The 144179-nt window shown below is 38.4% G+C and overlaps 7 protein-coding genes, 1 long non-coding RNA gene, 1 other non-coding gene and 3 pseudogenes across 9 annotated transcripts; 1 reads left to right on the plus strand and 11 right to left on the minus strand.

The window, feature by feature from the left end:
• Positions 1-2006: 2006 nt before the first annotated feature.
• On the minus strand, positions 2007-4793 carry LOC120285988 (60S ribosomal protein L2, mitochondrial-like). The gene is made up of 2 exons (XM_039311246.1): positions 4502-4793; positions 2007-2701 (listed from the first exon to the last, which is right to left on the minus strand). The coding sequence occupies exons 1-2, from the start codon at positions 4599-4601 to the stop codon at positions 2190-2192; spliced, it is 612 nt and encodes a 203-aa protein (XP_039167180.1). The 5' UTR covers positions 4602-4793; the 3' UTR covers positions 2007-2189.
• Positions 4794-6496: 1703 nt separating this feature from the next.
• Positions 6497-15335, plus strand: LOC104428082 (acetolactate synthase small subunit 2, chloroplastic). Its single transcript, XM_039311223.1, is given in 14 exon segments — positions 6497-6796; positions 7358-7571; positions 8031-8114; positions 8206-8274; positions 8981-9064; positions 9178-9195; positions 9197-9248; positions 9251-9330; positions 10047-10133; positions 12226-12330; positions 12433-12555; positions 12799-12951; positions 14062-14127; positions 15026-15335. Coding segments are annotated over 14 exon segments (1461 nt in total). The 5' UTR covers positions 6497-6554; the 3' UTR covers positions 15110-15335.
• Positions 15336-15822: 487 nt separating this feature from the next.
• Positions 15823-16953, minus strand: LOC120292817. Its single transcript, XR_005550427.1, has 2 exons — positions 16849-16953; positions 15823-15940 (listed from the first exon to the last, which is right to left on the minus strand). It is a non-coding gene; the product is annotated as an uncharacterized LOC120292817 (long non-coding RNA).
• A 7257-nt stretch (positions 16954-24210) lies between these two features.
• Positions 24211-26901, minus strand: LOC104428044 (2-alkenal reductase (NADP(+)-dependent)-like). The gene is made up of 5 exons (XM_039311248.1): positions 26659-26901; positions 25467-25644; positions 24974-25140; positions 24717-24799; positions 24211-24595 (listed from the first exon to the last, which is right to left on the minus strand). The coding sequence occupies exons 1-5, from the start codon at positions 26896-26898 to the stop codon at positions 24217-24219; spliced, it is 1047 nt and encodes a 348-aa protein (XP_039167182.1). The 5' UTR covers positions 26899-26901; the 3' UTR covers positions 24211-24216.
• Positions 26902-32224: 5323 nt separating this feature from the next.
• LOC104416725 lies at positions 32225-35179 on the minus strand. Its single transcript, XR_005550409.1, has 5 exons — positions 34833-35179; positions 33639-33816; positions 33115-33281; positions 32855-32937; positions 32225-32759 (listed from the first exon to the last, which is right to left on the minus strand). It is a non-coding gene; the product is annotated as a 2-alkenal reductase (NADP(+)-dependent) (transcript).
• A 5653-nt stretch (positions 35180-40832) lies between these two features.
• LOC104428042 (2-alkenal reductase (NADP(+)-dependent)) lies at positions 40833-43784 on the minus strand. Its single transcript, XM_010041048.3, has 5 exons — positions 43545-43784; positions 42354-42531; positions 41861-42027; positions 41604-41686; positions 40833-41487 (listed from the first exon to the last, which is right to left on the minus strand). The coding sequence occupies exons 1-5, from the start codon at positions 43782-43784 to the stop codon at positions 41109-41111; spliced, it is 1047 nt and encodes a 348-aa protein (XP_010039350.2). The 3' UTR covers positions 40833-41108.
• A 3993-nt stretch (positions 43785-47777) lies between these two features.
• Positions 47778-50693, minus strand: LOC104457194 (2-alkenal reductase (NADP(+)-dependent)-like). The gene is made up of 5 exons (XM_039311238.1): positions 50405-50693; positions 49242-49419; positions 48748-48914; positions 48494-48576; positions 47778-48375 (listed from the first exon to the last, which is right to left on the minus strand). Exons 1-5 carry the CDS (start codon positions 50642-50644, stop codon positions 47997-47999), a joined length of 1047 nt encoding a protein of 348 aa, XP_039167172.1. The 5' UTR covers positions 50645-50693; the 3' UTR covers positions 47778-47996.
• Positions 50694-55829: 5136 nt separating this feature from the next.
• Positions 55830-74171, minus strand: LOC104457198 (annotated as a pseudogene).
• LOC120286066 lies at positions 71247-71968 on the minus strand (annotated as a pseudogene).
• A 3868-nt stretch (positions 74172-78039) lies between the features above and the next one.
• Positions 78040-81383, minus strand: LOC104457199 (2-alkenal reductase (NADP(+)-dependent)). Its single transcript, XM_010072129.3, has 5 exons — positions 80913-81383; positions 79663-79840; positions 79139-79305; positions 78879-78961; positions 78040-78782 (listed from the first exon to the last, which is right to left on the minus strand). Exons 1-5 carry the CDS (start codon positions 81150-81152, stop codon positions 78404-78406), a joined length of 1047 nt encoding a protein of 348 aa, XP_010070431.2. The 5' UTR covers positions 81153-81383; the 3' UTR covers positions 78040-78403.
• Positions 81384-84272: 2889 nt separating this feature from the next.
• Positions 84273-86760, minus strand: LOC104457200 (2-alkenal reductase (NADP(+)-dependent)). Its single transcript, XM_010072130.3, has 5 exons — positions 86350-86760; positions 85953-86130; positions 85386-85552; positions 84938-85020; positions 84273-84864 (listed from the first exon to the last, which is right to left on the minus strand). Exons 1-5 carry the CDS (start codon positions 86671-86673, stop codon positions 84486-84488), a joined length of 1131 nt encoding a protein of 376 aa, XP_010070432.2. The 5' UTR covers positions 86674-86760; the 3' UTR covers positions 84273-84485.
• A 48574-nt stretch (positions 86761-135334) lies between these two features.
• Positions 135335-137874, minus strand: LOC104457205 (annotated as a pseudogene).
• Positions 137875-144179: the final 6305 nt, after the last annotated feature.

A 144179-nucleotide genomic window follows, 5' to 3' on the forward strand; every position in this document is an offset into this window, starting at 1 on the left:
AAATCGGATCGCTACCCACTCGTTCCAATAAATAGGAACCGAGAACCGTTGAATTCTAGTCTAGTTTGGTCTAGTTATAGATGGTCTAGGGGGTTTTTGGTTCCTTTGCACACTCCTAGACGTACACAAATGCGTAGCTGGGCAAGAGCATGTGATTTTTCGCTTGTTGATGCCGCTTGACATGGAGGAGGCGACAAGCTACCATGTCGTGGAGGACGACACAATGGTGAAGAAGAAGGGACGAGGGCGACGACCATCGCTACCCGATGGGGAGGCCGGATGAGCTATGAGGAAAAGATTGGTAGGAGTTCTGGCCGGAGCATTGCCGGTGGGATGCAGAGGTTGGCGGCGAGAAGTGGAGAGTCGTCGGGAGGGACGCGCTTGCGTACTCCGTGTTCTGTGCATGGTCAAGGGTTTGTTTGGAGAAGAAAATGGGGTTCCTATGGATGAAGAGAATGGTGGCCGGCCGACGTGTTCCGACACTTAGGGTGGTGCTCGTGACTAATGTTCATTTCATACTTGACGCGATGGATATCTGTTTGGCCTTTCGGTCCTATTACACATGCTAAACTTTTGTATCTCTGTTTTTCCTTTGTTATTGTTTTCTCGAATTTGTGAAATGCTTAATTGGTATGTTTATAAAAATGTAAGTTATGTGAATTGATTTGGGTTGTATTTGGGTTTGGGCTATCTAAACTGCACCCAAATTTGACCCGATCCACTTATTTGCATTCAAATGAGGGTAGGGCCGTCAAATGGGTGGGTGGGATCAAAAGCGATCCATTCCAAATTGATCAATTTATATGCAATGCAAATTTAACAATCCATACCCGATCTAGATTCATTTTTAGTAACATTTTTCTCAAATTATTATATTTGAAGAATGGGTAGTTCTATGGATCAACTCGTTAAATTAATGAGGGAGCTTCAGGATTTGGTTATGGACAGGAACGTGCATGTGCAGGCGAAGAAAAACATTTGAGAGGAAATAATTATTTGTAGAAATTGTAGCTAAGTCAACTAGTGCTAACAATATAAAGTCAACAAGAACCAAGAAAGATAATGACCGAAACCTTATATTTAAATAAGAGGTGCTATAAACTCTCCAAGCCTCCGAGCCCACTCGAAGATGAAAAAGGGCTTTTCTGGCAAACTCGGTCCAATCTATAGCATTCCCTTCTTATATGCATAAGTATTCAATGGTGACATAATACCATGTCCTAAAAAGTTGGGGAAATTATCAAAAAAATAAATCTATTATAATTATGTCAATTCAATTGTGAACTTATTTTTTGATTAATTTAATCCTAAAATTTTTATAATTGTGTCAGTTTAGTCAATTCGATAAAAATTAATCGGTTGGTGCTGACGTGGACCGCGACAATTTTTTTAATAATATATTATTTTTTTTCAAATTATTTTTATTATTTTTGTCAAAAGCACCGGTACTAACTCGAAGGCAAGAGACGAAGGCATCACAATGGCAAGAGGGCAAAAGCACCACCGCTCAATCCTCTGTTGTCCCAGCCGATGGTTGCAGCAAAACGAGATGGAGGTAGCCGGACGGCGAGAAGGATTCCTGCAGATCGAGATCATATCGGGCTCCAGATCGAGATCGCTGCCGAGAACCGCCCTGAGAACTCCATGCCCACCAAAACCCGGCTTGCGAGGAGGAACAAATGCGTGGAGCGGTGGTTACGATACCCTCCCCATCGCCCTCATAGATGCTCTCAAAGTCGGAGGCAATGGAGAGGAAGAGGCTGTCGGTTTCTCAATCCATTTTGACCCATTTATAGTTTATTTCTTGGACCCTATTAAACCTGTTTGTTAAATATCATCCCACCCATTTATGACCCGGCCAATCAAATACGAGTTAATGAACGAGTTTTGGACCCATTTTGCCACCTCTGAATGGGGGCATGCAAAAGAATGCACAAATATTCTCAGTGCCATCTGCAGCGAAACCGCATCACAGTGCACGTACATAACCAGCTTGGCTCGAGCAGTGAGCAGCTATACCAAAATCACATAACCAACGTTACCGTTGGAAAATTATAAGACAGCAATAGACAACAAACAAGAAACCCTTAATAAGCATATCGATGTTACTACTAGGAACAAAAGTAGCCGCATCCCATCCATTTCAAAAAAAGCAACAGGTGCGAAAGAGCCGAAAGATAGCCATTATTCTACTTCCTACGCTTAAGAGGTCCAGTCTTGTACCCGGACTTGCATGGCTTGCCCCATGGCGTCAACGAACCCCTCCCATAGTTCCCGCCACTTTTGCTACGCCCTTCACCTCCTCCATGAGGATGATCAACTGGATTCATAGCCACACCCCGAACAACCGGCCTTCGGCCTAGCCATCTGCTCTGTCCAGCTTTCCTGAGCTTCCGACTCCCATGGCTAGGGTTTGACACCTGACCAATCGTCGCTCGGCATCGAGTATCGATCAACTTCTCGGTTCCTGAAGGCAGTCTCACCATGACATATCTTGAAGTGGGTTCTTTCAAGATCTTAGCACAGGTTCCAGCGGCGCGAACTAGTTTCCCACCTTGCCCTGGGTTCACTTCGATGTTGTGGATCATGGTTCCGATACGCATGGCAGCCAGCGGCATACAACTGCCGATTTGGGAATTGACGTCAAGATGAAACATTTGATCCATCATCTTCTCACGGAAGGAATGAACATTTGCATCAGCTGCATAAGTCAAGCCATAGCAAGAATAATGAGGAACAGATTATTAAGTCTAGAAAAGCCTAAGAGCATCATTTGGAAGCAGAACCTCTTTTTCATGCCTTTCCCATCAATGACATAAAACTCTTTGCAGTTACACTACAGATTCCTCAATGACTATATACATTGTTGAACATTAAGAGCAAATGTTACAGCATTAGATAAGAATAAAACAAGTTACAGGGTATTTTCACATAAACAAAAAGGACCATATAGCATATTAATATACACAGGACGCTCCAATGGAAAGAATAAGAAACCAGATGAGACTAAAAACTGAGAGAACCAAGATATGGGGGTGGGCATTTACACCTCCCAAACTCACCTATACTATGCGCTAGCCCAGACCCAAGCTTATCCTTTCACTCCCTTGCCAGAAGGCTTAGACTCCAAGAGTTCAACATACCAGACATGTCTGTACCATTGTTTTTGAAGGATTCAAAGGCCCTCAAAATCTAAAGGTGACTAATCATGCAGAATATTCACCATTCAGACCAGAGTTTAAGAGTGTCTATTGATCCAGAACACCAAAATAACTATAAGGACTTGCCAAATGCTCCACTCCATAGACAATGATCCTCCAAAGCTAAGATCATGCAAACAAGTCATCACATATGAGAAACACAACTTAGATGAACATAAAAAGCTCAGCAGTCAGCAAGATTCTAGCCCTCACACTGAAAAGGACATCATTACCAGATTTGACTGAACATTTTTCTCCTTATGTGCACATTTGACCAGACAGTTTCGCAGAGAAGTCTCCTCAGTGACCTTATTGAGGTTTTCTTCTGCAATTAGAAATTTCGAAAGTTAAATTGTGGAATTATTTAGCCGCTAATGACCTTTCAACGAATTTGGTATCACTAAACTTCCAAGAGAACCATGAGAGGACACAGTCCAACAAACGAAACTCCACAAACATAGTTCTTCACCGACACCATAAACAACATGATTAACTTCTACTGTACTTTCCTTCAGAAGATGGAGCCACGAGCATCAAACCACCATGCTACTCAACAGCCTAAACCTGAAGCCTCCAAATAAATCCCAACACTCACTCCAAACAATATGTCCACCATACGCTACAGTTAAACTCTTGACCATTAGCACAAGGTAGCATTAATAAAAATTGAAAGCCCTCTCGTTCTTTCCAAATACCCTTGCCCGTGACTATCAATCACCTGCCATCCTCTCTTCGTGCAACTCATAACCCTTAACCCAGCATAGCAACAAAGAACAACCAACCAACCATAGTGGGAGTCGGAGTGGCGAATTCATCTGTTTCCTTTTCCACTAACCCCGCAACTCGGAAAGGCAAACTCTTTAGCCTGTCTAAAACTATCCGAAGTACTAATGGCAACATAGCTCTATTTGCCTGGCTTTTAGGCCGAGCTACCACTCCCAAGCTTCTTTCGATTGTGAGCCGCATCCAAAATTAAACCTTCAGCCACATGATCGACGAAAATCCCCGACTTCCGATCAAAAACTCGAAATCCCGACGAACCCAACTACATCCACGCCTGTCCCACCCTTCACCGCGCATTGCCATCAGCCGACACGCTTCGAACCAAACTCAAGGGACAAAAACAGGACGCGCCAAAACCAGAACACGCTCAAATGACACATCAAATCCAATCAGCACTACTTCGAATCGAAGCTAGGGCTCCGAGAATTGAGAAAACTCCTTCATTTCCCCTCGCCGACGGCGACTCGCGCCGCCGCCGCCAATCGAACCAAATGGAAAGCACGAGAGACAAGCACTACCTGAGGAGAAATTGCGAGGGGTAGTCTGGCTACTGATGCGCCCGTTGACGAGCCTGTTGAGGAGGAAGGTCGAGGAAGCTCTTCCCACCCTCCACGCCATCGTCGTCGTCTTCTTCGGATCGACTTCGATGCGACCGCGATGCCACGACGGAGGTGCGGAGGCGAGGCTGCGGCTGCGGCTGCGGCTGCGAAGGAGGGAGGGCCGGAGGCGAGGCGGCGAGCGGGCGGAGGAGGCGGCGGCGGCGGCTAGGGTTTTGAATTTCCATGGTTCCTCTTTCAGTTTTAGGAAAAAGAGTAGCTAAAAAAAATTTAAAAAATTAAAAAAAGGAATGCTGATGCGACTTGACGTGATCACTTGTGTGTTTAGATTTACGTTTATTATTATTATTTTTTTTGGACAAGAGATTTACGTTTATTATTATTATTATTTTTGGACAAGAGATTTACGTTTATTCCAAATGGGACCATCGCTATGGAGATACTATTATTTTTTAATAGATCGAAAATCTTTTTCTTTTTTTGATGATCTAGAATCCCCGTGCAGACAAGGCAATGGGCGAGATAAAACCTCAGGGACGCTAACCTGGAGATCCACCACCCCGACGTCAGAAAAGAAACTATTTGAAAAAATGTACCGAAAATTCTAAATATTGTGTGCGAAACGAAATTAACATTGAAACCTTCAAATGATTCAATCAAATCCATAATATTTTTTCAAATAGTGCAATCGAGTTCTTTTGATAGAAAGTATCTAAAATTGCACGCATATATCATTTCAATATTCCTATAGGGTGTATTTTTTTTTTCAAAATAAATTTTAGGATGTGAATGTATTTTTCTTCATCAAAATGTTTAAAATTCAATCAAATCAATCGAAAGATTCATAACTCGCTTGCACTTATTGATAATGGTCAAAACCTTGATGGAACCAATTAGAATGTTTAGAACATAATTGCATTACATATTTAGGGCGTGTTGTTCAACTTTTGAAAGTTCTTTGAAAAAATGCAAAAACCTTTAGCTTAAAGAAGTTTGGAAAATTTAAATTGTGTTTGGTAAAAAAATCTTTTATACAAACGGTTTTGGCTATAAATTTTATCTTTTCATTAAAAAGAAATCAAATTTGCCGATGAGCCAAATTTGGTAATGGTAGCTATTACCCATGGTCTCATGACTTCAAACAACTCTCGACTGGAACCGTGTGACCATTAGGTAAGGATCGCGTGACATCAAGCAGCCATCCCTAGGGACACATGACCTAGGTGATCATGGCCTATGGTCTTACAAGCCAAGCAGTGCCTACCTAAGTCATGACCCTAGGCAACAAGGCTTGGGGTTGTGCGACTCACTTGGACAGTCGTGGGATCTCAAGCGATCATTACATGGGTCACGCAACCTTGTCGTCTTCTCATCTCTCTCTCATTGGCCCTTTACAAGTCAATTGACCTCGTTGGCCGTCCTCACAAAAAAGATGAACAACAACAATAAGGGATAGAGCAAAAAAAAATTGAAGAACTGGTGATGGTAGTTTGAAAAGAAAAGAAATATTTAATCCTTGTTTCGGTAATCTTTTCGGTTGAAAACTTCTTGAGGTAGTTGTCAGATACCTCAAATTTTCCTACAAGAGCTTACAACGTGACCGAATTAAATGTGTCCTAAAAATGAAGGGTTTGTAGTTTAAATTCTCTGCAAAATAGCTATGGCTCATCGGTAGGTCATGCCTACTTCGTGTAGAATCAAAATTATCATAAGGACTAAGGTGGAATCAACACCTGTATCAAAATCCAATAATCCCGCATTTAAGGAAATATACCAACACTAGAAAAGTCCCATGTCCCGCACCAATATGCTAAAAGCGCGAAATTAGTTCGATATAATTATAGTTTGGTATTCCGTCCGAACAGTTTGGTTTTAAGCCACGTCAGCATCGACGGACGCGATTTCCTTCGATGAAAATATATAAAAAGAAGAAAAAACCGAAAAAAGAGAGATTTTTGACCGACTTCTGCAGCCCGGCGGCGCTTCTTCAGCAATTCCTTCGTCTCCTCCTCCAATGGCGGCCGTCTCGTTCCGCCCCGCGCCCATCCGCCACGGCAGCTCTTTCCCGGCCGCCTCGAAGCTCGGCGGCGGCGGCGTCTTCCGGAAGCCCCTCGCCGTGCCGGCCGGCGCGTCGTCTCGCTGCTGGCGCAGGCAGCTGGCGGTGGCGGCGTCCGCGGGGAGCGTCGACAAACCAATCGCCGCCGATAACAACGGCCCGTTGCCCGTCTCCAACGGTTCTCCCGTCGCTCGACCCAAGTACGTCTCGCTGGAGGGGCTCATTTTACGTAGTGTCTCGTGTGGTGATCGGTAGTTTGCTGACACGAGCTGGGTGGATGGTGCTTTTCGATGTGTGCGGTGGAATATCCGTACGGAATCTCTTGCTGGGATTCCTTTTCTTTTATTTTATTTTGGCTGTAAGATGAAATGTACGTGCATGGAATGCAGCCTTTTTAGCCTTTCGAAGGCGATTCGGTGGTTTTCATGAGGCTATATAGAGATTCTGCTATGAGGCTCTGTTTTGCTGAAATAAATGTTTCCGTTGGTTCATTTTGATTGTGGGTTTTGTTGTTCTCAGTGGATTATGCTACACTTCCACGAGATGAGCTTGTCTGATTTACGGTTGGCCCAAAAAGGACTGTCTGATGCACAGTTACTGCATATCCTTTTTTTTTTTTTTTTTTGGTAGAATGAGGGTAATGATGATTTAGATGGAGTTGAAAGGGCTTTCGATGTTGGTCGTTTCATGTCTGTGGGAGGCTACTGTTGTTGACTAATTTAGAGTATCGTTTTTAACTACCCGTATTGGGATAATTCCAGGGTCAGGAGGCATACGATTTCCGTGTTTGTTGGTGATGAAAGTGGTATGATAAATCGGATTGCGGGAGTCTTTGCGAGGCGGGGATATAATATCGAGTCCCTCGCTGTTGGTCTGAACAAGGACCGGGCCCTCTTCACCATAGTCGTTTCGGGAACTGAAAGGGTCTTGCAGCAAGTTATGGAGCAGCTTCAGAAGCTTGTGAATGTGTTGAAGGTATATTAATAATTTCCATTGCGGAGACCAATTGATTCTTGTCCAACCACGAATTACTTTTCCTAAATGTGAGGCTCATCTTAATTCTGCTTGACCTGTTTTTCTGGTGTGAGTATTTAAATGAGTGCCTTATGTATCCTATCAAGTGGAGTTTGTGGTCACAGGATATGATTTGTATGATCCTCTTTGCCTTTCTCTCAAGCAGAATCATCATACGTTCTCATGCGTCCATAAATCTTGGAGTGTGGATATGTCCATGCTGCTTCTATTTTTGGTTCATTGTTTTTCATTCTTTATGCATTAGTGTGTGGAATATATGGGGTTTTCAATTATGCTTCTGCTGTATGCTTCAAAATGACTTCACTCGATATTTCTCGACAAACACCAAAATGACCCTGCTTCTGTCTATTGTTTTCCTCCTCCTAAATAGTTGTTAACTGACATAATCACCATGTGCAGGTTGAAGATTTATCTAAGGAACCCCAGGTTGAGCGTGAATTAATGCTCATAAAAGTCGGTGCCAATCCTGAACATCGTGCTGAGGTAGTTGATCTTTTGTTGAGTGCCACTACAATATTGTTTACCTTTATCGACAACTCATTCTAAATTTACACTTCCTGCTTGCAATGTTCAGATTATGTATTTGGTGGACATCTTTAGAGCAAAGATTGTGGATATTTCAGAGCACTCCGTAACAATTGAGGTAATTTTGTGTGACTTTCTAGCTCATGGTTTTACATGCTTAACTGTATATCCGGAAATTCAATCATTTATGGTTTAATTAAGTCTGGTAATTAGAGGTCTGAAATGACCTTACCCTCAACTCAAAGAACATACCAACAGGGAGAATTATAATGTTGGGCGGTATAAATACATGGCAAACTATAATTCTTCTTCTCAGTTCCTATAAGGTTAATAAACAAGATTGTCTCTTTTATGTGGGCAATTTAATCAACACCAACACATCAGAAATCTGCACGATTCCGCGTTAGACCAGGAAAAGGTGCAGCATGATGGCAAGCTATTTTGGTTCTGATAGACATCGGCATTTCTTTCTTTTTATTCAGTTCTGCAGAAAAGATGTGAAAGAACTCTTGTTGCCATCTGATGATGATTGTTGTGGTATCAATCTTTATGAATTGATTAACAATTTATGTAATCACTAAGATGCATTAGGTTCATAATCCATGTTCTTCTGTTTTACAGGGTTAACATGATTTTTACATTTACTATTTAAGTTGGATTGTTTATAGTTATTAGCAATGAGTTCTCCATTTACAGGACTTAAGATGGCCTTGTACTTACAGTGATTTTGTGCAGACTAATGTAATTTGACTATTTACGTTATCAGTATGTTAATGATGTTGACCTTGACAAGGCTGCTTTCATGGGCTGATGCATGTGACCAGGTAACTGGAGATCCAGGAAAGATGGTGGCGGTGCAAAGAAACTTAAGCAAGTTTGGCATCAGGGAAATTGCAAGAACTGGAAAGGTTGGACACATCTAGATGCCATGTCTAACATCTGTTTTATATTTTGTAAGTCAACAGAGATAGCTTGTATAACATGTGTTTTATATAGCAATTAGATTTTTTTGTTTTTTTAGATTGCTCTTAGAAGGGAAAAAAATGGGCGCATCTGCTCCATTCTGGCGATTTTCAGCTGCTTCCTATCCAGATTTGGAAGGAACCCCGTTGATTCTGTAATTGCGGGTGCTAGAGATAGAACAGTTTCTGGTGAAACTGCTGCATATGTTGGGGTATGTGAATCTCAAAATATTTCTGTCCTCCGCATTGAAAGGCATGTTGTTTCTATATAATGTTCATTATTCTGTTCTTTGTTTTTTAATGGTTGTGTTTTGTGTGTAATCTTTGTGCTTACCTATGATTGTTCTTATAAGATATTCTGGCCAAAGTTTTTCATTCTAAGTCTTCTAGCTATGCTGGAGACCTTATTCTTGTGGATCTTATATGAGGAACTTGTTGTCTGTAGTTTTATAGCATTGGTTTCTTGACTTGGCTCATAAATTGAACGGCAGATGTTGATGTAAATTAACATTCTACTGCCACGTACTTAAACTTGCACAGAGGTGCTTTCAAGCTTTGATGCTAGTTTTGGTAAGTTGCTATCGTAGAATACGTTCATCTTTTCTTCTTCTTTTGTCGTTACTGACTTGAACTGTTTTGAATGAGTCAATTTCTCTGTAGTTAGCTCTGATGCATGTTTTGTAGTTTTCTTTTAGTAAAGAAAGGGTGGCTGCTTGATTGATGGTTAACCATAGATGGTGTTTTCTGCATATAATTTGTGCTTTTCTTTAGCTCTTGATGTAAGATTTGTCTGGATTTGTTGGCAGTCGATGGAATGCCATACTGTTTGATGATGTTGCTTTTCTGGTTGTGGATATGGATTTTTTATTTTTTATTTTTTGATTTCCCTGAGTATGTTAACTGTTTTTACTGTTGTTTTCTAATGAAGGGAGATGTTTACCCAGTGGAGCCAACTGACGGTTTCAGTTTCAATCAAGTGCTTGATGCTCACTGGGGTGTTCTCAATGATGAAGATGTAAGAACCCTATGAGTTTTATTTGCTGCTTATAACCTGAATTCTGTTTTAAAATAAGACACCTGTTTAAACACGGCTTTTAGTAATGTTGTTGTCTCTTATCCTTGAAATGTAATAAATGTTGATATCATGTTAAGGGAGACATCCTTATTGGTGGGATTGTCAGTGTGCATTTTGCATAACTGGCCTATATTTGCTGTATCATTATATTAGAATATTTCTTATTTTAATTGTGATCTGTGTAGTGAAGGTGTGACGTTTGAAACCCCAACTTTCAAGGGTTTTAAATAGTATTAGCAATATTAACTATGTTATTGATACCCATATTTACCATTCAAGGGTGATTTTAGCTGGAGTATTGACTTAGGGAAGGCAATGAGGACCAAGAGTTTGAATCTTTTCCTTTCTTTTTCTTCTTTGTTGGCAACCATACTGGTGATTAGGTCCATATTGGTCCTTAATATACTGACTGTAACAGTCTGCATGCTACTGCATCCTGTGGAAGTAGGTTTGGCCAATCTAGATTTTTGTCATAGAACGGTATGGTTGAAAGTAAAGTCACAAAAGTTGTCTCCCTTATAACACTTTGTATTATTTGGTTGATGTGGGGGAAAGAAATAATAGGATCCCTTAGAATTCTGGATATTTTCCAGCCTCATAGCTTGTTTTTCAGTGAAAAACATAAGTGGCTGCAAGGACCATGTTCATTGGCAATTTGGCTATTCCCTTTTCTGGAGAAGGAAGACAATGTCCACAGAAATCTGAAAAGCAGGAAAAGGTCTTTTCGGTTCCAGTCAAGATGCAAAATAAGGGGGAAGATTGACACTTAATAAAGCAATTTTCATACATATGATCCAGCCAACGTAATAAAAGAAAATCAAAATTTTAAACTGGTAAAACAATTTTGAAAGCTTAACTCTAGCAAAAGCTGAAATTGGGAAGACAATATGTTTGGAAAGTTGCCGAAAATGAAGGTCGGGAAACTTCATGAAATACTCATGGTTTTAAAGGAATTGGGACATACTCATTAGAAGGTTCAACAAATGGCAGAGTTCATTTTATGTGACATTCTCAGAGTTGGTCATTAAAGTAAAATACTCCAATCTTGTGTGTAATTGAAAATTGATTAGATTTCAGATAACAACTATAATGTCTGTAGATAGTTTTTGTTTTACATCTAGAATATGGCCAAAGTCAAACTTATTCTTTAAATGGGATACCCTAAAAATAAATATAAACAACCAGGGCATTATTAGAATGTCTTCTGACTGAACAATGACAATGCCTCAATTATCTGTTTGATTTTTCTACATCTAGTTTAATTTGTTGTTAAATCTGGCATTAGTATCCAAAGGAGGGCATCGATAGATATTCTATGTAACTTCATTATTTCCTGTATGTGCTAAAAAAAAGTAAGTTTGGTGGGAAAAATGTTGAAAAGATGGAGGAAATGATTCTGATCTATTGTCAAACTTAAGTTACGTTGTACTGCTGAAAAAGCTCATGGCAAGATTTTCCTCTATCACTAATTAAAGCAATTTAAGAAGAAGGATCTTAGCTCTCATTTATATTTACTTAAATGTCCCCTGAATATTTGTTTCTTCATTAACTGGCAGAAGCTTTTAAGCTCTATATCCTTAAACTGAATTTTCTATTCTAATTGATTCTGAGAGAGTTAGATCCACGTTGCATTGGCACCTCCTTGCAAATGTGAGCAGTCTGCACAGCATTTCCCCTCTGCACTAGTCAGTAACAGCAGCTTAGCAGGCTTGGCCATAGCGCACCATTGCATATAATTGAAGTGTACGAGGCATTTGCTGAAATTGTGGATGTGTAAGGTGGTTGAATATAACCAATCAAGTTATAAAAGATGCAATCTAATTTAAGGAAGAACTTGTGACTTTTGGAGCTCTTTTTGTGAATCAAGCAATGGCAATAGTGTTCAGTTTTATATAACATTGTCTGATTCAATCTTTCTATGATCCATTTGAATTGTCAACACTGGCCACAAAATTTTGTTGCATGGAACAGTATTATCAATTGGGTAAATCATGACGGGTTTTTTCTTTTGTACCTTTTTTTTTTTAACCAGACGAGTGGACTTCGGTCACACACTCTATCAATGATTGTTAATGATGCTCCTGGAGTTCTGAATATCATTACAGGTGTCTTTTCAAGAAGGGGATATAACATTCAGGTAATTTTGGCTTTGGTATCTTATGACTAACACTTTCTCATTCTTCTTTAAATCATTTTAAATCTCTTCTTCAACTTGCGAAACATCCTTATCTGTTATCAGAGTTTAGCTGTGGGACATTCAGAAGTGGAAGGACTCTCTCGCATTACAACTGTGGTTCCTGGTACTGATGAATCAATCAGCAAGTTGGTACAGCAACTTTATAAGCTGGTAGATCTCCATGAGGTGAGAATTCAGCCGTCGGGCGACATTTGTCAATTGCCTGGCTGGGGGAGTCAGGGGTTCAACATATTGTTTCTTACCTCAGATGCATAGTGTTCCACTCAGTTCCCCGCAGTGCTATGCAGTTTTCCTGCTCCATATGACTCATGAGAAATTATGATGTTGGGGTCATAGAGTTAAATCCGTCTGATTTTATAAGTAGTTGTGTTGACTTATCTAATTACTAGTTAGGCTTCCTGACTCTAGGTTAAGGATTTGACTCACATACCATTTGCTGAACGGGAGTTGATGCTGATAAAGATTGCTGTAAATGCTGCTGCTCGGAGAGATGTCCTTGATATTGCCAGCATTTTCAGGGCAAAGGCCGTTGATGTGTCTGACCACACAATTACTCTTGAGGTGAATTACTTTGGTATCAATAAAGTGGCACTTTTTTTTTTTTTTCGTGTCTGTTAAGAGCTTATCCCCTCCTTTCGCTCAAATATCTGGGTTGACGTGACAAATTTATTTCACAAGTTAGCATACCACCGACTAATTCTTCATAACATTGAAATTGATCAAAGAAGGATGCTTTGAGGATACTTTCCTAAATCTTATGGCTTATGTGAGTAGCTGAAACTGTAGTTTCTTCAGAAAGCACTTGTGTGATCAACTGGGTTCTTTATTGTATATTCCTATGCTTTCTATCGATCTCCTTCTGTAATTGGTACAAAAGTTGTAAATACACTTCAAGGAAATGGTTTGCAGGTCATTATTTCAGAGCCTTGATGTTTTTCATTGAAAACTACAGGTGTAAGTTTATATGGACACTTGTCAAGACAGATAATATGAGACAAATATCTATTATTTATGATCTAAGCAACTCAACTGCTCAACCACAGAGTCCTCTTCACATGGTGATAGGCAGCAAGTTCCATAATGGGGTTCGACAAGCACATACACTGAAGTTGATTTACCATCTTCACACTTTGGTTTTTGTGTGAAATGTTTGAAGCAAAATAAACTGAAGTTATATAAACCAAAGGGAAATAGGGAAGAGAAAATGAAATAATCTGCATGTTTTCCTTGTTAATCTGAAGAATCTGGTCATCTGTTTTGTCTGGCTCATATAACAAAAATTGATCTAATATATGAAAAATCGAAAAGAATGTGTTTATTTATTTATTTTTTTTTATAGTTCTTTTAAGGGATCAGTTTTGTGCACAGCTTTGCATCAGGAAAGGTTGGGACCAGTGAATCTTTTGGGTTTGGGAGTTTTTTGTGAAAGCTATGCATCTTAAGATTAGTCAAAAGAAAAGGACTTATGAGAGCTTGCGAATCTAGATCCTTTGGTTGATGCAAATCTTATCTGCTAAGTACTTTATCAGTCATTGGTGGGTGATAGCAAAGGCAGTTCACAACTTTTTTTGTGCTCGAATTGCATTTACTTCACCTACAGCTTTCTGTTCATCCAGCATTATATAAGCATTTACCTGTTGAAGCTGATTATTTGATTGATTTTGGTCCCAGCTTACGGGAGATCTGGATAAGATGGTTGCACTGCAGAGGCTGTTGGAACCATATGGCATTTGTGAGGTTTGTCTTTACACACACATTTTTTGTTAGATTTCATATTTTTATTCTCAAGTTGACAATTGCTATATCCCTATATTGAACATCCTAAACACTCTTGGCTAGAACCTTGTCTTCATTAGCCAATTTATTGCTGCTATAAGTCTCCAACGATCAAAGGTCACTTACCTCAGATGACTCCTGAATTTTTCTGTGAACCCTGGGTTTCTAGTGACAGAGGAAATGCACCTGAATCCATCTCCCTGTGTTTTGACTGTTGATGTACAAAACTCTTCATCGATATTGGAAACGCCCAATTAATGCATTTTCCAGTTTCCTGGTGTTCCCACCCGTTCCGGAGTTCTGCTCACCAATTTCTTCTCTTGCTTTGGCCACTTCTTTGTGGCGTTTGACTGCTCCATATTGCCCTTCGTGCTAGTTCTTGGCTGTCATGGTAAGGTATAAGTTGTGATAGAAAATTTCTCCACTTTCTAGTGGAAGGAGAAGGGGAATGTAGCTATAAAATGCAAAGGCAAGAACACAGTTCTTGACCCTTCAGAGGAAAGCGTGGATTTTAACATGGTCTTGAGACTGTTTGGTTGAAGGAGGGCGATTGAGGTAGAAACCTTTTGCCTGAGATAAATAAAGAGTTAACTTTTTGGCAAGTCTGACGATTAATGGTGGGATTTAGGAGGAGGAGGAGGAGGAGGAGGAGGAGGAGGCATAGTTCCGGAGGGCAATCACTACCTTCTATGAGTAGAGAGACCTGTGTTAGATGGCATAATTAATCTAATAACTTTATCCTGCATTAGATATGGGATTGTGCTTCCCTCAGATTCTTTGATCAAGTAAAATTATGCCGCTTTAAATTTGTTTGCAAACTTATCTTACCAAATTACTGATACTTTCTCCACTGTTGCAGGTGGCACGAACTGGCAGAATAGCACTAGTACGTGAGTCGGGCGTTGATTCTAAGCACCTGCGTGGATATGCTTTTCCAGTGTGAGTTGTGAGGCTTCTCGTGCTAATGGGAAGTGTGATGAGATAAATGTTTATTTGCCAATTGCCAGGGATCCAAGAGTAGTTCCGTTATATCGATGAGGAAGAAGTAACTTACAATGAGCAATGTAGAATTTTTCGTGCTATGCTACGTACCGATGTATGGATGGAGTTTTGTATTTTTGTTGAGGGAACAGAAATTTGCATAATGGAAGTGTGAAAGTTCTTGTAAATGGGTCAATTTTTCTTCTTTCATGACTACCTAGATAGACCAACAGAAAACATTATGCCAATGACAAACAGAAAACATATCCTTTCTAGAACACAAGCGAAGGAGAGTATGCCAATGAAAAAGGTACAACAAGTGACTTATTCGTGAGAAACCAAGACCACCTGTTTCACAATGTTGCGACCCGAAAGCCACCTGACAAGGGCTGCTGGACCGTTTTCGAGCCTTGGGCAATGTCTTTGGCATAGATAATCCTTTCCTCTTCGAACTGAGCAAAACTGTCTCCAGGAACTCTGGATAGAGATGATGGTAATCAAGCACATCGAAACCTTCCATTGGAACCATGATAGCTTTAAGCGGAGGCAGGGAGCTTCAGCATGGAACCCCTCATGTAAGTATCGCAGGACAGATAGAAATTCTTCACCAACACTCCGTCGGAGCCATAAGCAATCACTCGCTTGTTCCTCACTGCCTCCCCATCCTCAATCCCCATCCTTTCTTATCCTTTTCTTTTCTTTTCTTTTCTCCTCTCCACTACCCAAGAAGCTGAAGGTGAGGAGGTGTGGGTGGTTGTGTCTCTGTATGTAGAGATCGTTCGATGTTTCTGACCTGCGAGTGGATGGAACCTTTTATAGAGCAAACACAGCCGAATCTTAAATAATGAGTACACAAACATGTGCATTATAGAAGAGACAAGTTACAAAACAACAATCACTAGGAAAAAAAGAAGCTGACAATTCATACGTTAAACAAACATCCAAGTGCAGCAATTCACTCATGCGTTAGATCAATATGGAAAAGCATGCACTCGTGCTCCGGATGACCGACTCGTCTCAGCCGGCCAAGAAAACTTCACATTAGAAGGTAAAAAGTTGGTTGGCATAACACGTCCACGCTCTGGATTGATTGCATTGATTTGGACTGATCTTTTGCCAGGTCTAATTTCTCACCTAGATTCTGTCATCTCGACAAAGTGGAAGGAAACGTGTGGCATGTGAATGATTTTCTAAATGAGTTACAAACGAGCTTGAAAAAGATATGGCAATTGGTAGGGGTAAGGGCTAAGTGGGTTTAGACAAAGTACATGAAATTGGCACTCGTTGGTAAAATCCATTCAAACTACAAACTTTGATAGTCAAGCCCCATCTGGTTGATTGGTTTTGGCTCTTATGAAATTCGGGCTTTTTGTGATTTCTCCTAATTTTTGGTCTTGGGCTAATCTCGTGACATCAATGTGCCATTTAGACTAATGAAAACTAATAGGACCCTTGCACTTCTTATAGGGGCCGAAATTGGTAGTGGTAAAGATGGAACAAAATGGAAATGTTAAGGGCTAATGATGAAGATAAGGAAAATCAAATTAAACTCAAATGCAAAGGTGATACACTACATCCCAAAAACATGCAAATCGAGCCAAAACAGAACCCAAAGAAGAGTAGATTCCAACTAGGAGACACGACCAGCACTTCGTCCAGCAACCAAAGGATTTTTCCTAACTACCCCACCGTTTCTCTTACCTAGAGGCTGCTCTACCCTCCTTGCTAGTTCTTCAAGATTAGAACCTCAAAAGCCCAAGACCGAGAGAGAAAATTGAAGAGGAGAGGGGAGGTGTTCTGTCGAGCTAGAGGAGGAGAGAGGGAAATAAGAGAGTGGGAGAGGAAGAGAGAGATTCGAGTGAGATGTGAGGAAAGAAGAGAGGAGAATGGATTCCTTATGGCATTTGGCAACTTGCTAAATAGTATTTGATTTTGTCTTTTTGTTTCCGGTAATATATTTGAAACAGAAATCGATTTAATAAATTTGGAATAGAATCAAAGAGTTTAAAAAAAAAAGTTGATTATTTATTTCTGGGAATAATTCTAAAATCAAGCTAACCCATTTTTTTCTCTCTCTTCTTTTCTTCTTGCTTCTCTCTTATTCTTCCATTGCCATCGCCGTTAGCCATTGTTGTCATCGCCGTCCATTGCTACCAACAACTAGTTGGGCGAGGTTCGGCGAGCTCATCGAAGGCTCGCCCAGCCTGACCGATGAGCCTTGCCTAGCCGGCAAGGCTCTCAATTGGTCGAGCAAGGCTCGGTTGAGCCATGGCTGAGCAAGGCTTGACCTTGCCCAGATCTCGGCGAGGTGGAGCTCGCCTAGTCGCCAACAGGGCTTGACCTCACCAGGCCATTGCAAGGTTGGCCTCGTGGGACCACTACACCTTGACCTCGCGGTGGTCTGATAAGGTCGAGTGCCATTGGTGGCTAAGCGAGCTTGGCCTCGCCAGATCTGGGCCTTTTGAGCAAGAATTCTCGCTAAGCTATGGGTGAGTCTTATCCGATGAGGTGTGGCCTTGTTGGGGGCCTGATCCTTCGGCGAGGTCTCCGGCCTTTGTCCGCCGCTGTTGGTCATCTTGAGGCTGGCGACTAGCCATGACTTGAAGAAGAAGAACAAAAAGAAAAGAAAATAAAAAAAAAAGTAATAATAAAATATTAAAAGAAAATGATTTGGATTAAAAATTTTGAGAACGGTACCAAATATAATTTTGTTTTGGAGATAGAAAATTTGAACAGTTAGTAAACATTTTAAAATGGTTAGAAATTGTTCCTAGAACAAAAAAAAAAAAATCATTCTTGATAATAAATTATTTTTGAAAACAGAATAGTTATCAAATACATCCTTAATGTCTTAGTCTTGCATGTTCATGAGTCCTTGTGCAATCATGTTGTATTTGCAATTCCCATGATTCGGCGTGGGGGGTGCATAGGACTAATTTGAGGTTAATTTGAGTTTTCCTTACCTTCGTCATTAGCCCTTTATTTTCCATTTTGTTCCATCTTTACCCTACAAATTTCGGCCCCTATAGGAAGTGCAAGGGTCCTATTAGTTTTCACTAGTCTAAATGGCACATTGATGTCACAAGTTTAGCCAAAGACCGGAAATTAGGAAAAATCATAAGAAGAAATATTAAGACTAGTTTACATGGGATCAGGATCATGCATGATTTAATAAGTTCCTAAATTAAATTTGTGCACGACTAATCTAAAATTTTACGCTGTCGAGTGAGAGTCTTTTTCACCCAAGCCGGGCCTCATGCACACACACCCGGTCCACCGAGCCCAATGCACGGCCCATGCCATGCCAGGCCCAATTCGTAGCCCATCATCACCACGCCGGGCCCCCTCCCATACATTTATGGTAAAGTAGATATGACTTTTGGGATCCACTGGAAGGGCCAATTCGTGACCCAATGATTGGCCCATTGATCCCACACTTGTGGCCCTTACACAGCCCACCGACCCATTACTCGGACCCTATTACTCTATTCTAGGATCGAAAATTTTGGGGTGTCACATAATGGGAGTAACAATTTTGGGATATGGAGTGTTCAGATGCAGGTGCTATTAACAACCGAAGGTTTTGCGGAAGCATTGGAGGGCAAGATAAGTTGTCCAAAACAATGGAAAATGCCAAAAAGGACATGCTACTAATGAAGCCAAGAAGTATAATCCAGTCGGACCTATCAAATGTGGTGTTAATAGAGATGGTCAAGAAGAAAAGATGCCACAACATTGTGGGCAAAACTTCAAACACTCTATCCTATGTAACGAAAGGTTGTAATAATTGCTCATACATGTTGAAGGTCATATTTTAGTATAGATACACTGAATGTATATCTACTAGATCCCACCTAGATGAGTTCAATAAACTCATGATAGATCTAAAAAAGGCCAATAAAATCCTAGAAGATAAGAACAAGTATGATGATGTGAGCTTCTCCACCAGAGTTATCGAGGCACTTTATTGATTCATAGCTACATACTACGATTACCTTGAAAGACATAAAGTTTGCTTTGTTCTCTAAGGGGTAATAGAAAAAGTTGCGAGATGATAGTTTATAGCAAGATGTAGCGTGGGGACAAATGATTTGAGGTAGAGGTCAACATTGAGGGCTAGTAGTAATAGAGGCAAAAGCAAGTCGAAGTCACGCCATAGAAAGTCAAAAGAACGCGTGAAGTGCTTTAAGTTTCATGAGGAGGGGCACATTAGAAGAGATAATCTTAAGCTGAGAAATAGAAATGACAGGTAGAATGACACAAGCAGTGCAACAAATGCTGTCGAGAAGAGCACTGGTGAGGTAGTGGCTATCTTGTGTGTGACTATTGGTTCATTATGACACTAATGGAGTGCTCGATTCAAGTGTTTTGATCACATGGTGCCTCCCAAAAACTAATATGCTACTTACCAGACTACAACACGGTGGTCGAATTCTAATGACAAATAATGCAGCTAATAAGTTGTGGGGATAAGAACTGTTTGGATTTGGATGCATGATGGAGAACTGCGCATATTGATAGACGTGAGGCTTGTACCAGAGGTTAAGAAAAACCTTATTTCTCTAAGGACACTTGATGACATCAGTGTAAGTTCACCCTTGAAAGTGGAGTATTGATCTTTTGAGATACTATGACAGTGATGAAAGGGAAGAAAGTGATTACTCTCCATCACCTATTGCCGACTCTTTGGGGAAGGAGCCGTTTGTGATGAAGTCCCAGAATATGACTAGCTTGTTCGTCATTACCTCCCCATTCTCAACGCCATACCTTTTATTTTCTTTTCTTGACCAAGAAGCTAAGAGTGCGGAGGTGTGGGTGGGTGTTCTCTGTATGCGGAGATTGATATTTCTGAACTATTAGTGGATTGAATGAGCTCCACTTTCGCAGACCTGGTAACTGCTTATTACCACTAAGAATCTTACATAAACAAACTGGTGCATTATAGAAGAAATCACTGGAAAAATCAAGAAGCCGACAATTTATACACTAAACAAACAACCAAGAGCGGCAACTCATGCTCTAGATAAAAATGGACAAACATGCGCTCGTGCTTTGTATGACTGTTTGGGCCAGCTCGGGAATGATTGCCATTAATTTGGAAGGATCTCGCCCGGTCTCTCGTTGGAGATCCCTTTTGGGGAACACAATAAGGTCGGCGGGTCCTGACCAGGTTCGAGAAAGGGCCTTTGCGTTGAATTTGGGAACAACACCCCTCGTACTGGAAAATCATCCAAAAATTCATAAATCTATCACATTCTTACTAGTTTATTTCTAAACTTTTTAATTATGCTAATTGAATACTATTTTTTTCATATTTTTCCAATTGAATATATCTCACAATTTTGATTGGAAATCAATGATTTGGATGACGCCAACACCGATATACATAATTTTTAATATTTTTTGAATTATTTATTTATTAATTTAATTTTCTTTTCCCAATTCTTTTCTTCCTCCTCTAGCTATTTGTTGGGCCTTGACAACCATCAAAGGCGAGGGTTGACCTTGCTAGCCTTGGGTGAGCCTCAATCACCCCTAGCGATGGTGAGGTCGAGCTCGCTGGCCCTTACTTGATGCTTGACAACTTGCTAGAGGAGGAAGAGTGGAAGGTAAAAAAAAAAAAAAGAAAAAAAGAAAGAGCAAGAAAAGAAAAAAATAAATAAAATTCGAAAAAAGTGTCACTAGAATGGTTTATGTCTACATTAGCGATTTTCGATCAAATTTGATTAGATATACTTAATTGACAAAACGTGAATATGTCAATGACTGAATTGACACAAGTAAAAGATTTAGAATTAAATTGGCAAAAGTACAATATATTAATGACTTTTTGGACAATTTTCTCCCTTGTCTCGCGATTGATTTACAACCTTTGGAGAAATCACAATCGCTCCTAAATTCATTGTGTGAATGTGAATTTAGTCCTAAACTTTTCAATATTATTTTTAAACATTTGTTCGAAAATGTAATGTAGTTTTTTTTTTTTGACCAATTTTTACTAAGAATTGTTAATATGATGATTTAATCATTACCCACCATCTTACATGACACACCGCCACTAATGAAAATTGACAGAATGACTCCATTGGAATTTCATGCAAAAATATATGACTAGTTTGATAATATTAAAAAATTTAGGAAAGAATTTTATTTCGTACATAAATTTAGGAGTGATTGGGTAATTTTCCCTACATTTTTTGTTGTTGGTAAAAGCAATAAATTTCCCTACAATCTTTTGTTTGCCGTTATTTTCACTCTTACTTTTTTTTTTCTCACCTAGATGATCTCTTCTCAACATAGAGGAATAAAAATGGATGTCTCACGATATGTGGCATGTTATTGATTTTCTAAATGAATGATAAACGAGTTTGATAAAGATATGGCGATTGGTATTGTTAAGGCCTAAGTGGGTCCAGCAAAAAGTTTATGTGGGTTCAGCAAAAAGTTTATGAAATTTTTACCCGTTGGTAAAATCTATTCAAAGTACAAACTTTGATATTCGAGCTTAATTGGGTAGATTTGTTTGGGCTCTTATGAAATTTGGCTAGTCGAACCAGGCCAAAATCTACTTTTGAAACATATTAGGTTGAGTCAGCGTTGGTTTAACCCTACGAGTAACGCATATGATACGTAATGTTTTAATAGCTAGTAAAATGATCATGAAAGTTAACTAAATCAAATTTAATATTTAAGTAGGTCAGTCAAAGTAAGCTCATTCGTTTAGCTGACATATGCACAAGTGGTTTCCTATTGCTTGGAAAATTGTTCAAAAAGTCCTAAACCTATTGTACTTTTATAAATTCAGTTATAAATATTTTAATTTTACTAATTGAGTTGTAAATATTTTTATTTTTTGCCAATTAAGTGTATCTGGCCTAAATTTATCGACGTTGATAGATGGTGCTGACGTGGCATTTTAAATAATATGTTTATAGTATTTTGAATTTTTGTTGGGTTTTTTTTTTTTTTTTTTGAGTTAGGCTAGCAAGGATAGAAACAAAGAAAAGTGAAATGCTGCATCGGTGCAGGCCGTTTACGTCAGTAAATTTTGGCCAAAATTGGCTGAATAGATTCAATTGGCAAAATATGAGAATTTGTAAAATTCAATTAGCAAAATTAAAAAAAGTTTATGCTTAAACTGATAAAAATGTAATAGGATTAGGACTTTTTAGACAATTTTTCCCATGTTGCATGAGGATGAATTTGAATGACACACACCCGACTTCAATCCCATCAAGTGGGTCGACATAATCACGACTCTATTCAATCAACAACTATCCAAATAAGATAATGGAAATTCTCATCATTAGGGAAAATATTTAAACATAAATTATCATTAATGATGAAAATATTTTTCAGTTATTCTTTTTTTAACCGCCAAGAACGATTCAAATTAGAAAATATATTTCAAATTGCTCTTGCTGGTGAAACAAATGGAATGTAAATTCACATACATGCATGACCCCGCAAAGGGTTAGAGCTACTAAAATATCTGGTATTTGTTTGTTCTTTGGTAGGAGATGTGAATCTGAGGACTTTGAACAGCCTCTCAGGCCTGCCAAAAATGCATGGTGATGTTGGTTGATGTGATGGGCTTGATGGATCTCTAATTTGTATTCAATTATGTCACCGCCATTACACTTGCAACTTCAACCGTCCAATGCAAACACTGCTTCTTTGCACACGTCATGGGCACATCATGCACATGCTCCAAGAGACAAGTTAGCTTGCAATTAATCTCTATTGATTTGAAATTCGATTCATGACATGCAACGAAACCCGAGCCATGTTAGGAAATTTCAAATTGGATTCTTTGGTAACAGATGTGAATCTGAGGACTTTGAACAGCCTCTCAAGCCTGCCAAAAATGCATGGTGATGATGGTTGATGTGATGGGATTGATGGATCCCTAATTCGTATTTAATTATGTCACCGCCATTACACTTGCAACTTCAACTGTCCAATGCAAACACCGCTTATTTGCACGTGCCATAGGCACATCATGTGCAAGCTCCAAGAGACAAGTTAGCTTGGAATTAATCTCGATTGATTTGAAATTCGATTCATGATGTGCAACGAAGCCTGAGCCATGTTAGGAAATTTCGAATTGGACTGTTGCCAATGGGGTTATGGATGATACAGAAGGGAAATCAATTTCTCACAAGAGTTCTTTTCCTAGTTGATGTCGAAAAAATGCCCATAGAGTTTTTTGCATAAAATTATTTTTTAGTTGTAGTAAGTGTGCTTAATATGTGCTGTGTGAGAAATACAAAGAATATCAAGAGCTCTCTTCCAAGAGAGTTGAGAGTACGAAAAAAGCCCTTTCTTGTGATTAACTTTTGTGAGTTGGGGTTAAATTTAGAATTGAAAAACATTTATAAATGACTGGTTGAACGTTTGTAACCATGTCTTTGCTGATTGCATTCGAATCATCCCATTGATCTCTCAACGTGAAGTAGGCATGCTATCGTACCACGATAATCCCTTATTTTTTAGTTTCATTTCTTTGATTTATTTCTTACTCGAAAAATTTCATTTGCCTAGGTACTTTGCATTCTCCGAACCACGATAATCTCTTATTTTTGAGTTTCATTTAAAGGTGATGATAGGGTACTAGAAGACACATTTCCATCGACATCTTTTAGAGGCATATCACAAACGTGAAGTAGGCATGCTATCGAACCACGATAATCCCTTATTTTTGAGTTTTATTTAAAGGCGATGATACAGTACAAGAAGACACATTTCCATGACATCTTATAGAGGCATATGAGATTCTATGTCCAATACAGAGAACGATCCTTCCAAAGCAAAGGAGAGCATCTGCACCAAAAAGTACACTAATCGACTCGTTCGCGAAAAGCCACAAACCACCACGTTTTCCAACATTGATCCCTGAAAACAACCCAACCAGATGGTCCTCCGTATCATCCGATTCATCCCCAGAGAAAGAAACAACATCTGTGTCCTCGCACAACGGAACGGCAACACAGACAAACAGAAAACAACCCATTTTGAAAACACGAGAAAAGCGGAGACGACGCCGATGGAAAAGAACAGAAAGCCGACTCATTCGTGAGAAACCACCACCACTTGTTTCCCGACATTGCGGCCGGAGAACAGCCCGATGAGAGCTGTCGGAGCATTCTCAAGACCTTCGGCAGTGTCTTCCACATACACAATCTTCCCCTCTTTGATCTGAGGCAATACCATCTCCAGGAACTTTGGGTAGAGATGATAGTAATCGGATACCACGAAACCTTCCATCCGAATCCGCTTCAGGATAAAATTTGTCAAGTTGTGTATGCCTTCGGGCTGCTCGAGATTGTACTGTGAGATCATTCCACAAACCGCGATTCGGCCATGAAGTTTCATGCTGAGCAGCACCGCATCGAGCATCTTTCCGCCAACGTTTTCGAAGTAGATATCGATACCCTCGGGGAAGCATCTAAACATTTATAATACAAAAAGTCAAACGGAGTAGGCGTCAGGAACAGTTACATTTTTTTTTATATCCCGTGCGCCAGTCGCTTATTTGCTTAATCATCACTGCTATACTCATAGCTCACCTTTTCAGTGCTGCATCCAGATCCAGTTCCTCCTTGTAGTTGAAAGCATCATCGAATCCAAACTTGTTCTTCAGCAAATCAACATTTTTTGCAAAAATAGCGGCAAAAGCGACTTTTAATACAATGAAATTCGGAAGAGAACAATAAGACTGTAGTCAGTAAAATGACGACGATGGTATACATTCAATAGTGCCATCACTCTCTTGACCATTCTCAAATTTAAGAAAGACAGCACTCATCAACCATGACACGATTACCTTCTCTTTGCTACCAGCGCTGCCAACAACATAACAACCGAACAACTTTGCAAACTGGCCAACAAGCTGACCAACAGCTCCCGATGCCGCTGATATGAAAACAGTCTCTCCTTTCTTAGGAGAGCATACTTCGAAAAAACCGGCATAAGCTGTCATGCCAGTCGTACCTACAAATTATAAATTTGTAGAAATTAGACAAAGGTGTAGGAGTGTTATGCTATGGCAAAATCTCAAATGGTCCGATTATTTCCCAAAGTTGAAGCCCGTGAGAAATGTATTCTTCTCAAGGAAAGCTACTATTTCTCTAGAAACAACCGATTTACACGCTTCGCAAAGCGAGAAGACGGCTTTGCAGGGCTCTGTCATTCAGACAATTCAATGAGGCCATAAGGTTCATCGACAATGAAGATCCTACGAGTAATATCTTAACTATCTGATTCCTCTTATTCATTAAGAAGACATAGATATTGCAATCGATGATAGAAAAGCGTACCCAAAAGGCCAGTGTAGTAAGACAGAGGCACATTGGTGTGTTCAATCTTGAAGCAAGTCTCTGGTGCAGTAATTAGCGTATACTCCTCCCATCCGGTTAAACCCCAAAGCAAGTCGCCTTTCTTGAAGTCTGGATGCCCGGATTCCAAAACTCTAGCTACTCCATATCCAGTGATAAGCTGCATCAATGCGTTAAATACTTCAAATATAAGTGAATAATTTAGCAAACGTAAATAGACATTGTACTTCCAAGAAGGAATGATTGGACATGAAGACAATTTCATAGTCAAATGCGCTACAATAACCAGAGACCCTTTCACCTTTAACCTTTTTTCTGATATTAAAAGTTTGCAACTCGAGTCATATTGAGGTAAGGTAAGTCAAAATGCAGTTTTCCTTAACCCTTGATATAACTTCCAACAAACCTAGAATGGCATAATTTTAACACAGCGGGAATAAAATTGAAATCCATAGCTATACATCAGAATCCTAAGCAATATGCTGAAGGATCCAACCAAAACTCTGCTCATCCCAGAGTCATGTTTATTTTATATTTCAATTAATACATCTCATTGTCCTCTTTCACGTGCAAGCTATCAGTCACAATTTGTCATGCTTACACATTACTCGCATCGCTTAACCCCATGATTATGTGGACTGTGTAAACGTAAGGAATGTAAAATTCCTATGCCAAATAGCACAAGCGACGTTCTCTCGACACCCTAAGCTCTTCAATACATTTGCCAAATATTATACCGACATCACAAACAAATTCTACAATTTCAAAGCCACCACCAATTGGCTCACAAAAGATTTAGCCATGATATTAAAAAAGATAAAAATAAATACACGTACAGCACAGAGTCGCTACGATCCTTTGATTCAAATGATCGGACATAATCAGAACTAATACTTGACAAGTCCTCGTATATTAATTTAGCCAAACCTGAGATCATGATCCAACACTCAGGAAAACTGATATAATATCCCCCATCCATCAGCAGAGACACCGCAACTTTCTCCAAAAACAACACAATGAATGTCCAGAGCAAACTTAAAAAGGACAAACAATATCATACTCAAGAAAACCCACATCATCCTCGATGAACTTTTTCTCTATCTAAATTCTTTGGAAAAAAAGGAAAAAAAAGAGACAGAACTTGACAACGAAAGGAGTACTTAGGCTTGCTCACCGAACCAGGTCTGAAGGCTTGGACATAATCCGGGACGTCGGGCTTCGTCATGCGGAACTTCATGTAAGGGTCGCAGGACAAGTAGAGATTTTTCACGAGAAGGCCGTTCGAGCCCTCCAGGAGACGCAACTTCATGGTCGACTCACGCAACTCCATGTTCGTATCCTTGGGGAAACCACTCACGTGGTCCCTCAATATCACTTGCTTGTTCCTCACTGCCTCCTCATTCTCGCCCGCCATCGCTCTTCGCTGCTCTTTCGGCAAAACTCTGAACACCCAGAAGAGAGAAGATGAGCAGGCGTGGAGTGTGAAGAGGCCATGCGGGACAGATAAGAAGGCAACCTTTTGGTTGCGCCTTGTGGGTCAGCCGGCGGGGGATGGTAGTTGATGGGGACGGCGACGATGGAGGTGAGTGGAGGATCACGAGAAGCGAGAGCGAGATGGTTTTGGAAATCTTAAATTTCGGTTCATTGCATGTCATGGTCTTCGAATTTTTTATTCATTTAATGATGTTCCCAAACTTTATCTAACGTAATCTCTGAACTTTATATCAATATATAATGTGGTCTCCGGACTATATAAAAATATTGAATGCCGTCGTTCCATTAATTCAAGCTCATGGACAAACTTAAATATCTTCATATAATCAAATGACTACATTAGACATGCACCATAAGTTCGGGTATCAAATTGACAATTTAAAAGTTTAGGGACAATTTTACATATTGGGATAAAGTTCAAGAGTCACATTGCATATTGGGTAAAAATTCATAAATTATTTATGTCGTTTTCCTATTGATGTTCAGTAAATTTTTTGTTTCCCAGAATAGATTTGGAATAGAAACAAGAAGTAACAAAAAATATTTCTTTGTTCTTGGAAACAATTTCTAGAATTACTTTTTTTTTTCTCTTCTCTCTTCTTCTCTTTCCTCTTCTTTTTCTTCTTCCTTTTGACCGGTCGCTGGTCTTGGCCATGTTTGGCGCGGTTGACTGACTAGACGAGGGCCGGCGACCTCTCCGGAGCGTTGCCAGCCCCCAAAGACGCCGAGCCATGGTGAGGCAAGGTGAGGCCGAGCTCACTCAGCCACCGGCTAGGCTTGGCCTCACTGGGCCACCTCCAGAACGGCGTCGCCTAGCAGTGGCCCGACGAGGCTCGGCCTCCCCAATGGGCGCGAGGCCGGGCCTCGCCCGGAGCCGGGGTGAGGCCGAGCCTCGCCGGTGGCCTAGTGAGGGTGGCCGACCGACCAAAGAGAAAAAAAGAAAAAGGAAAAAGAAGAAAATATAATAAAAGAATTAAAAAATTAAAAGAAATAAAAAAAAACTAAGAATTTTACCAAATGTATTTCTATCCCGAGAATATAAATTTTGAGAAGTTACCAAACCCATTCTTTTGCTTAGAAATTATTCCCGAGAACGTAATCAGAAAATCATTTCTTATCAAAAATTGCTTTTCGGAATAAAATCGTTACCAAACGTGCCCTTAGTGACCGACGCCATAAGATATGTGTTTGACTTTTCACAAGCAATAATTTAGGACTATTAAAATTAGAAAATAATTTTTCATTTGCCCTTTTCAGCGAAACAAATGGAATCTAAAATCACATAGTAGCAAAGGGTTAAAGCTATTTAAATATCTCTCTTGCTTGTCTATTTATTAGTAGCAATGTCTGTGACCCTGATGATGTCCAGCAGCCTCTCAAGCTTTGCCAAGAACACACGGTGATGATGCTTGATTTGGTGGGCTTGATGTATAACTAATTCGGATCGAGTCGAACAAAACGTTGTCCCTCATTTCTAGCGTGCTGGATTCGAGTCCATAACTAGGAAATTTCAACCATTCAATGCAGACTTCGCTTATTTGCATGCTCATATTGTTCTTGTCCTTGTTGATGTCGAAGAAATGCTCATAGAGTTCTTCGCATATAATTATTTTATTTTTGTAGTAAGTGTGCTTAACATATGTGAAGCTTGTGAGAGATACAGAGAATATAGAGAGCCCTCTTCCAAAAGAGTTGAGAGAACGAAAAAAAGCCCTTTCTTATAATTAATTTTTGTGAGTTGGGGTTGAATTTAGAATTGGAACATACTTGTTAAAAGGAAATTATCAAAAAAGTCCTAGACAAATGTACTTGTGCTAATTCGATCCTAAATCTTTTAACATGGTCAATTGAGTTCCAAACCTTTTAACAATTTAGCAGTGTAGTTCATCGAGCCAAAATTGGCAAATTTTGACAGGAAATCACTGACTTGAACGCCAACTGTTTTATGTGGCACAACTAGTGTTAATACTGACAAGTTTAAGTTTTTTTTTTCTTTTCTTTTCGCCGGGCCTCACTTGGGCAAGCCCCCTTGCCAAATCTAGAGAGGTCAACCTTTGCCTAGGCCAAGGTGGCCTTGCTAAGTGTCACCCAGGGGAGGGTTGGCCTAGGCAAGGCCTTGTAAGGATTCGCTTGGCCTAGTCTGGTATGGTGAATAGGTGCTCACCCTCGCCCCCCTAAGACTTGGCAAGGTTGAACCTTGCCAGGCCTTGCCCTAGCCTAAGAGAGACCGGCCCTTGATTGGTCTATGGCTGGTGGTTCACCATTGGTCATTGCTTAGAAATTATTCCCGAACGTAATCGAAAAAATCATTTCTTATCAAAAATTGCTTTTCGGAATAAAATCGTTACAAACGTGCCCTTAGTGACGACGCCATAAGATATGTGTTTGACTTTTCACAAGCAATAATTTAGGACTATTAAAATTAGAAAAATAATTTTTCATTTGCCCTTTTCAGCGAAACAAATGGAATCTAAAATCACATAGTAGCAAAGGGTTAAAGCTATTTAAATATCTCTCTTGCTTGTCTATTTATTAGTAGCAATGTCTGTGACCCTGATGATGTCCAGCAGCCTCTCAAGCTTTGCCAAGAACACACGGTGATGATGCTTGATTTGGTGGGCTTGATGTATAACTAATTCGGATCGAGTCGAACAAAACGTTGTCCCTCATTTCTAGCGTGCTGGATTCGAGTCCATAACTAGGAAATTTCAACCATTCAATGCAGACTTCGCTTATTTGCATGCTCATAGGGTTCTTGTCCTTGTTGATGTCGAAGAAATGCTCATAGAGTTCTTCGCATATAATTATTTTATTTTTGTAGTAAGTGTGCTTAACATATGTGAAGCTTGTGAGAGATACAGAGAATATAGAGAGCCCTCTTCCAAAAGAGTTGAGAGAACGAAAAAAAGCCCTTTCTTATAATTAATTTTTGTGAGTTGGGGTTGAATTTAGAATTGGAACATACTTGTTAAAAGGAAATTATCAAAAAGTCCTAGACAAATGTACTTGTGCTAATTCGATCCTAAATCTTTTAACATGGTCAATTGAGTTCCAAACCTTTTAACAATTTAGCAAGTGTAGTTCATCGAGCCAAAATTGGCAAATTTTGACAGGAAATCACTGACTTGAACGTCAACTGTTTTATGTGGCACAACTAGTGTTAATACTGACAAGTTTAAGTTTTTTTTTTCTCTTTTCTTTCCGCCGGGCCTCACTTGGGCAAGCCCCCTTGCCAAATCTAGAGAGGTCAACCTTTGCCTAGGCCAAGGTGGCCTTGCTAAGTGTCACCCAGGGAGGGTTGGCCTAGGCAAGGCCTTGTAAGGATTCGCTTGGCCTAGTCCGGTATGGTGAATAGGTGCTCACCCTCGCCCCCTAAGACTTGGCAAGGTTGAACCTTGCCGTGCCTTGCCCTAGCCTAAGAGAGACCGGCCCTTGATTGGTCTATGGCTGGTGGTTCACCATTGGTCATTGCTTAGAAATTATTCCCGAGAACAGAATCAGAAAAAATCATTTCTTATCAAAAATTGCTTTTCGGAATAAAATCGTTACCAAACGTGCCCTTAGTGACTGACGCCATAAGATATGTGTTTGACTTTTCACAAGCAATAATTTAGGACTATTAAAATTAGAAAAATAATTTTTCATTTGCCCTTTTCAGCGAAACAAATGGAATCTAAAATCACATAGTAGCAAAGGGTTAAAGCTATTTAAATATCTCTCTTGCTTGTCTATTTATTAGTAGCAATGTCTCGTGACCCGATGATGTCCAGCAGCCTCTCAAGCTTTGCCAAGAACACACGGTGATGATGCTTGATTTGGTGGGCTTGATGTATAACTAATTCGGATCGAGTCGAACAAAACGTTGTCCCTCATTTCTAGCGTGCTGGATTCGAGTCCATAACTAGGAAATTTCAACCATTCAATGCAGACTTCGCTTATTTGCATGCTCATAGGGTTCTTGTCCTTGTTGATGTCGAAGAAATGCTCATAGAGTTCTTCGCATATAATTATTTTATTTTTGTAGTAAGTGTGCTTAACATATGTGAAGCTTGTGAGAGATACAGAGAATATAGAGAGCCCTCTTCCAAAAGAGTTGAGAGAACGAAAAAAAGCCCTTTCTTATAATTAATTTTTGTGAGTTGGGGTTGAATTTAGAATTGGAACATACTTGTTAAAAGGAAATTATCAAAAAAGTCCTAGACAAATGTACTTGTGCTAATTCGATCCTAAATCTTTTAACATGGTCAATTGAGTTCCAAACCTTTTAACAATTTAGCAAGTGTAGTTCATCGAGCCAAAATTGGCAAATTTTGACAGAAATCACCGACTTGAACGTCAACCTGTTTTATGTGGCACAACTAGTGTTAATACTGACAAGTTTAAGTTTTTTTTCTTTTCTTTCCGCCGGGCCTCACTTGGGCAAGCCCCTTGCCAAATCTAGAGAGGTCAACCTTTGCCTAGGCCAAGGTGGCCTTGCTAAGTGTCACCCAGGGGAGGGTTGGCCTAGGCAAGGCCTTGTAAGGATTCGCTTGGCCTAGTCTGGTATGGTGAATAGGTGCTCACCCTCGCCCCCTAAGACTTGGCAAGGTTGAACCTTGCCCCCTTGCCCTAGCCTAAGAGAGACCGGCCCTTGATTGGTCTATGGCTGGTGGTTCACCATTGGTCATTGCCCCCCCAAAAAGGGAAAGAAAAAGAAAAAGAAAAATCATTCTTTTAAAAATTCCAAAAGTTATCCAAGGTCACTGTTCATGTTAGAGATTTCCAACAAAAATTGGCTGGTACGATTTAATTGGCCAAATTGAAAAGTTTAGAACTAGATTTACATAAATACAATAAGTTATAATTTCTCTCTCTTGTGCATGACTTTGGTTTTAGGATAAGACCAGACAAAAATACTGCAATGTATGCACACCGTTAAATCATAATAATCTATTATTTTTGAGTTTCATTTCTTTGATTTATCTCTTACTTAAATCTTTTAATTTGTTCATGCACTTTCCCCATTAGTCATAACAATTTGGTATCTCAAATGAGTCTTATTTAAAGACGATGACACGGTACAAGAAGAAATATTTCCATTAACATTAGTATAGGGAGGCCAATAAAATTCTATACCTGATACAGACAACAATCCCCCGAAGGCAAAACAGAGCATGTGCACCCAAAAGTACACTAAGCGACTCATTCGCGAAAGGCTACAAACCACCACGTTTTCCAACGTTGCCCCCGAAAACAACCCAACCAGATGGTCCTCTGTATCATCTGATTCATCCCCAAAGAAAGAAACAACCTCTATGTCCTCGCACGATGGAACGGCAACACAACGGCAAACAGAAAACAACCATTTTGAAAATACGAGAAAAGAGTAGACTATGCCGATGGAAAAGGTACAGAAAGCCGACTCATTCGTGAGAAACCACCACCACTTGTTTCCCGACATTGCGGCCGGAGAATAGCCCGATGAGAGCTGCCGGAGCATTCTCGAGACCTTCAGTAGTGTCTTCCACATAAACAATCTTCCCCTCTTTGATCTGAGGCAATACCATCTCCAGGAACTTTGGATAGAGATGATAGTAATCGAACACCAGGAAACCTTCCATTCTAACCTGCTTCAGAATGAGGTTCATCAAGTTGTATGGGCCTTCGGGCTGCTCGAGATTGTACTGTGAGATCAGTCCACATAGTGCGATTCGGCCACGAAGTTTCATGTTGAGCAGTACTGCGTCGAGCATCTTTCCGCCAACATTTTCAAAGTAGATATCGATGCCCTCGGGGAAGCATCTAATCATTTACCACACAAAAGTCAAATGGAGTGGGCTTTAGGAATGGGTACATATTTTATTTGCTTAATCATCATTGCTATACTCATAGCTCACCTTTTCAGTGCTGCATCCAGATCCAATTCCTCCTTGTAGTTGAAAGCATCATCGAATCCAAACTTGTTCTTCAGCAAATCAACCTTTTTTGCAAAATAGCAGCAAAAAGAACTTTTAATACAATGAAATTCGGAAGAGAACAGTAAGACTGTAGTTACTGAAATGATGATTATGTTATGCATACATTCAACAGTGCCATCACTCTCTTGAGCATTCTCAAATTCTAGAAAGACAGCACTCATCAACCGTGATATGATTACCTTCTCTTTGCTACCAGCGCTGCCAACAACATAACAACCAAACAACTTTGCAAACTGGCCAACGAGCTGACCGACGGCTCCTGATGCTGCCGATATGAAAACAGTCTCTCCTCTCTTAGGAGAGCATACCTCAAAAAACCCGACATAAGCTGCCATGCCAGCCATACCTGCAAAGATTAAATTTGTTGAAATTAGACAAGTCACAGGATTTGCTGAAGCATAAGTATAAAAGTGTTATGCTATGGCAAAATCTCAAATGGTCCGATTATTGCCCAAAGGTGAAGCCCGTGAGAAATGTATTGACTTCTCAAGGAAAGCTACTATTTCCCTAGAAATAACTGATTTACATGCTTCTTTCAAAGCGAGAAGACAGCTTTGCAGTATTGGCCCTGTCATTCAGACAATTCAACAAGGCCATAAGGCTCATCAGCAATGAAAATCCCTACAAGTGATATCTTAACTATCTGATTCTCCTTATTCATTAACAAGAAAGAGATATTACAGTTGATGATTATAGAGCATACCCAAAAGGCCAGTGTAGTAAGACAGAGGAACATCAGTGTGTTCAATCTTAAAGCAAGCCTCTGGTGCAGTAATTAGACTATACTCCTCCCATCCAGTGAAACCCCAAAGCAAGTCGCCTTTCTTGAAGTTTGGATGCCCAGATTCCAAAACTCTAGCTACTCCATATCCAGTGATAGGCTGCATCAACGTGTTAAATACTTCAAATATAATTGCAAATGGTTCAGCAAACAAAAATAGATATTGTACTTCCAAGAAGGAATGATAAGACAATTTCATAATCAAATGCACTACAATAACCAGAGACCCTTACCTTTTGTCTGATATTAAAAGTCTGCAAGCTGAGTCATATTGAAGCAAGGTAAGTCAAAATGCAGCTTTCTTAACACTTAATATAACTTCCAACAAACCTGGAAGAAGAGCGGCGGACTTCTAATAGCTCAGCGCGAATAGAATTGAAATCCATAGTATTATATTGGAATCCTTAGCAATTTCTAACGGATGCAACCAAAACTCTGCTTATCCCAGAGTCATGTTTAGTTTATGTTTTAATGAATGCGTCTAATTATCCTATTTCACGTGCAAGCTATCCACCACCATTCGTCATGCTTACACATGAGTGGGAGTGTGAAGCAACTTGCATTGCTTAACCCCGTCATTATGTGCACTGTGTAAACGTAAGACATGTAAAATTGCTATGCCAAATAGCATAAGCGACGTTCTTTTGACACCCTAGGCTCTTCAATACATTTGCTGAATCTTATACCGACATGACAAATCACTTCTACACTTTCAAAGCCACCACCAATTGGCTCACAAAAAATTTAGCCATTGTATAAAAAAGAATGAATAGACATACAGCACAGAGTCGCTGCCATCCTCTGATTCAAATGATCGGACATAATCACAACTAATACTTGACAAGTCCTCGTATATTAATTTAGCCAAACCTCAGATCGTGATCCAACACTCAGGGAAAGCAATATAATACCCGCCATCCATCAACAGAGACACCGCAACTTTCTCCAGAAACAACATAGTGAATCCCCAGAGCAAACGGGTCAAACTTAAAGAGGACAAAAATATCATACTCAAGAAAATCCACATCATTCTCAGTGAACTTTTTCTCTTTCTACATTCTTTTGGAAAAAAACAGACAGAACTTGACAACAAATAGAGTACTTAGGCTTGCTCACCGAACCAGGTTTGAAGGAATCAACATAACCCGGGATGTCGAGCTTCGCCATGCGGGTCCTCATGTAAGGGTCGCAGGACAAGTAGAGATTCTTCACGAGGAGGCCGTTCGACCCTCCGGGAGACGCAACTTCATGGTCGATTCCCGCACCTCCATGTCCGTCTCCTTGGGGAAACCGCTCACGTAGTCCCTGAATATCACTTGCATGTTCTTCACTACCTCCCCATCCTCACTCGCCATGGCTCTTCGCTACTCTTTCGGCGAAGCTCCAAACACCCAGAAGAGAGAAGATGAACAGGCGTGGAGCGTGCTAGTGCGGTATCGTTCTTAACGACTCAGCTGAGCGTGGAACACGTGAAGAAGTATTGCGGGACAGAAAAACGTGACCTTTTGTTTCTCCTTGTGGCGTCAGTGGGTGGGAGTAGTTGATGGGGGCGGTGACGACGGAGCTGAGTGGAGGATACTGTGGAGCGAGAGCGAGATGGTTGTGGAGATACTCCGCGAGGAGGACGAGAGGATACTGTGCAGCGAGATGGTTGTGGAGATGCTCCGCGAGGAAGACGACAGCATTCCGGTATGTTCGGTTGTCGTTGGGATAACGGGACAAAGGATCCTAATTTTTGACTCAATGTCGAATATACTTCTTGAATTTTTTATTTATTCAATATTATCCATGAATTTTATCTTAATATATAATATGATTGCTGAATTTTTAGTTTATTCCATATAATTCTTGAACTTTTGATATATGTTCAATTTAATCCATTTACTATATGGTGATGTTTAATATTGTTATTTCATTAATTCAAACTCAAGTTCAAGCTCAGAGACAATATTAAATATTTTCATATAGTACAATGACTACATTAAATATGTACTAACAATTTAGGGACTAAATTAGCAATTTAAAAAGTCATGGACGACGTTATATATCAGGATAAAGGTCAGGGACTAAATTGACAATTTAAAAGTTCAGAAACAACATTGCTTATCAAGATAAAGTTCAAGAACTATATTGAAAAAATTAAAAGTTCAAGGATCATAATGCACATTATACCAAAATTTAGAGACTATTTGTATTATTTTTCTATTGGTGTTTTCTTGTGCGTTGGATCAGTTCCGGAGCATAGTGATTGGTCATTTACACAGCTGCTCTTCTTGGTTGGGGGCCTCTCTTTTGTCTTCGCGTTGAACACAGTCGAAAAATGGTCATGACCCTCCCAAAGTTTTTACGAGATGACCCGAAATTCCACTTCGCTTAGCGATTGACGCTAGAGGACACGTGTTTGATTTTTCATAAGCAATAAGTTACAACAATTAAAATTAGACAAATGATTCTTGATTTGCTCTTTTCAGCGAAACAAACAGAGCATAAGATCACATAGTTGCAAAGGGTCATAACTGTTAAGATGTCTCTTTTGTTTGTCTATTTATTAGCAGTAATGGCCGTGACGCTAAGGATGTCCAGCAGCCTCTCAAGCTTGGCCAAGAGCACATGGTGATGATGGTTGATTTGGTGGGCTTGATGTATCACACTAGTTCGGATCGAGTCGAACAGAACGTTGTCTTCATTTCTAGCAGTGCTGGATTCGAGTCCATAACTTGGAAACTTCAGCCATTCAATGCAAATTTCGCTTATTTGCACGCTCATACAGTTTTCTTTGCATATAATTATTTTGTTGTGGCGGTAAGTGTGCTAAATATATACGAAACTTGTGAGACTATGAAAAAAGCCCTTTCTTATAATTTTTTTTTTTTTGAGTTGGGGTTAAACACACTTATAAAGGGGAATTATTAAGAAAGTCTTAGACGATCGCATTTGTGTCATTTCCATCCTAAACTTTTTAATGGGGCAAGTTCTAAACCTTTTGCGATTTACTATTGTGGTTCATCTTGCTAAAATTGGCTAATTTTGGGCAAAAAACGTTGACGTAAACACCAACCATCTTTTGTGACGCGATCAACACTAACAATTCTTAAGATTTTTTTTCTTTTTTCTTTTCCCTTTTCTTTTCGTCGGGCCTCACTTAGGCAGGGCTCCCTTGCCAAATCTAGAAAGGTCAACCCCTGCCTAGGCGAGGGTGTCCTTGCCGGCTGTCACCTAGGGGAGGGTAGGCCTTGCCAAGGCCCAACAAGGGTTGGCCTGGCCAAGTCTAGTGAATAGGTGCTCACCCTCGTCCTTGCTCAACAGAGACCGGCCCTTCCTAGCCATGGTTGGTGGTTCACGGCTCGCAATCAATCACTAGCAAAAAAAAGTGAATAAAAAAATTATATAGTTTTTTTAAATTTAAAAAATTATCCATGGTCAATATATCATGCCCTAATCCTTAGGCACGCACCCATCCCTTACCTTGGTCGATTTAATAGCGATGTTCTAGGACGTATCGTCGACTCTTTCATTTTAATATGCATGCGGAAGCATATGAATAATCCCCAGACAATAAAACAATTTGATAGGAAAGCATGGCAAAATTTTCACAAAATATCTTTTTATAAACACACAGGTTTATACATAGAAGCGTATAAAAAGGGATCGGCTTTTACAAAAGAGAATTGTCCTATGACTAACTAGTTGGACAAGTTCACCGAGTCTTCGGGCTTCACCTCCTAAACTCTGGGCTTCGGTTCTCCACAACTATCATCTACGGACTTGAAAATGGTTATACAATAACCAGTGAAACAATGTCTTAATGAGTTCTATTCCCTAAGACCTGATTAGAAAGAAAATATGCCCCAGGGGTTGCCTAAGCACAATCATGAGTCAGATAGCTTACTTTGATCTCAGTTTCCTTCTTGCAAATCAATTCAAATAATAAATACTGACTATCACATCAACCCATCAATTCAACCAATAGGATTAACTCAACGATCAATCAATTCAATTGAATACATGTCATCGAGGCCATCATATGGTTATCCCAACTATTCATTCTCGACTCTAGATCACAGTCCTACAGACATAATTTATACTTAGTGGAATCACGGCCCCACTTGGCAAATTTTCTAGACTTGGTGGTAATCACGGCCCCACCTAGTAATTTTCTAGATTTGGTGGTAATCATGGCCCCACCTGGCAATTTTCTAGACTTAGAGGCATTACGGCTCCACTTGGCAATTTTAGACTTAGTGGTATCACGGCTCCACTCGGCAATTCTAAATCCAACTCACAACCTCACACAGTTATTTTCCCTTCAAATACCGACATTTTCCAATTTTGGGATAAATCCCCATAATCACCAATTTCACTCAAATTTCACAATCTGGTACTCGAATAAATAAACAAGAAGCACCACTGCAATTAGCATGAAATTTTGGCCGTCGATTATCCCAGCCTAATTTCCAGAAAATAAATAAATAATTAAATAATTATGAAAAATATTAAATAAATGCGATACATCCAACTTAGGCCCGTTATAGCCTAATTGGAAACCGAAACGGACCTAGAAAATTTCCAAGACTCGTTCAATAAATAATAGAATGGGTCTACTCGCTAATGTCACTAACTAACCACCTAACATGCATTGGTAGATAATTCAATTAACTAATCTAATCTAATCTATCTAGTTAAACCATGCTTAATTAATCTAATAAACCCCTAAGCATCATTAACCTACTAAGCGGGGTTTAGTGAGCTAAACTCACCGGTGCAAAGCGAAGATCGGTTCACTGCAACGGCAATCGAACTTGGGCTCGCAACGACACTGACGGGCTTGGATCGGGCTTTAAATCGGCCCAACACAACTCAACAAGGTTGAGCTTCAGCCTTGGGCTTCTACAGGGCTGCTGGTCGCGGGCCCAAGATGGGCTGAAGATGTGCTGAACTTGCTTGGGCTTCAAGTGAGCTGGAAATGGGCTTAACTTGATGGAGATGCTGGGCCAAAAATTTGCTGGATCCGTGGGCTTCAATTGGCGGGCTGAAGAAAACGTGGGCTGATGCTGAAGATTTGGGCCGCTTGGTTGATGGGCTGGAGCTTGCAGACAAAGAAGCTGTTGGGCCTCGGTGAGCTGCTACTGGGCCGAGAGAGAGAGAGAGAGAGAGAGAGAGAGAGAGAGAGAGAGAAGTAGCTTCGGTGGGAATCTGCAGGCGTGAAGATGGGTGAACAGCTTGGCCAAAAGATCGAAGATGGTGGGGAGCGAGCGTTGCTAGCGTCAACGTGGGAGCTGCTGTTGGGGTCTTTGGTGCTGGGGGTTTGACCAAGAGTGGAGATGGGTTGACGGTGGCTTCGCTGGCGTCTTGGGCTTGCGGCTGAAATGGAAGGAAGCAGCAAGAGCTATTGGGGAAATTGCTTCGTGGATAGTGTCGCGGCAAGGAGTCAACAAACTTGCTGAGGTTGACCGTTTGTGCGGCAGAGAAGGGGGAAAAGAGGGCGAGCTGGTAGCTGGATTCGTGGCTTGGCTTCGGTGAGTGGAAAACTCAATGGATCGGCTGAATGGGGAATTTGGTGGTTTTGCCTTGGCGGTGGAGAAGCAGCTAAGAAGGAGAAGAAAGCAAATGGAAGAAAGGAAGGTAGAGGCAGCTGGTCTTCGGCTAAGGCGCAATTCGCACGGGGAAGAAAAGGGACCGGTCAAGTGTATAGGAGAAGCCAAGGAGGGGCCCAAAGTCAGAAATTTTTGTCTCCTCCATTGATGCCCTTGTCTCCCATTACTTTCTAACATAAATTTCCACCAATTAAACACATTTTGATGTAAATGTTGCACCCCCTCACCTTAGGCTCCGAATTTCCCAATCTTGGCTTCAATCTCTTCATTTAATTTCTCCAATTGAGGTCTAATCTCAGTGAAGAAAAATCTCGTATAATTATCTTAAGTCCCCAACACTTAAAAGCTCGGCTTGGAAGTCCAAATTTCCTTTAATTTGGCCTATATGAATTTCCATTAATTTTCCACGACGCCTGAATGGATTTTCTGTAAAAATATTGGAATCTCCAAGAATTATTCAGAAGATGAGTCGATGTTCCTAAAGTAGATTGTGACATGACAGAACTTTTAATTTCTGAAATTGGGTTTAAATTCGCGGTTAATTTCAATCCGGCGCATTTTTAGCGTGACTTAGGCTACCGAGTAGTTTTCAGAAACTTTTAGTGCAAATGACCCGTAGTCGATTTTCTTCGAGTCACAATGAACCCACTCGACATAATGGTGACTCTCGGTTGTTGTTAAAATCTCGATGATTCAAATATGTAGACACGAGGTATCAAAACGATAGAAAAATCGCCTAGTCTTTACGACTTAATTTTCCAATTTAGTAGTGTCACTCACGATTAGCCACACATCTCGCCTCAAATTAACCTATCTCGATCTCAAATTGATTTTATATTGTGTCGTAATGGTTTCTAAAGATGAGCACGGTCAAAAAGTTGATTCCTAATTGAGTTCTCAAGTCTATTGTATTAAAATTCCTTAATGACTTTCCTGGATAGTCTAGTTATCTCGGAAATGATCACCCTAAGAACCCTATAGGCGCATTGATGAAAATGCCCGATTTATTCAATATAAAACAAATCTGAAAATCTGAGATGTTACAAAATATTTATGTTAGTGATTTTCAGCCAAAATTGGCTAGATGAACTATACTTTAGATTCAATTGGCCAAATTGAAAATTTTTGGACTAAATTAACATAAGTATAATAGGTTTAATATATATATATATATATATATATATATATATATATATTATTTCTCCTCATTGTGAATGACTTCATTTTTAGAATAGGACTACATAAAAAAGTAAAAATAAAAATGATTGTGGTTAGACGATTGTAATCATACCTTTATTGTATATAGGACTCATCTTGTTGATATCTCACCATATGCACACCGTCAAATCACGATAATCCGTTATTTTTGAGTTTCATTTCTTTGATTTATTTCTTACTCAAATCATTAAATTTGTTCACGCACTTCCGCATTATTCGTAACAATTTGGCATCTCAAATCAGTTTCACTTAAAGACGATGACACGGTACGAGAGGAAACATTTTCATTAACATCATAGACAGACAACAAGCCTCCGAAAGCAAAACAGAGCATGTGCACCCAAAAGTACACTAAGCGACATTCGCGAAAAGCTACAAACCACCCCGTTTACCAACATTGACCCCTGAAAACAACCCAACCAGATGGTCCTCTGTATCATCCGATTCATCCCCAAAGAAACAAACAACCTCTGTGTCCTCGCACAACGGAATTGCAACACACAGACAAACAGAAAACAACCCATTTTGAAAACACGAGAAAAGAGGCGACGACGCGGATGGAAAAGTACAGAAAGCCGACTCATATGTGAGAAACCACCACCACTTGTTTCCCGACATTGCAGCCGTAGAACAGCCCGATGAGAGCTGTCGGAGCATTCTCGAGACCTTCGGGAGTGTCTTCCACATACACAATCTTTCCCTCTTTGATCTGAGGCAATACCATCTCCAGGAACTTTGGGTAGAGATGATAGTAATCGGTTACCACGAAACCTTCCATCCGAATCCGCTTCAGGATAAAATTTGTCAAGTTGTGTATGCCTTCGGGCTGCTCGAGATTGTACTGTGAGATCATTCCACAAACCGCAATTCGGCCATGAAGTTTCATGCTGAGCAGCACCGCATCGAGCATCTTTCCGCCAACGTTTTCGAAGTAGATATCGATACCCTCGGGGAAGCATCTAAACATTTATAACACAAAAGTCAAACGGAGTGGGCGTCAGAACAGTTACATTTTTTATATCCCGTGCGCCAGTCGCTTATTTGCTTAATCATCACTACTATACTCATAGCTCACCTTTTCAGTGCTGCATCCAGATCCAGTTCCTCCTTGTAGTTGAAAGCATCATCGAAGCCAAACTTGTTCTTCAGCAAATCAACCTTTTTCACAAAAATACCGGCAAAAACAACTTTTGAAAGAATGAAATTCGGAAGGGAACAGTAAGACTGTAGTCAGTAAAATGATGACGATGGTATACATTCAATAGTGCCGTCACTCTCTTGAGCATTCTCAAATTTAAGAAAGACAGCTCTCATCAACCGTGACATGATTACCTTCTCTTTGCTACTAGCGCTGCCAACAACATAACAACCAAACAACTTTGCAAACTGGCCAACAAGCTGACCAACAGCTCCCGATGCCGCTGATATAAAAACAGTCTCTCCTTTCTTAGGAGAGCATACTTCGAAAAAACCAGCATAGGCTGTCATGCCAGGCATACCTACAAATTATAAATTTGTAGAAATTAGACAAGGTGTACGAGTGTTATGCTATGGCAAAATCTCAAATGGTCCGATTATTGCCCAAAGGTGAAGCCCGTGAGAAATGTATTCTTCTCAAGGAAAGCTACTTTTTCTCTAGAATTAACCGATTTACACGCTTCGCAAAGCGAGAAGACAGCATTGCAGGGCTCTGTCTTTCAGACAATTTAATGAGGCCATAAGGCTCATCGACAATGAAGATCCCTACGAGTAATATCCTAATTATCTGATTCCTCCTATTCATTAAGAAGACATAGTTATTGCAATCGATGATAAAAATGCGTACCCAAAAGGCCAGTGTAGTAAGACGGAGGAAGATTGGCGTCTTCAATCTTGAAGCAAGTCTCTGGTGCATTAAGTAGAGGGTACTCCTCCTGTCCAGTGAAACCCCAAAGCAAGTCGCCTTTCTTGAAGTTTGGATGCCCGGATTCCAAAACTCTAGCTACTCCATATCCAGTGAGAGGCTGCATCAATGCGTTGAATACTTCAAATATAAGTGAATGATTTAGCAAACATAAATAGACATTGTACTTCCAGTAAGGAATGATTGGACATAAAGACAATTTCATAGTCAAATGCGCTACAATTACCAGAGATCCTTTCACCTTTAACCTTTTTCTGATATTAAAAGTTTGCAACTCGAGTCATATTGAAGTAAGGTAAGTCAAAATGCAGTTTTCCTTAACCCTTGATATAACTTCCAACAAACCTAGAATGGCATAATTTTAACACAGCGGGAATAAAATTGAAATCCATAGCTATATATCAGAATCCTAAGCAATATGCTGAAGGATCCAACCAAAACACTGCTCATCCCAGAGTCATGTTTATTTTATATTTCAATTAGTACATCTCATTGTCCTCTTTCACGTGCAAGCTATCAGCCACCATTCGTCATGCTTACACATTACTCGCATCGCTTAATGCCATGATTATGCGGAATGTGTAAACGTAAGGAATGTAAAATTCCTATGCCAGATAGCACAAGCGACGCTCTTTCAACACCCTAAGCTATTCAATACGTTCGCCAAATATTATACCGACATCACAAACAATTTCCACACTTTCAAAGCCACCAATAATTGCTCACAAAAGATTTAGCCATGATATAAAAATAAATGGATAAACATACAGCACAGAGTCGCCACAATCCTTTTGATTGAAATGGTCGGATATTATCAGAACTAATACTTGACAAGTCCTTGTATATTAATTTAGCCAAACCTGAGATCATGATCCAACACTCAGGAAAACTGATATAAAATCCGCCATCCATCAGCAGAGACACCGCAACTTTCTCCAAAAACAACATAATGAATGCCCAGAGCAAACTTAAAAAGGACAAAAAATATCATACTCAAGAAAACCCACATCATCCTCGATGAACTTTTTCTCTACCTATGTTCTTTTGGAAAAAAAAAAAGAAAAAAAAGAGAGACAGAACTTGACAACGAAAAGAGTACTTAGGCTTGCTCACCGAACCAGGTCTGAAGGGTTCGACATAAACCAGGACATAGGGTTTCGTCATGCGGAATTTCTTGTAAGGGTCGCAGGACAAGTAGAGAATTTTCACGAGAAGGCCGTTCGAGTCCTCCAGGAGACGCAACTTCATGGTCAACTCACGCACCTCCGTGTCCTTATCGTCGGGGAAACCACTCACGTAGTCCCTGAATATCACATGCTTGTTCCTCACTGCCTCCCCATTCTCGCCTGCCATCGCTCTTCACTACTCTTTCGGCAAAACTCGGAACACGTAGAAGAGAGAAGATGAGCAGGCGTGGAGTGTGCGAGTGCGGTATCGTTTCTAGCGACTCAGCTGAGCGTGGAACGCATGAAGAGGCCACGCGGGACAGTAAAGAAGGCGACCTTTTGGTTGAAAAATGTTGGATCAGCAGGCGGGGGATGGTAGTTTATTTTGACGGTGACGATGGAGGTGCGTGGAGGATCATGAGGAGCGAGAGAGACGGTTTTGGAGTACGTAAATTTTGGTTCAATGTATGTCATGATCTTTGAATTTTTTATTCATTCAATGTTGTTCCCAAACTTCATCTCAATATGTAACGTAGTTTCTGAACTTTATCTCAATATGCAATGTGATCTCCGGACTATATAAAAATGTTGGATACCATCATTCTATTAATTTAAGCTCATGGACAATATTAAATATCTTAATATAATCAAATGTACATTAGATATGTACCAAAAGTTTGGGTACCAATATGGCAATTTAAAAGTTTAGGGACAACATTACATATTGGGATAGAATTTAGGAGTCACATTGCATATTGGGTAAAAATTCATAAACTATTTGTGTCGTTTTCCGATTGGTGTTTTCTTGTGCATTGTATCAGTTCAGGAGCATCGTTGGGGGCTTCTCTTTTGATGTCAGGTCGAATATGGCCGAGAATGGTCATGACCCTCCCAAGGTTTTAATAAGGGGATCTAAAAGTCCACTTTTCGCTTAGTGACTACGCCGGAAGATATGTGTTTGACTTTTCACAAGCAATAATTTAAGACTATTGAAATTAGAAAAATAATTTTTGCTTTGTCCTTTTCAGCGAAACAAATGGAATCTAAAACCACATAGTCGCAAAGGGTTAAAGCTGTTAAAATATCTCTCTTGCTTGTCTAATTATTAGTAGAAATGGCTGTGACACTGAGGATGTCCAGCAGCCTTTCAAGCTTTGCCAAGAACACACGGTGATGATGCTTGATTTGGTGGGCTTGATTTATCACTAATTCGGATCGAGTCGAACAGAACGTTGTCCTTCATTTCTAGCGTGCTGGATTCGAGTCCATAACTGGGAAATTTCAACCATTCAAATGCAGACTTCGCTTATTTGCACGCTCATAGAGTTCTTTTCCTCGTTGATGTCGAAGAAATGCTCATAGAGTTCTTCGCATATAATTATTTTATTATTCTAGCAAGTGAGCTTAACTTGTGTGAAGCTTGTGAGAGATACGGAGAATATTGAGAGCCCTCTTCCAAAAGAGTTGAGAGAACGAAAAAAAGCCCTTTCTTATTATTAATTTTTGTGAGTTGGGGTTGAATTTAGAATTGGAACACACTTATGAAATGGAAATTTTCAAGAAAGTCCTAGATGATTGTATTTTTGCTAATTCCGTCCTAAATCTTTTAACGTGGCTAATTGAGTTCTAAACCTTTCAACAATTTACTGGTATAGTTCATCAAACCAAAATTGGTCAATTTTGGCAGAAAATCACTGACTAATGCCAACCGTTTTATGTGGTACAACGGTGTTAATATTGACAAGTTTTTTTTTTCTTTTTTTCTTCTCCCTTTTGTCTTCTCCAGGCCTCACCTACGCGAGCCCCTTTGCTAGATCTGGAGGGCTCAACCTTTGCCTAGGCCAAGGTGGCCTCGCTAAGTGTCGCCTAGGGGAGGGTTGGCCTAGGCAAGGCCTAGTAAGGGTTTGCTTGGCCTAGTTTGGTATGATGAATAGGTGCTTGCCCTCGCCCCGGTGAGACTAGGCAAGGCTGACGCTCGCCGGACCTTGCCTAGTCTCTAAATTTTTAATTGATTTAATGTAGTTTATGAATTTTTGGTATATGTTTGATTTAATCCCTATACTATATGAAGATGTTTAATATTTCATTAATTTAGGGTCAAGCTCAGGCTTAGAGACGATGTTAAATATTCTTATATAGTACAATGATTACATTAAGCATTTATTAAAAGTTCAGAGACCAAATTGGCAATTTAAAAATTCATTGATGACATTGTATATTAGGGTAAAGTTAAGGGACCAAAACTATTTAAAAATTCATAGAAGACATTGCATATCAGGATAAAGTTCCGGGACTATATTTAACAAACTAAATTCAATGACCACAATGCACATTAGACCAAAATTCAGAGATTATTTGTGTCATTTTTCTGTTGGTGTTTTCTTGTGCATTGGATCGGTTTAGAAGCATAGTGATTGGTCATTTACACCACCGCTCTTCTTGGTTGGGGACCTCTCTTTCGTCATCAGGTCAAACACAATCGAAAAATGGTCATGACCCTCCCAAAGTTTTTATGAGATGACTTGAAAGTCCGTTTTCGCTTAGCGATTGACGCTAGAGGACACGTAGTCGATTTTTCATAAGCAATAATTTACCACTATTAAAATTAAGCAAATAATTCTTGATTTGCTCTTTTCGGCGAAACAAACAGAACCAAAGACCACATAGTTGCAAAGGGTTAAAAGCTGTTAAAATATCTCTCTTGTTTGTCTATTTATTAGCAGTAATGGCTGTGACGCAAAGGATGTTCAGCAGCCTCTCAAGCTTTGCCAAGAGCCCATGGTGATGATGGTTGATTTAGTGGGCTTGATGTATCACTCTAATTCGGATCGAGTCGAACAGAACGGTGTCCTTCATTTCTAGGGGTACTGGATTCGAGTCCATAACTTGGAGACTTCAACCATTCAATGCAAACTTCACTTATTTGCACGCTCATAGAGTTCTTTTCCTTGCTGATGTCGAAGAAATGCTCAATAGAGTTTTTCGCTTATGATTATTTTTGTTGTCGTAGTAAGTGTGCTTACTATATGTGAAACTTGTGAGAGATATAGTGAATATCGAGAACCCTCTTCCTAGAGAGTTGAGAGTATGAAAAAAAGCCCTTTCTTATAAGTAATTTTTTTGAGTTGGGGTTAAACACACATGAAAATTAAGAAAGTCCTAGACGATTGCATTTGTGCCAATTCCATACTAGACCTTTTAATGGGGCCAATTGAGTTATAAATCTTTTGCAATTTACTAATGTGGTTCATCTGGCTAAAATTGGCTAACTTTGGCCAAAAATCATTGACGTGGACAGCAATCATTCTATGTGACACGATTAGCGTTAATATAATTTTTTTTTAATATATGTCTTTTTTTTTTTTCTTTTCCCTTTTCTTTTCGTTGGCCTCAATTGGTTGGGACCCCTTACCAAATATAGAGAGGTCAACCCTTGCCTAGGCTAGGGTGGCCTCGTTGGGCATCGCCTAGGGGAGGGTCGGCCTAAGCTAGGCCCAACAAGGGTTGGCTTGGCAAAGTCTAGTGAATAGGTGCTTGCCCTTGTTCTTGCTCAACAGAGACCGGCCCTCCCTAGCCATGGTTGGTGGTTCGCGGCTCGCAATCGGTCATTGGCAAAAAAAAGTGAATAAAAAAATCATGTTTTTTTTAAATTTAAAAAATTATCCTCGGTTAATATTTATGTCAGTGATGTCTAGTCAAAATTGGCTAGATGAACTACACTTTATATCAATTGGCCAAATTGAAAAATTTTGGACTGAATTAACATAAGTATAATAGTTGTAATATTTTTTTTTTTGATTATTTCTCCTCATTGTGAATGACTTCATTTATAGAATAGGACTACATAAAAAATAAAAATAAAAATGATTGTGGTTAGACGATTGTAATCATACCTTTATTGTATATAGGACTCATCTTGTTGATATCTCCCAATATGCACACCGTCAAATCATGATAATCCGTTATTTTTGAGTTTCATTTCTTTGATTTATTTCTTACTCGAATCATTAAATTTGTTCACGCACTTCCGCATTATTCGTAACAATTTGGCATCTCAAATCAGTTTCACTTAAAGACGATGACACGGTACGAGAGGAAACATTTCCATTAACATCATAGACAGACAACAAGCCTCCGAAAGCAAAACAGAGCATGTGCACCCAAAAAGTACACTAAGCGACATTCGCGAAAAGCTACAAACCACCCCGTTTACCAACATTGACCCCTGAAAACAACACAACCAGATGGTCCTCTGTATCATCCGATTCATCCCCAAAGAAACAAACAACCTCTGTGTCCTCGCACAACGGAATGGCAACACAAAGACAAACAGAAAACAACCCATTTTGAACACGAGAAAAGAGGCGACGACGCGGATGGAAAAGTACAGAAAGCCGACTCATTCGTGAGAAAGCACCACCACTTGTTTCCCAACATTGCGGCCGTAGAACAGCCCGATGAGAGCTGTCGGAGCATTCTCGAGACCTTCGGCAGTGTCTTCCACATACACAATCTTCCCCTCTTTGATCTGAGGCAATACCGTCTCCAGGAACTTCGGGTAGAGATGATAGTAATCGGATACCATGAAACCTTCCATCCGAATCCGCTTCAGGATAAAATTTGTCAAGTTGTGTATGCCTTCGGGCTGCTCGAGATTGTACTGTGAGATCATTCCACAAACTGCGATTCGGCCATGAAGTTTCATGCTGAGCAGCACCGCATCGAGCATCTTTCCGCCAACGTTTTCGAAGTAGATATCGATACCCTCGGGGAAGCATCTAAACATTTATAACACAAAAAGTCAAACGGAGTGGGCGTCAGGAACAGTTACATTTTTTATATCCCGTGCGCCAGTCGCTTATTTGCTTAATCATCACTGCTATACTCATAGCTCACCTTTTCAGTGCTGCATCCAGATCCAGTTCCTCCTTGTAGTTGAAAGCATCATCGAATCCAAACTTGTTCTTCAGCAAATCAACCTTTTTCACAAAAATACCGGCAAAAACAACTCAAAGAATGAAATTAGGAAGAGAACAGTAAGAGTGTAGTCAGTAAAATGATGACGATGGTGTACATTCAATAGTGCCACCACTCTCTTGAGCATTCTCAAATTTAAGAAAGACAGCTCTCATCAACTGTGACACGATTACCTTCTCTTTGCTACCAGCGCTGCCAACAACATAACAACCGAACGACTTTGCCAACTGGCCAGCAAGCTGACCAACAGCTCCCGATGCCGCTGATATGAAAACAGTCTCTCCTTTCTTAGGAGAGCATACTTCGAAAAAACCGGCATAAGCGGTCATGCCAGCCATACCTACAAATTATAAATTTGTAGAAATTAGACAAAGGTGTAGGAGTGTTATGCTATGGCAAAATCTCAAATGGTCCGATTATTGCCCAAAGGTGAAGCCCGTGAGAAATGTATTCTTCTCAAGGAAAGCTACTATTTCTCTAGAAATAACCGATTTACAGGCTTCGCAAAGCGAAAAGACAGCTTTGCAGGGTTCTGTCATTCAGACAATTTCATGAGGCCATAAGGCTCATCGACAATGAAGATCCCTACGAGTAATATCCTAATTATCTGATTCCTCCTATTCATTAAGAAGACATAGATATTGCAATCGATGATAAAAAAGCGTACCCAAAAGGCCAGTGTAGTAAGACAGAGGAACATCGGTGTGTTCAATCTTGAAGCAAGTCTCTGGTGCAGTAAGTAGAGTATACTCCTCCCATCCAGTCAAACCCCAAAGCAAGTCGCCTTTCTTGAAGTTTGGATGCCCGGATTCCAAAACTCTAGCTACTCCATATCCAGTTATAGGCTGCATCAATGTGTTAAATACTTCAAATATAAGTGAATAAGTTAGCAAACATAAATAGACATTGTACTTCCAAGAAGGAATGATTGGACATAAAGACAATTTCATAGTCAAATGCGCTACAATTACCAGAGACCCTTTCACCTTTAAACTTTTTTCTGATATTAAAAGTTTGCAACTCGAGTCATATTGAAGTAAGGTAAGTCAAAATGCAGTTTTCCTTAACCCTTGATATAAATTCCAACAAACCTAGAATGGCATAATTTTAACACAGCGGGAATAAATTTGAAATCCATAGCTATACATCAGAATCCTAACAAACACTGCTCATCCCAGAGTCAGGTTTATTTTATTTTTCAATTAATACATCTCATTGTCCTCTTTCACGTGCAAGCTATCAGCTGCCATTCGTCATGCTTACACATTACGCGCATCGCTTAATCCCATGATTATGCGGACTGAGTAAACGTAAGGAGTGTAAACTTCCTATGCCAAATAGCACAAGCGACGCTCTTTCAACACCCTAAGCTCTTCAATACATTCGCCAAATGTTATACCGACATCACAAACAATTTCTACATTTTCAAAACCACCGATAATTGCTCGCAAAAGATTTAGCCATGATATAAAACAAAAAAAAATGGATACACATACAGCACAGGGTCGCTACAATCCTTTTGATTCAAATGATCGGACATAATCAGAACTAATACTTGACAAGTCCTTGTATATTAATTTAGCCAAACCTGAGATCATGATCCAACACTCAAGGAAAACGGATATAATATCCGCCATCCATCAGCAGAGACACCGCAACTTTCTCCAAAAACAACATAATGAATGCCCAGAGCAAACTTAAAAAGGACAAAAAATATTATACTCAAGAAAACCCACATCATTCTCGATGAACTTTTTCTCTATCTATGTTCTTTTGGAAAAAAAAAAGAGACAGAACTTGACAACGAAAAGAGTACTTAGGCTTGCTCACCGAACCGGGTCTGAAGGGTTCGACATAAACCGGGACATTGGGTTTCGTCATGCGGAACCTCATGTAAGGGTCGCAGGACAGGTAGAGATTTTTCACGAGGAGGCCGTTCGAGCCCTCCAGGAGACGCAACTTCATGGTCGACTCGCGCACCTCCATGTCCGTATCCTCGGGGAAACCACTCACGTAGTCCCTGAATATCACTTGCTTGTTCCTCACTGCCTCCCCATTCTCGCCTGCCATCGCTCTTCACTACTCTTTCGGCAAAACTCGGAACACTTAGAAGAGAGAAGATGAGCAGGCGTGGAGTGTGCGAGTGCGGTATCGTTTCTAGCGACTCAGCTGAGCGTGGAATGCATGAAGAGGTCACGCGGGACAGAAAAGAAGGCGACCTTTTGGTTGAAAAATGTTGGGTTAGCAGGCGGGGATGGTAGTTTATGGGGACGGTGACGATGGAGGTGCGTGGAGGATCATGAGGAGCGAGAGAGATGGTTTTGGAGTACTTAAATTTTGGTTGAATGTATATCATGATCTATGAATTTTTTATTCATTCAATGTTTTTCCCAAACTCCATTTCAATATGTAAGGTAGTCTCTGAACTTTATCTTAATATGTAATGTAATGTGGTCTCCGGATTATATAAAAATGTTGAATACTGTCATTCTATTAATTCAAGCTCATGGATAATATTAAATATCTTCATATAATCAAATTTACACTAGATATGTTCCAAAAGTTTGGGTACCAATTTGACAATTTAAAAGTTTAGGGACAATATTACATATCGGGATAAAATTCAGGAGTCACATTGCATATTGGGTAAAAATTCATAAACTATTTGTGTCGTTTTCCTATTGGTGTTTTCTTGTGCATTGGATCAGTTCAGGAGCATCGTTGGGGGCTTCTCTTTTGTCGTCAGGTCGAATATGGCCGAGAATGTTCATGACCCTCCCGAGGTTTTTATAAGGGGATCTAAAAGTCCACTTTTCGCTTAGTGACTACGCCAGAAGATATGTGTTCGACTTTTCACAAGCAATAATTTAAGACTATTGAAATTAGAAAAATAATTTTTGCTTTGTCCTTTTCAGCGAAACAAACGGAATCTAAAATCACATAGTCGCAAAGGGTTAAAGCTGTTAAAATATCTCTCTTGCTTGTCTAAATATTAGTAGAAATGGCCGTGACACTGAGGATGTCCAGCAGCCTTTCAAGCTTTGCCAAGAACACACGGTGATGAAGCCTCAGGATCATATTTAGAAATGGACATTGATTGTAATTAATTATATTAATATGATGAATTTTTATCCCATAAGATTTTCATTATATTAATATAATTAATTAGGATGAAATATCATATTATTTTCTTAATTTACCTGTAGGTATTAAGAAAATGCATATAATATGGTAGTTTCTTCCATGATGTAATTATGAATCTATTTAAATTAAAAACTTAGCCCACATGTAGTTTTTTTATGTTATATGATTCATATTGTGACATGTTTACATTTATAAAACATGATTTATTTATATTGCCCCTCCAAATTTTTTGTGACATAACGTGATTATTTGATATGTAGTTTCGAACCTTGTGAATTTCTCGAATTTAAGTTTGATGTTCCGTCTTGAATGGTGAGAACTATAAAATTTGGAAGGAGTCGTTCTTCTTCAATTGGGGTGGATGGATATTGACTATCTTTATAAAGGAAAGACGAACCACTGCTCTCTTGTTCGAGCACTCAGCAGAGATAGCTCTTTATAACCAATGGGAGCGTCAGCCGGCGCGTTTTGTGCCATGTTTATAAGAGTTAAAAGATATCTCCAAGTATTCGTGGTTCGATTACTCAGCATAGCAATGCTAAGGCTTTGTGGAGGCTATAGATGCGCGGTTTGAAAGTTACGAGAAGCGCATGTATGGCACTGATTATGAAGTTTTCATCATTGAGAAGCTCACTAGTGTTAGAGGTGTGCGTGAGCACATCATGCAAATGAGGAACATTGTAGCTCAGCTTAAGAACCTTGAGGTTGAGATAACTGAATCATTCCTTGTGTATTATATTCTGAATACTCTCCCACAACGGTATGCACCTTTTTCAAGATCTTATAACACACATAAGAATAAATGGTCTATTAATGAACTCATGACCATGTGTGTTCAAAACAAGAAAAGACTGGTTATGGAATTGGGGAGAAAGTGCTCATTTGGCAACACAAGGAAAGAATAAGGGCTATGGTAAGCATAAAGGAAAAGGTAAAATACCTCCCCCAAGCTGACATTAAGAAAGAAATCAAATGTTTCTTTTGTAAACGAAGGGCATATAAGGAAGGATTGTGTCAAATTTAAGGCATGGCTCGAGAAGAAAAGGTAATCCAATCTCTTGTGTTTGTTATGAATCTAATATGATTGATGTAAGTCACAACACTTGGTGGATTGATTCTGGATCTACAATCCATATTTCAATTCCTTGCGGGGTTTTCAAAACCCTTAGGAAGTTAGTGGGAAGTGAACAAAGCATCTATTGAGGGAAACAAGATGCGTTCGCATGTAGGAAGCTATTGGGACATATAGACTAGTTCTCAATAGTGGTTTTGTTTTAGATTTTGGAAAAAGACCTTTTTATGTTCATAGTTTTTCTAGAAACTTAATTTCAGTTTCAAAACTTGTACCTTTGGGATACTCTTTTAACTTTTCAGATTCAAACTTATGTTTATCATTTAAATTTGAATTGTCGGGAGTGGTATTTTGTCGATTTCGAATTAATTTACAAGACAATGCCTATTATGATGCGATGCATGTTCATGATAAAACTGGTATGAAAACATGTGTTGTGAAAAGAACATTCTTCTATGTTGTGCATCGGAGATTGGGACATATCTCCATAGAAAAAATTAAGCGATTAGTAAATGATGGAGTACTTGGTACATTAGATTTTACTGATTGTGATACTTGTGTGGACTGCATAAAGGGAAGCAGACTAACAAGTCAAAGAAAGGTGTAAGAGGAGTACAGAAATATTAGAAATCATACATACGGATATTTGTAGTCGGATATGGACTCGTGTGGTCGAAATACTTCATCTCCTTTATAGATGATTATTCACGTTATATGTATCTCTACTTGATTCATAATAAATATGAAGCATTAGATGCCTTTAAAGTATTTAAGGGCGAGAGTAAGAGAAACAATGCAATAAGCAAATTAAGATCGTGAGATGAGATAGAGGTGGAGAATTCTATGGACGCTTGATTTGGTGGGCTTGATTTATCACTATTTCAGATCGAGTCGAACAGAACGTTGTCCTTCATTTCTAGGGGTACTGGATTCGAGTCCATAACTTGGAGACTTCAACCATTCAACGCAAACTTCACTTATTTGCACGCTCATAGAGTTCTTTTCCTTGTTGATGTCGAAGAAATGCTCGATAGAGTTTTTCGCTTATGATTATTTTTGTTGTCGTAGTAAGTGTGCTTACTATATGTGAAACTTGTGAGAGATATAGTGAATATAGAGCACCCTCTTCCTAGAGAGTTGAGAGTATGAAAAAAAGCCCTTTCTTATAATTAATTTATTTGAGTTGGGGTTAAACCCACTCATGAAAATTAAGAAAGTCCTAGACGATTGCATTTGTGCCAATTCCATACTAGACCTTTTAATGGGGCCAGTTGAGTTATAAACCTTTTGCGATTTACTAATGTGGTTCATCCGGCTAAAATTGGCCAACTTTGGCCGGAAATCATTGACATGAACATCGATCATCTTATGTGACAAGATTTGCGTTAATATAGACAATTTTTAATATATATTTTTTCTTTTTGTTGGCCTCAATTGGCTTGGGCCCCATGCCAAATATAGAGAGGTCAACCCTTGCCTAGGCTAGGGTGGCCTCGTTGGGCATCACCTAGGGGAGGGTTGGCCTAAGCTTGGCCCAATGAGGGTTGGCTTGGTTAGGTCTAGTGAATAGGTGCTCACCCTTGCTCTGATGAGGCTAGGTAGGGTTGACCCTCGCCCTTGCCCAAGAGATATCGGCCCTTGCTAATCGTGGCTAGTGGCTCATGGCTCGCGACCGGCCACTAACAAAAATAAAAGGGAATAAAAATATATTTTTAAATTTAAAATATCCACAGCCAATATCTATGTCAGTAATTTCCAGTTTAAATTGGTTGGATGAACCACATTTAAGATTTAATTGGCCAAATTGGAATATTTTAGACTAAATTGACATAAGTACAATAAGTTTGAGACTTTTTTTGATAATTTCTCCCCATTGTGACTGACCTTTTTTCTTTACAGAATAGGACTAGATAAAAAAATAAAATTAAAAATGATTATGGTTAAACGATTGTAATCATACCTTTCTTGTATATAGGACTCATCTTGCCATTTTCTCACTGTGAAATATGAACACCATCAAATCACAATAATCTGTTATTTTTGAGTTTCATTTCTTCGATTTATTTCTTAATCAAATCATTAAATTTGTTCATGCACTTTCGCATTAGTCGTAACAATTTGGTATCTCAAATCAGTCTTACTTAAAGACGATGACACGGTACAAGAAGAAACATTTCCATTAACATTATAGAAAGGCATATAAAATACTACACCTGGTACAGATGACAATCCTCCGAAAGCAAAACACAGCATGTACACCAAAAAGTACACTAAGGACACGTTTGGTAACGCTTCTGTTCTCGGGAGCTGATTCTGACTAGAAATGATTATTTTTGATTTTGTTCCCGGTAACTGATTTTAAGTAAAAAAACGCGTTTGGTAATTGTCCAAATTTTTTTATTCTGGAATAGAATTGCGTTTGATACTGTGCTAATAGAATGGCTGGCCTGGCCATCGGCGAGGCTGGGTGAGCCTCGCTAGTGGTTGGGCTTGCCTCTAGTGAGCTTGCCGAACCTCGCCCTGGCCTGGCAAGCCTCCGGTGAGCTCGTCGAACTAGCAACCGGCGGCGGACGGCAACGGCGGGCGGCGGTGGACGGTGGCGGGTGGTGGCGGATGGCAATCACGAGATGACGGAAGGGAATAATGAGAGTTTATTGTTTTGATTCTTTTTTTGATTCTCGGATGAAGAATCATATTTTTTTTATATTCTCAATTCTCTTCCCAATCTATTCCTGGGAATGTTCCCAAGAACAAAAATTTTACCAAACGCTATTCTTCGTCCCAAACGATTAAGGATCAAAAAATCATAATCAAGCACTTTTGGCATGTTGCCAAACAGGCCCTAAGGGACTCATTCACGAAAAGTTACAAACCACCCCGTTTTCCAACATTGATCCCCAAAAACAACCCAACCAGATGGTCCTCTATATCATCCGGTTCATCCTCAAAGAAAGAAACAGCCTCTGTGTCCAAACAACCCATTTTGAAAACACGAGAAAAGCGGAGACTACGCTGATAGAAAAAGTACAGAAAGCTAACTCATTCGCGAGAAACCAGCACCACTTGTTTCCCAACATTGTGGCTGTAGAATAGCCTGACGAGAGCTGCCGGAGCATTCTCGAGACCTTTGGCGATGTCTTCCACATAGACAATCTTTCCCTCTTTGATCTAAGGCAATACCGTCTCCAGGAACTTGATTGAACACCGAGAAACCTTCCATCCTAACCCGCTTCAGGATAAGGTTCATCAAGTCATGTACGCCTTCGGGCTGCTCGAGATTGTACTATGAGATCATTCCACATACCGTGATTTGGCCATGAGGTTTCATGTTGGGCAGCACTGCATCGAGCATCTTTCTGCCAACAATTTCGAAGTAGATATTGATACCCTTAGGAGAGCATCTAAACATTTACAACACAAAAAGTCAACTGGAGTCGGCCTTAGGAATGGGTACATATTTTATTTGCTTAATTTTCATTGCTATACTCATAGTGTCACGCCCGAACCCCGAGTACATGCACATCCCTCAGCGGTTGATTAAAAATGCGACGTCTCAGAATGCGTTGCCGACCCATTTTTTTTTCTTCTCTTTTAATTAAGCACATGCGGAAGTGAATTAAATAAACCTCCGGTCAACAAACAAACATAGGGGTAATAAAACATGCCGGCAATCTATCACAAACTACAATTTATATATATATATATACCAAGTTAACCCTACGAGTTCATATATATAAGCCTATCAAAACATGAACTCCTGCGCAACCTACTAATAGAAGGGTCCAGGTCGAGGCTAACTTCCACTATACAACTACCGCAAACTCCTACAATCTCCGCCCTAATACCCATATCCAGGCCTAGCTAGGAACTTGGGCAAGTCGCCAGGTGAGCATGGCTCCTTGGGCCCTTTTGGTTCAATACCTGGGTTTACCACGACACCTTCCGGGATGTCTATATCCATAGGGTCGGTGTCCTACTCAACCTCGCTCCCTACGAGCGGTCTGTCGAAACCGTGCATAGGACCCTCTTGATCACCATTCGGTTTCGCAATAAACCAAGCTTGGAAACGGTGGGACACGTGGTACCCCAAACTCTCATCGACTCAAACTATAGTCACCACTAACTCACAGCATCGATTGGTCCCAGGGATAAGGTAGATGGTGGTCTCTACCTCCATCTCCTCCCAGGGGACCATGAAACGGACCAGGTAGATCTCCATACTAAGGACCTGAAAAATTTTAATCACGACGGGGTGAGATAAAATCTCAGCGAGTTAAACCATAAACCTCGATTAGGACGCAAAGTCGCCTTGGAGGCAGCCTAAACAGTCAGCACAAACAAACTCACCTTGCCTCGGCACACCCCTGCATGTTAGCACGTCACATATGCTGTTATCAATACCATAAATAAAATCAATAACCAGAACACAAAGTTCTCACTCTACAAACAGTCGCACGCGCCCGATTATAAGGCAAAACTATTTTGGCACGTCCCATACCATGCCTAACAGTTTTACCCCATAATCAAGTGTAATACAACACAATTATTCACACGTGTTCCGATTATTATGACCCCTTAGCCACAGCCAACTCAAAAGTCGACGGTCATCCGGTGTAACCAGGTATCGTCCCGCCCCATCGAACACGGCAATGTCTAGCACACCTCGCCTAAATGGCATTCTATAAAGGAGTATTGATCCGGCCTCCACTGCGACTCAGCATCCCGTTGACTTGGGGCATCTAATAAAATCGGGCATTGTCCTGCATAAATGTATTAGGACGGGTTCCATTAAGTGACCATACAAGCACATATTTAGCAAAGAATACCATACTTGGCGTTCAAATTCCTCGTTTTCAAATAATGAACTTGGCCAATTTTTCTTCTTATTAAAAATCCCGGTAAAATGATCGTGCATGATCATGTATTTAGAATCGAACTATCAAACTTAGTACACTTCAATTTTAAAACTTTGCGGTTTTATATAGTACATAAAAATTGGCGTCAAAACTCGACACCTTGCATTTTTCTATTTAATTGCCTTTAAAACTGAGTTTTGTAATAATAATCGGTAACTACCATCAAGCAATCAATTGCATATCATAGTACATATAAGCCATCAAAATCATGCATAATTCCATCCAAGAAAATGAGCGTAAAATTCTACGTAACGCCTAATCCGTCACTAATTACGCTAATTACGATTAATTAAATCATTCAAAGATTCATAGATGTATTACACTTTTACTAATTCATTTCTAAATCTTTTAATTGTGCCAATTAAATTTTAAATATTTTTATGTTTTTCAATTGAATCTATCGATCAATTTTGACTGGAAATTAATGATGTGGACTCTACCAACACTAATGTAAATAATTTTTAATTTTTTTCTGAATTATTTATTAATATTTATTTTCTAAATTTTCTTATTCTTTTCTTCCTCCTCTAGTTAGTTGTTGGGCTTTGACAACTAGCCAAAGGCGAGGGCTAACCTTGCCAACCTTGGGCAAGGCTCGAAGTTGCACCTCAACCTCTCCTAGCGACGACAAGGTCGACCCTTGCTAAGATTGCGCTAGCTTCACCAAATGCCAATAAGGTCAACCTTACTAGTCCTCGCTTGATGCCCAATGACTCGCTAGAGGTGGAAGAAAGGAAAAAAAAAAAGAAATAGAAAGAAAAGAAAAAATAAATAAAATTTGAAAAAAAGTGCCACGTAGAATGATGACATAAATTTTGGTGGTTCACATCAACGATTTTTGGTCAATTTTGGTTAGATGGACTCATCTGACAAAAAGTGAAAATATTTAGGATTGTATTGACACAATTAAAATAATTATAATTGAATTGACAAAAATAAAATAGATTAATGACTTTTTCGACAATTTTCTTGCTTGTTTCTACAATTGATTTACAACCTTTGGAGATTGTCCAATTAGACCTAAATCTATTGCACGAATATCAATTAAGTCCTAAACTTTTCAATATTATTTCTAAACATTTACATGAAAATCCAATATAGTCTTTTTGACCAATTTTACTAGGAACCACTAATATGACAATTTAATCATTACTTATTATCTTATGTGACATATTGCCATGTCAGTGATCTTTAATGAAAATTGATAGATATGACTATTGGAATTTTACGCAAAAATATATGTCACCATTACACTTGCAACTTCAACTGTCCAATGCAAACACCGCTTGTTGGCATGCGCCATAGGCACATCATGTGCATGCTCCAAGAGAAAAGTTAGCTCAAATTAATCTCGATTGATTTGAAATTCGATTTATGACGTGTAACGAAACCTGAGCCATGTTAGGAAATTTCAAATTGGATCATTGCCAACAGGATTGTGAGTGTGCTTAATATGTGCGACACTTGTGAGAAAGAGAAATATAGAAAATATCAGTTCTTGGCCGTTCTCTCACCCTGTGTGAACTCTCCTCTATCCCGTATGGTGATAGCTTGACCTTTTGAAACCCTAGATTATTCAAACCCTCACCTTGCAGTGAAGCTCCATGGCTGAATCAACCTTGTTTCCACATGATTAGGGATCCATCTTCCCCTCGGTCTCCCTCATCCCAAAACCCACTTAGTCCTCCTTTTGAAATCATGACCAAAAGAGCATAAATTGATAAGATGGAGTGATTCCAAGCAACTCCCCTTCTCCAAGTGACTTCCAACGGAGATCTTCACCTAGAGGACCCTCTTCACTCCCAAACCCAAATATAGTAACCCATTCTGTCAATCAAACTTCTCCATAGTCTATCCCCATTTCCACTTTCATCAAAGCTATCTCTCCGTATTACAACCCTGGTGACAATATCACACAAGTGGGACCCGGGATGTTAGAAATGGTACATGACTCCCGTGTGGGGCCACAGCGGGACAGCTGTTCTGCTAAGGGGGAGAGTGACAGCCCGGCGGCGGTGCGCGGGGAAGATGGCGGTGCGTCCGCGCCTCGGTCCCCGGACGTGCGCAGGAAGGGTCCTCTCCCTCTTGTCCCACATCGCTTAGGGAGAAGTCACAATAATGGCTTGGGCCCCCTTAACACAAAGCCGTGAGGACTCGGTGTCCAAAGACAATATCACATGGGCCGGTGTTATGAAGAACACAAAAAATCACATGAGAATGATAGTGTCGTGCAAAAGAATGGGAGATTTGTGGGCTGAAGAAGACGCCATAGAGCTGGATGCTGAAATTCCAGAGAAAGAAAGGCACGAAAGTGAACTTTTACTATACGAGAAGCTATTTTCTAAACCAAATGTCCATTTTCAAGCGTTCTTTAGTTCAATGAAGAAAGCATGGAAGATAGAGACCATAAAGTGCGAGACAATAGAACTAGGGTTTTTCCTCTTCATATTTAACTCAGTAGAGGAGAAGAATAGAGTGCTAGAATATGGGCATTGGTCATTTACTAGTAACCTCCTAGTCCCACAAGAATGTGATCCTAACGTTCTAGAGCATTGTTACGATTTTTCCCATTATGCATTTTTGGTGCAACTATTGGGGCTCCCTCAAGCTGTGGTGACGGAAGATTTTCTAAGGCTAATTGCTGCAAAATTAGGCAAAGTGGAGGAAGTGAGAATCGAAGCAAGAAACAATTGCTCCCATAAAGTAGGCAAAGCAAAAGTCAGGCTAAACTTGTTATGTCCTCTCAAAATAGGCACTGTTATTAACTTAGGAGGAAGGAAATGGTGGATTGATTTTAAATACGAGAGGCTACCATATTTCTGTTATTCATGTGGTTGTGTAGATCACTATGCAATTTATTGCCTAAAGATACCTTGAGCAGACTAGATTAGCTCAAGACAAACTAGGAGATACGGATCATGGCTTAAAACGGAAGTGAGAGAATTGAGGCCATGGAAAACTTTCTTTGGGGATATTGATCCATCTCTTAAGGAAGAGGACATTGTGGCTGAATCACCTTTCCCCCCTGTTGGCGAGAGCTTGTGCAATGACAACACAATGCTAAATGAGAAGGCTTTAGTTATATACAATCTAGTAGTAAATGAGCCAACTAAAGATGCAAGAATGACTGAATATGTATCGCCAACTTGAGGGAAAAGAGCTTAGCAAACTCAGGAGCTAATTTTGTCCACAACAGAGCATTAGAAATGTGCAATGTCATCCAAAAAAGGAAAAATAGTACTAAAACTCAAGTTGCAAAGAAACAGAAACGTTTCGCTCCCTATGATATGAGAGGATCTCTGGTGAACTTAATTGATGAGGAGAAACCTTTTTACGCACCAATCTAGTTGTTGGGAAAGGGAGCATGCATGAATAAGCCACCAGAGAAGATATGAGGCTTTTGAGTTGCAACTGTAAAGGGTTGGGCAGTCCCTTGACAATCCAACATCTTAGAGCCTTAATGGCTCGTGAGAGGCCCAACTTGGTATTTCTCATGGAAACCAAGAACAAAGAAGAGGCGGTTGATTGAGTAAGAAAGCATCTTCAGTTTAACTTTTTAGTTATTATTAATCTTGTTGGAATTGTGGGCAGACTTGCACTTATGTGGGATGGGAAGGAGAAAGCAGAAGTGGAATCTAGCTCCAGGGAGTTTATTAGGGGTATTATGCAAGGATCTTGGCAGTAGTATTATAATGAGGATCTCTTTTCTCCATGCTTCTACCAACTTTCAGGAAATGATCATACTATGGCAGACCTTGCGTTCTAGTAACCTGTCCAATTATTTCTTGCGGTTATGCATAGGAGACTTTAATGAAATTTTGTATCAATGGGAAAAGATTGGTAGACGAGAGGCTGACAGGTATAGGATTGTGGTGTTTTGGGAGTTTGTGAATACTTGTTCTCTTATGGATAATGAAAGTAAAGGCTGTGCTTATAGATGGACCAATAATAGAGAGGTGGAAGAGTTAGTTAAAAAGAGACTTGATAGAGTCACGTGCAACCATGAATGGAGAGTTTTATTCCTAAATGCTAAGGTGTTTGCTTTGCTTGCTATTGGTTCGGATCATAGTCAATTTTTCTCTCATTGCATTCAATACGACCCAAAAAACAAAAACTTTTTAGATTTGAAGCATATTGACTAGAGAATCCCAGGTGCAAAGAAGTTGTTGAAAATGCTTGGAGAGCTAAAATAGGCAATTGATTGGATATTGTAAGTAAGACGAGGAAGGTGGCAACTAAATTGGGGAGGTGGAGTAGAAAAAAATTTAAAAATGTATCCCAATAATTTGACCCATTAAGGAAAAACTCATGAAATTAACAAATGCTGAAGAAGGGGCATCAAATGGAGAGGAGTACAAAAAATTGTTGAGCAAATTGAAGCCTTAATGAGAAAAAAAGAAATGCATTAGTGTATGAGATCTAGAATTAATTGGATGAAATTGGGGGACAAGAACACTAAATTTTTCCATGCCACCATGATCCAGAGAAGACAACACAATAAAATCTCTATGCTACTGCTAGATGATCACAATTAGTGTCAAGATCCCATTACCCTCAACCAACATATAACATAATTCTACAAATCATTGTATACTTCAGTTGGAACTAGGCATTGTCAGCTTATATTAGAGAAATGCCTACTGGTGGTTACTAATGAGATGAATGAGGCTCTAGTCAAGCAAATCACTAGGGAAGAAGTGAGAACAATGGTGTTTCGAATGGAAGCGACAAAAGCACCAGGGTCGGATGGACTAAATGGTTTATTCTACTAAAGTAATTGGTTAGCAATTCATGGGACAAAGTACATCCCAAGTGCCAAAACTTGGCACGAGAGGACCTCAAATGCCAAAAGTTAATAAAGTGACATTTAAGTGCCAATTCGACCAAAATTTAGCCAAAATGCCAACGTGGCGATTTTCCGACAAAACCAGTGCAAAACGGCGTCATTTTGCATGCTAATGTGGCTAGGCAATACAAAAACAATATTATTTTGGTGCTGACGTGGTAAAAAAATTAATATAAAAATCAATAAAATTAAATTCAAAACTAAATTTATTTAAAATATTTAAAAATAAAATAAAAATATTTAAAAAACTAAAAATTAAAAAAAAAAAAAAAAGAGAGAGAGAGAGAGAGAGAGAGAGAGAGAGAGAGGCTGGTAGCGGTGAGCTCAGCTTTTAGCTGCCTGCCTCTTTTTTTTTTAAAATTTTAAAATTTTTATTTTTATTTTAAAATGTTTTAAATAAATTTAGTTTTAAATTTAATTTTATTAATTTTACCACGTCGACACAAAATGATGCTAATTTTGCGCTTACTTCGTCGGAAAATCATTACATCGGCATTTTGGCCGGAGTAGTACTTAAGTGATCTATTTTATTCCAATTTTGGCATTTAAATGTTACTTTCTTAACTTTTGGGACTTAAGTGTCCATCTGTGCCAAGTTTTGGCACTTGAAGTGTACTTTGTTCACAATTCATGAGGATATGTTTAGGATGGTGGATTCTTTCTTCAATCAGGTACATTTGATCCTGAAATTAATAAGATTCAGATTACTCTTATTCCCAAAGTCATAAATCCTAAGAGTTTAACCCAATATAGACTCATTAGCCTTTGTAATTTTAATTACAAAATCATTGTAAAGGTTATGGTGAATAGTCTAAAACCTTGGCTTCTAAACATTATATCATTGGAACAAAGTGCTTTTGTAGGGGGTTGATAGATCCAAGACAATATTTTTATTATTTAGGAGGTGTTACATTAGTTAAGAGTTAGCAAGAGAAAGAGGAAGTTTCGAGCAATTTTGCTATTAGATATGCCAAAGCCCTATAATAGGGTTGAATGAGACTTCCTTTGTGACTGTATGTTGAAAATAGAATTCTGTGATAAATGGGTCTCACTAGTCAAGCAATGTGTTTCTTCAACATCATTTAGCTAGAGTTAATGGGGACTCTTGTGAAGTTTTTCATTAATCCCGTGGGGTTAGACAGGGAGATCCATTATCCCCTACCTCTTTATCATTATGGCTATGTTGAAGTCGTGATATATGGAAGTATAAAGGGAATCCAGCTAAATACTAATTGTCCTACGCTCTTGCACCTAATATTTGTGAATGATGCCATTTTCTTCCTAGATGGTACTATCAGAGAAGCACAGAACTTGCAAACATTTTGCATCAATATCGCTTTGTATTGAGTCAGTCTATTAACCTTGATAAGTTAGGCATTTTTTTTTTTTGGGAGAAACTGTCCTTAGGGGCTAAAATCAAACCTTGTAATAGAATTATGAATGCCTATTACTAAAAAAAAAAAAATAGGGAAATATTTGAGTATACCCTTAGACTGGGGTAAATGGAAAAGCAAATGTTTTAATGAGTATTAGCGAGGGTTGATAGGAAATTAGAGGGATGGAAAGAGCAATTAATTTCAAAAGCGGGCGAGGAGGTGCTAGTTAAAATAATTGTTCAAGTATTATCGCAATATGCCATGTTAATGTTTGAATTCCCTATTTCCATTTGTAGATTGAAAAGAGAAATTGAGCTTTCTAGCGGAAATAAAATGCAACACGAAAAGGTGTACACGGGAAAAGTTAGAACTTATTAAAGACTAGGAAAGATCAAGGAGGTTTGGGATTTATAGATCTAGTCTTTTAATAGAGCTTTGTTGGGAAAACAAACTTGGAGATTGAGTCAGGCCTTAGATGCCTTGTGGAGCAGAATTTTCAGAGATCTTTACTTTCTTAGAGGAAATTTTTGGAATGCTAACAAAGGTCCTAAACCCTCTTAGGGTTGGCAAAGCATACTAACGGGAAGAGATGTCATTGAACTAGAGATCAAAGGGGAAGTAGGGGACAATAAAAGCATTAGGATTAGAGAGGATAGGTGGTTGCTATCAGGAAAAATAAGAGATCTTGTAAATCTAAATGATTCACAATTTATAGCAGACTTGATTAATCATTGCTCGGGGGAATGGAACTCTCAATTACTGAATGAGACCTTTGGAGAGAGTATTGTACAAGAAATTTTAGCTACTCCCTTAGCCTAAATCCTGAGCTAGATAAACTACTATGGACAACAAACAATTTTGATTCGTAAGAAGTCAAAAGTGATTATAACAAACTTTGCACTTTTGGGAGAATTCAAACAGAGCATCCAGCATCGACTTCTTACCAAAATCCCAAAAGATTGTGGACTGATATTTGAAAACTATAGACCTATCCCAAAATCAAATTCCTATTGTGAAGTATATGCAACGATGCTCTTCCTACCAAAGAGAACCTTTATAGGAGGAAGATGATACTTGATTTGTTATGTTTACTTAGTGGCCAAGCTCCAAAATCAACTGAACATTTATTTCTTTTATGCTCCTAGACAAAAGAAATTTGGTCAGATCCTATGCTTGCAGTTGATACCTCATAGGGGTGAGCATGGTCCGGGTTGGTCCGGGCCACCCTAGGACCAACCCATACAGTATCGGTCCTCAATTTTTAGGACCGAGGACCGACCCTATTGAGCCTGGGACCAAGGACCGGACCGACCCAATGGGTTCGGTCCGGTTCCCGAGTCAACCCGGGACCGATCGATAATTTTTTTCGTCTTATTTTTTATACTCCCTAAAAAAGTAAACCTACAAATTCAAATTACACATCCATTGACAATGCGGCATTGTGCAACTAAATTATAAATACCAATACATATTTAGCAAATTTAAGATGACATAATAGAAATTTCGTACTTGCTAACCGCTTATCGAGATATGGGACAAGATGGAAAGTTCTTGTAATTATCTATCTTTAATAGTCATAACACCATATGCAAAAGTGTTTTCCTACATTTGATTATGTAAAGTCCACTCAATCAAAAAATGAGCTTCACACAACTTGACTAGCAAATACCGTAGCAACTGCAATACTACTCTACTCTTCAAAAACTTTTACCATTTGACACAAATTGAAAAGCAAAGTGCAACTGAAATTTATTAGTAAAATACAATTAAACTATAAAAAGTTCAAAATACTTAACATAAATCATGAATATATAACTTCACATCTTGTTAATTCACTTGAACTTCTAAACACCTGAAAACAAAACAAACGACACATAATTAATACTCAACAAAAGTTTTAAATTGAAATTACTATTAGTGTTATTGATAGAACATTTCAATATAATATAATATAACAGACATTTTACTTAGATTTGAATATATAAAAGAATTATACATAATATAATATAATATATAGGGTTGGTCCGAGGTTGGGTGACCCAAAACTCTTAGGACCGAGGACCAACCCGCACAGTGTTGGTCCTGGAATTTCAGGACCGAGGACCGACCCAATCCCCTTGGGAACCGGACCAGGACCGGCAGGGTTGGGCCGGTCCAGGGTCGGTCCAGGGTCAACCCTAGACCGTTGCTCACCCCTAATACCTCATCGATAAATATTACTTGAATTGACAAAAGGGTATTTGAATTTCTTACCTCGAGAACCACTCCTCTTTCTAAAGCTCTATTTGTAGGTGTCTTGTGGTTAATTTGGAAAGCGAGAAACGCCTTGATCTTTCAAGGATGTAAACTCAGTCCTAGCATAATAGTTGAAGAAGCAAATTTCATCACCTAGCTATTTACAAGATGCAATTGTATGACGAATAGTAGAACTACAGAAATTTGTCCTCTAACGAAGAATTGGAACTCCCTCTCTTTGGGATCTTTGAAACTGAACGTTGATGGCTCATGGTGTAGCTCCATAATGGGAGGCTTTGTCGTGGGATTTGTAGAAATGAAGATGAAACTCTCATAGATGGGTTGGCAAGGAACATCCATGCCCCCTTTGCCTTCGTAGTTGAAACCCTAATGATAAGAGAAACTTTGTCATTGATGAAGCAATGCTATGAACTGAGATCTACAAAAGTATTTCAAACTAATCTGCACGTGGAGCTTGTATCTGATAGCTTATCAGGGCCACACAAAGACTCCTTGGGCTTTCCGAATCATTAGATAGGATTGTGGCGTATTAATGGCCTAGTTAGGAGGAATTGATTTAAAATATGAGCTTAGAGAAACAAATTAAGCTGTGGATTGGGTAGCCAAGGCCCATTGAGCTGGAATACTTCCACCCAATTGGGTTGCTTGTCTCCCTCATTTCCTTTAGTTAATTTTATGTTTTGATTTGGAACTGGTTGTAATCCATCTTTGAGGTAGTAATCAAAGAAGTTATCTTTGACCAAAAACAAAAAATACAGAGAATATATCGAGAGCCCTCTTCCAAGAGAGTTGAGAGTATGAAAAAAGCCCATTCTTGTAGGCTGCGTTCGTTTCACGAAAAATTAACCATCTCCGAGAAAATATTTTCCCGGAAGTTATTTTCCGGGAAAATGGCTATATTTTCCGGTGTTCGGCTAATTCTTAAATTTTGAGTGGAAAACATTTTCCACCATTCGTTAACTAATTTCTTTCTTTTTCTTATTTTTTTCCTTTTCTTTGCCTTCTCCTTCCTCCTTCTTCCGCCGCCGCTCCTCCTTCTTCCTCCTCCTTCCTCATTGCCGCTCTCCTCCTTCCTCCTCCTTCCTCCTTCCTTCGCCGCCGCTCATCCTTCTTCCTCCTCGTTCCTCCTTCCTCCTTCCTCCGCCGCTGCTCCTCCTTCTTCCTCCTCGTTCCTCGTTCCTCCTTCCTCCGTTGCCGCACGCCCGAAGATGGCGAGCCGACCAAGATCTGGTCGCGAGATCCGGCCGACCAAGGTCCGGTCGCCGTCCGGCGAGCAGGTGGGGCTCGGGCCTCGCCCGAGCTCGCCGCCGGTCCGGCGAGCTCGGGCGGGCCCGAGCCCCGCCTAGCTCGCCGGATCTGGTGAGGCCCGGAGCTCCGCCCCAGGCGGCGGGCTCCGCCTCGCCCGATCCGGTGAGGCTCGAGCTCGCCGAGCTCGGGCGAGTTGGGCTTCCACAGATCAGGCTAGGCGGAGCCTCGCCGGCCCGGGGCGGAGCTCGAGCTGGCTCGCGACCGCGGCTGGTCGCCGGTCGCCGGTCGCCAGCCGCCGGTCGCCGGCCGCCGTCGGGGCCGGCCACCGTCCAAGCTAAGGAAGAAAAATAAAAAGGAAAGAAAGAAAGAAAAAAGAAAAAACAGGGAAATTGTGGAAAATGTTTTCCACTTTTCAGAGTGGAAAACATTTTCCTTAACTTTGCATGTAAATTTTCCGGTCAACGGAAAATGTTTTCCTTGACCGTGATTTTCCGCCCATCCGAACACCGGAAAATATGGAAAATATTTTCCTGGAAGTTATTTTCCGCGAAACGAACGGAGCCGTAATTAATTTTTGTGACTTAGGGTAAAATTCAGAATTGAAAAACACTTATGAATGATTGTGGTTGAACGATTGTAATAATGTTTTTACGGGTTTTATCGGAATCATCCCATCGATCTCTTAACGTGGAGTAGACACATTGTCAAACCACGATAATCCCTTATATTCAATTATTATTTTTATGGTTTTTCTCTTACTCGAACCCTTTTAATCTGTTCACGCACTTTCCACATTCGTCGTAATAATTTGGTATCTCAAACAATTATTATTTAAAGGCAGTGACACGGTACAAGAAATTCCATACCTGATACAGAGAACGATCCTCCGAAAGCAAAAGAGAGCATCTGCACCGAAAAGTATAGTAAGCGACTCATTCGGGAAAAGCTACAAACTACCCGATTTCCAACATTGCTACCGGTAAGCAACCCAACCAGATGGTCCCCTCTTTGCACGAGCATTTATAGTCAAGCGTCCTCTGGATCATCCCAAATAAAGAGACAGCCTCTGTGTCCTCGCACAACGGAACAGCAACACAAAGACAAACGGAAAACAACCTGATTTTGAAAACACGAGAAAAGAGGAGACCATGCCGATGAAAAAGTACAGAAAGCCGACTCATTTGTGAGAAACTGCCACCACTTGTTTCCTGACATTGCGGCGGAGAATAGCCCAATGAGAGCTGCCGGAGTGTTATCGAGACCTTCAGCAGTGTCTTCCACATACACAATCTTCCCCTCTTTGACCTGAGGCAATACCATCTCCAGGAACTTCGGGTAGAGATGAGAGTAATCTAACACCACGAAACCTTCCATTCAAAACCCGCTTCAGGACAATGTTCATCAAGTTGTGTACGCCTTCGGGCTGCTCGAGGTTGCACTGTGAGATCATTCCACATACTGTGATTAGCCCATGAAATTTCATGTTGAGCAGCACCGCATCTAGCATCTTTCTGCCAACATTTTCAAAGTAGATATCGATACCTCTGGGAAGCATCTAAACATGTACAGCACAAAAAGTCAACTGGAGTCGGCTTCAGCAAATGGGTCCATAATTTTATATCCTCTGCGCCAGTCACTTATTTGCTTAATCATCATTGCCATACTCATAGCTTACCTTTTCAGTGCTGCGTCCAGATCCGGTTTCTCCTTGTAGTTGAAAGCATCATCGAATCTAAACTTGTTCTTAAGCAAATCAACCTGTTTTCGCAAAAAATAGCAGCAAAAGAACTTTTAATACAATCAAATTTGGAAGAGAACAGTAAGAATGTAGTTAGTTAAATGATGATGATGGTATGTATACATACAGTACCGTCACTCCACTGAGCATTCTCAAAATTGATGCATGTCAAAGAGAGAAGGAGGAGGCAAACACAAACCTATTTGTGATTCAAATTGATGAATTTGTTTTAATTTAGCATTATGTTCTCTTTAATTTTTGTTGTTGATTTAGCTTTAACTATATTCTAAATTTCCTTCGTTAGAGTAATCATGATTGATTGATTTTCAAGACTTGCTCATGCAATATAATTGTTTTGACTATGGTGTTCTTTATCATGATTTTAATGCTTTTAAAAGTTTGACCAACTTTTAAATGATATTTGATGTATACATGATACCAGGTGAAGATTGCATGCATGAGCACTAGTGATATTGAACCACAAATTAAATATAAGTCAAGCACTTTTAAATGATCTTATTTGTGTGGTTGCGATAGCAAATCTAGGTTGTGACTTGAATCTAGGAATTTCCACAAGAACTTAATGCTTTTAGGTAGTTTAAATTCACCTAAGATTTGTATGGGTTAACATACCTGATCAGGGATTATTAGACAGAGATTGGCTTGTAATCTATCTTAGGGAAATTTCACAAACACAATTGGCAATTAATTTGTTGCATGAAAAGTTAAGAGAATTAATTAGGAATGGTTAAGTGAAGTTGAATGCTCTAACACTTTGTGATCTAGGTTCAAATTTTGTTAATTCTCAATTTGCTTTAGATTAGATTTACTTTGCAATTTTAATTTGCCTTTGAATCCTTTAAGTTTTGGCTATTTTATATTTCAATCCTTTAATTGGTTTAGTTCACTTTTTACTTGTCTTTTCGATTTGGTTAGCCAAATCTTTGCATCGATCACTTTCCGTAAGTAATTGGATAATTAGAGACAATCTTGGTGGGAACGATACTTACTCATCATTTTATTACTTGTAGATATTGTGCACTTGTAATTCGCCTAACACAAATAATTAAATTTGTTCACACACATCCGCATTAGTCGTAACAATCTTGCATCTCAAATAAGTCTTACTTAAAGACGATGACACGGTACAAGAAGAAATATTTCCATTAACATTATAGAGAAGTATATGAGATTATATACCTGGTACATACAACAATTCTCTGAAAGCAAAACAGAGCATGTGCACCAAAAAGTACACTGAGGGTACATTTGGTAATATTTCAAGAAATAAGTGTTTCTGTTTTTTTGCTCCTTAGAACAAAAATAGAACATAAACGCGTTTAGTAAATTTTTATTCTCGGGAATAGATTTGGATTAAAAATAAGAAACAAGAAAAAATTGCTTCATGTTCTCGGGAACGACTCAAGAAATAAACATTTTCTCTCTTTTCTTTTCTTATTTTTCTCTTTCTCTCTTCTTCCCCTAGCCAATCGCCAGCCTTGGCGATGGCCGGCAACTGGTCAGATAAGACTTGGTGACCTCATCAAAGCCTCGCCAGTCCCCAACGAGGTGGCCCTGAGCTCATCAACCACCAATGAGGCCCCCTGAGGTGAGGCCAACCTCGTGGTGGCCAAGCAAGGTTGAGCCTTGCCCAACCATGACAAGGCTTAGGAGGACCTCGCTGATGGTCGGCGAGGCTCCCTAGAGGCTGGCGATTGCTAGCAATCTCATCAGTCCTCGGCTAGTTGATTGCCAATCGGGCACAAAAAAAAAAAAAGAAAAAAGAAAAAAGAAAAAAATATGTAATAAAATTATTAATAAATATAAGAAATTATAAGTCACAAAAATATTTGGGTTGTACCAAACACAATTTTATTCCGGGAATAGAAATTTTATATAGTTACCAAATGCCTTAAAATGCGTAGAAACTATTTTTGAGAACATAAATAGAAAAAAAAAAAGGTGTTTTTGAATAAAAATTATTCCCCAAAACAAAAACGTTACCAAACGCACCCTAAGTGACTCATTCTCGAAAAGCTACAAACCGCCTCGTTTTCCAACATTGATCCCTAAAAACAACCCAAACAGATGGTCCTATGTATGATCCGATTCATCCCCAAAGAAAGAAACAACCTCTATGACCTCGCACAATGGAACGGCAACACAAAGACAACCAGAAAACAACCCATTTTAAAAACATGAGAACAGAGGCTACTAAGTTGATGGAAGAAGTACAGAAAGCTGACTTATTCGTGAGAAACCACCACCACTTGTTTCCCGACATTGCGGCCGGAGAATTGCCGGATGAGAGCTGCTGGAGCATTCTCGAGACCTTCGGCAGTGTCTCCCACATACACAATCTTCCCCTCTTTGATCTGAGGCAATACCATTTCCAGGAACTTTGAGATGATAGAAATCGAACACCAAGAAACCTTCCATTCTAACCCGCTTCAGGATAAGGTTCATCAAGTTGCGTACGCCTTCAGGCTGCTCGAGATTGTACTGTGAGATCATTCCACATACCGCGATTCGGCCATGAAGTTTCATCTTGAGCAGCACTGCATCAAGCATCTTTCCGCCAAAAATTTCGAAGTAGATATCGATACCCTCGGGGAAGCATCTACACATTCACAACACAAAAAGTCTACTGGAGTCGGCTTCAGGAATGGGTACATATTTTATTTGCTTTATCATCATATTTTATTTGCTCACCTTTTCAGTGCTGCACCCAGATCCAGTTCCTCCTTGTAGTTGAAAGCATCATTGGATCCAAACTTGTTCTTCAGCAAATCAACCATTTTCGCGAAAATAGTAGCAAAAACAACTTTTAATAGAATGAAATTCCGAAGAGAACAGTAAGACTGCAGTCAGTGAAATGATGATGATGGTATCCTTCAACGGTGTCATCACTCTCTTGAGCATTCTCAAATTTAAGAAAGACAGCACTCATCAACCGTGAACAATTACCTTCTCTTTGCTACCATCGCTGCCAACAACGTAACAACCAAATGACTTTGCAAACTGGCCAACAATCTGACCAACGGCTCCTGCTGCCGCTGATAAGAAAACAGTCTCTCCTTTCTTAGGAGAGCATACCTCGAAAAACCCGGAATAAGCCGTCAAGCCTGGTATACCTACAAAGTATAAATTTGTAGAAATTAGAAGCAAAATCTCAAATTGTCTGATTATTTCTCAAAGGTAAAGCCCGTGAGAAATGTATTGACTTCTCCAGGAAAGCTACTACTATTTCTGTAGAAATAATTGATTTACATGCTTCTTTCAAAGCGAGAAGACAGCTTTGCAGGGCTGCCATTCAGACAATTCAACAAGGCCATAAGGCTCGTGAACAATGGAGATTCCCACAAGTAATATCTTAACTATCTGATTCTCCTTATTCATTAACAAGAAAGAGATATTACATTCGACGATTAAAGAGCATACCCAAAAGGCCAGTGTAGTAAGACAGAGGAACATCGGTGTGTGCAATCTAAAAGCAAGTCTCTGGTGCAGTAATTAGACTATACTCATCCCATGCAGTTTTACCCCAAAGCAAGTCGCCTTTCTTGAAGTTTGGATGCCCAGATTCCAAAACTCTAGCTACTCCATATCCAGTGATAGGCTGCATCAATGTGTTAAATACTTCAAAAATAAATGCAAATAATTTAGCAAACATAAATAGACTTTGTACTTCTAAGAAGGAATGATTGGACATAAAGACAATTTCAAATGAAATGCGCTACAATAACCAGAGACCTTTTCACTTTAACCTTATTTCTGATACTAAAAGTTTGCAACTTGTGTTGTATTGAAATAAGGCAAGTCAAAATGCAGCTTTCTTAACACTATTAACTTCCAACAAACCTAGAAGAAGAGCGGCATAATTTTAACATCTCAGCTGGGATAAAAGTGGAATCCATAGTAATATATCGGAATCCTGAGCAATATGCCAAAGGATCCAACCAAAACTCTGCTTATCCCAGAGTCGTGTTTATTTTATATTTCAATGAATACATCTCATCATCCTATTTCACGTGCAAGCTATCATCACCATTTTCATGCTCACACATGAATGGGAGTGTTAAGCAACCACCATCGCTTGACCCCGTGATTATGTGGACTGTGTAAATGTAAGACATGAAAAATTCCTATCCCATATAGCATAAGCGACAATCTTTTGACTCCCTAAGCTCTTCAATACATTTGTCCAATCTCATACCGACATCGCAAACCATTTCTACACTTCCAAAGCCACCACCAATTGGCTCACACTTCAGAGACAGAAAAGATTCAGCCATGATAGAAAAAAAGAAAGTGAATAGACCTACAGCACAGAGTCGCTTCAATCCTTTGGTTAGAACGATTAGGCATAGTCCGAACTAATACTTGACAAGTCCAGGTGTATCAATTTAGCCCAAACTGAGATCATAATCCAAGAACAGTAGTCAGACATGTAAATTCCACTCGGGAAAACTTATATGATATCCGCCATCCATCAGCAGAGACACCGCAACTTTCTCCTCAAACAGCATAATTAATCCACAGAGCAAACGGGCCAAACTTAAATAGGACAAAAATATCATACTCCAGAAAACCCACATCATCCCCGATGAACTTCTTCTCTTTCTATATTCTTTCAGGAAAAAAAAAGACAGTACTTGACAACGAAAAGAGTACTTAAGCTTGCTCACCGAACCAGGTCTGAAGGGATCGACATTACCCGGGACGTCGACCTTCGTCATGCGGATCCTCATGTAAGGGTCGCAGGACAAGTAGAGATTTTTCACAAGAAGGCCGCTCGAGCCCTCTGGGAGACGCAACTTCACGGTCGACTCACGCACCTCCATGTCCATGTTCTTGGCGAAACCACTCACGTAGTCCCTCAATACCACTTGCTTGTTCCTCACCGCCTCACCATTCTCGCCCTGCATTGCTCTTAGCTACTCTTTCAGCGAAACTCGGAACACCCAGAAGAGAGAAGATGAGCAGGCGTGGAGTGTGCGAGTGCTGCATCGTTTCTAGCGACTCAGCTGAGCGTGGAACGCGTGAAGAGACCACGTGGGACAGATAAAAAGGCGACCTTTTGGCTTCGCCCCGTGCGTCAGCAGATGGGCGATAGTAGTTGATGGGAAGGTGACGATGGAGATGCGTGGAGGATCATGAGGAACGAGAGCGAGATGGTTTTGGAGATGCTCTGAGGAAGACGACAACATTCGGGTGTGTTGATAAAAAGGCGACCTTTTGGTTTCGCCCCGTGCGTCAGCAGATGGGCCATAGTAGTTGACGGGAAGGTGACGAGAAAATATTAGATGGTCCCGGACGCTATGTCTGGTCTCTGACCACTTATGAAGAGCCATGTGGAAATTGTGGGGCCACTAGAGTAGAGTAGAGGGAATTCTTCTCGCCCAAAACAATTTTTTTCCTTTCCCCTATTGCTAGACCTGCAGACATTTATTTCTCTCTCTCTCTCTCCTCTCTCCATCCATCTCTGAAGAAGAAGGAGGACGTCCTTCTCTCTCCAGCAAAGCGTTCCAAATCCTTGTCTCACTTGGAAGAATCCTCCAGAATTTCCTTGTTTTCTATGTTCTTATCTCGTTCTCTTTCATTCCCAGATCTCTCAAAAGGCCTCTTTTTTTGGTCTCTTCTGCAAAAGTTCTCCAAGGACATCATTGGAATCAAGTCCGTCCAAATCCTTCGTCTTCACTTGGACGAGGCCCTTGCATTTTTCGCGTTTTCTTTCTGATGAAGTTTGGGAAGGTAAAAGAAGCAAGAATGGTTTTTTATGTTGTCCCGAGAGAGATGTTGTGAGTTGGCGGATATTTGATGTTTTTTATTTTATTCTTCGAGACGTGTAAATATGGCCTTAGGCGGCCTACTCCCGTGATCAAGCTTGTGAGGCTCAGTTCGTGGGTTTGAACTTGCTTGGAGATGGGTGACGATGTTTTGGTTCTCACACCCTGGTAAATATGTATACTAAGTTGGGTGATGTTGTGAATGCTCGTCAAGTTTTGACGACATAACAATGAGAAATTATATTGCATTAATATAAGCTCTCCCTGATGTTGGAGAAAGTCATAGCACAATTTGCTTTCCCTTATTACCTTTCAAAAGAATCTCACCCATAAAAGCTCAAGTATACAACAAAACATGATACGAAGAACAATTCCACAGCAACACCAACTTCGTGCTCTCCTTCGCCACGACCTTCGTCTTCGCGGTCCTCACCCTCCTTCGCTGGCAGCACTAGCAGCCACACCATGACATTTGTTATGTGGTCCTCCACTTCTCGATAGCCTCTTCAATGCTGAAACAACTTACATTCGTCGAAACAAATGTCCGCCGTCGAAAGAGCGCGGAAGCAGCGAAGAGCGCCCGAGCAGTAACGAACACCAGAGCAGAGGATCGGAGGAGCAAAATCTAAGAGCAAAGGGAGATCCAAAATTTGAACGAATGAGAGGGAGAGAGAACGCCTTTGCTGCAGAAAGAAGGACATCCCTTTTCTTATTCAGAGATGGAAGGAAAGAGGATACAAGAGAGAGAGAGAGTGTGAAATAAATGCGTGCAGGCTGCCGTGTGTAGTGCTTTGCGAAGAAGTATTCCCTCTGCTCCAGCAGCCCCACACATCCACATGGCGATTGATTTGTGGTCGGAGACCATGCTGACTTGGTGGACTGGGACCTCCCAATCAAGTGCGTGGAGGATCATGAGGAACGAGAGCGATATGGTTTTGGCGATGCTCATGTGGAAGACGACAACATTCGGGTGTGTTCCGCTGGTGCTGGGATAAAAATGGTCCCTAAACTTTTGATTTAACGTATAATGTCATCTTTGAATGTTTTATATATTTAATATTATCTTTGAATTTTATCTCAATATGTAATGTCGCCTCTGAACTTTTAATTTGTTCAATATAATATATGAACTTTTAATATATGTTTAATTTAATCTCTAAATTATATGAAAATATTTAATGTTGCCGTTATATTAATTCAAGCTCATGAACAATATTAAACATCTTCATATAGTCTAATGACTACATTAGATATTTGACAATTTAAAAGTTTAGGAACAACATTATATATTGAGATAAAATTTAGGAATTACATTACGCATTGGGTCAAAATTCATAAACTATTTATGTCATTTTCTTATTGGTGTTTTCTTATGCATCAGATTAGTTCAGCAGCACGGTCGGGGGCTTCTCTTTTGTCGTTGGGTCAAATATGGCCGAGAATGGTCATGACTCTCCCAAGGTTTTTATTTGATGATCGAAAAGTTCACTTTTTGCTTAGTGACTAACTCTAGAAGATACGTGTTTGATTTTTCACAAGCAAAAATTTAAGACTATTAAAATTAGAAAAATAAATTTTGATTTGTCCTTTTCAGCGAAACAAATGGAACGTAAGATCACATAGTTGCAAAGGGTTAAAGCTGTTAAAATATCTCTCTTGCTTGTCTATTTATTAGTAGCAATGGCTGGGACGCTGAGGATGTCCAGCAGCCTCTCAAGCTTTGCCAAGAACACATGGTGACGATGCTGGATTTGGTGGGCTTGATGTATCAGTAATTTGGATCGAGTGGAACAGAATGTTGTCCTTCGTTTTCTAGCGTGCTGGATTCGAGTCCCCAACGGGGAAACTTCAACTATTCAATGCGAACTTCGCTTATTTGCATGCTCATAGAGTTCTTTTCCTTGTGAACGTTGAAGAAATGCTCATATAGTCCTTCGCATATAATTATTTTATTGTCGTAGCAAGTGAGCTTAACATGTGTGAAAATTGTGAGAGATACAGAGAATATTGAGAGCCTCTTCCAAAAGAGTTGAGAGAACCAAAAAAGCCCTTTCTTTTAATTAATTTTTGTGAGTTGGCTTTGAATTTAGAATTGCAACACACTTGTGAAAAGGAAATCATCAAGAAAGTCCTAAACGATTGTATTTGTGCTAATTCTATCCTAAATCTTTCAACGTGACTAATTGAGTTCTAAATCTTTTAACAATTTATTAATATATTTCATCCAGTCAAAATTGGTCAATTTTTGCAGAAAATTACTAACATAAATGCTTAACCATTTTATATGACACAACTAATGCTAACACAGAAAATATTCAATAATTTATTTATTTATTTCTCTTTTTTTTTCTCCCTTTTCTTTTCACCGGGCCTCACCTGGGTGGCCCCCCCTTGCTAGATCTAAAGAGGTCAACACTTGCCTAGGTCAAGGTGGCCTCGCCAAGCTCACCTAAGGGAGGGTCGGCCTAGGCACGGCCTAGTGAGGGTCAGCTTGGCCCGGTCTAGTATGGCGATTAGGTGCTCGCCCTTGCCCCAATGAGGCTAAGCAAGGTTGACTCTCACCAAGCCTTGCCATCGCCTCAGACCAGCCCTCGTTTGGCTTGTGGCTAGTGGTTCACAATTGGCCACTGGCCAAAAATTAAAAAGGGAAAAAAAAAAAAGAAAACGAAAAAAATGTTTTTTAAAATTCCTAAAGTTATCCATGGCCAATGTTCATGTTAGAGATTTCTAACTAAAATTAACTAGATGGATTGCATTTAAAATTTAATTGACCAAATTGAAAAGTTTAGAACTAAATTCACATAAATACAATAAGACATTTTAAATAATTTTTCCCTCTCGTGAATGACTTTGATTTTAGGATAAGACCAGACAAAAAAAAAACTGTGATTAAATGATTGTAATCATATCTTTGTTGTATATAGGACTCATCTTCAATCTCTTATTATGAAGTATGCACACCGTCAAATCACAATAATCTTTTAAGTTTCATTTCTTTGATTTATTTCTTACTCAAATAGTTTAATTTGTTCATGCACTTTCCGCATTAGTCATAACAATTTGGTATCTCAAATGTGTCATATTTAAAGACCATGACACAGTACAAGAAGAAACATTTCCATCAACATTACAGAGAGGCATATAAAATTCTATACCTGATACAGACAACAATCCTCCTAAGGCAAAAGAGAGCATGTGCACCAAAAAGTACACCAAGCGACTTATTCATGAAAAGCTACAAACCACCCGTTTTCAAACATTTCTCCATGAAAACAACCAAACCAGGCGGTCCTCTGTATCATCCGATTCATCCGCAAAGAAAGAAACAAACTTCTATGTCCTCACACAATAAAACGGCAACACAGAGACGAACAGAAAACAACCCACCTTGAAGACACGAGAAAAGAGGAGACTATGCCGATGGAAAAAGTACAGAAAGCCAACTCATTCGTGAGAAACTGCCACCACTTGTTTCCCGACATTGCGGCCAGAGAATAGCCCGATGAGAGCTGCTGGAGCGTTCTCGAGACCTTCAGCAGTGTCTTCCACATAAACAATCTTCCCCTCTTTGATCCGAGGCAATACCATCTCCAGGAACTTCGGGTAGAGATGATAGTAATCAAACACCAAGAAACCTTCCATTCTAATCCGCTTCAGGACAAGGTTCATCAAGTTGTGTACACCTTCGGGCTGCTTGAGATTGTACTGTGAGATCATTCCACATACCGCGATTCGGCCATGAAGTTTCATGTTGAGCAGCACCGCATCGAGCATCTTTCCACCAACATTTTCAAAGTAGATATCGATACCCTCAGGTAAGCATCTAATCATTTACAACACAAAAAGTCAAATGGAGTTGGCTTCAGGAATGGGTACATATTTTATTTGCTTTATCATCATTGCTATACTCATAGCTCACCTTTTCAGTGCTGCATCCAGATCTGGTTCCTCCTTGTAGTTGAAAGCATCATCAAATCTAAACTTGTTCTTCAGCAAATCGACCTTTTTCACAAAATAGCAGCAAAAAGAACTTTTACTAGAATGAAATTCGGAAGAAAACAGTAAGACTGTAGTTAGTGAAATGATGATGATGGTATGTATACATTCAACAGTGCCATCACTCTCTTGAGCATTCTCAAATTTAAGAAAGCCAGCACTCATCAACCGTGATATGATTACCTTTTCTTTGCTACCAGCGCTGCCAACAACATAACAACCAAACAACTTTGCAAACTGGCCAATGAGCTGACCGACGGCTCCTGATGCTGCCGATATGAAAACAGTCTCTCCTTTCTTAGGAGAGCATACCTCGAAAAACCCAGCATAAGCTGTCATGCCAGGCATACCTGCCAAGTTTAAATTTGTAGCAATTAGACAAGTCACAGGATTTGCTGAAGCATATGTGTAGGAGTGTTATGCTACGGGAAAATCTCAAATGGTCCAATTATTGCCCAAAGGTGAAGCCCAAGAGAAATGTATTGACTTCCGAAGGAAAGCTACTATTTCCCTAGAAATAACTGATTTACATGCTTCTTTCAAAGTGAGAAGACAGCTTTGAATTATTGGCCCTGTCATTCAAACAATTCAACAAGGCCAGGAGGCTCATCAACAATGAAAATCCCTACAAGTGATATCTTAACTATCTGATTCACCTTATTCATTAACAAGAGAGAGACATTAAAGTTGATGATTATAGAGCATACCCAAAAGGCCAGTGTAGTAAGACAGAGGAACATCAGTGTGTTCAATCTTAAAGCAAGTCTCTGGTGCAGTAATTATACTATACTCCTCCCATCCAGTGAAACCCCAAAGCAAGTCGCCTTTCTTGAAGTTTGTATGCCCAGATTCCAAAACTCTAGCTACTCCATTTCCAGTGATAGGCTGCATCGATGTGTTAAATACTTCAAATATAAGTGCAAATAGTTTAGCAAAAAAAAATAGACATGATACTTCCAAGAAGGAATGATAAGACAATTTCATAATCAGATGCGCTACAGTAACCGAGACCCTTTCACTTTAACCTTTTCTCTGATATAAAAAAGTTTCCAACTTGTGTTATATTGAAGTAAGGTAAGTCAAAATGCAGCTTTCTTAACACTTAATATAACTTCCAACAAACCTAGAAGAAGAGCAACATAATTTTAATATCTCAGCAGGAATAAAATTGAAATCCAAAGTAATACATTGGAATCCTATGCAATATGCTAAAGGATGCAACCAAAACTCTGCTTATCCTAGAGTCATGTTTATTTTATATTTCAATGAATACATCTCATCGTCCTGTTTCACGTGCACGCTATTGGTCACCATTTGTCATGCTTACACATGAGTGGGAGTGTTAAGCAACTTGCATCACTTTACCCTGTGATTATGTGGACTGTGTAATCGCAAGACATGTAAAATTCCTATGCCAAATAGCACAAGTGACGCTCTTTCGACACCCTAAGCTCTTCAATACATTTGCCCAATCTTATACCGACATCGCAAACCATTTCTACACTTTCAAAGCCACCACCAATTGTCTCACAAAAGATTTAGTCATGATATTGGGAAAAAAAAAATGAACAGATATACAGCACAGAGTCGCCACAATCCTTTGATTCGAATGATTGGACATAATCAGAACTAATACTTGGCAAGTCCTCGTATATTAATTTAGCCAAACCGGAGATCATGATCCAACACTCAGGAAAACTAATATAATATCCGCCACCTTAAAACAACATAAGCAATCCCCAGAGCAAACTGGTCAAAATTAAAAAGGTCAGCAATATCATACTCAAGAAAATCCACATCATCCGACATCCGGAGCTTATTTTATTCACTAATTTCCCATTTCAACTACGAGGAAGACGAGTTTGGCGCTCGAGTGGATGACCCCCTTTTCTCTTTCTATACTCTTTTGGAGAAAAGACAAAACTTGACCGAAAGGAGTATTGAGGGGCTTGCTCACCGAACCAGGTTTGAAGGAATCGACGTAACCCGGGACGTCGAGCTTCTCCATGCGGGTCCTCATGTAAGGATCGCAGGACAAGTAGAGATTTTTCACGAGGAGGCCGCTCGAGCCCTCCGGGAGGCGCAGCTTCGTGGTCGATTCCCGCACCTCCATGTCCGTCTCCTTGGGGAACCCGCTCACGAAGTCCCTGAATATCACTTGCTTGTTCCTCACTACCTCCCCATCCTCACTCGCCATCGCTCCTCGCTACTCCTTTCGACGAAACTCGAGATACCCAGAAGAGATAAGACGAACGGGCGTGGAGGGTGTGAATTCAGTACCCTTTTTATCGACCGGGCCGGGCGTGGAACGCGTGGAGGGGCCTCGCGGGGGCAGAAAAATGCGACCTTTCGGCTGGCGTTTTTCGTCTCAGAGACGTACGTAGTAGGATGGCGTGGCAGCGAGGGCGAGATGGTTCTGGAGATGCTCCGCAAGGAAGACGACAACGTACGGGGGTGTTGGCATCACGCTTTCCTCGTATGCATCGGGTCGGTTTTGGAGCGGATCGACTGGTCGGTCATTCATGACAACGCCGCTCCCTTGGTTGACTTGGCGGGTCTTCTTTTCGTCGTCCTGTCGAACATTGTGGCCGAAAATGCTCGTGACCCTTCCCACGTTTTCTACAACCTAGAGGAAACGTGAATGGTTTTTCACAATAGGTAATTTACGACACTAGAGGAAAAGTGAATGATTTTTAAAGATTAAGATGGTTAAAATTCTAAAATATTTTTAGAGATAAATGTATTTAAAATCCTAAAATTTATCACGAAAGTTCAATCAAATCTTAAAATTTGTTTCGAAAGTGTAATTAAGTTCTAAAATTTTCAGAAAACGCAATTAATAGAAAGATTTAGATTGGACCAATTTGATAAATTTTAGAACTTAATTATATTTTTGAAAATTTTATGATTTAATTGTATTTTTGTGACAATTTTTATGATTTAATTATACTTTTTGAAAGTTTTATAACTCAATTACATTCTTATGACAAATTTTAGGCTTTTCAATACACTTATCCCAATATTTTTGAATCACTATTTTTGGTGAGATAAATGGAATGTAAAAGCATGCACAAGAATCACGAACAGAGTGATTTCATGAGCTTGTTGCATCTATAATTTGGATTTGAATATGTTTCAGCCCTTGCTGGAGTTCCGACCCCGATTGAGGAAAAAAGAGTGTCGTCCTTCCTTTCTAGCGCGCTAGATTCATTTCCATTGTTGGGAAACTTCGACCGTTCAATGTGAACTTTGCCAGCAGCGCATTCCAATGTGCGGGTGTGGGGAAGAGACAAGCGGGGAAGTTTATGTTGATTGTGGCTTGAAGTCAATTCCTATTGTTTTGAAATTCGATTATAAAAATTGAATCGCAGTCCAAACGAGGCTCTTGCCAGCGGAATTGTGGGTGATGCAAAAAAGGTGATTAATTTCGCAGAACACTTCTTTTCCTTGATGAAGATGAAGTCCGTGTTGACGCCAGAAAAGTGCTCATAATTTTTGACAAATGTAAGTATCCTCTTGTTGAGTTTGATCTGGTTTGCCTAGTAAATGTGCTCAGATACGTGAAATTGCGAGAAACACAGAGAGTGTTGAGACCGGTCATCCAAAAGAGTTGAGAATGTGACAAAATTCCTTTCTTGCGATTGATTTTTGTGGGTTCGAGTTTAATTTAGGACTAGAAGTCACTTACAAAAAAAGGGTGATTGGGCTATTATAGTCTTCTCTTGGACTTCTACGAAGTATGAGTTGGAAAAATTTACTAGGAGAAATTTCTTTTTAAGGAGTGGCGCTTTAAGATGCGTGCGTTGCTGGAAACAGAGAGTTTCGCTAGATTACGAAAACTAAAGGAAAGGCTGACATATTGAAAAAGCTAGGATTATTATTCTGCTGGTAATAGGGGACGACGTTCAGTTTGAAGAGGCAATTGAGACGAGTGCAGCTGTAATTTGGATGAACCTTGATGCGCTGTATATGTCGAAATCGCTCTCAAAGAAACTTTTCCTGATACAATGGTCCTTCACTTTCAACCTGGGATTGCCTCTATGAGTTTAATAGTCATTTTTTATCTGAAAAATGTGGAGAAAGAGGCATCTGATCAATGGCAGGCTATGGTGCTACTTTGTTCTTTGCCCAGCTCTTATGAGCATTGTTATCTCTCAAATGAGGAGTGAGAGCGCATCTGTTGAGGAGTTGAAGTCTGCACTATTGGGGGCGGTGCAGTGTTTATCGCAACAGCATTGAGTGCAAGGTTGTTTGCATTGACTCAGTACAGATCAGGATGCATGACGGGATCATCAGAGCTTTGTGAGATGTTCAAAATTTCTGGAACTGAGGAAGAATCTGATTTCTATCGGTACGTTGGATGCTCTAGGTTGTCAGTAAACTTATTAAAGGTGCAATCGTGGTCATGAAGGGCAAGCGAACAAGCAGTCCCCATTATCTTCAGGTTAGATAGTCACATGTTCAGCAACTACAGTTTCATCCATGTTGTCAAACTCAAATTAGACAAGTTTGTGCCTAATGAGACTGGGCACATAACTAAGAGAGGTATGAACACTTTGAGTGAGCAAAGTCTTTTATGTGGGTTGAAAACCGAGAAGTAGGACTTTCGCGAATATTGCGTGTTTGGCAAGCAACACAGAGCAAAGTTCAAGACGGCAGTTCATAGGACCAAGGATACAATGGTTACTTCCATTCAGATTTGTGGGGACCTTCTCAGGTGCAATCTAAAGGAGGTGTCAGGCACGTGGTAACCTACTTTAGCCCAAAAGCCTCGCTTTACTCTCTGAAGCGTATTAATTGGGCTTTTGTATGTTTTAAGCAGTTCAAGCTTTTGATAGACAACAGGTAGAGTTCTGTTCTCATGAGTTTGACAAGTTATGTAGAGAAAACAGAACTGACAGGCATGGCACCGTGCCTGAAACACCAGAGTAAAAAGGAGTTGCAGCATGAATGAACAAGACTTTGCTCGAGGGAACCTGATATTTGCTGTTGAAGGCTGCATTGTCACAAGATTTCTAGGCTGAGGCCGTCAACTTGGCATATCACTTGATTAACATATCTCCAGCATTTGTCGTGTTCCGAATTCTAGAGGATGCATGAACTAATCAACCTGCTGATTACTTGAGCCTGAGAGTGTTTGGACGCCCTGCTTATGTTCATGCTAGGGAGGCAAAAAGGAGTACATATTCCTAGCCTATGCACCAGAGGTGAAAGTTTAAAGGCTGTGGTGTTCAGACCCTACATCACTGAGATTCATCATCAACAGACATGTCACCTTCGATAAATCAACGAGGCTCTAGAGTAGCAAGGAGACCCATGCAATAAAAAGGGAACATGGATATCAAGTAATGAGTTTGAGATGAAAGATTTAGGTTTAGCCAAAAATATAGTTGGTATGCAGTTTGAAAGAGAGAGAAGTCAGGAACGTTTCAGCTATCACTGGGTGATTGCATACGTGAAGTCCGGAGGCAGTTTAGCATGTGGAACGCCAAGCTATAAGTGCCCCACTAGTTGCGCATTTTAAGCTGACTCATTCACGAGAAACCACAACCACCTGTTTCCCGACATTGCGACCAGAGAACACCCCGACGAGAGCTGCCGGACTGCTCTCGAGCCCTTCCGCGATGTCTTCCGTGTACACAATCTTCCCCTCTTTGATCTGAGGCAATACTGTCTCCAGGAACTTCGGGTAGAGATGTTGGTAATCGGACACCACAAAACCTTCCATCCGAACCCGCTTCAGGATAAGGTTCATCAAGTTGTGTATGCCTTCGCGCTGCTGGAGGTTGTACTGTGAGATCATTCCGCATACTGTGATTCGGCCATGAAGTTTCATATTGAGCAGCACCGCATCAAGCATTTTTCCCCCAACATTTTCGAAGTAGATATCGATCCCCTCAGGGCAGCATCTAAACATTTAAGACAATGGGTACAAATTTAATATCCTGCACACCAATCATCGTTATTGTATTCCAGGCTCACCTTTTCAGTGCTGCATCCAGATCCAGCTCCTCCTTGTAGTTGAAAGCATCATCAAATCCAAATTTGGTCTTCAGCAAATCAACCTTTTTCACAAACATAACAGCAAGAGAGAACTTTAAGTAAGATGAAATCCAGAAGAGACTATAAAGACTGTAATTTTAGCAATTATGTTTAGTGAAATGATGAGGGTACACATTCAACACTGCCATCAGTCTCTTGAGCATTCTCAAATTTGAGACATACAGCACTCATAATATCTCAAGTGCTTCTTTTAGATCTAAATCTATTTGAGTTGACTACAGGAACATGCACTCTATTTCAGACGCTTGTCTAGTCACTCATCATGAAACAACAGTGAAAATTGCAGATGCCAACCATGCTTGGTGAACCATTAACATCGACACGATTATGTGCTTCTTTCAACACTAGAAAAAAGTGGGATGATTACCTTCTCTTTGCTACCGGTGCTGCCAACAACATAGCAACCAAACATCTTTGCGAACTGACCAACAAGCAGACCAACGGCTCCCGCTGCCGCTGATATGAAAACTGTCTCTCCTTTCTTAGGAGAGCTTACCTCAAAAAACCCGGCATAAGCTGTCATGCCTGGCATACCTGGAAAGTATACATTTGTTGAAATTAGACGAGTCACAGATTTGCTGAAGCATAAGAGTAGGAGTGTTATGTTATAGCAAAATCTCAAATGATCTGATTAATTGACCGAAGGTGATGCCCCTGACAAATGGATGAGAAATAATCAGTTTACACACTTCTCTCAACACAAAAGATAGCTTGGCAGGGCTCTATTGTTGAGACAATTCAACGAGAGCATACGGCTTATTAACCAGGAAGATCCCTACAAGTAAAATTCAAAGGAAGCACGCTTTTTCCTTGCATAGCTAGAGGCTGTCCGTACTTGAGAATGAAACAGATAGAACAAAGTATCTTGGCAATCCCATTACCCTCATTCTTTAACACTGAAAGAGATATTACACTAGATGATCAAAGAGCATACCCAAAAGGCCGGTGTAGTAAGACAGAGGAACATTGGTGTGTTTGATCTTAAAGCAAGTCTCTGGCGCAGTAATTATACTATACTCCTCCCATCCAGTGATGCCCCAAACCAAGTCACCTTTCTTGAAGTTTGGATGCCTGGATTCCAAAACTCTAGCTACTCCATATCCAGTAACAGGCTGCATCAATGTGTTACGTACTTCAGAATATAAGTGCAAATAGATTTAGCAAACACGAATAGACGTTGAACTAACAAAAAGGAAAGAGTTTGTTTCATTTGAATTTTACTTGTCGAGTGGACTTGTCACAAATTTGAGCTTGATTTATTCATGCGAGTTCAGAACTTACTGTTGGGATCATGAATGAGTAAATGCAGCGAAAGAGGTGATTGCACTTACAGAACCAAGCTGAGTGAGGTACTTGATGATGGTGAGATTGTAGGGATCGCAAGCCAGGTACAAGTTTTTCACGAATATGGTCCCCGGACCGGAGTTGGCCTTCAATCGCTCCGAACTCGTCCTCATTTCCAAGTTGGTCTCTTTCAAGAAACCTCGTACCTGCTCTCTGTATATAACCTGTTTGTTGCTCATCACTTCCACTGAAGCATCGTTGTTCTCCTTCTCCATCGCCTTTCTCTCTCTTCTTGGATTTGATTGGTTAGAAACATAGCCGAACAGTGCACTTGTATTTATAGGGAGATGGGTGATGAGATATGCAGACATTGCTTCCGTGTGCTCTTGTGTCGTCGGCGTGTATGTTTGCGTGTGCCTTTGTGTCGTCAGTGGAAGTATTATTCCAATCCCTTGGGAAAAAGAAGTCGATCAAAGTGGCCAATTGAATTCTAATCATTAGCTTGACCAACAAACAAATTCTAATCATTAGAAAATGATCTGATTTGCAGTAAAACTTTAAGAAATCTTTTATGTGGTAAAGGAAGAATTTGAAGAGATATTTTGTGCTAGCATCACCAATAGCCACAAAAATTTCCTTTCTTCAGCACAAGCGGAAATTGCCAAGCAAAACCCAAATCTCTCTCACGAAAATGTGTGGCTGAGGGTTGACCTTCATATTGCAAGCTAATGGGACGGTTAGCCAAGCATTTTCCAATATAAAAATCCTGCCTTTTCAAGAAGTAAGCTATGCACATCACCAGTTTTCCTATTCCACACATCCCTGACCTCCCTGACTTGAATCGAGTGTAATAATGTGAGGATGTAGTGGGGTGGTGAAAATGGTAATCATTGATTGAAAAAACAAATGATGAATGAATGAGCTTATATGTTTCGGCCTAAAAATTCTGATCTAGACTTATCCATGATTGGAAAAGATTAAAAACTGCTTTTTATTTAAATTGATCGTGTCTGAACAAGCCTACCTAAACCTAACTGAGCCAAATCTGAAAAGGAAACGGCTTAATTAGACTTGCCCATTTTCCGATTTAGGCCCATACAGTCCATGGTCACTTCAACAACAAAGGTGCGATAAGGAGTCTTTATTTTTAGTTGACTTTGGAATCTACCTCCCTCTTTTAATATTCGAAATTTTGAGATGTCGTGCCATGAAATCTCTCTGCTATTGGACCGCTCAAATATGATGATGGAGGCTTGCTTGGCATCCGTCGCTCTTACTTCACTTCACTAGTAGGCCTCCACATAATTTGCAGTATTCTCGATAACTTAATAATCTGCTTATTGATGTAATTCTTTAGCTAGTCGTCGCTTTGCATTTGGATCGCTAACTTTGGACGCCAAGTAAGCGAAATCTATGTATGTTCCACCATTCTTAAACTCACAAATCTATTTATTTTATTTCTTTGATTGAGTGACGTAATATCAGTTATTTGTTAGACTAATTTGGTAATTTTTTTCCCTTTATATCATTTGCAGTAACGTTTCTTAGAGTGGACAATGTGACACCAAGTAAAGCAAAATAAACTAGAGTCTTTCTTATTCTAATATCAAATTAAATTCTCTCGCCAATTTGAAATTGTTATTGCCGTTGTACTCGATGAATTTTATTCTTCATTTTGCTTGTCCCTTTAATTAAGGCTTACACTATTTTGAGAAAAGTACCCAAAAAAATAAAATCCTGAACCTATGGTATTGCTACTAATTTAGTTTTAAACCTTTTAAGCGGATCAATTACGTATTAAACATTTTCACATTAATACCAATTCAGTCTATCCAACCAATTTTGGCCGGTTGATGCTGATGTGGACTCTAGCCGTCCAGCCAATGCTTAACGTGATAATTTTTAATAATTTTGTCATTTTTATTTTCTTTTTCTTTTTTTTTCTCTCTTCTTTCTCCTTGGATTCCTTGCAATGGCCAACAAGGGTTGCCTAGCCTTCGCCGCTTGTTGACAAAGGTTGTGGCCCTCGCCTAGGATTGTGAGCGAGGTGGCTTCGGCCAAATCTGGGTGAGGCCAAGGCAAGGCTGGTCACCTCGCCTATGGCCTTGGGTAAGGCCAAAGTGGTTCGTGAGGCCCTTGTCCAATGGTTGACTAGCCGCTGGAGACTTGTTGCCATTGCTGGAGAGGAAGGGTAAAGGAAAAAAAAGAAAAAAAGAAAAAAGAAAAGAAAAGAAAGGAAAAAATCAATAAAAATTTCGAAAAAAAAAAAATATTTAAAAATTGCCACAACAACTTTTTTTCTACTCGGTATCTAGTCGGACAAACTAGCTAAATTTGTTCGGATGAGACTAAATTGATAAAAATGTGAAAATATTTATGGTTAATTAGTTCAATTAAAAGGTGTATGACTAAATTGGTATCAATGCCATAGATTTATAATTTTTTTTTTTAGTACTTTTTGCCAATCATTTCTATCCCTTTATTTGCTCTTGACACTTTCTTCTATATTGAATTGATTACATTATCCTTATGGATCCCACTCTTGATTTAAGATTGGGTTACTGCCCTAAAAAACCTCAAATTAGTACAACTATGACAAATTTACTTCAAACTAATTTTTTGACTGCCAAAAACTCAAAGCTAGTACACATTTGACAAATTTACCCAAAAACCGGTATATTTGTGACAAATTTACCCTATATTATTTTCCGTTAAATTTTACTATCAAATTATTAAGTTAAATGATACGTGACAATTAATTAGTGTACTGATTTGAGATTTTACTCTCCCTTTGTCACAGTTATATACAATTTTTATAATTTTTGTAGTATTAATCCAATTTAATGGAGGGTATATTTGTCACAAATACACAAGTTTAGGATCTTTAGCGGTTGAATAAATTTGTTTGAGATAAATTTGTCAGAAGCATATCAGTTTGGGATTTTTTATGATCAATTAGGGTAATTTGTCATAGGTGTACTAATTTGGGGTTTCCTGTGGTCAAAAAAATAATATAGAGTAAATTTGTTATACATGTACTAGTTTGGGGATTTTCAAGGGTCTTAACCGTTTAAGATTATTTATTACCTATGATTTTGTTCGTTTTCTTTTGTTTCAATTTTTCTAGAGACCGAACTACTCATTCTCCTCTCAAATAACATTTATTAAAGTGAGTTATGGGGTCCACTCTTGGTTTTAAGATTATTGTTTGGCTTTTTTTTTTTTTTTTTTTCCTTTTCTTTCTCTATTTGTAATAAAATTTGGGTACCTCTTTTCCAAATTTATTTGACAGATAGCTAATTAATTATTCAACCTAAAAAAAACTAATTATTGTGTTAATGAATTCGTATATTTCTTTTTTTACTAGAAAATTATTATTCCAAAAATAATCTAATCACAAATAAAATTAAAAAGAACTATCTATCAGTTTTAGTACGCATTTCGTATAATTATAACTTTAATATATATCATTACTTTATAATCCACGTATTTTAACTATACAACTGTAATTTTATTTGGTGAATCTAATTGTCAAGTTTTTAATTATTTATTATGTAATGCATTAAATAAAAGTGTGACCCTAATACGTTTTGTTTATAGCAACAAACTTCAAAAGGATGGTTAATCAAATAAGATTCGGTCTTTCTTTTCCAATGCAATGTCAATCACGATAACTATATCCCTTATCGCAATAAAAAAGAACATACTTTTCTCTCTTTGACATTTCTATAGAGACAACATAACCTTAAAGCAAGAAGATGTTTCTTCCACACTATACTCAAAAGATTCTACTGAAGTAAAAAACTTGTTGACACAATTGATTGCTATTCTCCATTCGTAGTTTCATCATTGATGGATGCATTTAAGCAAATTGTGTTCCATATGCATTACAAAAAATAGTGCAATCAGAGATGACTAAATTGTGTATAATGCATACACTAACCACAATATCAAAGTAAAAAAATTCATGATTGTGAGGGATAATCTAGGGAAATAAAATAAATAATTTGCTTACAGAACCAACATTTGTTTACTTCAAAATATAACTAGTTAGGTTACAACATTGGAGGATAAGTTCAAAAGAAAACAAACATGAAGGAAATGTTAAAATGTAACGAGCGTGGAAGAAACAGCTAAGATGAAAAAAAAAGTTATTTGAAATGGATGTGGGTAGTTTTGTTGTTTAATAAAATTGAAACAGAAGAAAAAAAAAGAAAAAAAGACAGGAAATAATCTTAAATCAAGATTGAGACCTATAGTAGATAGTTTAGTCAATCAATATGACAAGGATGTCAAGCCAATAAGGGGTGAAAATAGTGTGAGTCTCAATTAACTAATTCGTTCTTTAGGACACTCTTATCGCACTTCTTAATTAAGCCTTTTCGAAAATTTGGCATTCCTTTCAAGCTTTAAATTAACGCTATCTTCAATTATCTTACATTTTCAATTAACGAAAATTTAATTTTATGTTTTGCATTAAAAAATTCTTGTCTTTTTATCAACTTTTTGTATTCATTTGTTTGGAAGAGTTTATTTGGGTAAATATAGTATTGGCATCATTCATTTTGTTCGTGCTTTTTTTTTTCCATCTCATTTAAAATGCTATACTTGCCATTTTACTTGATGGAAATGCTCTTTTTCGATGATGCTATACGTCTGTGGCGTGTATGCGAAATCTCTCATTCCCTTTCTTCCTCTTCTTCCTTTTCTTCTGTTTTTGCGTGTCTTGGCCTCTTATAAACTGAAGGCGTCCACCGTTTGATGTTTTGTTGACTTTTTAACTCTGTTTTTTTTTCCTTGCTCGGTTAAACTCCAAATGTTGCACTAAGTGCACATCCATCCATTTCAAAAATTTAATCAAATAATTTATATTTGTGTGTTCTCGCTGCGTTGATATTTCTCTATGCTTTATTCGTTATAATTATATATTTTTGCCTAAGTGTTTTTCATTTGTTTATGATTATCATGAGAAAAATATCAATTTTATTCCTTTTCATGTAGTTCTTTTTAAATATATTTAGAGTTAATACTCTGAAAAATCCAAAATTGATATATTTTGACAAATTTACCTTAAATTAATTTTTTGACCAAAAAAAAATCTTAAACTGATACATTCGTGACAAATTCACCAAAAACTAATTTTTTAATCACCAAAAAACTCTAAATGTATATTCTTGTGATAAATTTATCCTCCATTAGCTTTTGTCAAATTTAAACGTTAAATTTGCCGACATAGATGACACATGGTGATTTAGTATGGTGACGTCAAAAGTCCACATCGAAATCCATAGGGCAAATATCATGAAAAATCCCAAACTGATACACTTGTGACAAATTTAATGGTACTCTCATGATAGATTTAATGGTACATCTATGACAATTTTGGGATTTCTTGTGGCATAAATCCTATGGATTTTCATGTAAACTTGCCATGTCATCACAACATGCCACTATGTCTCATCCGCGTTAGCAAATTTAACGATAAAATTTGACGAAAGTTATTAGAGGATAAATTTATCATAGATGTATTAGTTCGAGGTTTTTGGTGGTGAAAAAATTAGTTTTGGATAAATTTATCACAAGTTTACTAGTTTGAGGTTTCTAGTGATAAAAAAAAATTAGTTTGGAGGTAAATCACCAGTTTGGAGGTTTTTTAGGGTATTAACTTATATATTTAGTTGTTAATACCATCAATAGTCAAATAATAAATATTCAAATTGCGTTTCAAGAAGTGTTAAATTATGTCTCAAGTTTAAGACCGTGCGAGAAATCTCAAGAAATCTATTTTCTTATTGGGTTAGGATTCATCACACAATGTGGTTTTTTTTTTTTGAAAAGAAATTTTCATTCATTACTAAATTGATACATGAAAGGGAATCTCAAAGGTCATAGTAACAAAACAAACCCATAGATCTCCGAAATAAACAAAAAACCAAAAATCAAGGCGTTTCGTCAGAGCATGATTGATAGAGATTATCACAAGCTTATCCTTCAAGAACAAATTTATAACTGGATTCAAGCAAATTACCCAATCACATAGCACCATCAATGATAAGCACATGTCGAGATTTTCATTTGTGCTTTGCCTTTTGGCGGTGTGGGCCTAAGTTTGACATCCCCAACACAATTATTATACAAAGCAACATAACTATGTTAAAAAATCTCAAATCTGACATCCGTGAGAGTGAGCCATGTAGTTAATGTGAAGTGTCAAAACTTTGAACGAGCACAAATTTGACACCGAAGTTGCTATGAACATCATTAAAATTGGAAACGGAGTACTTATTCATTAAAACTCCAGAATCTATAATTAGATCAAAAAGAAATGCTCTCGATTATAAGATTGGGAGAGCAAAGTTTCAGATTTAAAACTTGATTGGGAGAATTAAGAAAGAAATAAAAAGAAATAAAAGAAAAAGGAACTAAGAGGGGAGGGAGAGATCCGGGGCAAATCCCTCCCCTCTAGAAGTGGAGGAGACGAAAAAAGGTTTAGAGAGAGAATCGGGACCTTGTAGTTTGCTTGACTATTTTCGGATGAAGGGGCCACAAGGTAATTGGCTTATTCGATTTTGGTCAAAGAAGATGTGTGGTTGTTTGACTCCTATTTGTAGCCACACGAGAGAGAGGGAAAGAGAGAGCGCCACTACAGGACAAAATAAGGGCTCACATGTTCTCTAATTATATATTTATTTTGGGGGTGAAAAGGTTTCTGTCAGAGGAGACAAAACATAGTAATACATATATAAATATATGTATTATATATTTCTTTTTCTTGTACTCTTGCCTATCTTGTCCTTTCCTCGTGAGGAAAGCCCGTCGGAATAGAATGCACACTTTGAGCCGCACGAGGGAACTCTCTAAATAAGGAGCATAAGACGCACATGAATTTTATACCCAAATTGTGTTGTGGACTTATGTGTAATCTAGGTAGACAAAATACTGGAGTGCATCGATTGCAACTCTGATTATCTAATTATAATGAATTATTTGTCATTGGCTCCACTTGTATAGTAGAAACCAATCATTGGACCAAATCATATAAATCTATAATGTCTTTAATTGTTCATTGTTTATTTTTTTGGTGATTTCACGGTAATTTGAATGGCATAATCCTATCAGTTTCTGCATTAATTTTACAATGGAAAGTTTGGTGACTATAAATTTGAAAGAGACTGCATGATCTTTATACGCGCAATGCACATGACATTTTACTAGTGATTGAAGAGGGATAATTACCAAAAATGTCTCAAACTTATTATTTGGATGTTAATTCAGTTATAAAATTTTAATTTAACCAATGTAATCCTAAATCTTTTAACAATTTTGTTGTAGTCATTCAGACCAATTTTTGACCGATAATCATTGACGTTGATGATTAATAACTCTATTTTAGATAGAGTATTTTTACTAATTTAAGTTTGATATTTATTAAGTTTTGATGAATTTTGGGTGAATTTATTTGCAACTCATGTAATTTTATTGAATTTTGTAGGAAACATGACTTTTGGATTTATAAGAAACCATGTGCATCATTTGTAGAAGACATGAGGATCCATGCGTAATTTTCCCAAGTCAGAGTTGGATTTGTAAAGCAGTCCCCAAGCTTCAATATTTTCCAAAATATTTGAATATCTCTGAGGATATTTGAATATCTTTAAGGATATCTCTATATCTTTAAGAATATTTAAATATCTTCCAGAATATCTTATCTTGAAGAAAAAGCCAGCCAAGACCAGTTTACTTGACCATAATTGAGGATAGGTTCAAAGACAAATTAAGGATACGAATCTTAAGAAGAAAAACTCCTAATTTGTTGAGGAGTCCTATTCAAGACCTAATGAGAGATTGACTTAGGGTGGATTTTTAGAGGCTATATAAACCCCTCTCATGCCACATATTTTAGTTTCTAGGAGGAGCCTTGAAGCTGCCACTAGATTTTAGGTTTTCTTAGTTAGTTTTTTATACTTCTATTTCATTAGTGGAATTGGTGCATACGAAGGAGAGAAGGAGGAGGCAAACCCGAATTTATTTGCGACTCAAACTGGTGAATTTTTTTCAATTTAGCATTATTTTCTTTTTAATTTTCATTGCTAATTAATTTTAATTATGTTTTGTATTTCTTTTGTTAGAGCTACAATGGATCTTAATCATGATTGATTGATTTTCAAGACTTGTTCATGCAATATAAATGCTTTGATTGTGGTGTTCTCTATCATGATCTTAATCCTTTTAGAAGTTTGGGCAACTTTTAAATGATTTTTGATGTATGCATGATACCGAGTGGAGATAGCATGCATGAGCACTAGTGACATCGAATCATAAATTAAATTTAGCTCAAGGTACACTAGATTGTTTGTGTGGTTACGGTGATAGATCTAGATTGGGACTACTTGGATTAAATCCAAAAGTTTCCACAAGAATTTAATGTTTTTAGGTAGTTTAAAGTCACCTAAGGTTAGTGTGGGTTAACATACCTTATTGGGGATTATTAGAATGAGGTTGGCTTGTAATCTAACTTAGGAAATTTCACCAACACAATTGGAAATTAATTTATTGCATGACAAATTGAGAGAATTGATTATGAGTGGTTAAATGAAGTTGGATGTTCTATCACTTTCTAATCTTGGTTAAAATCTTGAAATTTGCCTTGTTAATTTTCATTTTACTTTAGATTAGGTTGATGTTGCAATTTTAATTAGCTTTCAAATTCTTTAAGTTTTGACTCTTCTATAATTAGTCTTTTAATTGGTTTAATTCACTTTTTACTTTTTTTTTTTAAAGCTAAATCTTTGGATTGATCACTTTTGATAAGTAAACCATGCTCACTCATCACTTTGTTACTTGTAGACATTGTGCACTTACAATTCACCTAACAAGTTTTTGGCGCCGTTGTCGGGGATCGATTTCCAATTACTATTGATATCGAGCGATTCTTGGTTTAGACTAGCCTTTATTTTGTTTTTAATTTATTTCTTTCGTAGGTCAAACTCAACTCTCTATAATTGGTGGGAAGAGCATTGCATCACCCGAAGCCAACAAAGAGAACTTTAAAAGTTTAATTCCAAGATTGAAAGAACCTTTTTTAGGAGAAGAAGAAAGCAAGCACAAGTAAGTCTCATTACAATGGCTGAAAATCAAGAAGACGCACCTAGAGGACTTTGAAAAATAATGCAACACAACAATTAAAAAAAAAAGCAAACATATCAAGTTTTACATTCAAAGTCTTATTGGTGCCAATTTCATGAAATCCTCAAGACTTCCGAGCTTGGTATCTTTCAGTTGGCCATTGGTAGCTATTGGTTGCCATCTCCTCAAATAGATTAAAAGCTTCTTCAGCTGACTTGTTTTACAAAGTGCCTCTAGCTGCCACATTTAGACTAGCTCGAATGGTGGGCTGTGCTCCATTATAAAATGTGTGCATTTGCATCTAAACTAGCAGTCCATGGTACATGCATTTTCTTAGTGGCTCCTTAAACCTCTCTTGTCCTTCATAAAAGGACTCACCATCTATATGCATAAATATAGTAATATTGTTATACATTTTGGTAAATTTAAAGGAGGAAAATACTTAGGAATTTTTTAGCCAAGTCTTGCCAAGTGGTAATAAAACCTCCAAGAAGAGAGGTCAACCAAGTCTTAAATTTATCACAAAGAAAAAATGGGAAGAGTTATAACTTAAGGGCATCATCAGGAATGCCATTGAATTTAACAATGTCACAATTTCAAGGAATGCTTGTAAGTGTAAATTTAGATCATCATTAAGTGATCCACTAAATTGCCTTGCATTTTTAAGCATTTGAATTAAGGATGGCTTGATCTCAAAATTATTAGCTTGCATTGCCGGCCTCCTTACACTAAATTGTGCTTCTTGAATTGTTAGTGTTGCATAATCTTTCAAAGTCCTCCTTGGAGGCGTGTCTTGTTGATTTTTAGCCATTGCAATGAGGATTGCTTGTGCTTGCTTTTTTCTTCTCCTAAAAAGGTTATTTCAATAGCGGGATCAAACTCTTCAAGGACTCCTTGGCTTCAGGTGATGTGATGCTCATCCCACCTTTTATAGAGAGGTGACTTTGGCATACAAAAGAAATAAATTAAAAACAAAAGAAAGGCAAGTCAAAATCAAGAATAGCTCGATATCAATAGTAATTGGAAAATTATCAAATAAATTCCTGGCAATGGCACCAAAAACTTGTCAAGTAAATTACAAGCACACAATATCTACAAGTAATAAAGTGATGAGTGAGTATCGTTCCCACTTGGATTGTATTTAATTATCCAATTACTTACCGAAGGTGATCAATCCAAAAATTTAGCTAACCAAGTAAAAAAGGCAAGTAAAAAGTGAACTAAATCAATTAAAGGACCAAAATATTAAATAGACAAAACTTAAAGGATTCAAAAGCTAATTAAAATTGCAAAATAAACCTAATCTAAAACAAACTAAAAATCAACAAGGCAAGTTTCAAGATTTTAACAAAGATTACAAAGCATTAGAGCATCCAACTTCACTTAACTAATCATAATTAATTTTCTTAACTTGTCATGCAATAAATTAATTTCCAATTGTGTTAATGAAATTTCCCTAAATTAGATTACAAGCCAACCTTAGTCTAACAATCCCTGATTAGGTATGTTAATCCACACTAGACTTAGGTGAATTTAAACTATCTAAAAGCATTAAGTTCTTTTGGAAATTCCTGGATTTAATATAATTAGTCTCGACCTAGATTTACTACCGCAGCCACACAAACAATTTAGTGTACCTTGACTTAGATTTAATTTATAGTTCCATGTTACTAGTGCTCATGCACGCAATCTCCACCTGATATCATGCATACATAAAAAATCATTTAAACGTTAGCCAAAATTCTAAAAGTATTAAGATCATAATAGACAACGCCACAATCAAAATAATTATATTGCATGAACAAGTCTTCAAAATCAATCAATCATGGTTAAGATCCATTGTAGCTCTAACCAAAGAAATTTAGAAATAATTAAAGCTAAACTAAAAACGAAAACTAAAAACTAAAAAGAAAATGCTAAATTAAAACAAATTCACAATTTGAGTCACAAATGGATTCGGGTTTGCCTCCTCCTTCTCTTGCAAAAATTCTACTAATGAAATAGAAGTACAAAAGCTAGCTAAGAAAACCTAAAATTTGGTGGCGACTCCAAGGCTCCTTCAGAAAACTAAAATATGCAGCACAAGAGGATTTTATATTGCCTCAAAAATTTGCCCCAGGTCAGCCTCCCATTAGGTCTTGAATAGAACTCCTCAACAAATCAAGAGTTTTCCTTCTTAAGATTCATATCCTTGATTTTTTTTTAACCTATTCTTAGTTGTGGTCAAATACATTGGTCTTGGATGGCTTTTTTTTTTTTTTTTTTTTTTCAAGATAAGATAATCTAGAAGATATTTAAATATTCTCAAAGATATACGAGATATCCTTAAATATATTGAAATATCCTTAGAGATATTCAAATATCCTGGAATATATTGAGGTGTAGGGACTGCTCTACAAATTTAGCACAGACTTGGGAAAATTATGCATTGGTCCTCGCATCTTCAACAAATGATATGCATGGTCCATTATAAATCTGAAAGTTGTGTTTCTTACAAAATTCAATAAAATTACATGAGTAGCAAATAAATTCACTCAAAATTCATCAAAACTTAGTAAATATAAAAATTAAATTAGTAAAAATACTCTATCTAAAATAGAGTTGTCAATAAAGACCGTTTTACATGATATATTCAGGATTGACATAGATTTTTTTTTTTTTTTGCTTTTTTTTATTTATGATTTTTAAATAATTTTTAAATTTTATTCTTTTTCTCTTCCATCATTGATTGCCATGGCCAGTAATCAGACATAGGTGAGGGCCAATGAGGGCAAGTCTCCCCCAAGGCCCATGAGGCCAGGTCATCATTGAGGCTTGACAATTGGCGAGCAAGAAGAAATAACAAAAGAAAGAAAAAGGAAAAATTCAAAAAAAAATGCAAAAGTCGACCACATCGGTGTTGATTATGCCACGGAGGATAGTCAACACTAACATTAGCGATTGCCAACCAAAATTGGCTGAAAGAACTATATTAACAAATTGTTAAAGATTTAGGACTAAACTGATCAAATTGAAATACTTAAAATAAATTGGCATCCATATAATAAATTTATGACTATTTTTTGGAAGTTTGTATTGATTATGGCTCGAAGTTAGTTCTCACTATTTTGAAATTCAACCCATGAATTGGAAGTAATCATGGGCGATATTAAGGAAAGCCCAAATTGGACTCTTGTCAACAAGATCATGAGGAATGCAAAAAAATGAAAATTAAATTCTCATTTCTCATTGAAGATGAACTCTATGTTGATGTCAAAAAAGAGCTCATAGTTTCTCACATATAAATATTTTGTTGTTGAATTTGATCTAGTGTACATAGTTTGTGCACTTAACATGTATAAAACTTGCAAGAGACGCCGAGTGCGTTGTGAGCCATAATCCAAGAGATTCAAGATTATAAGAAAATTTCTTTCTTGCAATTGATTTTAGTGGGTTCTAGTTTAATTTAGGATTAGAAAACACTAATGAGTGAGGGTGATCAAGTACTTGTCATATTATTTTCCTCTATTGTAGTGAAATCATTTCATCAAACTCTCCTATAGGAGTATGCTCACATTTAGACCACATAAATCCATTTCTTTTAATTCTATTTATGCAATTTATATTTTACTTATGGTATGCGGATTTCACGGAAAACTTCTTGATGAAAGAAAACACTTTCGTAAAAATCATTTTCTAAGAAAATGATTGGTCTTTAGTTGTTTGGTGGTATTCTTAAAAGTGAGACATAAAAAGTTTTCCAATGGTTAAATCTTACTTTCTTTTCCACATTGAAGATAAAGTCCACGTTGACCTAGAGAATGGCTCATAATTTGTTGCATATAAATATTCCTTTGTCAAGTTTGGCACGGTGTGCATAGTCATTACGTTTAGCATGTGTGCACCTTGTGAGGTACGGAGGCTTCATTTGGTTGTCCAAATTTCTAATCATGATAGAATTAAATGGGCTATTTTGCTATATTCTATCAACTATTTGGTGATTGAAATAATAAAATCGGATATATTTACATAATTGATTTATGGGATTTTGGATTTATTTTAGGATCAAAAAACACAAATGAGTGAGTTCGATCGAGCGTTTATAATCTTATCTTCATCTCTTATAGTGAAATCATTTTGTCAATCTCTCCCATAAAAGGATATACGCTGTTGAATCACGTATATCTGTTATTTTCAGATTTTATTTTTGCAGTTTATTTCTTGTTCAAATCGTTGCATTTGTTTACGGTTCCAGGACAACCGTAACAATTTGGTCCATCAAACCAGTTTTATGAAAGTGGATGACATGGTACAAGACACATTTACATCGACATCTTAGAGAAGCGTAGCGTAGTACCTTGTTCTAGATACAGTGAACATATTTTCCGAAAGCATAGGAGCTCATGTGCACCAAAATGTACGGTAAGTGACTCAAAAGTCCTTTGTATCATCCCTAAAGAAAGAAAACAACCCCTTGTGGAAACATCAGTAAAAAAAGAGACTATGCCCATGAAAATGTACAGAAAGTTGACTCATTCGCGAGAAACCACGACCACCTGTTTCCCAACATTGCGACCGGAGAACACCCCGACAAGAGCTGCCGGACTGTTCTCGAGCCCTTCCACGATGTCTTCCACGGGGACAATCTTCCCCTCTTTGATCTGAGGCAATACCATCTCCAGGAACTTCGGGTAGAGATGATAGTAATCGGACTCCACGAAACCTTCCATTCGAACCCGCTTCAGGACTAGGTTTATCAAGTTGTGTATGCCTTCGTGCCGCTCGAGGTTGTACTGTGAGACCATCCCGCATACCGTGATTCGGCCATGAAATTTCATGTTGAGCAGCACCGCATCAAGCATCTTTCCACCGAAATTCTCAAAGTATATATCGATTCCCTTGGGGAAGCATCTAAACATTAAAGACAGAAAAAAAGTCAACTCGAGTTGGCTTCGGAATGGGTACATACTTAATTTCCTGTACATCAGTCATTTGCTCAATTATCGTTACTATATTCCTGGTTCACCTTTTCAGTGCTGCATCCAGATCCAGCTCCTCCTTGAAGTTAAAAGCATCATCGAATCCAAACTTGTTCTTCAGCAAATCTACCTTTTTCCCAAACATAACAATAAGCGAGAAGTAAAGAAAAAATCGGGAAGAGACCATTAAGCAATTACTTTTCAAGGAAACACTAGACAAATTGTGATGATTACCCTTTCTTTGCTGCCGGTGCTGCCAACAACATAACAACCAAACAACTTTGCAAACTGGCCAACAAGCTGACCAACAGCTCCGGATGCCACTGATATGAAAACATTATCTCCTTTCTTAGGAGAGCATACCTCGAAAAACCCGGCATAAGCCGTCAAGCCTGGCATACCTGGAAAGTTTAGATCTATATAAATTAGATGAGTTTCAAGATTTGCTGAAGCATAGGAGGAGTGCAATTCTATGGCGAAATCTCAAACGATCCGATTTAACTGACTGATGTGATGCCCTGACAATTGGATGAGAAATAATCAATTTACACACTTCTTTCAGCACGAAAGACAGCTCTGCAGGGCTCTATTGTTGAGACAATTCAACGTGGGAATACAGCTCATTGACAAGGAAGATCCCCACAACTAAAATTTAAAGGAAGCAAACTTTTTCCTTGCATAACTGGACGCTGTCCGTACTTGAGAATGAAATAGACAGAACAAAGTATCTCAACAAATCGATTCCCCTCATTCTTTAACACTGAAAAAGATATCGCACCAGATGATTAAAGGGTATACCCAGAAGGCCGGTGTAGTAAGACAGAGGAACATCAGTGTGTTCGATCTTAAAGCAAGTCTCCGGTGCAGTAATTAGAGTATACTCCTCCCATCTAGTCATGCCCCAAACTAAGTCGCCTTTCTTGAAGTTTGGATGCCCAGATTCCAAAACTCTAGCTACTCCATATCCAGGAACAGGCTGCATCATTGTGTTGAATACTTCAGAATATAATTGCAACTACATTTAGCAAACACGAATAGCCTTTGAGCTTACAAGAAGGAAGGAATATGTTTCCTTTGAATTTTACTAGAGGATTGTAATTGTCACAAATTTGACTTTGACTTATGCGTGCGAGTTGGAAACTTACCGTTGGCATCATGAATATAGTGAATGTAACGAGAGAGATGGCAATACTTACGGAGCCGAGCCGAGTGAAGTACTTAATGAGGTGTAAATTGTAGGGTTCGCAAGCCAGGTACAAGTTCTTCACCGCGATGGTCCCAGAGTCCTTGTCGGCCTTCGGTCTCTCCAAACTCGTCTTCACTTTCAAGTTGGTCTCTTTCAGGGAACCTCGTACCTTCTTTCTGTAAATCACCTGTTTGTTGCTCATCACTTCCACCGAAGCATTATTGCCGTCCTTCTCCATTCTCTCTCCAGAGCAGTGTTGTCACCCTCTCTCTCTCTCTCTCTCTCTCTTCTTGGATTTTTTTCTTTTTCGGTTGGTGAGAAACATGGCCAAACAGTGCACGTGTACTTATAGGGGAGATGGGTGACGAGATATGCTTACATATGCCTACGTATGCCATTGTGTCATCGGTGGAATAGTATACTCCTTGGGGAAAAAAAAAGTGGGTCAAAGTGGCCGACTGAATTCTAATCATTATAAAATTCTCTGATTTGCAGCAAAGCTTAAAGGAATATTTTATGTCGTTGTACGGAAATCGAAGAGAAATCTGAAAGGGTTGTGCTAGTGTCGCCAGTAGCCACGAAGTTTCCTTTGTCCAGCATAAGCGTGGAAATTTTCAAACTAGTTGACCATCCATTTTCCAAATTAATAGGATGATTAGCCAAGCATTTTCCAATCTAAAAATCTTATAATTTTTAAGTAAGCTCTGCACATCGCCAGTTTTCCTTTTCCACACATTTTTGATCTCCTCGACTTGATTCAAGCGCTATAACGTGTGTATGCAGTGGGGTGGTGAAAAATCGTGATAATTGATTTTAAAAACAAATGATGAATGGATGAGCCTGATTGCATCGGCCTAAAAGTTTTGATCTAGACTTATATAAATTGATTGTGTCTCAATGGACCTATCTAGACCTTGTTGGAGAAATCTTCGTGAAGTGTTTTGGACAAAACCTTCCATCACCTAGTCCAAGGTCCGCAGTCAAGACTTCCGGACAGCCGACTCAAGACTCAAAGTCTATCCTCATTGACAGTCTCTAATCCGTTGAAGAAAGGTTATCTGTTTTGTTCAGATTTAACCTTATCATCCGGAGAAGATCTCGTGGTTGGAGAAGACGATCGAATCCTTTGATTGATCAAGATTGATTCAATGACTGATTGTCTAAATATTATTAGAAGGTTCTACTTATGGAAACCCAGAGATCCCGATTGTATGAGCGAACAGATTGATGAGCTATCAACACGTTCCTTAATAGCTCGAACAATCTTCCTAATTGATTCAGTCCAACGGGTAGATTGGAGGAATTTTTTGGTAAGTGCCAACGGTATGATGGCATAAAGGAGTATATAAGGAAGACGTTTTCTTAGTTGTTCGAGGGGGTGCGCGATAGAAGAATTCCAAAGTCCGAAGCTCCTATTTGTTTAGATAAATCCTTTGAGCGAATACTTTATACAAAAGAGAGTCTATATTTGTGAGAGACCTTGAGGAGGTGTGGTAAAACATCTACACAGGAATCAAGGCAAAGCCGTGCCGTAACTTCTCTTTGATCATAGTGAAATCCACCGGTGAGTATCGGTGCGGAAGAGTGGACGTAGGCTTGAATAAGCCGAACCATTATAAATCCTTCCTCACTCTCTCTACCTCAATCGTATTTCATTTTGTTAATTAAGAGAGAATTTACTTTCTATCATATGTTAAGAATCGTCTTCCGTATATCGATAAATTGTTTAGGCACCTATTCACCTCTCTAGGTACTCATACTAGCAATATCAATTGGTATCGAGCCTTCCATGGCTAGTATGCTAGCACCGGGGGCGATGGAAGGGCAAAGCAATACCAAATGGGACGTTGTAGAAAAAGGAATTACTCCTACCACCGCACGCCTCCGAAAGAGGAAAAGAAACCGAAGAAACCAGCGAATGTCTCGGGAAGAAATAATCAAGAGACAGACACTCGATGCAAAAGCAATTTACTCCTTATATTGTGCTTTATCACCAACTGAATATAATAGAATATCTTATTGTGGTACAGCAAAAAGAAGTTTGGGACATATTGCATATCACCTATGAAGGAACAAAGATCGAGTGAAGGAAACAAGAATCAACATTCTTCTCGGCAATACGAAGCCTTCTTAATGAAACTGGAGAATCAATATCCGACATGTTTAGTCGTTTTACGTATATTGTGAATGGTCTTGAAAATCAAGGTCAACCAACTTCCGATCCCATGAAGGTAAACAAGCTACCGCGTGGACTCTCCAGGATTGGAATCACATAAAGACTTCGATAAGAGAGACGCAGAGAATCATGCCACTATCCGTCGACGAGCCGATGGAACTCTTCAGTCCTATGAAGTGGAAAGGATCAATGAAGATGAAGATCCAAAAGGTAAGAAATCCATTGCATTAAAATCAAATGATGATTCTGATGATACAGATTCTCAAGATGATATGGACGTATGAGGAGCTTGAAAGACTTCTCTCAAAAGAATTTCCGAACTGAAAAAGAAAACTCAGCTCTAAAACAAAAGGAAAATGTTTTAGCTCTTTTTCTATAGGGTCTGAAAAACTTGAGAAAATTCTTTCAAAGACAAAGACCTTACTTCAATAAGTCTCGGGTCTAGGTATGACAGAAGATACAATTCCTTTGATTGATTTTCCTAAAGTAAAAGAAAGAATTAAGAAAAGACTCTCGAGTGACCTAACCAAGCCAAACTCTTAAAGGACTTTGTTCAGATCAAAGGAACAAAAGGATCTAGACTTACCCATTTTTCGGTTGAGGCCAATACAGTACATGATCACTTCTACAACAAAGGCGTGATGGGCAATCTTTTTTTTCGAGTCCAACTTGGGCATCTACCTCTTTTGATACTCATTCAACATTTCGAGATGTCGTGCCATGAATGTTTCTACACTTTTGGACTGCTCACATATGATGACGGAGGCTTGCTTCGCATCCGTTGCCTCTATATAATTTGCTGTATTCTAATAACTTAAAAAAAAAAATGCTTTTCGTCTCGTTTCTTTGATTGGACTGATGTAATTCTTTAGTTAGTTGTAGCTCCGCATTTGGATGGTTGACTTTTGATACCAAGTAAAGCGAAATCTCTATATGTTCCACCACCAAGTTCTTGAACTCACAAATCTATTTATTTTTATTTCTTTCATTGAGTGACGTGATATTAGTTATTTGTTAGACTAATTTGGTAATTTTATCCCTTTATATCATTTGCCCTAACCAAATAGACCGTAGCCTTTCTTATTCTATTTTCAAATTCAATTCTCTCTTCAATTTGAAAATGTTACTGCCGCTGCACTCGGTGAGTATTAATTCTTCATTTTGCTTCTCCCTTTAATAAATTGATATGTTCTTCTGGTTATTCGTATCGCACTTCTTAATTAATTCTATTTGAATATTTGGCATACCTTTCAGCTATTTATTTCCACTATCTTCAACTGTTTTACGTTTTCAATTAACGAAAATCTATTTTTTTTTTTTGCATGAAAAAATTATTGTCTTTTTACCAACTTTTTATATTCTTTTGTTTGGAAGAGTTTATTTGAGTAGATATAATATTAGCTACTTCCACATTTAAAAGTAGAAAATTATTGTCTAATTCATTTTTTTCTTTTTCATGCTTATGTCATTTGAAGTGCTTTTTTTATATTATAATTCATTTTCTTCGTCAGTGACATGCACGCGAAATCCCTTTTTTCCTTTCTTCTTTTTTCTTTTCTTTCACTTTTCTGTTCTGTTTTTGCGTCTTGGCCTCTTATAAACTGAAAGCGTCCACCGTTTGCTGTTTTGTTGACTTTTTAACTCTGTTTTTGTTTTTCCCCGGACTTGGTTAAACTCCAAATGTTACAGTAAGAGCACATCCGTCTATTTCAAAAATTTAATCAAATACTTTAGATTTGTGTGTTTTCACTGTGTTGATCTTTTTGTGTGTTATATTTGTAATTATTATATATATTTTTCTAATGAGTGTTTCTCATTTGTGTATGGTTATCACGAGAAAAATATCAATTTCATTCCTTATTCATATAGTTCTTTTTAAAAATTGAATATATTTAGTTGTTGATACCATTCAAAGTGAAGCAACAAATATTCAAATCATGCTTAAGAAAATATTAAGTTATATTTTGAGTTTGAGTTTGTGTGAGAAATTTCAAGAAATCCATTTTCTCACTGGGATTTGGATTCATCACACGACATAGTTTTCTCGACTGGTGTCCGACGAAGCGGCCACAAGGTTATTGACTTATTTGGTTTTGGTCAAAGGAGATGTATGGCTGTTTTACTCCTATACATAACCGCACAAGAGGGAGAGTCATTATAGGATAAAATAAGGGCTCACAAATTCTCTATGGGAAAATTATCAAAAAAATCCTAAATCTATTGCAATTGTGTCAATTCAGTTCTAAACTTTTTTTTGACCAATTGAGTCATAAACCTTTTACAATTATATTTGATTAGGCCATCCGACCAAAATTGGTTGGCCGGTGCTGATGTGACAGTCGACCGGTGCTGATGTGATAGCCAACCAGCACCAATGTCCTGATTATAAAGCCAAATCGTTATGACACGCCTTATACCATGTCACACAATTTCGTCCCATAATCAAGCATAGACAATTCATATTGTTGGTTCCATCCACACCCGATATTCACTCTCAATATTCAAATTTCCAATCCAACCTCAACATTTTCACTCAATAATCCGACTCGATACTCAATACCGGACTCAAGATTCTAGATGTGCCCTCTCCTCATGAAATTCCGACATCGTGTGGCACTTAGTCCTTGACCACATCTGTCATAGTATGAAATACTAGAGGTGGCTCCCACGATTTCACATAGTCGTGCAGCACTTAGTCTTGACTATAAAAAAAAACACTAGTGCAATGTTCTAAAAGTAACTCACACGAAATCTTGCTATCGTATAGCATTTTGTTCTTGACTATGCATGACAGTACTGCAAGGCTTCTAGAGGTGGCTCCCATGTGACACAATTCACCTTGTAACACTTAGACCTTGACTACAATAAGCAATTGTACAAGGTATTAGAGGTGGCTCACACGAATTCTCATTATTGTGTAGCACTTAGTTCTTTATCGGCTCACAACCCAATAGGTTCCCTGAATACAACACATGTGTGGCATCCCAAAATTCAAGTCACCCTCTAGAGGAATTAAAGCCAATAATTAGGTAATGAAATTACCTATGGTTTATGTTTTGGCTATTAGTTTTCTTTTAAGGCTATGTGTTATGTGCTTGTGATCATGAGTTTTTAAATAAGTATTATGGAATAAATTTATGAGGATGATTTATTCTTTGGCCATGTGAATTTTAAAATTTAAAATCTATAAAAGAAATAATTAAAGATAAATAATTGAAAGTGAAATTTTGGGTTTAATTAGGTTGGGCCTCAATTTTCAATAGTCATCTTGCCCGGCCCATTGAGGCCCAGGAGGTGTGGCCGTCGGCCACAAGGGAGGCCCAAGCCCAAGCCCATGCATGTGTTGTGATAAGTGGCAAGAGGGATGGCATGCATTGGCCAATTGGGGAGGCAAGCTAATGATGAGGTTTAGGGGAAATAAAAGGGAAGAAGATGAGAGAGAGTGGCTGGTTGATTCGGCCAAGAGAGAAAGGGAGAGAGAGAGAGAGAACCGTGCGAGAGAGAGGGAAAGAGTGTGGCCGAGAGGGAGAGGAAGGAGTCGCCGCCTGCTCGCCGCCGTGAGCCGCCCGTTCGCCGCCGTGTGCCGCCGTTCATTCGTGCATGTATGGTCGGAATCTAGAATATTTGGAGGCATGGGAGTGAAGCTAATGTGTTTTGTTCTTGAGTTGCATGCTGTTTTCGCATGAACCGTTTGAGTCAGAACTTTGTGAGAGCTTGAATGCATGTTTTGAGTTCGATTTTGACTTTGATCTCTTCATGAAAGTTGTAGCTAACATCTTAAAATACAACATACTAAAATTTGGTGTAGAATGATGGAGATTTAAGGGGTAAAACTCTCATCCTACGGAGATGCTAGATCTGGAATGTTTTCGCATGAACCGTTTGAATCAGAACTTTGTGAGAGCTTGCATGCATGTTTTTAGTTCGATTTTGACATTGATCTCTTCATGAAAGTTGTAGCTAACATCTAAAAATACAACATAATAAAATTTGGTGTAAAATTATGGAGATTTAATGGGTCAAACTCTCATCCTACGGAGATGCTAGATCTGGAATGTTTTCGCATGAACCGTTTGAGTCAGAACTTTGTGAGAGCTTGCATGCATGTTTTGAGTTCGATTTTGACTTTGATCTCTTCATTAAAGTTGTAGATAACATCTTAAAATACAACATAATAAAATTTGGTGTAAAATGATGGATATTTGAGGGGTCAAACACTCATCCTACGGAGACACCAGATCTGGAACGATTTCACTGACCTTTCGGTGGATTTGTGGTTGCATGCTGATTTCTACTAAGAATCTCTTTTCAACTTCTACATGAAACTTGTATAGAACATCTTGAATTTTAACATACTCAAATTTTAAGCAAAATGAACAAGTGTAGCCTAGTGAATCAACTTACTCTTAAAAACCGTAGATCTGGAGACGCGGTACAGGTTACCCGAGACTTCATGGACCCATATGGAGACTTTCCTTTGGAAATATGACTTAGATCTCTTCATGAAAGTTGTAGGGGACGTTTTGAAGTAAAACCTATCCAAATTTCAGAGGAAAATAAGAATTATAAGTGGGTAAAAACTCAGTATTTCGGAGAACCATGCACTGGACGTCTCGGTATTAGATTCAGAAGCTTCGTGTGACTGTAGAAAATAATCTAAAAAGAATTTAGCTTTGAAGTCTTCATGAAAAATCTACCTTAGTGTCTTGGATATAACCTGGTAAAATTTCATAATTTTCGGAGGTCATTTGGATATTTTAATCAAATTATTTCGGAAACTGTGCATTCTGTTTTTATCCGAAATTACATGCTGTATTTTTGTGAATTTATAATTTTGTGTGGAAATTGATTGGCCTTGTGTTTTTCATGAAATTATTACCCTATTGTCTTGTCCATCACTAGCCTTAATTTCATGATTTTGGGAACCATGTGGATATTTAATTTAAATATTTTCAAAATAATACAAGCTGGAATTTAAATAAATTTTTTTAAAAAAAGGAGAGGGCATGATAATGGACTATTTTAAATTGTATGAATTCCATGAATTTTATCTTTATGGATGATTGTACCTTGATGCATGTGTGATAGGATGAAAGTGATTTTATTTGCCATTGCATCTAGTGCCATGCTAAGTGAGACCTAAATTGGTAAATGTGGACAATGATAAATGAGGAAACTATTATGGCGGATGATAATGCCCTAGGAGTATTAGGATGCCCGGGACGGGGGGTGCCAGATGCTCGGAATGTATAGAGATACATGGCCGGATGGCCCTGGGAGTGTCAGGATGCCCGGAATGGTTGGGTGCCGGAAGCCTCGGAGGTCTTTGCCCGAGGGATGCCTCGTGATGCCGGTTGGGGATGCGAGATGCCCAAAATGTGGGGTGCCGGATGCCCGGTGGCCTTGAGTGGCTGAATGCCAGAGGTTTTTTTTTTCTCGCGATGCCAGGATGGGGTGCGAGTGTAAAATATGGGATGAAATTGATGATCCCGAGAAAGAATGATGTGGTGATCAAATTGAAAGTTAAAAGTGGAAATTGAATCATGCATACATGACATGATATGATGATGATCACCTATGACATGATGTTATGCATGTATAATAAGATATGATGATGATCACCTATGGCATGATGATGATGTATAATATGATATGATGATGATCACTTTTGGCATGATGATATGCATGTATGATATGACATGATGATGATCACCTATGGCATGATGATGTGCATATATGATAGGATGATGTCATGATGGTAGTGATATATGATATGATAGGATGATGCCATGATGATGATGACATGTGTATGACATGATGATGATAACCTATGACATGATGACATGTATGTGTTATGATTGTGATGAAGATGTATGATGGTATATGCATGGCTTTGAGGTAAGTCTGCTTGGATGCATGATTAACATGTATGAAAATGAGTGGTTATTGGATTCATATCTATCACATTTTTAAAAATCCCACTATTTAACATAATATCTAAAAAAACGATTTTGGTGTAAAAATGGAGCGATGCGTGGGATGTTGCCGCGCCCGGTATTTTCTTTTGATTAAATACTAAAATTATACAATTTTAGGATAAATCTTGAAAATATGTAAATAAAGTGTCGTGGGCTTTGTCTTTTAAATGTTTACAAATTCCACTCAATTTGCACAAATTAGCACTCAAAGAGATTAAATAAACATGTCAAATTTTCACATCCATTGCAATCAACATTGTGCTTTGCGTAAATTATGAACTTGGCCTATTTCCATTGTGTTAAAAATACCCGATAAAAATAATCGTGTGTGGGTATACTATTGCAATATCTACCTTTTTAAAAATCCCACTATTTAATATAATATCTAAAAAAAAAAATGGTGTAAAAACCGTATTAATTTAAATAAACCAAACACACCATTGCAATCAACACGAAATTTCGGTCACCGAAAATAATAAATAATTAAATAAATACTAAAAATAATTAAATAAATGCAATTAATTACCAAAAATAACAACTTAGGTCGGAAATGCCTAATTAAATACCGAAACAGGCCCAGAAAATTTCTGAACCAATCTAGATAAATATCACGATATATCTAGTCCCTAATTAAGCTATTCTAACCACCTAACATACACAAACGAATTATTAAATTGCTCATCCGTTATAACTAACCACCCAAACCTTAATTAGCCTAATCTAAACACTAAATAAATGTCATTAATTCCCTAAGCAGAGTTTAGTGAGTAAACTCACCAGTTTTGTGATTCGATGAGTCCATGGTGACGGCGATGTGGAGACGGGCGATAAACCTCATAACAGCGACACTAAACGGGGATGGGACAAGCCTGAAAATGGGCCTTGAAGTCTACGAACCCTTGCTGGCTTCGGTTATGTTCGGCAAAGCTTGCTGGCCGAGGCTTCTGGTGGTGCCGCCAAGGAGTTTCAGTGGTCTCGGTGAGGTGGTGAGCTGGTGAAGAGTCGAGCCTTGGGGCGATGGACGTGTGGGTTGAGTTGTGGCTGTTGGGTTCGCTAGAACGCTGGAGTTGGGCAGTGGCATCACTGGAATGGAGCTGCTACGTGGGTTGCTACAGGCATTGGACTCGATGGAGATGCAAGGGGCTACTTTGGTGGAGAGGTGCAAGGGAGCTGGCGGCTTGGCAGAGGCAGAGGGAAGTTCGGTGGGTTGACTGCAACACCTGGGATGGTGGATTGACGATGGTGGAGCAGCGAGCGAGGGAATCGGTGAAGATGGGAGCTGGCTTGCAAGTCAACTTTGGGCTTTGTTGGAGGGGGTTCTTCGCGGACGTGGCAGCAGACGGAAGGTCGGTGGAGATGGGGCGGTGATTTTGGTTGAGGGATAGAGAATGGTGTCGCCAGCTGCCGCCAGTGACTGCAGGGTTTGAAGGGAGGAGTTGCTTTGGTGAAGGAACAAATGAAAGAAAGCAAAAGACAGAGGGGTCGGGGAAGTTGCACATGAATAAGAAGAGGGATCAGCTGAGGCGTGCTCAAGAAGTTGGAGAAAAGGGGGGCCAAAGTCAATGTAAATATCTCATATTCATCACTTCTTGGTTCCACAAGCTTCCATACATATCTCTTTTGTCCCCCCAAGCCTTTATGCATATAAAATTCCATAAATAACTAAGTTGAGGTCCAATTGTTGCAGCTCTCGTATTAGCCTACGAATTTCACAATTTTGGACTTAAATTTCTTCACAAATTCTCCAATTTGATGTCAAATTTTGTTGAAGAAGAAGCCCACACAATTTTCACAATTTCCCTTCACTAAATAGCTCATTTTGGAGGCCAAAAAATCCCCTTTATTTGGCCCACCCGAATTTCCTTTAGTTTTCCGAATTGTTCGAATTGATTTTCCGTAAAAATCCCGATCTCGCCGAAAATTTCTTGAATGATGAGTTGACGTTCCTAAAATAAATCACGACATGACATAATTTTCAATTTCTGAAATCGGGTTCAAATTCGTGGTTAATTTCAATCTGACGTAATTTTAGTGTGACCTAACCTATCGATAACTTTTAGAAACTTCTAATGCAATTGACCCGTGGTCAATTATTTTCGAACCACATTGTACATTTTTGACACATTGACAACTTTCAGTTGTCGTGAAAATCTTGAGGTTTCAAATATGGACATAGGGTATCAAAACGACAGAAAAATTGTTCTAATGTCGATTGACAAGAATTTTGCAATTAGGTGGAATCACCTATATCTAATCACACACCTTTGTCGAATCAACCTATCTCTAGTCTCGGATCAATTTTTAATTATGCCGTAGTGACCCTTGCAGATTAGCACGGTCAAGCAATCGATTTATGGTTGAATTCTCAAGTCCATTGCGTTTATATTCCTTAATGGCTTCACCTAATAGGCTAGTTATCTCGTGAGTGGCCAACTCAAAGAAAATAACTATAGGCGCATCGATGAAAAGCCCAACTTATTCAATCGAAATCAGAACTTAAAATTCAGGATGTCACACTAATAACAAAGGGAAATCATGCTTTCAATTCTTATCATAATTATATACATTGGGTGATGGACTACATAGCAAAAGGAAAAACCTAAACTAGGAGGAATCAAAAAGGAACTCATCTCCCAAGCACCACTTCTAGCAGACGCTCTCACAATTTTCCATCAGTCCACGCCACTCAATCACACAATTCTACGCCCAAAAAGTTATGACTATGCAAAATCAAAAGCATTCCCCTTTCACACTACACCATCTCCAGCTTCTACGACTCCCTATCGTCTCCATCATCACCATTATGGTCATCTAGGTATGGAATCAGTCCTTTGAGGTTCCTATCTACCAAAATATAGATGGTGACGAAATGATACGATGTAAGACTCTTTAGCACACTTATGTCCACCTTAAGAACCATCATGCATCTCACAAAAACCACACCCGGAATAGCTAGATCCATAAACCCATACAAATCACTCGTAAAATCTATTGGTTGCACCATTGCCAGAGGTGGAAGACGCAATTGTTGAGGAAATTTCCCTAAATGATTTTGAGGATAAAAAAAAAACCTTTCCATAAGTGTTTAATGATTCTGATAATGATTTTTTCCATGTGGAAACTCTGATATTTATCATCAAATGTTACTTATTAGACTCAGAGACTTATCAAGATGTTTTGGTTATCTATGATGAAGATTATGTCATGTCATGATAATCAAGGACAACGGTGTAATTTGTATGAGGATTGTCAAGACAATACACATCATTAGATGTTACGAGAAATCTTAGATCTTCACAATTAGTTTAGATCATGTGAAGTGCAATGGCTAGTAATATGGCTTGGATTTTTTGCTATATTTATTGATTGTCCATGAGGTATGAATATCCACTTAATCCTTCCTTGTTGGAGATTTATAATCCATGAGACAATCATTGAACACAAGGTGCACTTTCCAAATGGAGTAATCAACTTATGGAAACCTTATCTCTATTGTATGGGTAGCAAAATCAAGGGAGACTCTATTTTAGCAACCTAGAAGCAATCGGATTATCCTTGAATCATTTAGGTTTAACGGATGCATTGGATGAAGATCCTCAGAATTTATGTCCAACGGTCATTTTGGACATTAAAGAGTATAAAAAGAGATTATGATGTTGAAGGGAATAAGAGATCGGTAGTCTACAAATTCCAAAGTTGAAAGAGAGTTTCATCTTTACACTCGTCTTCATGAGCTTAACTTGTAATCTCTTAGAGGTTGTTTTCAGAGTGTGAGATCGAAAGATTGGATCACACTTGAGTTGGAAGTACTTGATTGTTGTAACCTCTAATGGATTCATTAGTGAAATCTAGCTGGTAAGTTGTCACCATAAGAAAGTGTACATAGGCTTATCAAAAGTTGAACCATTATAATTGTTATGTGTAATTTTCTCTTTCCTTTAATCTCTTGTTTTCTTTTTTTTATTGCACATAGTAAAAGTCTAATTAGCACATAGTTCTTCACCGGACACTGTAGAAGATATGATCATTGCAAAGTTTTTCATCAAACTTTGTTATTTTGTGATATTGAACTTGGTTTTTTTTTAAAATTCCTCTTTAATTGCTTACAATCACCTATTTACCTCATGCTAGGTGATAGGGCTAGCCATTATAATAGGAGTTAGAGGCATGGCCAAAGATCTCTAAAAACAATAGAAGTGAGCTAACACTCAACAAGAGAAATAGATATCTCATAATTGAATCCTTCCAATCAACACTCAATTCCTAGGACACTTCTAGCATCATAACAATTAGCACACGAGAATGAGCACACATCACACATTAGATGCAATATCCTTGGTCATGTGCATAATGATCACACATATTTAATGCATCATACACTTCATTCTAAGTTACACCACTTTATTTGGGTCCACCCCTATCTTATGGTTCAACCGGGATTGCTAGTTGGCCTGTGCAAGTCACTACTGATTTAATGTTCGGAATTCTGTGGTTTGCTAGTTGCAGGCGTTTCGCTACTATCACCCAGAGTATCTTGATTTGCTACCCAAGACATTCTCCTTTGGCATCCAATCCTAGCCATAGCCGAGTTCTTAGTTTGTTAGCCAAGACTTCCACGGTTCTCTTTAACTGCAGGCATTCTTGCTACAACCCAGGGCATCCAAGGTTTGCAGGCCTTGGACATCACGAAATAGCAAATTTTCTCAAGCACCACAAGCATATCATACACATGCAATGGCATTAGAATCATATGCTATGAATCACATCCCATTTAGCACACCTTTCACTAGGAAAGATACTATGTCATCGCAAACAATTTAATGCCTCATTAGTACACCCAAGCTATTTACAAATCATAAATTCAAGAATAGGTGCTCATGCAATCATCTCAATTTTACAAACAAATGGCATTTAAATTGAAGTCAAACCTATACCGTGAGATAGCCTAATGAGTATGATTGCTATCTCCAGTAGAGCACAAGCCAAGATTCAATCACCTCCGAACATAAATTTGTGATTTACCAAAAATGGGCAAAACAAAATAGTTTTGAATAATCTTCGAAATCAAAGTCATTACTTTATCAAATGAACATGAAAAATTTTAAAAATTTAATATGTTGTAAAAAAGATCTTAAATAACATTTTTCATGAAGGAACTAAGTGCAAAAAATTTTGTATCAAGAGTAGTAATTCACACAAAATAAAGAAGAATCTGGTTCATTAGAATAGAGCAACTAAGCTACAAGATATACTCATCTCACAGCAGAAAACGTGTCAAAACATTTTGAAATTTGGATATGTTATAACTAAAGATGTCTTATACAATTTTTATGAAGGAAGCAAGTCCAAAATCAATAGAGAAAATGTTTCTAAAATTCAAGAAAACAATCGGGTCACTGTTCCTACTGCACTGGGCAGATTAGACACGGTAAATGATTAGGCTTGTATATCAATTAACCTTAAAAAAATCTAAAATTAAAGTATGTTGTAAATCAAGATGTCTTGCACAACTTTCATGAGAAAGTCTCATCAAACTTGAACCACAGCAAGCTCCACCAAATTAATAAGTAGATAAGATCCAGCAATTCTAGTTCTAGAAATCCAAACTACAGCACATGAACAAGTACAAAACTTGCACCACACGAATTCATTGCTTAAAAACAAATCAAAACCTAAAGTCCCAAGTCACATGCAACATCCATCTTCAATTATAGTCAACAAACTCTTTCATAAGGGCCAAATAAGCACATGAAACTCACATGCAAGACCATATAAGCCACCAAATGCACATTTTCTACATCTACTCAAGCCAACAAGGACATGCAAGTAAGAAGCAACACAAAACAGCTCATATTCTAGCAAACATTGAGCCTCAAAAGGATCGAGAAGAGTAAAAGAGAGCCACTTCTCCATGCTTTGCTTCCCTTGAGCTCTAGACCTTCCTTCCTTGAAGAAGACTTGGAATTCTTGAAGGAAAATGCAAGAAATGGAAGAGAATGAGAGAATGATGTTCAATGAGGGAGAGGGAGAGAGAGCTCACACGAGAAAGAGAGTGAGTGAGTAAAATGAAATAAGAGACGGAGGGGGAGAGAGAGAAAGGTCAATTGAATAAGGTGGAGAAGAGAAGTGTTTTCCCCAACACACTTCTTTGCATGAATCCTAATTGGATCAAGGAGAGGCGGCTTAATCATTAGGCTAAATTCAGCCTATTTTGCAATTTAAATTCAATTGCAAGCATTTCTATTAGGCAATAGGGGTGAAAAACATAATTATTGTTTTTAATTTCATGCAAAATAAGAATAGGGTGGGCCACATATATAAATGCATATTAAAAGTCTAATTATGTCCTAAGGTACAACCTTAAGCATATACAAAAACCGTACAAGGCATAGGTCACATGCCTTCGTCCCTAATTTGCTTATTGAATTTGATTGTTGAAAATTTAAATCCCTACATGACTTACTAATAGGGCTAGGTGGAAATTGGGGATGTCACATAGTAGATATAAATGTTATCTTTGACAAAGTGATTTGGTGAAAATGTTTGCTGGTTGTTCCACTATTCCAATTCCTCTTGTCACAAGTATCCTTTCTTGGATCCTTTCTCAAGTGAAGTGACAATCAAATTTTATGTACTTAGTTCTTTCATGAAAGACTTGGATTTGCTACCAATTTAAGTGTAATATCATTATTACAAAATAACTTGGTTGATCCATTGACTTTTACTTTGAGGTCCAAGAGTAAACCTTGTATCAAAACTATTTTGCAAATGTTCACCCTGACTCGATACTCTGATTCTATGAACGATAATGATCGACTATTTCTTTGTCTTCCCTGAAATAAATTATTTTTCTATTTTGATACAAAAACTAGTGACATATTTTCTAGTCATTAGACAAGCAGCATAATCTATATCACAATAGATTGTCATCTTCATATGACAACCTTGAGACAAAAGTATATCAAGTCCTGGACATCCCTTCAAGTACTTCATGACCTTTAGTGTCGTATTCATATAAGACTACTTTGGGTTGTGCATAAATTTATTGAGTATTTGCACTGCATAACATATATTAAGTCTTGTCAGGGTAAGATATTTTAGTTTTCCAACAAGCTGTTGATATCCTAACGGGTCTTTAAGAAATGAGTCCTTGTTGAATGATGAACCCACGTCATATTTATGTGATGTCAACTTGATATTATGCTCAATTAGTATAAAAATTGGTTTACAAGCTGATAATCCTAATTTTGAGATAATTTCCAAAACAAATTTCCATTGGCTAAGACATATTCCCTCTTTGGATTAAGCTATCTCAATCCCAAGAAAATATTTAGGAGGTGTTAAATCCTTTATGTGAAGAGTAGAATGCAGACATTCTTTGAATTTCCCAATGGTAAATTCATCATTTCCCATGATAAACATATCATCAAAGTATATCAATAAATTAATTGACAATGTACCTCTGGTCAATGTAAATAGAGTATAATCATGCTTGGAATACTGAAAGCCTACGTTTGTGAGTGCATCAGTAAACTGGGCACACCATTATCAAGAAGTTTGCTTAAGCCCATAGAGGGATTCACAAAGACAACGCACTCAAAACTCCTTCCCTCTTCGTAAACCACGTTGTTTACACCTAAATGTTGGCGATCTATTTAGTCATTTATTGCATAAAAAAATTAGGGATTAATTTTATCCCTGAAAAAATATTAATTGCATAGCATATAAGTTTAGGTGCATTTGTTTTTAATTTGCATTTTTTTACACTTATTTACTGGATCAATGGCGGATGGGTCGAATTAGTGGTTTTAGGTTTTAAATTAGCAGACTGGGCTAGGCCCACGAAAAGAGTACAAATTGGCCCGAGACCGTTTTCTGAAATTGCGATTTGAAATGAGGATTTTTGAAATTTAAGAAAATTAGGTTTTGATCTTATCTTTAAAAATCAATAGAAAATATTTAGGAGATAAGAAAAAAAAGAGGATTTTGTGATTCGGAGGTTATAGGAAAATCTTCGTGTATATTGAAAAGTGGATGAAATATTTCACGAAGATTTTCATCTTATTTGCCTATAAAAGGGAGCCGTATACGATGAGAGAACGGGGGCTTCGCTGAAAAAAAAAAAAAGGAAGAAAAAAGAAAGGTCAAAGAGAAGTTTTGCTTCTGCAGTAAAAAAAGAAAGAGAGAAAGAGTACGAAGGAAGAGGGAGAGTGACGTGAGAGAGGGAGAGAGAGGAGAAAAAGTAAAGTAAGAAGGCTGATTTGACTCATACTGTTCATCTTCCTCGCCGTTCCTCTCGCTGCCCGATTCGCCGCGCCTCCAGTCACAGATTCGACGCCGGCCACCGCATCGGTGTTTCCTCCGCCAGCCCGTCGTCGTTCGTCCGCGAAGCTGCCCCCGCCTCTGCACCAGTGCCGTCGCAGCAGCTCACCCGTTCGTCGCTACTGGTCGCCGCACCTCCTCACCACCACGAGCCCCGCACCCTGCGACACCCCCTCGCCGGTGCCCTGCTTCGCCGAAGTCCCTTGCCGGCGTCAATCGTCCGTGAAGCCCGACGCCAGAGCCTTTCCTGCCCTGCGCCACCCGCTCGAAGCCGTGAGTCCACTGTTCGCTGATCCACGATTCCGACGCTGCTGCTGAACCGCTCCACTAACCCGACGAAGCCACCGCCGAGCTGATCCGCGACGACGCTGCTTCCCTTGCCCTGTCCGCGATCCGCCCACCACGCCACCGGAATCCCTCTGCACCCGCGAGCCCGTCCCGACGCCACTGCAATACCAGTCACTACTGCAACTCCGAGCGCCGACGACCGCGCGTCTTCCTCCGCCTGCACCTCCCGTCGCCGGCACCGCGACGCCACCCGCGACCTGCTGCTGCCGCCGGACCGCTCGCTACCGATCCACCCGTTGCTGGTCCTCGCCGGAGCTCTGAACGCCGGCGACCCAACCTCCGGTGATTCACCGAAGCAGCTCGGCCGTGGGTGAAGAAAGCAGGAAAAGAAAAAAAAGAAAAAGAAAAAAGGAAATCCAATTAGGTAGATTAGTTTATTATTATTAGTATTATTATTATTCTCGTTTATTTATTGTGCTTTATTTGATAGCTTTCTTTAATTCATTTACATTGTAATATTGGATGTCGATGCTTATTTCAAAATATCTTACAGGCATTATCCATAGGGGTATTCCCTAAGATTATTGTAATTATTAATTTGACCCGTAAGATATCGGGTCATTTTTTTAATTGTATTAATTCTTGGGGTTTTGTCGATAGCACATTAATTGTGGAATCAATATAACTATTAATTTGATCCGTAAGAATTCGGATCAAATTTTTAGTTATTTTGATCTTTTGTCATGACATTCGTGATTATAGTAATCATTAATTTGACCTGTGAGATGACAAAGTTATTTTTTCGATCATTGTAATTCTTTATTTGATTGGATGCCTTGATTAGTTTAGATTTAATGTTTAGTTGGTAATTGCATTATTTAAAAAAAAACCACTAAAAAATCTAAAAAAAATATTTGAATTAGGATTCAGTTTGTTTTGGAATATTTCTTGTTATCTTGCATATCTAGAATATGGATTTTATTCCGAATTTAAAAAAATAAAAAATGCAAAAAGAAAAATGCATTCATTTAGGATTTTAGTTGCATGTTTAATTATGTGGCAATTTTAAATTTTGAATTTTAAATAAAAAATAAAAGATAAAACATATCATGCATATGTCATGTAGAATTAGGGCATGCTCCGCACGTCATTGCATATTAGATAGATCGCATGTTAGATTAAGATAATGTTTTAGTTCAATTAGGATTTAATGTGACTTAATCATTAGTTTAAATTAGATAGAATTTTAATCTAGCTAAATCATATCAAGTGCACGTCATTTAGTTTTTATTAGGTTCATTTAATTAGAACTTCTTCGTTATTAGATTAAGTCATTTAATAAATGTCGCATGACATATAACTCGCATACTAAATTGTATGCTGCATGTCATTTTAGGTTAAATAATTTTGTATGTCATTGCATCGCATCGCATGTCATTAGAATTAGGTCATTTAGATTGCATTTAATTATTGCATTTCTTCATGTCATATAGTTTAGGTCATGTTGCCATGTCATATTAGATTATTAGCATGCATCGCATGATTCTCATTAAATAAAGTGAAAACAAAATTAAGTAATTGCTTGTTAATTAGAAACCATATCTAGGGTTGTTGATGTGGATTTTAATTTAACACTGCAGATGCTTGCTTTCGTTGCTTTTAGGTAAATTCTACATTATTTAATTGCTTTTTTGGGTGATAAATTGGTGATATGCGCACACGTATGATCACCTCACATATTAGGAAGTTAAATTAAAATCAATTCAATTGCCAAACATACTTTTGAAAATGAAATAAAAAGGTACCGAAAAGGCACTAGGATAGTCTAGTGTAACCAAGTCCCCGAACTCATAAATCTCTGGTTCGTAGGAGTAAAGTAAATCTCCCGTTACTTTTTACTTGGGTTTAATCGACCCACCAAAAATAGATTAGTGGCGACTCCTGATTAAAAATCATTTGCATGTTAAGAATTCAAACTTAAGTCACGAATTGGTATGGGCTTGGGAGAGCTCGAGCTAAGCTTAAAGACTTAGTAATCCATTAACCTAGTTTTAGGTGATGAACCTGAAAAATTTAGGTCGCGACACACTTGGAATTTTCATATAGATTTTTCCTTCTAGGATTCCCATGGAGAAAAGCATTGTGGACATCCATGTGGTGCAATTGCTAATTGCACAAAGTAGCAATGGATAGAAAAGATCGAATGGTTATTTCGGCAATTAGGGAAAAGATCTCATGATAATCAAAACCTTCTTATTATGTGAATCCCTTAGCAAGTAAGCGGGCCTTGTATCATTCAATAGATCCATCTACTTTAAGTTTGATATTGTATATCTATTTCAACTAGTGGGTTTACAATGTGAAGGTAATTGAATAATATCCCAAGTATGATTTTTTGTAAGAGCATGTAACTTGACCTCCATAACTTTTTGTCAGTGCGTATCACGTGCTTCTTTTTATATATAAGGATGGTTCTTGTTTCTTGGAAATATGACTGATACAATATGTGTGTTTTAGGGATAGTCTACTAAATGAAACATATGAGGATATTGGATTATGTGTATCTGGGAATGCAATATAGGACATAAGTAATCTTTGGTACATGTGAGGGGCGAACAAGATGTCTAGAGCATCGAGGTTGTTTAGTGATTGTCAATTTAGTAACCGCCATGCAAGATCCATCAACAAAAGGTTTTGAAGATACCATTGGTGAAATAGATAAATGATTCTCCTCAGATAATCTGGATGAAAACCCAATTGATTGGTCCAAGGAATTAGGACTGGTTGGCATAGGTAGGGATATCAGAACTGAACTGAAAAATTGAGCCAAAATCAAAATCGAACTGAATCAAACCAAACCAAAATTTTGTGCATTTTTTATTTGGTTTGATTTGGTTTTTGGTTTGGATAAACGAAACATAACCATTCTTTTTTCCTATTCAGCTTAGTTCAGTTAACCGAGTTGAACCAAAATTCTCAACAAAACTTAGACGCCCAATTTAAAATCTCTTTTTTTTTCTCACCATTTATTCAGTTCAGTACTAATAAGTAAGGCAAAAATAGGAAAATCGAAATACCAAACCGAACCGGGTGTATTCATTTTGAGTCGGACTTGGTTTGGTTTAAATTCACACCTTATCAGTTCGAGTTACCAAGAAAATCAAACCGAATCAGATTGTAAACACCCCTAGGCGCAAGTGGTTTTGGTGCAACAAAGATGTACTAGGGGCCATGGATAGATCATCTTTTAACAAAAAAAAATCTGTTGTTGGATCTCAATAGAGATGATTGGGATGAAGAGGTCATCTCTTGAAGTGGGAACACATCTTCATGGAAAATTGCATCTCGACTTACGTTGAAATGGCCTGTAGATTTTTCATAACCCGATAGCCTTTCTATAGATAAGAGTATCCTATGAAAACACATCAAAAGGGTGTGGCAATCTATTTTATCCCGATGGCTCATAGTTGTCACATAATATAAACATCCAATAACTCTTAAATGATCAATTCTAAGTTCTTTCCTAAAAAGCATCTCAAAAGGAGTTCAACCTTCAAGGATTCAAGTTGGCATGCAATTAATTAAGTAGGCTGCCGTCACCACACAATCTCCCTAAAATATTTCAAGAATTGAAACTTGATATTTTAGAGCTCGAGCGACTTCCAAGAGGTGTCAACGTTTGTGCTCAACGATCCCATTTTATTAGGGAGTATAAGTACATGAACTTTTGTAGAGTATTCCTTGAGAGGATAAAAAAGAGTTGCATTCACTAGTGAAGGACTCGCATCCATTATGTGGAAGAATTCTTTGGACAAATTTGTTGAAGTGATTCTTAACTAAGGAGAGGAATTTCGATAGGAAAAGGTTGACTCTTGGATTACATAAGGAAGACCTAGGTGGCACGGTATAATCATGGACAATAGTGCAAAAAGAAAAAGGAAAAGAAGATCCATCAGGATGTGGAGTATGATAATGATCCTAGATATCCATATGGATCAAGGAGAATGCACTAGTAGCTGGAGATGTACTTGTTGGAAATGGTCCCTATAACCAAAGGGTAAATTAGACATTTTGGGTGAGGAAAACGAACACAGTGACCAAACGTTGATGAGAAATAAAAGTTTTATTACTAATAGTAGCATTACAAGAAATGCTCTTATTCAACAATATAAAGTTTTTGGAAAAATTGATCGAAAAACATAATCCTTGTGCAATATTACCCAAGCCCATTAGCTTCCCATTCAAATGGTTTGAAAGAAGTAAATTTTAGAATTGAATGTTGCATGGCAAGAATTGTCCTCGTAAATTTTGGAAATAGATATGAGATTGAACTCTAAATCAAGGATGTAAAGGACATTCTTTCTTGAGGATAATGTTTGGGCTAAGATTGACAATGCCAATTTTATTGATATAAATAGGGTTTTCATTTGGGAGACATATTGATACGCAAGATTTGTGTCTTTTCTGAACATGGAAAAAATGTTCATTGCAAATTATATAGTCATTGGCATTTGAATCAATTTTTTATGCATCAACTAAAATAAAATTCTTTTGAGAAAGAAATACCTGAAAAACTCTTAGTCTTATCAATAGTTGTCAATTGACTCAGAGTTTTCATAATGTTGTGATATTGATTTATGGTAATTATCTAATGCATTCTTTTGGTGCCTTGTACTAAAACCTGGTAAGTAGAAACTTCTCTTTCCCTTTTTCTTTATCATTTGTCTTGCCAAGCAAATTTCAACACGTACTAGCAGTATGATATGGGCATTGGCAATAATCACAAAATTTATCTTTTGTTTTGGATTTTTGTCCACCATTCTCACACTTTGTGAACCATTAGATGATTTAAAGATCGGGGCTGACGTGGCTTGACATGGGCCTTTAGTTTAGGCCAAATAGCTAATTAAACAGTTGTCATTGGATCTTGATCTTTGATCTTGGCCGTTTGTTCGAGAAAGTCCTCTAGGGTTTTTTTTTTTTTTTTTTTTTTAGCAGACACCGCTTGTTGATGCTCCCAAGGTACTCGAAGCTTCCTAGACTTGTTTATGGTGGCTCCGTTGAAGCCGTGAGGGTGCCTTCAACTCTTCTGTGTTTGGCTGTCACCAACCATTGGCCTTATTCTAGGACAGCCAACTAGTAGATCTGGTCGAGCAATGGCATTGGTTGCATTGCCAAAATCTGCCATTGGAAATGTGAGAATGTTTTATTCAAGATTAGCAAGAATCAAGTCACTTTCTTCCTCTCCTTCATCACTTCATACTGTTGGAGAGTGGTCTTTGGTCCCCTGAGTTGCTCCTCGACTGCCTCAAGCTCATTTCACGGATTGAAGTAAGCGATGGTTGAAAGGTTCCCTTCTTCAATTCCAACAATACCTAAGTGAGCCAAAACAATTTTGCTCAATCGAGCTTCTTGTACATTTCACATATGTTTTCCCACATCTCTTCAAGTTCTCAATTAGTGGAAGTCTAGCCATGACATCGGGTGTTAAGCACTTCAATTGGTTGCGCTTTTGTCAATGCCATTGCAATTGTTCATTGGTTGGAAATGGGACAACTCCATCGAGGAAACCGTCCTTATCTTAGCCGGAAGTTGCGAGCCCAAGAGATATAGTTATCCCGCAGATGAGTTGTAGATTGATGAGATGAAGGTCTGGTCTGTTGATCGGTGAGGTGTAGAGAGGGTCATTGGACTCCAGGCGGGTTGCCACTGGCTGGATTAACGTGGGGGAGAAAACGGGATAGGGTTTTGTCCTTGGACCCAATTGAGTGGAATCAAGTCTATGGTCCGACTAGTCTAACCCAATCCATCAGCTAGTTGGGTCCCAAAGCCTGGGGCTCTTTGTTCTCTGAATTGGTCTTTTTGTGCCCATGTCTGGCTTGGTCTAGTGGTCCATTGGCCTTGAACCGAAGACCAGTGGACTAGTGGCCACTGGACTGGGCCGAAAACTTTAATAGGAGTAGGGTCAGTGTGTTGAACGGAAGGACTTTCTTCTTCAACTAGATTAATTTGATTAGAATCTTGGTTTTGAGGTAAATTGTTTCTTTCCTTTTTTGTGATTTGATTTTTTAACATGTTATCAAAAAGTTTGAATTCCTACCAGGGTGCTGTTTTGTTTTGTAGAATTAGGATTGCAACAACAAAAAATAGAACAAAACTGGAGGCAATTCTAAAATCACAAAAGCTAGGCCAGGAAAGAAAGTTTTGATACCATGACAAAAATCGAAAGGATTGGAGGAAATTCTATTATGTTGTATCAATTTGTGTACACATAAAAAGGTCCATTTATAATACAAGATAATTGAAAATAGGAAAATGAGTATTTAAGATTACAATTCCTATTCTACATAATCAATTACAGATTGACACAATCAGAATCACAATCAATAACCTTCATATATTCAATCATATCTTTAACATGCAGTAACCGGAACTTTCTAACACCTGAGGCCATGAAGACAAGGTCTGTTTGTTTGAACCATCACTTTATGGCCTTAATCAATTTCCTATATAATGGTACAATTGATTTGACTCCTTTATGTTTGGTTAGTAGTATAGAAGGAGTTCTTATGAAAACGGTGTAGTATAGAGGTTCAAGGATGTTAGCTATTGCTGGTAGATATTTTATAATATGAACATGTCCAATAATGATGAACTGAAATGGCAATTAAGAAGTGAGTGATGAAAGACCTGTTAGAAGTATGCCCTAAAATTAATTAACTTATTAATTAAAAAATAAAAATAAAGCTTCATGCATGTGCACGAATTCGTGCACATGCACGGCGTAATGGTCAGCGGTTGCTGACCATTACGCACGAAGCATGGATGGTCAGCAACCGCTACCATCATGCCAAGATCATGCATGAGCGGTTGCTCATGCACGATCGTCCACTATGGACGATCAGCAACCGTTGCTGGTCATTTTTATTATAAAATGAACGAGGACAAGAGTTAAAGAGTTGCTGTTGAAAAACAGAGAAAAAAGTTAGTGTGGTTTTGGTTTTGTTCGAGAGAAACACAAGCGAGAAATCAATGATGCTTTGCTGAAAATAGAAAGCAAATAGTGTGCGTGTTCTTGTGTCTTTGAGACGCAAGAAAGAAGATCATTATCTCGTTCGGGCCGTGGCTATAATACATTGAGGATACGTTGGATCATTTCCACGTGATTGCTAGCACAATCGAAGTGGAGAATATCCGAAGGTTCTCTCTTCCGTTCGACGTTCGTTGTTGGTGTGTCTGAACTAGAGGTCCGACGCTTGTGGGACTCGAATTGTAGAACAACCGAACCGACTCGTTTCAAAGCGCGCTTCGAGAGGTATTTCATTTAACTCCCTTTTATGTTTAGATTTTTTATTAAAACGCACGAACAACGCCTAAAGAAAATCATGTGTAATATTTATCTTTGTTTCCGCTGCGTTTATTTTGTTGATTTTTTCTTATACATGATTCATGAATCCCCAACAGTGGTATCAGAGCCAACCTTAGGCGTTTTTCGTGCGTTTAATTGATTAATAATTCAAATGTATTTTTGCATTCTAATGGCCAATTTACTTTTGTTAAGAGAATTGGTTCTCTTGCTCTTATGTGGCCTATAGAAGTTGATTAATTTATGTGATAAATTTAATCAACAAAGAAAAAATTAGAACTAAATCAATTTTGAATCAAAAATCCGTAACTTGTTATATTTGATGTTTATATTTTGCAAATGATATGCAGAATTTTATGCATGCCTTCCAGAGCTTTAAATTTTGAATTTATGGCTCGTAAGGAAGGGTGGTGATCATGGAAAAATCCCTAATTGTTGTGATTGTTGTATGGATGAATGTATGATGATTACGGTATTCTTTTTGGGGATGTAATTATTAAATGGAGGCTGCGTCCTTGCTTTTATTTTACTTTAATTTTTCTTGATATGTAATTTTAGTATAGGTTAGTATTTCAATTGTTGATGTAAATACTACAAGAGAGGAGGAGCCATTGGAGGAGCCATTAAACCAGTGAGCTCTTTGGGCTCGGTCTTTGAAGAGTTCAAAGATTGAAGAAAAAGTGAAGAACAGGTCCATATAATTAAAACATTAAAATGGCTAAATGGGTCTCTTTGGCTCGAGACCCATTGAACCATAATTCCATGATCACCACATAGGATAGATATTATGTGATATCTATTTATTTATTGTGTTTATGGTATCGTGCATGTTAAACCGGTTAATGTGCAAAGTGAGACCGTTAATAACGACCCAAATCTCCTTACAAAGAATATTAAGTCGAAACGGGTTTCGGACTCGTGGCCTTCCATCGTCGTGGTTTGATCCAATATTATAGTGGTTAATTAACCGGTTATGGATACATAGGGGTTAATTACCATTTATAATATTGGACCACTCCATTATGCATATGATGCTATGGGGTTGGAGCCAAATGATTTCTAATAACTGTCAGGTGAGGGAATTATTTGTGTTTTCAATACTTGCATGAGACGATGGGCTAGACTTAACTATGATCATGATGCCAATAACTGTTAGGTGAGGCTTTCATGGTCTAGAGGCCGAAGGTATGATTGGGATTCGCATATGATGCGTTGAACAAGCTGGTTCACTCACTAAGTTCATAGGACACCAATAACTGTTAGGTGAGGTGGACTTTGGGCTAGTGGGACTCCAATCCCCACTAGTAATCTTTATCCAACAAAGATTACCGCTTCCCATCTTAAGGAGTATGGGATTCGAAGATAAATTTAGTGGGAGGATCTATTTCATTTAAAGACCAAAATGAAATAGTTATTATGAAAAGTACAACGGCTAACAATTTATTTTCTGCAACAGATATATTATTACTCTGAAAAAATGGTGACCACAGACCACTCGCTTCTATACTTGACAAGAATTGTTTGACTGGACCCAATTTCACTGACTGGGTGAGGAATTTGAGAATTGTTCTCAATTCAGAAAAAATTGGGTATGTGCTTGATGAAAAGATGCCAACCTCCTTTCCGAGGGTGGGACCCAAGAGGAGCGTGTTACTTATGATAAGTGGCGTGATGATGACTTAAAAGTTATGTCATATATGCTTGCTTCTATAAATAATGAATTACGAAGAAGTATGAATCTATGGAAGATCTTTGAGGGTCGATCATTTTGCACTTAAAGGAATACTTTGATGAGAATGGTCGAACCTCTAGATATGAGATATCTAAGGCATTGTACCGTATGAGGATGGCTGAAGGATCATCTGTTAATGATCATGCTTTGAAAATGATCTGGCACATTGAAGAATTGGCTAGGCTGAATCTCGTTATGGACAATAAGTTAGCTATGGATTTGATCCTCCAATCTTTACTCGATTCCTTCTCTGGTTTTGTCCAAAACTTCCACATGCATAAGATGGAGAAAACTCTTGCTGAGTTACATAGCATGCTGGTAGTTTATGAGAAGGAAATGCATAACACGAGGCCAAATGTAGTGGCTATGGCTAAGGCTTCTTCTTCAAAGGGTAAGACTATTTTAAAGAAGAATAAATGGAAGAGGCCTGCTAAACCTGTTGTGCAACCAAAACCCATGATTAATAAAGGGAAATGTCATTCTTGGTGTCAAAGGGCACCGGAGGAGGAACGCAAGAGGTACCTCGCAAGCTTGAAGGTCAAGCCCAAGAACCGACCTTATGAAGGTATGGTGTCTATGCTTATTGAAACCAATCTTATGGTTAGTGCTGAATCCAGCTCATGGGTTCTAGATTCCGCTGCAACTTCACATATTTGTATGTCTTTGCAGAATCTGGAAATAAGCAGGACGCTAAGGCGAAATGAGATTGTCCTAACGTTTGCCAATAGAGCAAGAGTTGCTGCATTAGCTATAGGACTTTTCATTTATGTTTGCCTTCTGGACATGTAATGGTTTTAAAGAACTGTTTGCATTATAAGAATGCTGTTAGGAACATCATCTCTATACCTCGTTTGGGTAAAGAGAATTATGAATTTTCTTTTGCTGATGATGTATGTTCTATTTATCATAATAGAATATGTGTTGGTTCTAGCTTATTAACCAACAATCTTTATACCATTACAATGTCCGGTAATGCGATTACCAATGTCAATAAGCAAAATAAAAATAGAATTGATATAAATGCCATAACTAATAAACGCCCTAGAGACGGTCCAAATAAAAAGTATGTTTGGCATCTCCGATTAGGTCATATTGGAGAAGACAGAATTAACAAGTTGAGTAATGATGGATACATTGATCCTTCAAATTTTGAGTCATACTCGACTTGTGAGGCATGTCTTCTAGGAAAAATGACCAAAGCCCCTTTGTGGGACAAAGTGCGCGAGCTGCCACATATTAGAATTGATACATACAGATGTATGTGGACCAATTAATGAAACTGCTAGAGGTGGTTATAATTACTTCATTACCTTCATCGATGATCAGTCACGGTATGGTTATTTATACCTCATGAAGTATAAATCTGAATCCTTTGAAAAGTTCAAGGAATTCAAGGCTGAAGTTGAGAAACAGATAGGAAAATGCATTAAGGCTCTTTGATTTGATCGAGGAGGTGAATACCTTAGTACTGAATTCCTGGACTATCTTAAAGAGAATGGCATTTTATCACATTTTATTTTGCTTATTGACATTGGTAATCGCATTACCGGACATTGTAATGGTATAAAGATTGTTGGTTAATAAGCTAGAACCAACACATATTCTATTATGATAAATAGAACATACATCATCAGCAAAAGAAAAATCATAATTCTCTTTACCCAAACGAGGTATAGAGATGATGTTCCTAACAGCATTCTTATAATGCAAACAGTTCTTTAAAACCATTACATGTCCAGAAGGCAAACATAAATGAAAAGTCCCTATAGCTAATGCAGCAACTCTTGCTCTATTGGCAAACGTTAGGACAATCTCATTTCGCCTTAGCATCCTCGCTTATTTCCAGATTCTGCAAAGACATACAAATATGTGAAGTTGCAGCGAATCTAGAACCCATGAGCTGGATTCAGCACTAACCATAAGATTGGTTTCAATAAGCATAGACACCATACCTTCATAAGGTCGGTTCTTGGGCTTGACCTTCAAGCTTGCGAGGTACCTCTTGCAGTTCCTCCTCCAGTGCCCTTTGACACCACAGTAATGACATTTCCCTTTATCAAGAATAAATCTTTAGTCCTTCGTTTTTGACGATATCCTTTCGCCACCAACCGTGCTTTGTAAATTCCAATTCAACCTTCAACATTCATCTTCTTCTTGAAGATCCATTTACAGCCAATTGGTACAATACCATCAGGCGAGTCGAGTCAAGGTCCAAACCTCATTGGAATACATTGAATCCATTTCGATTTCATGGCCTCTAGCCATTTACCCAATCGATGTCCAACATCGCCTCTTCATAGGTTTTAGGATCACCGGGTTGATCACTATCATTCACAATGAATAATGGTTCGATATGATCAACCGAGTGTCTATAACGAGCAGGTGGGCGAGATGTTCTCGCACTTCTCCTAAGAGGTTGTGTATCAGAAGCTCCCACTGAATCAGAGGTTGGTATATGAACTCGGTTACTTGGTACTTCATTATTTTCTTCTTGTAAGACTATTTTCCGCCCAGCACCACTTTCTTGGACGAACTGATTCTCCAAAAAAGAAGCGTGCTTGCATACCAAAATTCTTTGGTTTGAATGAAAATAGAAATAATATCCAAGAGTTTCCTTTGGATATCCAATGAAGCGACCTTGTTCAGATCTTGCCTCAATTTTTCCATTTTAGCTTTTTCATGAAAGCTGGACAACCCCAAATCTTAATATGATTAAGACTAGGTTTCCTACTATGCCATATCTCATAGGGCGTAGTTGGAACAGATTTGGACGGCACTCTATTCAATATATATACAGCAATCTCAAGGGCATATCCCCAAAGGGATATTGTCTAATCGGTGTAACTCATCATAGATCGTACCATATCTAATAAAGTACGATTTCTCCGTTCAGATACACCATTATGTTCTGGAGTTCCAGGAGGTGTCCATTCTGTTGGGGATTCATGAATCATGTATAAAAATAAAATAAAAAATAAGGTGTGTAAGCTTAAGAGATCAATTTATGGACTCAAACAAGCCTCCGAGAAGTTGGAACATCCGTTTTGATGAGGTAGTCAAATCGTTTGGCTTCATCAAAATCCAGATGAACCTTGTGTATATAAGAAGATCAGTGGGACTGCAATTGCATTTCTGGTTTTGTATGTCGATGATATACTTTTGATTGGAAATGATGTACCAATGATATCATCGATAAAACTATTATTGTCACAGAAATTCTCCATGAAAGATTTAGGAGAGGCAACCTACATTTTAGGTATCAAGATCTATAGAGATAGATCAAGACAATTGATTGGCCTCTCACAATCTACATACATAGACAAAGTGTTAACACGGTTTAACATGCAATGTTCCAAGAGAGGATTATTGCCTTTTAGGCAAGGGATCCGTCTTTCTAAGGAAATGTGTCCCAACACTCCTGAAGAAAGAGAGCGGATGGCAAAGATACCATATGCATCCGCTATTGGAAGCATAATGTATGCTATGCTATGTACTAGACTTGATATTGCGCATGCTGTAAGTATTACTAGCAGATATCAGTTTGATCCAGGAGAAGAGCACTGGATAGCAATCAAGAATATTCTTAAGTACTTGCGAAGGACTAAAGATTTATTCTTGATATATGGAGAAGGAGAATTTAAAGTTGTAGCTTATACTGATTCCGATTTTCAATTGGATCCTAATGATTATAAGTCTACGTCCGGGTTTGTCTTTACATTCAATGGTGGTGCGATTAGTTGGAAAAGTTCCAAACAGTATAACTGCTGATTCCACCACCGAGACAGAGTATGTAGCTGCTTCTGAAGCAGCAAAGGAAGCCGCTTGGATGAAGAAGTTTATTTCTAAACTTGGAGTCGTTCCTTCAATTGAGCAACCGATCTCATTGTTTTGTGACAACAATGGGGCGATAGCTCAAGCTAAGGAACCAAGGTCTCACCAGAAGTCCAAGCACATTAAGAGACGCTTCCATCTCATCGGAGAAATTGTTGGGAGAGGTGATATCGCCTTGCAGAAAATTGCCTCAGCAGAAAACGTGGCGAGATCCCTTCACTAAGGCCTTACCTCGTCTTCTTTTGAAAGACATATTGACAAAATGGGTTTGAGGTACCAGATAAGTTGGCTTTAGTGCAAGTGAGAAATTGTTAGATGTATGCCCTAAAGTTGTTATGTAATAGTTACATATTAGGGATTTCAGTTGTACTTTCATTATTATTATTTAATTAATGGCAATGACGTATTCATTCATTTGTCCAATTATTTTATATTGATGAATGATTCCATAAAATCAGTTGTAACTAGACCTATTCTTGAGACGTCAAGAATATATGTGATGGGTTCATAGTTAGACTGAATCTTCAAATCGTTCCCGGTCGATGGATTATTGAGTGGATATTAATAATCCTGTTGAGACCGGTGTGTTCTTAATTTCGCCATTAAGTATTGGATACTTAAGGGAATGATGAGTCACATGTCATTGGGTATTATGATGCCTGAGTTAGAACACAGGTGTATGTATTAAATAAATTCACTGAACGTGACGCATATGGAACGATTAGCGACAGGGAAGCTTTTAGCATGGTCAATGTTTAATTGTTCATGCTTTGGTCTTGTGTAAATAATTCTTAAACCTGAGGCACAGTGTTAACTTGTGTATCGAATAACTATGGTTCACGGGTGCACATAATGCCGGGTCGTCGATCCGTCTTTATACTTGATGGTCATAGTTTGGTCATATACGAAGTTACACGTGTGCGCAATATGGAATCTGTCTCCTTGTTATATGCAAGGTATGATAATGATGTCCTATGCGATCTAATTGTGACACTGCATTGAAATCCTCGACCGGGGTTGTAACCGAGAATAAATTGTTTATGTCTCGAATAAAATGCATGTCAATTAGATTTGTGCATATGATCGAATTAATGACTTGACAAATATTCAATGGTCTTTGTTTGATCGGGACATAGTAAGACGCAGAGGGATTGAATTACACCTTGTAGCCAAAGCTGACAGGTTCATTATGTTCTTAAAGTATTCACACTATCTGGGTAGCCATGACATATTGCTAGATGTCAATCGTGGCTTGTATGACCTAAAAGATTAATCAGGACAATTAATTCTTTTGGAAGTACTAATGTGTTAGTACAAGTCTTACTACCAGCTTAGTGATGAACCTAGGGATGTCACACACCATAAACAATTAGGATGACGTGGAACAAGAGAGAAATATTATTGCAAATGTGTTTGCAATTACTGCACCGAATTGAGTCGATTTGAAATTAAATTAAATGAGATTTAATTTAATTTGTATTATAGTCACGAGCCTACTTGCATATGATGCACACGCATGCCCAAAGTGGATATATGTTAACATACCAAACAAGTTGGCTTTAGTGCAAGTGGGAGATTGTTAGAAGTATGCCCTAAAATTAATTAACTTATTAATTAAAAATAAAAATAAAGCTTCATGCATGTGCACGACCGTGCACATGCCTGGCAACAATGGTCAGCGGTTGCTGACCATTATGCACGAAGCATGGATGGTCAGCAACCGCTGACCATCATGCCAAGATCGTGCATGAGCAACCGCTCATGCACGATCATCCACTATGGACGATCAGCAACCGTTGCTGGTCATTTTTATTATAAAATGAACGAGGGACAAGAGTTAAAGAGTTGCTGTTGAAAAACAGAGAAAAAGTTAGTGTGGTTTTGGTTTTGTTCGAGAGAAACACAAGCGAGAAATCAATGATGCTTTGCTGAAAATAGAAAGCAAATAGTGTGCGTGTTCTTGTGTCTTTGAGACGCAAGAAAGAAGATCATTATCTCGTTCGGGCCGTGGCTATAATACATTGAGGATACGTTGGATCATTTCCACGTGATTGCTAGCACAATCGAAGTGGAGAATATCCGAAGGTTCTCTCTTCCGTTCGACGTTCGTTGTTGGTGTGTCTGAACTAGAGGTTCGACGCTTGTGGGACTCGAATTGTAGAACAACCGAACCGACTCGTTTCAAAGCGCGCTTCGAGAGGTATTTCGTTTAACTCCCTTTTATGTTTAGATTTTTTATTAAAACGCATGAACAACGCCTAAGGAAAATCATGTGTAATATTTATCTTTGTTTCCGCTGCGTTTATTTTGTTGATTTTTTCTTATACATGATTCATGAATCCCCAACAAGACCTAGGTGGTAGACAAACATATACTGTGCACAGAGAGAGAGAGAGAGAGAGAGAGAGAGAGAGAGATTCGGCTATCACCAGGTGAAGTACCGAGACAGCTTAGCGTGCAAAACGCCAAACTCTGAGTACCCAACTAGTTGCACATTTTAAGCTTTCAACTGATCTTGAAGCATGGTCAAAATATGAGAAAGAATACTTGAATTTTCGCGTACTATTAGTATTGTGAGTAGTTATATGACTTATCTTGGAAGGAAACACTGGGAATAGGTTTTGTGATAGGGATAATGGATGTTTGTTAAACATTTTGTGAAAAGACGGGCTCCCAGAGATCCTTGATAGGTTACATGTTAAGTTTTGTAGGTTGTGCTTTTAGTTGGAAAGCGTAGTTATTGCTGATAACTGTTTAGCCAAAAATTGAAGTAGAGTATATGACGTCAATCAAGGCAATGAAAGAAGTTGTATGGCTTAGAGGTTTGCTCGATGATATGGGAAGATAGTAGGAGAATATTGTTGTTTACTACAACGATCAGAGTGCAATACATTAGGTTAAAAATCGAATGTATCATGATGTCAAGTACCATTTTTGTACGAGATTTCATGCAACTGGAAACCGCATCCGTTGAGAATGTGCACATGATAGAGAGACATATTAATGAAGCTTATTCCATTAATAGGGACAATGACATCTGTTAAACATTTTGTGAAGAAATGAGCTCCCAGAGATCCTTCATAGGTTACACGTTTAGTTTTGCAGGTTGTGCTATCAGTTGAAAAGCGTAATTATTGGTAATATCTGTTTTGCCAACAACTAAAGTAGAGTATATAACGTCAATTGAGGCAATGAAGGAAGTTATATGGCTTAGAGGTTTGCTCGATGATCTGGGACTATGGTAGGAGAATATTGTTGTTTAATACAACAATCAATACATTCAGTTAAAAATTGAATGTATCATGACCGGACCAAAGTACATTAATGTCAGTTGCCATTTTCGTATGTGATATTGTGCAGTAGGAAACCGCATCCGTTGAGAACATGCACATGCAAGAGGGACATATTAATGAAGCTTATTCCATTGAATAAGTTCTAGTACTACTAATTGGACTTTGGTGAGTGTCTGTAGCATGTCAGGAGCCCAGAGAGGCTCGAGGAAGACGATGATCATGACGATGAAGTTGGACTTTTTGCTGAGGTGGATATTTATTGATTATGGCCTGAAGTTATCAACTATTTTGAAGTCTGAACCCACAGATGAATCGCAAGGTAGCCTGGGCCCCAAATTAGACTCTCGTCAGGACTTTGGACATTGCAAAAGAGATTCGGAAAAGACTTATTTTCCTAATTGAAGAATGGCTCTTAATTTGTTGCATATAAATATACTTTTGTCAAGTTTGGTCTGGTGTGCATAATGAGTGCGTTTAACATGTATGAAGCTAGCGAGATACAGAAAGTATCGAGAGCAGTCATCCAAGAGAGTTCATAACATGAGGAAACTTTTTTCCTGTGATTGATTCATGCGATTTTGGATTTATTTTAGGATCGGAAAACACTTATTAGTGACTGCTGCATCAATTATAATAAAATCATTCCGTCGATCTCTCTCATTGGAGTAGACACACCGCCAGACCACTTAAATCTGTTATTTTCAGATTTTATTTCTACAATTTATTTCTTATTCAAATCGTTTCGTTTATTCATATTTTCGCGGTAGTCACAAAGATTTGGCATCCTGAACCAATTTTATCAAAGGTGATGACACGGTACAAGACACATTTACAGCGACATCATAGAGAGGCACAGCTTAGTATTTTATACCCAACACGGAGAACACATCCTCCGAAAGCATGAGAGATCATGTGCACCGATATGTACAATAAGCGACTCATTCGCGAGAGACTCCAACCACCTGTTTCCCAACATTGCTACCGGAAAACAACCCAATCAGATGGTCTGCTCCCTTGTAAAAGAGACGCATCTACACTCAAAAGACAAACAGAAAATAACCCCTTTTGGAAACACAAGGAAAAGAGAGATTATGCCGATGAAAAAGTACAGAAAGCTGAATCATTTGTGAGAAACCACGACCACCTGTTTCCCGACATTGCAACCAGAGAACACCCCGGCAAGAGCTGCCGGACCGTTCTCGAGCCATTCCGCTATGTCTTCCACGGACACAATCTTCCCCTCTTTGATCTGAGGCAATACCTTCTCAAGGAACTTCGGGTAGAGATGATAGTAATTGGACACCAGGAAACCTTCCATCCGAACCCCGTTTCAGGACAAGGTTCATCAAGTTGTGTACGCCTTCATGCTGCTTGAGGTTGTACTGTGAGATCATTCCGCATCCTGTGATTTGGCCATGCAGTTTCATGTATAGCAGCACGGCATCAAGCATCTTTCCGCCGACATTGTCGAAGTAGATATCGATCCCCCCAGGGAAGCATCTAAACATTTAAGACAGAAAAATGTCAACTCAAGCCAGCTTCAGAACAGGTACATTTTTAATATTTTGTACATCAGTAACTGATTTGCTCAATCATCGTTATTATATTTCTGGCTCACCTTTTCAATGCTGCATCCAGATCCAGCTCCTCCTTGTAGTTGAAAGCATCATCGAATCCAAACTTGTTCTTCAGCAAATCAACCTTTTTCACAAACATAACAGCAAGAGAGAAGTCTAAATAAGATAAAATCCAGAAGAGACTATTGAGACTGTATTTTTAGCATTTATGTTTAGTGAAATGATGAGGGTACACATTCAACACTGCCATCAGTGTCTTGAGCATTCTCAAAGTTGAGATATACAGCAGTAACAGCATTCATCATATCTCAGGTGCTTCTTTTAGATCTTATTCTATTTTAGACGAGAGGAACATGTGTTCTATTTCAAACGCTTGTCTAGTCACTCATTATGAAACAAGAGTGAAATTTGCAGATGCCAAACATGCTTGGTGAACCATTAACATTGACATGATTTTGTGCTTCTTTCAACACTAGACAAATGTGGGATGATTACCTTCTCTTTGCTACCGGCGCTGCCAACAACATAACAACCCAGCAACTTTGTAAACTGGCCAACAAGCTGACCAACGGCTCCTACCGCCGCCGATATGAAAACAGTCTCTCCTTTCTTAGGAGAGCATACCTCGAAAAACCCAGCATAGGCTGTCATGCCTGGCATACCTGGAAAGTTCAGATTTGTACAAATTAGATGAGTTTCAATATTTCCTGAAGCACAGGAGTAGGAGTGTAATGCTGTGGCAGAATCTCAAATGATCTGATTAATTGAACGAAGGTGAAGCCCCTGAGAAATGGATTGACTTCTCAGAGGAGGCTTCTATTTCATTGAGAACTAATCGATTTACACACTTCATTCAACACGAAAGACAGTTTCGCAGGGCTCTATTGTTAAGGCAATTCAACGAGGGCATATGGCTCTATAACAAGGAAGATCCCTACAAGTAAAAATTCAAGGGAAGCACACCTTTTCCTTGCGTAGCTGGAGGCTGTTCGTACTTGAGAATGAAATAGACAGAACAAAGTATCTTAACAATCTGATTCCCATCATTCTTAAACACTGAAAGACATAACACACCAGAAGATTAAATAGCATACCCAAAAGGCCGGTGTAGGAAGACAGGGGAACATCAGAGTGTTCAATTTTAACGCAAGTATCTGGCGCAGTAATTAGACTATACTCCTCCCATCCAGTGATGCCCCAGACCAAGTCGCCTGTCTTGAAGTTTGGATGCCCAGATTCCAAAACTCTAGCTACTCCATATCCGTGAATAGGCTGCATCAATATGTTAAACACCTCAGCATATAAGTGCATATCCGTTTAGCTATTACGAATAGACTTTGAGCTGACAAGAAGGAATGAGTGTGCTTCCTTTGAATTTTACTTGTCGAGTTTACTCAGTCGCAACTTTGGGTTTGATGTAGACATGCGAGTTCATAACTTACTGTTGGCATCAATATCGAATCAATGTGACGAGAGAGGTGGCGTACTTACGGAGCCGAGCGGAGTGAAGTGCTTGATGAGGTTGAGATTGTAGGAATCGCAAGCCAGGTACAAGTTCTTCACCGCAATGGTCCCTGAATCTTTGTCGGCCTTCAGTCTCTCCGAACTCGTCTTCACTTCCAAGTGGGTCTCTGTCAGGGAATATTGGACCTCCTCTCTGTATATTACCTGTTTGTTGCTCATCACTTCCGCTGAAGCATTGGGACTCTCCTTCTCCATTCTCTCTCTCTCTCTCTCTCTCTGAGAAACATGGCCAAATAGCGCTCGTGCATTTATTGGGAGAGGGATGATGAGATATGCAAATGCTGCTTACGTGTGCTCGTATGTCATCGGCACGAACGCTTACGCATGCCGTTGTGTCATCGGTGGAAATAGTATTTTACTCCTAGGGAACAAAAGCAGTTGATCAAAGTGGTCAATTGAATTCTACTCATTAGAAAATTCTTCTGATTTGTGGTAAAACTTAAAGGAATATTTTACGTGGTAAACGAAGAATTTAAAGAGAAATCTGAAAGGGTTGTGCTGGCATCGCCCGTAGCCACAAAATTTTCCTTTCTCCGGCACAAGTTGTGGAAATTTCCAAGCAAGTTGACGAGCCGTTTTCCAAGTTAATGGGACGCTTGGCAAGCATTTTCCAGTCTAAAAATAATGTAATTTTTAAGGAGCAAAGCTGCACATCGCCAGTTTTCCTTTTCCTCACATTCTTCATCTCCTTGACTTGATTCGAGCGCAGTAGTGTGCATTTGCAGTGGGGTGGTGAAATCGTAATCATTGGTTGAAAAAAGCAAATGATGAATGGATGAGCTTAAATTTATTTTTATTTAAATTGATCGTATCTGAATGGGTCTATATAAACTTAACCGAGCCAAAACCAAAAAGAGGACTACTTAATTAGACTTACTCATTTTTCAGTACAGATCGATACGATCCATGATCACTTCTAAAACAAAGACACAACAAGCAATCTTTGTTTTTGCGTCTTTGCTTTTGTCCAACTTTGAAATCTACCTCTCTCTTTCAATACTCATTTGACATTTCGAGATGTTGTGCCATGAACGTTTCTCCGCTTTTGGACCGCTCCCATATATGATGATGGAGGCTTGCTTCACATCCGTCGTTCTTACTTCATTTCACTAGTAGGCCTCTATATAATTTGCAGTGTTCTGATTACTTAAAAACCCACTTATCATATTATTTATTTGATTGGATTGATGTAATTCTTTAATTAGTCGTTGCTGTGCGTTTGGATCGCCAACTTTCGATACCAAGTAAAGCAAAATCTATATATGTTTTACCATTCTTAAACTCACAAATCTATTTCTTTTTATTTCTTTGATTGAGTGACGTAACATTGATTATTTGTTAGATTAATTGGGTAATTTTATCCCTCTATATCATTTGCCCCAACGTTTTGTAATGGGAACGATGAACGATGTGACACCAAGTAAAGCAAAATAAACTGGTCTTTCTTATTCTAATTTCAAATTCATTTCTCTCTCCAATTTGAAAATGTTATTTAAAGTGCTATTAACTTTTGAATTATTTACAATTATCGATGGAAATGTTTTACGTTTTCTTAACGAAGATTTGCATGTACATGAAAAAATTCTTGTCTTTTTTTTTTTCAACTTTTTATATTTCTTTTTTTGAAATTCATTTGAGTAAATAAAAACTTACTGTCTTTCCTTTGTGCTTTTCTTTTTTAAAGCCTTGCTTTCTTTTTATTTGGAAATGTTTTTTGCATGAACGCGAAATTTTTCAGCCTTTTTCTTATAAATTTCTGAAGGCGTCCATTGTTTGCCGTTTTGTTGACATTTCAACTCTGTTTTATGACCCCAAAAAAAAAAACCTCTGTTTCCTTTTTTCCCTTTGCTTTGTCGAACTCCAAATGTTACAGTAAGTGCACATCCGTCTATTTCAACAATTAAATCATATTATTTATATTTGTTTTTTTCTCTGTGTTTATCTTTTATTCTATTTGTTATTATTATATAATTTTTTCTAATGAGTGTTTCTCATTTATGTTTGATTTTCAAGAGAAAAATATCAATTTCAGTCCTTCTCATATAGTTCTTTTTTTAAAATTAAACAAACATATTTAGTTGTTAATACTATCCAAAGTCAAACAACAAATATTCAAATTATGCGTAAGAAAATATTAAATTGCATGCATGTTGAGTTTGAGTTGGTGCAAGAAATATTAAGAAATCCATTTTCTTATTGGGATCAGGATCCAACAGACCGTGTAGTTTTCTGGACTGGTTTGTTTGGCTTTTCGGTTTGGTCAAAGGATATGTCTGGTTGTTTGACTCCTATACGTAGCCACACAAGAGAGAAAGCCATTAAAGAAATGGAAGGGTGAAAAGGTCTTTGTGAGAGTAAAGAAAACAAAGTAAAATATAGTTTTTTTTTTTTTTTTTGGGCTTTCTTGAGGGCTCGGATATACGAGAATTTTGTGGTGTGAATTTTATATCCAAGTTGAGTTGTAGCACTTACTAGTAATTTAGGTGTGGGAAATATTGGATTGTGTTTATGATTGTAACTTCGATTCTCTAATTATAATGAATTATTTACTACTAGCTCTCCCTATGGAGAAAGTATCGATATTCGGACCGAATCACGTAATTCATTCATGCTTTTATTTTTTCTCATTTATTTATCTAGTAATTCCATCTTGATTTAAATTGCAAAATCTTGTTAATTTCCTCATTAATTTTAAAATGGGAAGTTTTGTGTCCATACATTTTAAAGAGATTGCATGGTCTTTATACATGCAATGCACGTGAAATTCTACAAGTAATTTGAAGAGGGATAATTACCACAAAATTCTTAAACTTATTGTTCGAATGTCAATTTAGTTCAAATTTTTTTAATTTAGCCAATTTAATCTTAAATTTTTTGATGATTTGTCACTGTAATCATGCCAACCAGTTTTGGTCGGTAATTGCTAACGTGGACGAAGATGGTCTTACGTGGCATAATCGACGTTGATGTAGATAGCCTTTTTCTTTTTTTTGATATTTTAATTTTTTTATTATTTTTTTTTCCCTCTTCCTTTGCCGGTTGCCATGGCCAACAATTAGCCATAGTCAAGGGTTGCTGAGGGCAAGCCTCACCTAAGGCCCATGAGATCAGCCCTTGTTCAACCCTTGCTTATCGCTAGCTGCCAGTGATTGCCAAGGCCCGACAACCGACAAGCAAGAAGGAAAAAAAAAAATAAAAAAAAAATTCAAATAAATTATAGATATTTAGAAAAATATAAAAAAAATGCAAAAAGTTGATTACATTAGTGTTGGTTATGCCACATTGCTGGCCAAAATTAGCTAGAAGAACTATATTAGCAAATCATCAAAAAATTTATGAATAAATTGGCCAAATTGAAGTATTTATGATTAAATTGGTACTCGTATAATATATTTAACACTTTTTTTTTTTTGAAATTTGTATGGATTATGGCTCAAAGTTAGTTTCCACTATTTTGAAATTCGACCCACGAATTACAAGTAATCATGCGCGATACTAAGCAAAGTCCAAATCGGGCTCTTGTCAACAAGATCATGAGTAACGCAAAAAATATATATTAACTTCTCAAAAAATTTCTTTTTCTTATTGAAGATGAAGTCTATGTTGATGTCAGAAAAGTGCTCATAGTTTCTTGCATACAAATATTATGTTGTTGAATTTGGTCTGGTGTGCACAGTTAGTGCGCTTAATATGTACGAAACTTGCAAGAGACACAAAGTGCACCGAGAGCCACAATTCAAGAGATTCGAGAGTCTAAGAAAATTCCTCTTTTGCAAACGATTTTTGTGGGTTCCTGCTGCATTTTAAAAAAAAAAACACTTATAAGTGAGTATGGCTGAATAACTGTAACTTTATCCTTCTTGATTATTGTGGATTTATCTCTTTGATCTCTCCTAGTAGATTAGGCTTATAATCAAACCACATAAATCTGTTATTTTTGGATTTTATCTAATGCAGTTTATATCTTATTTTGGGTATGCGTGTTTCATAGAAATCTTCTCGATGGAAGAATATATTTTCGCAAAAATCATTTTCTAAGGAAATTGCTTGTCTTTAGTTATTTGATGGTGTTCTTGAAGGCGAGACAAAATTATTTTCAATGTTTAAACCTAACTTTAAGAAATTAAGCACAATGTTATAATTATGGTTTGCTCCTAATATGAGATACCAAAGTGATATCCAAATCATTGTCTAAAATATTACTGATGTTTAGAGTATAAAATTTTATGGATTTTTATTATCAAAATAATGCAACCTAAAAAAAGTACGCCCAAGAAGAAAATGCAAATAATTAACAAACTTTTTTAATCGATGTTTAAACCTAACTTTAAGAAATTAAGCTCAATGTTATAATTATGGTTTGCTCTAATATGAGATACCAAAGTGATATTCAAATCATTGTCTAAAATATTACTGATGTTTGGAGTATAAAATTTTATGGATTTTTATTATCAAAATAATGCAACCTAAAAAAAGTACGCCCAAGAAGAAAATGCAAATAATAAACAAAATTAATCGATCAGTACTCTTTCGAACCAAAAAAAAAAAAATCAATCAGTGCTCATAAAACTTTACGTGAAAATAGATTTCCATTCCAAAAAATTAATCAAAGAGGGATACACAATAAAAATCCAAACTGGAAAGGAAAAAAAAAAAAAAAAAAAGAGGAAAAAGAAAGGTCATCGTAAAATTAAAGACAAGAACATCCTAAATTGGCATTTCCACGGACACCTCTTGTATCATCCTTCTAAAATATGCATCATACAGCCGAGTGACAAATAACCAAATAACAATTTAGTCTGACAGAGATGCAACAAATTGAGCAATTGAAGCTAATTCTAGTATCAATTTGAAGAGGAGATGAAACAATTTTGAGAGTTTGAGGTGAAGAAAAGAAAGGATGGAGATTGAAGACTAGTAGGGACAGAGGGTGAACAGAGCACGCTTGTAGAAAATGAGTTTGAAAAAACCGATTTCTTCTTTTTAGGATAGATAAGTCATTTTCATGGATGTTGAGTATTGTTTTTTGTTCTTGCCTGAAAAGTTTTTTCAATAGATTATCCACTTTCAACAAATCAAACGTGTTGACCTTTAGAAAATCATTTCATGGAAGTCCTTTCCATAAAAACGATGACACCCTCCAAATTGCTTCCATTCTTCACATTTTCACGCTAGTCAAAACAGTTCGATCTTAAAAAAAAAAAAAAAAAATGTTGAGCAGCACGGCATCAGTTTGATCTCTCTCTCTCTCTCTCTCTCTCTCTCTCTCTCTGTGGATTTGACTGGTGAGACACATGGCCAAATATTGCACGTGTACTTATAGGGAAGATGGGTGATGAAATATGCAGTCGCCGGTGACGTGTGCCCGTGTGTCATCGGCAGCATGTCTTACGTGTGCCGTTGTGTCATCCGTGGAATAGTATTCCAATTGGGAGATGCTAGCCTAACGGCCACCGTCATCCAAGATGATGACGGTGGATTGTAGGCCGCAATTTCCATTCCAAAGAAATGGGCAACCGGTTGAGATCTAAACAATATATTATTATATTTGCTAATCTTAATTAATTCAACAAGGAAACTAGATAATAAAAAACAATACATACGATGAAATGAAGGTTTTGTTTTCTTATTTTATTTAAGGAATAATATAACCATCGTTCCTTTATTTTTGTCTGAAAATCAAAATCAAAATCATTCTTCTTTCTTTAACTTTTTTTTTTTTTAAATCGTCCCTCAACTTTTAAGAAAATGTTGATTGTACAGCCCTTCCATTATAATTTTTCCCTTACTGATCGATTTTTGTTGACATGGATTATAGAATTAATCATATAGATGCTGGTGAATATATGTATCACGCTGAAATACATATGTCATGTCATGATTTTTTGAAAATTATTATAAGTCAAAAAGGCACCATATCAAAAATTAAAAAAAAAAAAAAAAAAAATCAAAATTGAGAGAGAGAAAGAGATGGAGGATCATCGTCATAGCTAGGAGCTCAAGCTCTAAGCTTGCAGCAACCATGGTCACGGCGGCCACAACCACTAGAGTTTCAAATTGTGAAGCTTGAGATCATGGCTACTCGAGATAAGCTCATGGTCATGGTGGCTCAACTGGTTGTTGTAAATGGTTACAAATCATAGTTTTTGTATTATTATGGATGTTTTGTGGGTTTTCTTCAAGTTTATCATTTTCTTTTATTATACACAAAGTTAAGAAATTTTACTTTGAGGGATTAAAGGAAATCCCGATGACTGAGATTTCATTCCAAATTTCCCAAAGAAACAAGATGAACCATTTGTCTTGTTCCCTTTACTTATACTATTAACTTATTTGCTCTTTCAAAGAACTTTTTATAGCACTTTATGCTTCATATTTGATGAAGTGGCATGTCCAATAATGCTTAAGCATGTATAAATTACTCCACCTTTCACCTACCCTTAAAACCTACCTTAACACTTTTTTCTTTGGAAGAAGTACATCCTAGGTGCCAAAACTTGGCACAAATTGATACTTAAGT

This window comes from Eucalyptus grandis, chromosome 1 (assembly GCF_016545825.1).
Source record: "Eucalyptus grandis isolate ANBG69807.140 chromosome 1, ASM1654582v1, whole genome shotgun sequence".
NCBI lineage: Eukaryota > Viridiplantae > Streptophyta > Magnoliopsida > Myrtales > Myrtaceae > Eucalyptus > Eucalyptus grandis.

What these genes read in the sequence shown, in the direction of transcription:
- LOC120285988 (XM_039311246.1), bottom strand. Translation starts at nt 4,601, where the DNA reads ATGGCGTGGAGGGTGGGAAGAGCTTCCTCGACCTTCCTCCTCAACAGG. An exon ending in CCCTCGCAATTTCTCCTCAG is followed by an intron (nt 2,702 to 4,501) that starts GTAGTGCTTGTC and finishes TGACTTATGCAG; the next exon opens with CTGATGCAAATGTTCATTCC.
- LOC104428044 (XM_039311248.1), bottom strand. Translation starts at nt 26,898, where the DNA reads ATGGCGGGCGAGAATGAGGAGGCAGTGAGGAACAAGCAAGTGATATTG. An exon ending in GCGCTGGTAGCAAAGAGAAG is followed by an intron (nt 24,800 to 24,973) that starts GTAATCGTGTCA and finishes TTTGCAAAAAAT; the next exon opens with GTTGATTTGCTGAAGAACAA. An exon ending in CTGGATGCAGCACTGAAAAG is followed by an intron (nt 24,596 to 24,716) that starts GTGAGCTATGAG and finishes ATAAATGTTTAG; the next exon opens with ATGCTTCCCCGAGGGTATCG.
- LOC104428042 (XM_010041048.3), bottom strand. Translation starts at nt 43,784, where the DNA reads ATGGCAGGCGAGAATGGGGAGGCAGTGAGGAACAAGCATGTGATATTC. An exon ending in AACCCTTCAGACCTGGTTCG is followed by an intron (nt 42,532 to 43,544) that starts GTGAGCAAGCCT and finishes GCATTGATGCAG; the next exon opens with CCTCTCACTGGATATGGAGT. An exon ending in GCGCTAGTAGCAAAGAGAAG is followed by an intron (nt 41,687 to 41,860) that starts GTAATCATGTCA and finishes TTTGTGAAAAAG; the next exon opens with GTTGATTTGCTGAAGAACAA.
- LOC104457194 (XM_039311238.1), bottom strand. Translation starts at nt 50,644, where the DNA reads ATGGCAGGCGAGAATGGGGAGGCAGTGAGGAACAAGCAAGTGATATTC. An exon ending in TTACTACACTGGCCTTTTGG is followed by an intron (nt 48,915 to 49,241) that starts GTACGCTTTTTT and finishes TATAATTTGTAG; the next exon opens with GTATGGCTGGCATGACCGCT. An exon ending in CTGGATGCAGCACTGAAAAG is followed by an intron (nt 48,376 to 48,493) that starts GTGAGCTATGAG and finishes ATAAATGTTTAG; the next exon opens with ATGCTTCCCCGAGGGTATCG.
- LOC104457199 (XM_010072129.3), bottom strand. Translation starts at nt 81,152, where the DNA reads ATGGCGAGTGAGGATGGGGAGGTAGTGAGGAACAAGCAAGTGATATTC. An exon ending in GCGCTGGTAGCAAAGAAAAG is followed by an intron (nt 78,962 to 79,138) that starts GTAATCATATCA and finishes TTTGTGAAAAAG; the next exon opens with GTCGATTTGCTGAAGAACAA. An exon ending in CTGGATGCAGCACTGAAAAG is followed by an intron (nt 78,783 to 78,878) that starts GTGAGCTATGAG and finishes GTAAATGATTAG; the next exon opens with ATGCTTACCTGAGGGTATCG.
- LOC104457200 (XM_010072130.3), bottom strand. Translation starts at nt 86,673, where the DNA reads ATGTCTGCATATCTCATCACCCATCTCCCTATAAATACAAGTGCACTG. An exon ending in ACCTCACTCAGCTTGGTTCT is followed by an intron (nt 86,131 to 86,349) that starts GTAAGTGCAATC and finishes ACATTGATGCAG; the next exon opens with CCTGTTACTGGATATGGAGT. An exon ending in TTACTACACCGGCCTTTTGG is followed by an intron (nt 85,553 to 85,952) that starts GTATGCTCTTTG and finishes TATACTTTCCAG; the next exon opens with GTATGCCAGGCATGACAGCT.